The sequence below is a fragment of the Pelodiscus sinensis genome, chromosome 16 (assembly GCF_049634645.1).
Source record: "Pelodiscus sinensis isolate JC-2024 chromosome 16, ASM4963464v1, whole genome shotgun sequence".
NCBI classification, from domain to species: Eukaryota; Metazoa; Chordata; order Testudines; family Trionychidae; genus Pelodiscus; species Pelodiscus sinensis.
The window spans coordinates 34,169,200-34,287,242 of record NC_134726.1 but is presented as its reverse complement, the minus strand read 5'-3'; the positions used below and the strand labels follow the sequence as shown (position 1 = coordinate 34,287,242).

Below are 118,043 nucleotides of genomic sequence, written 5' to 3'. Positions count from 1 at the left end.
GGCTAGCTCCACTGCCCCAAACCCTCTCCCGGCTAGCCTTGCTTCCCACCATCCGGCGGTCCCCCCCTCCCTCTGATCTCTCCCGGCCAGCCCCGCTGCTCCCTCCCTCCTCCCCCAGCCAGCCCTGCTTCCCACCGTCCAGTTTCCCCCACACCAAGTGTGTCCAGTATTTTTTTTAAGCCATCTGGTAACCCTAGTTACAGCGCTGCTCACAGAGTGCAGCAGTGAAAATGCTTTTGGGTGTCTACACTGTCAGCTGCCAGCGCATTAGTGAGGCCACACTCACAGCACTTGTAATGCTTTTGGGAGCAGTGCATTCTTGACAGCTATCCTACAGAACACTTCTTTCTCTTCTGCCTCAGAGGTCGGTGGGGAGGTGTGGAGCATCCTGGGTCCTGTCACAATGCCACATGATGCAGCACTTCACATTCCAGCAATCCCTGTGCTTTTGTCCACATTTGGTACCATCTTTGAATGGCTTCTGTGCTGTGTGCTGTGCCTCCTGGCTGTGGGGGGAATGGATCCCCAGTTGTTGACGAAAATGCTGATAAGTCTCACTAGCATGGCAATCGAGTTATTATTGAAGCTGCAAAGTGACGATGAGGAGTCCGAGCAGCCTTTGTACAATAGGACATTTATTGTGGCACTCCACAGTGGAACATCACTTTTGGGCTCAGGAAACAAGCACTGAGTGGTGGGATCACAGACTAACACCTACAGGATCTATGTAGAGCATTCTTATAACTGAAATATTCACCCTGAGAAGTGTAAAAACAGATCAACAGAGCCAGAGGAGTACCCAGACATGAACTACTTCAAGACAGGTCAAGAAGAGAAAACAACAGAACACCACTTGTCATCATCTACACCCCACAACTTAAACCCCTCCAACACATTATCAACAATTTACAACCTATCCTGGAAAATGATCCCTCACTCTCACAAGCCTTGGGGGACAGGCCAATCCTCGCCTACAGACAGAGCTGGCCCAAGCTACGGGCTGACCGGGATACTGCTCGGGGCGCCCCATTGTAGGGGGCTGCCGCACGGGGCTGCCAGGCATGCACCGGGGCCCGGAGGTGCCGTGCATCCGGGGGCAGAGCCGCGCATGCGCCACACTCCCAGGGGCAGCTCCGCGCTCCCGAGGTTCGGGGCGCATGAATTTCTCGGGCCGGCCCTGCCTACAGACAACCCCCTAACCTCAAACAAATTCTTTCCAGTAACCACACAACACACCTCCATCATAATTATCCAGGAACCCATCCCTGCAATCAGCGCTGGTGGCAGCTCTGTCCACACATCTACACAAGCCATTTCATCACTGGACTCAGTCACATCAGCCACCACATCAGAGGCTCATTTAACTGCACATCCACTAATGTGATCTATGCCAGCAAATGCCAGCAATGCCCCTCTGCCATATATATTGGCCAAACAGGACAGTCTACGGGAAAGAATTAATGGACACAAATCAGATATCCGAAAAGGCAACACACAGAAACTTGTTGGAGAACGTTTTAACCTGTCCAGGCACTCATTAATGGATCTCAAAGTCACAGTGTTGTTTCAGGCCAATTCCACAAGCCAAATACACAGGGAAGCCTTGGAACTTAACTTCATTTACAGGCTTCAAAGGGTAGTCGAGTTAGTCTGTAACAGGAAAAACTTAAAAAACAACCAATAGTCTAGTAGCACCTTAAAGACTAACAAAACACGTAGATGGTATCATGAGCTTTTGTGGGCACAACCTATTTCTTCAGATGACAGGACTATTAGAAGTTTCTTGGATCTGGACTTCTAATACTCCTGTCATCTGAAGAAGTGGGTTGTGCCCACGAAAACTCATGCTACCATCTACGTGTTTTGTTAGTCTTTAAGGTTCTACTAGACTATTGGTTGTTTTTTAAGATTTTTTGTTTGCACCCCCTCACAAAGGCATGAATAAAGACATTACCTGGCTAGCACACTACCTTCCACAGTCTAATGACTTAAAAAACCAAACAAGGGGTCCTTAAGAACAATTTGCACCTTCTCTATCAGCTTCATGTAGCATGAACACTCTAATTGATTCCCCCCCACACACACACTTTCCCCCTTCTTTTTCCTTCTCTCCTCCCACCCCTTATTTATTTTGGAACTGGACCTTTAATAACTCCAATCATCTGAAGAAGTGGGTTGTGCCCACGAAAGCTCATGATACTAGCTACATGTTTTGTTAGTCTTTGAGGTGCTGCTAGACCCGTGGTCACCAACTGGTCGATTGCGATTGACTGGTTGATTTTGGGGACATGACCAGTTGATCATGAGGCATTCCAGCCCTCCCTCATTCCCCCTACACCCAAGAAGTAGCCCGCGCTAGCACTAACTCCTGGGAAAATGGAGGTAGTGCCAGCTTCTTGCGGCATAAGGAGGGAAGTCCTGCATCTGTGCACCAGACCCGGTGTCTCAGGAAGCACGCAGGCTGCTCCTCCCCTCCCCCAAATAGTCGACACACTTCCTGAAAAGCCGGGTTTGGTGCGCAGCCAGAGACTTCCTTCCCCCTGCTGCCTGCCTTCCTGCATGGGAGGGTGGGGTCCCACAGCCCAGGACTTCCTCTCCCTGCCCGCCGCCACTGGCGCAGGAAGAGAGCGAATGAGAGCTGCCCTAACCATGGAAAAGCACGTGATGATTGTACTGTGGAAGCTGGCTATTCCAGACAGCTTTTGCTCAGTCACCCATCATTTTGGAATGGGAAAGTTGAGTGCTGGATTCATGCTCATACAAGGGAGCAGGACCATCAATGGCATCGAGCTCCGAAAGACCATGGCTCTGAGCAACATGCATGAAATTGTGGATGCCTTTACACAGATGGGCTTCCCAAACTGCACAGGGAGGCTACGTCTACACTGGCCCCTAAAAACGGAAAAGCCATGCAAAGCAGGAAAGTCAGAATAGGGAAATCCGCGGGGGATTTAAATACCCCCCCCCCCGCGGGATTTAAATACAAATTCCTACTTGAAGTAGGAATAAGAGAGCCTCCGGAAAAGGGCTTTATTCCGGAGGATCGCGCCAGTCTAGACGCTTTTTTCCGGCTTTTCCCCAAGCCGGAGAAAAAGCGGCGGACATGTTTATTTAAATCCCGCGGGGGGGTATTTAAATCCCCCGCGGATTTCCCTATTCTGACTTACCTGCTTTGCATGGCTTTTCCGTTTTTAGGGGCCAGTGTAGACGTAGCCGTACAGTAGATGGCATGCACATTCCAATTCTGGCACCAGACCACCTAGCCTCCAAGGACATAACCTGCAAGGGGTATTTCTCCATGGTTCTGCAGGCACTTGTGGTTGTGGATCACCCTGAGCGTTTCACAGACATTAACACAGGCTGCTCTGGAAAAGTGCATGATGCATGCATCTTTCAGAATGGTAACCTGTTCAGGAAGCTGCAAGTGGAAATTTTCTACCTGTACCAGAAGATCATCATGGGAGAAGTGGGAATGCCTGTAGTGATTCTTAGACACCCTGTCTACTCCTTAATGCCGTGGCTCATGAAACCATACACAAGGAGTCTTGACAGCAGCAAGGAGTGGTTCAGTAACAGGTTGAGCAGGTGCAGAATGACTGGTGTGTGCTTTTGGCTGTTCGAAAGCCCACTGGTGATGTTCTTACAGGAAGCTGGACTTGGCAGATGACAACATCACTATGGTTATCGACGAAGTTTTACCCTCCATAATATTTGTGAAGGGAAGGGCAAAAGTTTTACTGAAGGCTGGACCGCTGAGGCAAAGCACCAGGAGGCCGAGTTTGAACAGCCTGAGACCAGAACCATTGAAGGATCACAGCGTTAAGGATCAGGGATGCCTTGAGGCAGCAATTTGATGCTGAAAGTTAGTAAACCTGGTTGCTATGCATGGGTTATTCTCACTGGTGCTGGACTTAGTACCACGCCAACCTTAGCTTTACTGGGATACGCTTGCTTTCATGTAATGGAAAAAAAGTAGGGCTGTCAATTAGGGGTGTTAATGCCTGCAATTAACACAGGGCAGAATTAATGCATTAAAAAAATTAATACACATTAATCGCAGAGGGCAGCAAACCAGCATTACCTGCTCTCTCTGGTAAGGCGCAGTAATGCAAATCGCCACCAGAGGGTGCATGGGAAAAAAAGAAGCAGAGAGAAAGGGGAAAAAACCCTGAAGCTTCCCAACTCCAACAAAGAAATAAAGAAGAAGCAAAGCAAGCCGCTTTGTCGACATAACAGTGTGGACGCAAAGAACAGTGTAGCTGCAATAATGCCTTCTATCAAAAGAACTCTGTCGATAAAAGGCGTTATTCCTCGTAGAATGAGGTTTACATACCTCCACAAAACTGCTGAGTTTTGTCGACGTTATGTCGACAAAACTCAAAGGCAGTGTGGACGCAGGTATAGTTTTGTCGACAAAAGTCCACTTTTGTCGACAAAACCCTGTAGTCTAGACACACCCCTGGTGTTGGCACAGTGGCAAGGGAACGTCAGCCTTCCGGGATCACTTACCACTTGCTCTGCCAGCTTATCTGAGGTGAAGAGTGGTGCAGCAGCTACATGAAGCTTTTGATGAAGTGTGTGAGGCCAATTACCAAGACGTAAGAGATGCATCAATGGTCTGTTCGCCATCTGACCAACCCTCTGCTGGTAGCAGCATCGCACACAACCCAGCCTTCTTTCTGTGACCCTCCTGCTCCTAGCAAATTGCTTGAGTGCTTTCCTAACCTCATACCAGTCATATCATCTGCAGCCTCCAAGGGCTGCAAGTGGCTTATCTCTTTGGAGATACAAACCAGTTCCTGGCTGTAAACCTCTACAGGTGCAGAGTCCTCCTCCGGCTCTGGGTCCCTTTGCACCTGAGCATACTCAGACACAACTAACCCCTCCTGCCTTGGTCCACTGCTGGATAACCCCTGAAATCCAAAATTATCTAGTGGGATCTTTGGAGAGGAAGTGGGGTCACCTCCAAGTATATCATCCGGCTCTTTATAGTAACTGCGGGTGTATGGGTGCAGCATCAGAGTGGCGGTTTGCTTCCCATGCCTTGTGGTAGGTGTTTTACAGCTCCTTCACTTTTACCCTCCACTGCAATGCATCCCAGCCATGGTCCCTTTCAGTCATGCATCTAAAGATGCACCTGTAGGTACCATAATTCCTATGACTGGAGTGCCTCCTCTCTCCAAACACTGATGAGGTCCAGCACTTCGGCATGGCTCCAAGCAGAGGTTCTCATGGTGTGTGGATCAGGCATGGTCAGTTGGAGAGAGGTGCTGAGAACACTACGCATTGCTGAGCAAACCACAAGGGGAGTTCCAAATTAAAAAAAAAAAAAAGAATTCAAGGGTGGGTCTTGGTCATGTAGTTGGTCAGCTGAGTAGGGCAGTAGAGTTCAAGCAGATGACCAGAGAGGGCAGAACAGGCATTGTGGGTAGAGTGTTGGAGGCCAGCCAGGACACAGTACTGCACCTCGATGTCCACACTGGCATCCCAATGCACTGTCCAGAGCACAGCAAGCTCTGCACTTCTTGCGGAGCTGATTTACCTAGAGAGCACTAACTGCGGAGCTAGTACATGCTAAATACCTTGCCAGTTTGGATACCACGAATGCTACAGTGCTGGGGGCTGATTTGGTGTGCAGCAACTTGCCAGTGTAGACTTGGCCTTAGCCCTAAGAGCGTCTTCCCCCCTCAACCTGATTAAATTTAAAAATATCATGAAAATACAATTATGCCAGATGGAGGGGAGTTGGAGCTATTGCCTGGATTCAACCATGTCTTGGAAAGATTTCTATGGGTTTGGTGACTATTTTATGCTTTTTTAATAATTAAATTTTTTAGATAAGAGTGTTACAATTAAAGTGGATGTAGAAACAAATCTATTAGGTTGCTCTTTGGTTATAAATGAGGGATGCTGTGATAGAACAAAGGAATATTTATTTGGGGACTGATCCAGTGTATCCTGTAAACTGTGTGCTTGTGCAGCCACTCAGGAGAGATTCAAATGCCATCCAGATGATTAGCAGAGTGCCCACAACTAGGTTTTTTGTTTCTACTGGTGGTGCACATTCTCACATACCTTGGTGCACGTAAAAATTATTCTTCACATGGATGAAAAAAATTAGAGGGAACATTAGACTGATCCTGTCTCAAGCTCCAGCTGTATTAATGTCACTGAGGTATTTGATTGCATAAGGGTTATGGAATTAGACCAGTGATGGGCAAACCAGGCTAGTGATTGGGTTGCATAATGGCTCTCCTTAGTGGGCTGTGAGATTATTGCGACCAAGATGGTCTCCTGGGATAGGGTAGTTTCACTAACTTCGATTTTGTACCTAGAATTTGCAGTGTGCGCTGATTGAAGTGTAGCAGCACTTTGATTGGATGCAGAGGGAGTGCACATCTCTCACAGTCATTGTTTGCAATCAGCATTCACCTCACTTTACATGCCCATGTTTTAAGTGCATGTCACTTTAGTAATTACTGGTGGGGGGGAAAAACTACGTGGATAGAAAGCAGCAGAATCTGGTAACCCTGTGTGTGAGCAATAGTAAACAAAATGTTTCACAGGCCACATGTAGAACTCCCATTCTGTATATTGCCCATGACTGGATCGGACTCTTTTTAAAAGCACCAGTTCTGTTCCAGAGTGTTCATTAATAAAACCATGACTGGGAGCAGGTAATTATGTTTGCTGAAAAATGTCAGTGCCCTTCCATGTGGCATTTTGTAACACATACAATATTGTGTTGGCAGGTGTCACCAGGTGGTGCTGTTACAGAGGCATCCAAGTTCTTAGCACGCACAACCACATGTTCGGTTCCGGGAAGAGGTGCTCTGTAGTTATTTGCTCTGGCGAGCCCCCGTTCTGTGTTGAAGGTGGTTTCTGGATAAGGAGCTATGCACACAACAGGACACTGCGCTCTGCCTTGGAATCTGATTTGAGTCAATTCTTAGGGCAGCATTGCTCTGAGAGAATCTGACATCAAGGATTCTGAGATTCCTGGAAAAAGTTGCCTGCTGAATTATGTGACCACCTGTGTTCCAGGACTGGGGTATGTGTGTTAATGACACAAGGTACATTTAGAATATATACAGGCATCACTGATTTCTTCTCCACTGGGAAGCCAAACTGCAAGGCCCCAGATATCTGCTGCTACTCAGCAGCGGGGGAACACTGGTGTCAGAATGGGACAAGGGTACCAGAAGAAGGGGAAGCATATAATGCACCGGGGGCAAGAGGGTGATCAGCACCTGTGAACAATCACTGCATAGCATGTGGATATTATCACGGACATGCTGTGCCAAATGAGTGATTTTTCTGAAATGATCTGAAGATGGGGCACCTGGCTGGCATTATGGGGAAGCTTTCTGGAGCATACAGGTAGGCCTGAAAGGAGGCACCAAGTTCAGTGAGGCGAGTTTGAGCAGAGAACAGAGTGATTGGGGGTAATGAGAGCAAAGAGGTGGATCAAATGGGGACATGAGGCTGATAGGTAGAATTCCAAGATTCTATTTCTGTTTGCTGTGACCTTGGAACATTAAACTTCCATGCCTCAGTTTACCCCTAAGATTTTAGACTGCCATAGGGTTTTCTGTAGTGCCTAACTCTAACATCTAAGTGCCTCAGGGTAATAATACTTAACTTACAGTGGTACTCTGGGGCTTGATTGCCTAACATTTGTACATGGCTTTGAGAGACATTATGTGTATTTTCTTTCTTTCTAGGAACTACTGCATTACAAATAACTAAGACCTCACAGCACCCAGAGCTGAGCAGCAGGGATGTATTATACCTATTTTACAGGTATGGAAACTGAGGCACAGAACTGTTGAGTCCAACATTTTCATACTTGGGCAACAAAGTTAGGCACCTGAATAAGACAGCTGATTTTCAAAGGCATTGGATACCTGCTGCTCCCACTGAAATTAATACAAGCTTAGGCAATTTATTTTAGGTATCCACACTGAGCAGTTTGGCCTAAGTCATTTTCTCTGTGTCACAGAAGGAGCTGGCATCTGGCTTATTAAGACTGCTCTGTGCCACTCGGTGGGACAAAGCTTTTGTGGAGGCCCCCAGTGCCTTGCTCCCTAAATACCCCCTGAAGCCTGCTCACTTTTATGTTGGGGACAGGGTGAGTGCCCAGAAACCTGGAATTGGGGTCTCCTCCTCTGGATTTCTGCCAAACATAATCTGGGTCAAAGAGGAAATGTCAGAGCCAGGATCAGAAGTGTGAAGATCTGTGAGCCACTCGCCCCTTGGAATTACACTGACTTTGCAAACGTAAGTAAAAAGCAGCAAGGTCAAATGCTGCTCTGAACAACCTTGACATTGCAACTCACCTCTCGGAGTCAGTAAATATCCCTGTAGCTGCATGCTGCTGAACAAACATTGCACTTGTCTGACACAGTTTAATCTGGATAAGTCAGCAATTTCTGGCAAAGGTCAGTTCTCTCTGGACCCAGCCCTACAAGCACTTATCAGTTTCCTTGCTTTTAAACATGTGAGTACTGTAATCCCACTGAATCCAGTGGAATCACTCAAGTTAAGCACCTATGTAGGTATTTGAAGGATCAATGACTACATTCATTCTGTTAAATACTGCATGGGCCAAGGGACCCATACTGGCTCCCCTACATGTATATAAGTGACAGCTCTCACTCTATGCAGCCACACAGTGTGTTTGTGTTAGGAATGTTAAAATGTGATTATTTAGGTAAACGTGTAACCGCTGAAATGTCAGTAGTTAGACATTTACATGCCGGGGGAGGGGGAGAGGCTGGCTCTGCCCATGCTGCTGCCTCTAATCGAGGCAGCAGTGAGGGGGACAGGCCCCCCACTTCCCATGTTGCTACCTCTGATACAGAGGCAGCAGTACAGGGAGGGGAGGGGATGCGTGTAACCATGAAGGTTAACTGATGAGCCCCGGCTCATCAGTTAACCATTTACACTTTCACATACCTAGGTCATATGTATGCAAAACATGCTGAAGAGTAGGGGAAGCAGAGGATTATAATTTATGCTCTTTGTTGGGCTTTTTTCCCCTCACCTGGATGAACAAACTGGCATTGAACACTGAGTTTTCCAAACCTGCTAGGTGGAGGGAAAAGCACCAGATGACAAGTTGTGCAAGGACAGAGAGACGAGAATGACAGCCTCCTGTAACAGCATTTCACTCTGTGCTGAAATGCCATTCCTGGTCTTAGAGGTTTTTTCTTTTAAAAAATAAACCTGGTCAAAGACGGATTGCTCCTGCTGAACAAAAAACCAAAATCCCCAATCCCAAGCATCTTACAGTCCGATGATCAAGCAAATACAGCCTAGTGGCATAAGTGGGGTATCATTACTGTGTCACTGTCAACCAACTGGTTTTCAAATGTATCAGAAGCATGGAGATCAGCTCATAAGCAAGGGCTTCAGTCTTGCAGTTGGAGCCAATGTGCAGATCCCTGAGCCCCCATTGGAGCCCCCAGTAACTGTTCAGTGAGTTTTGCCCCTAGTTTCCAGATTCCGGAGGACTAAGCCATTTTGGCTAGCTGTCCCGTTGCCAAAGATGAACTTGCACAGTCGGTTGTGCTCACTGAATATTTTCCTATGAGTCTTTTACCACATGGTGACACGGCTGTCATTAGATCCACAGGCTATGTGTTTTAAAATGGTTTTATTGATTTTCACATTCATTACATGAAGTACAAACTATCAGATCTCAGATAGTTGAGAGACAATAAAATGTCTAACATTGAAAGCTGCTTTCAGAAAAAAAAAGTGTATTTTGTATGAAATCTGAGCTTTTAGACCAGGGGTGGGCAGGTACCAGCCCATGGGCTGGATCCGGTCCACAAGGGTTAGCTCCTGGTGGGCTCCCACCGCTATATTTACTTGCACGGCTACAGGTAGCGGCAATCGCAGCTCCCATTGGCCAGGGATCGCTGTTGCCAGCAATGGGAGCTGTGGGAAGCAGTATCCTGGTCCGGGCCACTTCCTGCCACTCCCATTGGTTGGAAATGGCAATCCCTGGCCAACAGGAGCTGTGATTGCCACTACCTGTGGCCGTGCAGGTAAATTCAGCAGCGGTGGCCCACCAGAGCTAACCCTGGCAAACCACTGCCATGTTATTGCCCTCCCCTATTTTAGACCATGTTCCAGTATACTGGCAGGGGGAAATTATAGGCTATGTCTACACTGCAGCCTTTTGTTGGCAGAGACAATGCAAATGAAATGCTCATTAGCATTTGTCGCGCTGTCATTGCATATTCTCTGCCAATGCTTTTTGTGGAAGAGGATTTTGCACAAAAACAAGCAGTGTAGGCATAAGGGATCTTGTGCAAAAGGGCGGGGTTGCGCAAAACGGCCCCGTTTACACTGCTTGCTTTTGCGCAAAAAACTCTTCCGCAAAAAGCATTGGCAGAGAATATGCAAATGACAGTGGGACAAATGCTAACGAGTGTTTCATTTGCATTGTCTCTGCCAACATAGCCATAGAGTTTTACTACCTGGAATCCTGATCCTGCAAAAACACACCACATTACTCACATGAGTAGTTCTGTTAACTCAAAAGGATTATTCATGGGAGTAAAGTTATGCTGTAATTACACCCATTGAAGACAGGGGAAGCCTCTCTGCTGACTTCCATATTTTGGGTCATGCCCATACACAATAGCATCAATGAAGATAAGGAGACAATGTGAAGAGGGTCAATAAACTTTGTGGAGCCTACAACTTCCAGTCACCTTTTTGCTGAACAGGTTGTTTTCTCTGAAGCCTCCAGGTCACTAGGACCAGTGCACTAGAAAATAATACATGACCTGAAACAGAATCTTCACATTAATGGTTCTAACTTTTTTGTAATCATTCAGGACATAACAGAAAAGCTTCCTTCTTTTTTCTCTGGATTTGAGAGAGAGAGAACATACACATGTATATATAGGAGCAGCAATACACCATGTTGCCATTTAGTGGTGCCCAAGCATTTTTGGATCTCTGCAGCAGTTTGTAGCAAACCAGGTAACGGCTAAAATACATACCTGACCAGACAGAAATGAAATTAATGAGGCTACACAGCTGTAAATATAAATGGGGTTTTGCCTTGGATATGTTACACCAGAATTCACAAGGTGACCCCTGAGGCTACACTGGATAGAAGACATTCGTCAAATGAGTCACCATGGAGAAGTCTGAGGGGTAGTCCTATTAGTCTGTAACTTTAAAAACAATGAGTAGTCCCGTGGCACCTTAGAGATTAACAAAAATAGCATCATGAGCTTTCGGGGGCAACACCCGCTTGAAGTAAGTTAGGCAGGTGCTGGGAGACCTGACAGTGGATCAACAAAGTAATTGAGTGTGCAAGTGGTTGGCTCTGTTTTGGGACCCGTACTGTTCAATATCTTCATCAATGATGTAGATATTGGGATAGAGAGTACGCTTATTAAGTTTGCAGATGATACCAAACTGGGTGGGGTTGCAACTTCTTTGGAGGATAGGGACATAATTCAAAATGACCTTACCAAGTTAGAGAAATGGTCAGAGGTAAACAGGATGAGGTTTAATAAAGAGAAATGCAAAGTGCTCCACTTAGGAAGGAACAATCAGTTCCATACATACAAGATGGGAAGCGACTGTCTAGGAAGGAGCATGGCGGAAAGGGATCTAGGGGTCATAGCGGACCACAAGTTGAATATTAGTCAACAGTGTGACGCTGTTGCAAAAAAAGCAAATATGATTCTAGGTTGTATCAACAGGTGTGTTGTAAGCAAAACTCGTGAAGTCATTCTGCCACTCTACTCTGCACTAGTTAGGCCTCAGCTGGAGTACTGTGTCCAGTTCTGGGCGCCACATTTCAAGAAAGATGTGGAGAAATTGGAAAGGGTACAGAGAAGAGCGACAAGAATGATTAAAGGTTTAGAGAACATGACCTATAAAGCCAGGCTTCATGAACTGGGCTTGTTTAGTTTGGAAAAAAGAAGATTAAGGGGGGACATGATAGCGGTTTTCAAATATCTAAAAGGGTGTCACAAGGAGGAAGGAGAAAATTTGTTTCTCTTGGTTTCTGAGGACAGGACAAGGAGTAATGGGCTTAAAGTGCAGCAGGGGAGGTTTAGATTGGACATTAGGAAAAAATTCCTAACTGTCAGGGTGGTCAAATATTGGAAAAAATTGCCAAGGGAGGTGGTGGAATCTCCCTCTCTGGAGATATTTAAGAACAGGTTAGATAGACATCTGTCAGCGATGGTGTAGACGGAGCTTGGTCCTGCCTTGAGGGTGGGGGGCTGGACTCGATGACCTCTCGAGGTCCCTTCCAGTCCTATTATTCTATGATTCAGTCCTGAATATTTATGCAGAGGGTGAACAATGATTAACTGAATAGCACAGTGGTCCCCAACACGGTGCCTGCGGGCGCCATGGCGCCCGCGGAGGCATTTGTGTGCGCCCGCCAAGTGCTCAGGGCTGGCTTGGCCCTGAGCACGTGGCGCATACATGGTGCCGGAGCCAGCACCGGACGCATGGCGCACGGTGAGTGCTGGCCCCTGGAGCGCCGCGGATTGGCCACCCGCGCTCTGGGCACGTGGCACTTGGGGGGGGACGCCAGCCCCAGGCACGCGGCGCTTGGGGGGGGGCGCAGGCCCCAGGCGCGCAGCCCTTGGGGGAGGGGCGCTGGCCCCGGGCACAGCCCTTGCGGGGGGGGCGCCGGCTATGGGGGGCCCCACCCCTGGGCGTGCAAGTGTCCCCGCCCTCAGGCGCCCGGCGGGCAAACGGCCATGCCCCCTGGCGCCTGTCAACCTTAAATGGTTGGGGACCACTGGAATAGGGGTAAGGTTTGACTGCAGATAAAGGAAACCTGAAATTGTATCTTAATCTTTTAATCATGGATATTGTGGAACATATTTTGCTAAGCAAATATTGGATTTTTTTCAAAGGGAATGCTGCTGCAGGTAATCAGTGAAGGCAGGGCAATAAAAGAGACAAGCTTTATCTATAAATAACGGGCCAGGTGCAGGCTGACTGAGTATAACATGGCAGGCATTAAATTCTCTGGACCACATTCAGTGCTTATGTTTCCAGTTAAAAATGAGCAGAAGTGGCAAAAACAGTAACTCGCGCTGTAACAGTAACTTGCACACGCTCTGTAGGTGTGTCAAAATAAGTGTGACTTACACACTGAAGAAAATGAAAAAGGGGGAAATAGTAGGAAAAGCAACCAATAGGAGAGTGTAAGGCAGGGGTGAGCAACAGAGCCTCCGGGGCCCAGCTGCAGCCTGTCAACCATCCTGGCCCTGCCCCTTCCAGGGCAGTCTGGGGCAACTTCAGAAATTTGTCAAGTGGCCCCCTTTCTAAAATTATTGCCCACCCCTGGTGTAAAGTGTCCATGGCAGTGGGTTGCCACTTTATGTCAGTTGCTTTTCATGCTCCATCCAGCTGTTTCACCTCTTTGGTGTGTAAATCCCACTAGGTTTTGCACTTCCAGACTGCAGCAAGCCATGCTTCTTTGCTATCCAGAGATCATTTCTGCTTTCAGTGACACAAACACAACTCTGATTGAAATCCATTGGAACTGCATTGGTGAGGCAAAGGACAGAGCTAGGTCTCCTGTAATTTACCACTAAAATTTGGGTCATTAGCTACTGATTAAAGCCCTGGAACTTCTACTTCAGAAGTGGCTCTGGATTTTCTCTTGCTGGCCAGAGAGGTCAAGATAGAGTCCTCACTGAAGGCCCCCTCAAAGGCTGAGAGGATGGACTGTCGGAACTTCTCCTTGAAGTCCTGCCCCATAAAGACATAGAGGATGGGGTTGATACAGCTATTGAAGAAAGCAAGACTGGAAACCAAGGGGATCCCTATGTAAAGGGCCATTTTCAGCTCCTGGTTGGAAGAGATTTTAGATATTTCTAGCAAGCAGAAGACATGGTATGGGAAATAACAAAGGAAGAATGACACGGTGACTGCAACAAGAATCCTGAAAGGCTTAGTCGACTTGGCTAGATGGTTCCTTTTCATCCTGACACCAATGATGCTGTAGCAGATGAGGATCACAGTGAAGGGAATGAGAAACCCACATACAAATCTGGTTATGATCATAGTTTTGTGCCTCATTCTCCACAGCTGACGGGATGCCTCAGCTTTATAGTTGTCAGACAGGGCAAAGTTATTGTAACAGCTGGTGACGTTTTTTGAATTAGTAGCCGTGTCTCGAAAAACGAGATATGGAAAGCTGATGGCGAAGGCTAGAAGCCAAGTGACCAGGGCAATGTTGGAAGCCAACTTGGGTGTCCGGTGGTTATGAGACCACACAGGACAGATCACTGAAATGCACCGGTCTATGCTGATCACTGTTAGGAGGAAGACGCTAGCAAACATGTTGAGGAAGGCAATAGTGCTGTTCAGTTTGCACAGGACCTTCCCAAATGGCCAGTGAAAGCCCAGGGCAGTGTACGTGATGCTGAAGGGCAGGAAAAAAGTGAAGATGAAATCAGCAACAGCCAGGTTTAGAAACCACACGGCATTTACAGTTTTCTTCATCTTGAAGCCAGCGATCCAAATGACAAGACCATTGCCCGTCACCCCCAGCAGACATGCAATGCTGTAGACCACCATGGAAAGGACATGAATGCTCTTTTGGAGGCCAGAGAAGTAATTGGATGCAGTGGAGTTTTCGGGCTGAGTGGTGAAGCTGGTTGAGAACAGCGAAGAGGAGGAGACGTTCTCCATCACCATCTGTGATCTGGGCTCCTGAAACTATAGAAACACACTTCTGCTATTATTTGCATCACTAGCAGTTCCTAAGCAGTCAGTTTGAGGTGAGAATCTTTGCCAACAACAGTGCCCCAAAAATCCATAAGACCATGAATCTGGGGAGTATCCGACCCTTAGTACTGACAGTGCTCCTCTAGAGCTTTTCATCTGAGGCTTACGACAACACTTACAAAGGTAGACCTACGTGACTGATAGGAAGAGTGAGGCAGAAGGCATTTAAGTACCTTAGCCAAGATCCCAGCAAGACAGTGCCACAACTAGGAGTAGAGTTGTGTATGAGTATCAGAGGGCTGACTCTGGTCCTAAGAGAGCCCTGTATCTGGTGCCTGACTTTATATAGCAGTTAAAATAAGATGTTCAAGCTTAAGTTCAACAGCCACTGCAGTGCCTCAGAGCCCCACTATTCTAAATGGAAACTTTGAAATCCATCCAGACAAATGTAAGGAAACATTTGATGCAAAGACTCTAAAATGCCTAGAAAGCACTATTCCCAATTCCCAGGGAGAATCGCATCGGGACGCTTTTCTCCTCTAACAGTAAAAAGGAAGAAAGAATCTTTTGCATATGGCTATTTCCCTCCAAGAAGCAGCACATTTCTATGTAAGGGTTATGGGTGGGCAACGCTCCAGTTAGGAGGTGATGGTACTGAACTGGTCCTGAAGACCCTAGAGATTTAGGCTCTGTGTTGACACTGGGCACAGAAGCTACCCTTTCAGTACGGCCAAATGGAGGATGGGCACATGGTGTTGTCACTGCTCTTAAGAGACAAGGGTGAAGTCTGGGTCCCCTAGAAATCAGTGGATGTTTTGCCACCAATTTCAGTGGATCCTACTCAGGATCCTAACCCATGAAAAAACTACCCAGAAAATTAATCAGTCAGGGGCAAGCTAGCAAAGAAACCCTCTCTTGCCAGCAGATGTCTGCCCACGCCTCCCCTGATATGTTCTGAATGGCCCTTCATCTTGCTAGAGAGGCTGGCAGGACGAGACTTACAAGCACTGACTGGTACCTTATTCTAGCCCTCAGTGATCCCATTACCTGGTGCTTTATAATTGATTCTGTTTCAACAAGGTGCCTTTTATGATATATCTTTCAGTTCACAGTGTACTAATTTATTATCTAGTATGACAGATTTTCTCCCATTTATAAGCAAATCCCCCTTTGAAGTCCTAGCCACTTTTGTCACTGCCTCCCAACCCCCATTTAATTCCTGAATTTAAACTTAGATTCATATGGGTAGCACTCACCACTGCCTTATGCCTTTCAGCGCGTCTCTGCTCTCAGCTTCTGGGCAGCGACAGTGCAGTCGTTGGGTTTACTGTCAAAAAGCTTTTGAGACAGTGACTGTCTCTGAGCGTGATTCAGGTTTGCTTGTTTGATCTTTCCATGGCCTGAGTTCCTGGGGAATTTACTGGGTATCATTTATTCCGATGTCTTGTTCCTCAATTTACAGCGAGTAGAATTTAACCCGTTGCATCTCTGCCCCGTATCCTGTCCGAAGCAGTCATTTTGGCTAGCAGGATGAAAGAAGTCTCAACGATGCAGCTGTGGAAATGTGCCAAGTGCCCCAGCTTCATCCCGAATGGAAGCTGCAATGCTGGGCACATGCAGCTCAATTCACTCTTGTACTGGGATCAGAGTCACAGCGAATTCCCCAAGTGGATCACAAAGGGACAGATGCCTCCAGAGATCACCTGAGGTGTGTAGCCCAGAATGAGGGTTCACATTGTATTTGGGGGTTGATCTTCAGTGTCTATTTAGAGTGCATCTACATTGCACCCTTAGCTCGAAATAAGATACGCAATTTGTGCTATGCAAATTATGTATCTTATTTCGATTCTCTTTCAAAATAAGCTATTTCGAAATTTGGTGCGTCTACACAGCGCCAAATTTTGAAATAACGCTATATCAAGACATCCCTTATCCCGTTTACAGGGATGCCGAAATAGTGGGTCTGCTATATTTTGCAATAGCAGAAGTGTTCAAAAGACTCAGGGTAGCTACAGGCAGTCCCCGAGTTACGCGGATCCGACTTACGTCGGATCCGCAGTTACGAACGGGGCACTTCCTCTCCCTGGTCTCGAGCAGACCAGGGAGAGGAAGCAAAGCGGCGGCGGAACGCGCGGCCAGCTGACAGCCCAGACGCATCTGGGCTGTCAGCTGGCCGCGCGCTCCGCTCTGCTCCCCCGCCCCCTCTGCAGACCAGGGGGAGGGGGAGCAGAGCGGAGCAGAGCAGAGCGGCGGAACGCGCAGCCAGCTGACAGCCCAGACGCGTCTGGGCTGTCAGCTGGCCGCGCGTTCTGCCGCTCTGCTCTGCTCCGCTCCGCTCTGCTCTGCTCCCCCTCCCCCTGGTCTGCAGACCAGGGGGAGGGGGAGCAGAGCGGAGCACGCGGCCAGCTGACAGCCCAGACGCTTCTGGGCTGTCAACTGGCCGCGCGTTCCGCCGCTCTGCTGTGCTCCGCTCTGCTCCCCCTCCCCCTGATCTGCAGGGGGGGGGGGAGCAGAGCGGAGCACGCGGCCAGCTGACAGCCCAGATGCGTCTGGGCTGTCAGCTGGCCGCCCGTTCTGCCGCTCTGCTCTGCTCCGCTCTGCTCCCCCTCCCCCTGGTCTGCAAACCATGGGGGGGGGGAAGCAGAGCGGAGCACGCGGCCAGCTGACAGCCCAGACGCGTCTGGGCTGTCAGCTGGCCGCGCGTTCCACCGCTCTGCTCTACTCTGCTCCCCCTCCCCCTGGTCTGCAGACCAGGGGGACGGGGAGCAGAGCAGAGCAAAGCCGCGGAGCCCGAGGGCAGCAGGATAGCCACGGCGCGTCTGGGCTGTCCCGCTGCCCCCGTGCTCCGCGGCTTTGCTCCGGACGCCTGTGGTACAGCAGCTGGGGCGCTGCTGGTTGGTCCCGTAGCGCCGCTCTGGGTGCCACTGGACCAACCCAGCAGCACCCCAGCTGCTCTGCCCCAGGTGTCCCCTAGTCAGCAGCTGCTGAAAATGACCAGTGGCTGACTACAGGAAGCCCCTGCCCCGGGCTTCCTGGAATCAGCCGCTGATCAGTTTCAGCAGCAGCTGACTTGGGGATGCCTGGGGTTCTTAAGTTGAATCTGTATGTAAGTCAGAACTGGCGTCCAGATTCAGCCGCTGTTGAAACTGATCAGTTTCAGCAGCGGCTGAATCTGGACGCCAGTTCCGACTTACATACAGATTCAACTTAAGAACAAACCTACAGTCCCTATCTTGTACGTAACCCGGGGACTGCCTGTATTTTGGGATATTTGGGTATCCCGAAATAGCCTTGCAGTGTAGATGTGTCCTTAGCATCAGTGTCTATTCATGACCAGGGGTAAGACTACCCAATAGTGCTGAGCTCCCTGTCTCTCAGCATCAGGGGCAGTTTTTCCTCCTGACTTTTTAATGATTATTGAAAACAGGAGGGAGCCTGCTCTTACTGCTTTCAGTAGTGTCTCTGATCTCACCTCTCCTCTCCTCTGCCAGGCGAGATGATATGCATGAGATGATATGCATGACACACAGGCAGCGGCAGAAGCCGCTTTTCTAGGATTCATTAATTAAAAATCACATCCTTAATGTTGCATGACGGCTGCCCTCTTGGCTTACACACTGGGGACTGAACTAGCTGTAAAGCAGGTGTAACTGCAGCTTGAACTAAAGAACAACGATTGTATGTGGGAGTGCCAATACTAGCCCATTAGAGCCCTAAGCAGGAATACCCATCCCCTCACATGCTAATAATAAATAGGGGGAACCCCTTGAGCTGCGTGGGGACTAAGCAATTGCTTAGCCCGTTTTTGCTAGAGCCACGACTCCTTGCATCTGTGTATTGGCACAGATGGGGGGGGGCACTGTAAAACACACTCCCCAGTGGCTCCCAGTTGCATTAAGGCAGGTGCCTACTGGAGGGTGGGGCCGAGGAGAGATGCACGGTGAGGACCCGGCTGGTAAAGGGCTCTGGACTCTAGCCAGGCTCCCAGAGGGACAGGGCTCCCCATTCTCCAGCCCGCTCCCAGGGGCGGATTTACCCCCCGCTGTCTGCTGGGGTCGCTCTCCGCATGCTGAGAGCTGACGGGGCCCCGCGGCGGGTTCATTCTCCGCCCGCTGGGCACCGGGCCCATCGCCACCCAACACGTGGCCCGGGCCAGGGGCACCTGGCAACCACGCACGTGCTGCTCTGGGGAAAGCTGGGCCCGTGCGAGGGGAGGAGGCGGCCGGGCCGGATGGAGCGATTGGCTGGGAGCGCGGGGAGGGAGGGTCTGAACGCTCCAGCGCGGGGCCTTGGGGCGGCTCCAGCCGCCAGTGTGTTCGGAGCTGCCGCCGTCTCTGGCGCGTGGGGAGCCTGGTGAGTGCAGGGCGCGCGGGGACCCTCGGTCCCCTCCAGAGCTGGGGCTGCGGGGCTAGGCTGGCGTCCTAGGGAATCCCTGGGCCAGCTGCAGGGGGACCCGGGTAAATCTGTGCTGGGGGCAGCGTCCGCCAGCATTGGCGCCAGGTGCACGTGGGGCTCGGGTCGCTGGCTCTCTCTCCCCTTTACCTGAACCGCATGGGCTTTATTTGGGCTGGGCTGGGCTTTAGCAGCAGCTGCCTCTGCTTTTTCCATTGGCCGCCTGGGGGGAAGCAACAGGAAGTTGGCGCCAGGGTCTTCTATTTCGGGACTCCCCAGGATCAGAGAGTGCCTGTCCGGCTCTCTTATGCCCCCAGCAGCACCTCGCTGGCTGGCGTGGCAGAACTGCACTTGGAAGTATTGTCACAGAGGCAGGGGCAAAATCACTGTTGAGAGGGGAAGTGATTCCCTCCCTCTTCTGCAGCAGGACACAAAGATTAGGGGTTGTTTTAAAGAACGGGGCTTGGAAAGGGAGTTTCAAGTGCAGGCTAAATGTTCTCTTCAGTCACAACAGCTGAAGGTAGCTCAGGTTTTGGCAGTGGGAGGGAAAGGTTTCTGCACGCTCCTGTTCAAAGCAGGCTTTTCTCCGAGGCCTATTGCAGATGCGTAGGAACATCGTAATTGTTTTACTGGTTGTGCTGTTTCCACCTAACATGTAGAAGGCAGATCATAGCTAAAGGGCACAAGGTGAATGACACAGTGCTATTAAAGTATAAGGTGTCTACCATATGTGAGATTCACCAGTTCTTGGCAGGTGGGTCTGAGATGATCCTTTGATCAGGGACTGTATCTTTCATTTCTTGTACAGCGCTGAATAAAGTGAAAGTATTTAAGGGACAGCACGGTCCAGTGGTTGGGGCTTTGGCCTGGAAGTGAGGGACACGATTCCATACACTGGGTTCCATTTCTGTCGCTTGCTCTTTGTGACTTGTGGCAGTTTGCCTTGCTTTCCCCATTGATGATTTGGTGAGAACAGTATGTGTCCACCCCATCTTGTGTAAAGCGCTTTGGGATATACAGTGAAGAATGCTATAGAAGAGCTTATTACTTATTAACGAATGAAGATGCTCTGGTCTGGCAGGAGCTGGGATATCAGCCTGGCTGGTTGCCATGGCAAATCCTACTTTTCCAACCTAAGCAACATTTGATTCTCTCTGACTCCATTTTTGCAATTCCACTTTTCTGAGGTGCAGAATTTACAGTGCTACCAAGAGACAGCAAATCCATGGGGGATGAAAATAAATGTAGAATTGCAAGGTCTAACCAGCTGCCTTTTGCCAAGCCAGGCAAACAAACAGCTAAAGTCCCTTTGGAAATCTGCTTGGCACTGGTAAATAAAATGTGATTGCCTAATTAGCTGTACATGGCCGTTCGCTAGCCTTGAGGAGTTAATGTTTAAAAGCGCTTTTTGTTTCTGACTAGGATAGAGGCTGTTCTGTCCCTTAATGACTCTGAAAGTTTATGCTTCTTAGCTTTTGATCTCCACAGAAGGCACATGGATGGACTTTGATCAGTGGATGCGTAGCTTTTTGGATAGTATTGGTCAGACCTGATTGTCACACTTCCTGTAAATATGAAGCTTGGCATGGATCTAGTGTACCGTAGCATACTCTGGGACTTCAACCTGCTCTGCAACCTTTATTTGATTTGAACAGTGCCTTGCTTATATGAGAGAGTATGTGGTCTTAACTAGGACCACTCCTGGGTGCAAGATGCTACTTGTAAATAAGGGCACTGAAGACATTTATCAGACATTGATCTGAATTTAATATCTCTTGTATGTTTCAAGCACCGTCCCTTTAGGTAGAGCAGTAATTTAAAAAAAAAATCATGATTCTGTCCAAATATGAGTTTACCAACTAACATTTCTAGAACTATGAGTTTGGAGGAAAAATAATGTTTTTCCCTCTTTGCTGTGACTTTGTCCACACACAGAGTGCTGGTAAATGCAGTTTCGCTATTTCCGCTGCATAATCAGATTGACGGGTTCCCCTCTTGCATGGGTGGATCTGTCACACAGCAATAAGGAAAGAAAAACAGCTAAAATAACAAAGTGATTGTAGAACCACAATAATTGGCAGGGGCAGGTATAGTCCTGAAATGACACACTTTAGAAAAAACCGGACTAGATTTTAAATGGCATTTAAGAATTGTAGGGTTTTCATTATAAAGTTAATGCAGAGTGTAATATCTGCATCTGATGAAGTGGGTTTTTGTCCTTGAAAGCTTATGCCCAAATAAATCTATTAGTCTTTGCGGTGCCACTGGACTCCTTATTGGTTTTGCAGCTACAGACTATCAAGGTTACTTTTCTGATACATTACAAGGTTGGGTCAAACCCCATTGAAATCAGTTCTTTCCATGGATATGGAACAGGCCCTGGGGCTTATATATTATACAGTCAGCACTTGACTCACTGCAGGCTGCTAAGTGGAATGTCGGATCACAGCCTGGGAAGGAATCTATTTCAAAACAAAACAGGAATGCTACAGAGGTTTGCCTCCGCTGGCTGGCTGTTTTTAACTCTGCTGTTGTGCTCTACAAAGTGTCCCGTGCCGTTTGTTTTCAGACCACGTTATACCAACCAAGCAACCCACCCCGCCCACAGCATGGCTCACTTACCCAGTATCAATGGAGAGCTTCCCAGCGCTGAACTGTGGACGTCCCATAACAAGATGGTCTTGGAGCCGCTTGATACCAGCGACCCAGAGGTGAGGGCTTTCCCCCATGTTTGTGGTGGGGAGAGGGTTGTGTGTGTTTTGGCAGAGGATCAACCCAAGAAATTGCAGCACAAGCTCTTCATTCACCCTTTCAGCCCCATCCAACCACAAAAATGGAGATTGCCTATCTCCTAGAGCTGGAAGGGACCTTGAAAGTTCATTGAGTCTAGTCCCCTGTCCTCACAGCAGGACCAAGTACCATCCCTGACAAATTTCTGTCCCAACTGGCCTCCACAAGGATTGAACTCACAACCCTGGGTTTAGCAGGCCAATGCACAAACCACTGAGCTATCCATTGCCTCAGGGATGTTGGGGTCACTCAGTCCTGGATTGTCGCTCGCCTCCTTTCTCATTCCCTCTGCCACATGCTGCAATCCCAAGGGGGTGGCAAGGGAGAACACTTGGCAGCTCTCCGCACCAGAGACTGGCAGCATCACCTTTATGGTGTTCCCAGCCCCCGCTGCCATGAAAGTGAATTTACCTCCAAACCGTACACTCCCACGTGGTGGTCTATAGCTGTGCCAGAAAATAGGTCTACTAAGTGTCTCATCCCAGATTTCTCAGGCCCGAGGTCTCTTTCCTGTGTGGGATCTGATATTACAGTATCTACATGGAAATGAGCCAAATCGTGTCCCTGGCATCTTACATGGGGGTTGGAGGGTTGGCAAACTGCAGCTCTCTGGCTGCCCCTGTGTGAGAAGTCATTTAAAAAACAAAGAATTTACTTTATTCGCTTCTTTTCATGCTGAAACGGTGGTCACCAATCCATTGATCACCATCGACTGGTTGATCCTGGAGCCTCTGCAGTCTGCGGGCTACTAAAAGTCCAATGGCGCAGCAGGGCTCAGGCAGGCTGCCTGCTTGCGGTGGCCCTGTGCTGCTCCCAGAAGCAGCCCACACATCTCTGCCCCTCTCTGGCAGGAGGGGTGGCAGTGGCTTATGTGCTGCCCTGTCCCCAGCACTGTCCTCACAGCTTCCATTGGCTGGTTCCCGGACACTGGGAGCCGTGGGGCAGCGCCTTTGAGCACTGGCAGTGCACCGAAACCCACTGCCCCACTCCACCAAAGGGGCATTCGGAGACATGACAGCAGCAGCCAGCCACTTCCAAGAATGGCTATGCTGCTGTCTGGAAGCTGTCTGTGGTAACTGCCTCCCAACCAGAGCCTGCACCTCCTCCTGCACCCAAAGTCCCTCCTACAGTCCATACCCCTCACCCCTTCCTGCACTCCAATTCCCTGCACCAAACTCCCTCCCAGAGACCAGTTTATTCCATCACCTATTTTGTGTATACAGGTCAGAATTGGTTTGTCAGCTGCTGTGTAGCTGCTGTCTTTTTACTAGTACACATACACTGTTGTGTGTGTGTGTGTGTTGCAGTTCTCATCGTATTTTGGTTAAAAAAAAAATGGCTCCTCTTCTTTGAAAGGTTGCCGACCCCTGATCTAGCAGAGGATTACATGGCAGTGAAGCAAATGAGAATAGGTGCTCTATAGACATTACAAATTTAGATCTGTTACGATGTTTGGTTTCTTTCTTCCAGCCAGTTTCCACTGCGGTGGTACCTTGCAAATGTTCCTCCAATGGTTCGCTTTTGGGAAATGTCTTCTACCACGCGGACTAATTGGTCCTTAGGCCTAGCTTATTACCCCTAGCACTGCCCTAGACGGCTCTGCCCCATCCTGAGTATTTACAGCTTTCCAGTATTTGTGGATTTTTGTCCCCCCTATGTCTATTCCTTTTGGCCTGGTCTACGCTACAGCAGAAGGTCGAATTAAGATATGCAACTCCAGCTACGTTAATTACGTAGCTGGAGTCGACGTATCTTAAATTGAGTTTCCACGCTGTCCACACAACCGGAGGCTACCGGGAGCGAGCACTCCCATGAGTTTCCTTTACTCTTCGTACAAGGCAGGAGTTGATGGGGGCGCCCACTGAATTCAATTTAGCGTGTCTTCACTAACCCAGCTAAATCAAACCTTGGAAGATCGACCGCGGCAACATTGATCTTCTGCATAGCGTAGGCATGGCCTTGGTGAAGCTCTGTTTAGCTGCCGTGTTTTAGTGCCTCCTGCCTCAGCTCTCTCCTTGCTCTTCTCTGAACGCCCCCCAATTTGTCAGTATCCGTCTGGTAGAACAACACCAGAACTGAGTGTTTCAGGTACAGAACCAGAAGAGAAGGGTTCTTGCCTCCTTTGTTCAGGTCGGGATGTCTCTGTATCTTTCCATTCTACTGGCTGTCGCTATTTGCCTTAGAGAGAGTACCTGCCAGCATCCAGTGCTCTGTACGGAGCTGATAAGGATGGGGCTTCTCCCTCCCAGGTGTATGACCTCATCAAGAAAGAGAAGCGGCGTCAGAGGGTTGGGTTGGAGCTGATTGCGTCTGAGAATTTTGCCAGCCGAGCGGTTCTGGAGGCTCTAGGCTCCTGCATGAACAATAAATACTCGGAGGGGTACCCGGGACAGAGGTATGGAACGGGGGGTTCACGTCCAAAGGGAGCCCAAGCCCCCCTTTGCTCAGATCATTGTCTGGGAGGGAGCGATTGCTGCTCTGTTATGACTGTCACTGGTTGTAAATTGGTCCTTTCCCAAAGCAGTAGCAGACGCCCCACACTTCACTCCTTTTGCTCCTTGCGACATGAGTCCCACACGGGCCATTGCCCTGTAGCTTCCCCACGTTACTGCTAGGGCCGTCGCTTCCGAGCTTGTGGAGTAACAGGTCAGATCCTGCCCGGGGGGAGGGGGAAAGAGGTGTCCTGTTAGCTCGTACTCTGCCACCGGCATTGGGGATGGAACCATGAGACACCACAGACATGGTGAAACACCTGCTCTTCTCGTCGGTCAGATACTACGGTGGGACGGAGTTTGTGGACGAGCTGGAGCTCCTCTGCCAGAAGAGAGCACTGGAAGTTTACGGGCTGGACCCACAGACATGGGGGGTCAATGTCCAGCCATACTCAGGTAACAGGACCTAGCTTCTCCCCTGAGACAGGGGAACGGGAATGGCCTTGGCAATTGCTGAGCCACTGGGACCCCTGCCTTCCGCAACTCAGCCTCCTCTTCATGGACTGGGTACAAGCAGGGAGGTGGGTGCCCCACAGAGGGGGTTGCTTTAAAACCCCTTCCCAAGGCCACATACCCAATCTCCCCTCCCCATACCACAGAGCAGCGGTACCAAGAGCCTGCCTTTCGTTGCAGGCTCCCCGGCTAACTTTGCGGTGTACACGGCCCTGGTGGAGCCCCATGGCAGGATCATGGGTCTGGACTTGCCTGACGGGGGGCACCTGACGCACGGCTTCATGACCAATAAGAAGAAAATCTCAGCCACCTCGATCTTCTTTGAATCCATGCCCTACAAGGTGAGGGGGTCCCACCTGGCTGCAGGGAGAGCGGTGGAGGCCAGCGATTGTCACCTCTTCCATGCAGACTACTCACCCTGACTTCATGCCCTGGCCTTGGGAGCAGGGACTCTTTAGCGTGTCCCGTGTTAAGCAGGAGGGTGTGCTAGGACGGGGGATGCCAAAGGGTTAAATAGTCTTCCTGAGGCTAATGGGCCCCAGCATGAACACTCAGGGTGTGATCCAAGGCCAATGAAGGTGGGGGAGGTGTCCTGTTAGCTCCAGCAGTCCTAGGATCAGAGCCGAAACCCCCTAGTTGTCTCTCCAGAGCCCTGATGGCAAGCCCTGAGTGTGCAGGCTCTGCATACTCCCGGACGCGTCCCTTGGCTGCAGCTGGAGGAAGGAAGCCGGCAGTGTCTCCGGTGCCATTGTCCCAAAGGGGAAGTGGAATAGAACCTGAGCCAAACGTGATGGGTGGGTTAAGCTTGAGTGTGTCCTGGGAACCCAGCTCTCATGGGTGAAAACTTCTGCTGCAGTTGCCCAACTTCCCAGTAGCTTTCTCAGCGAGTTGGATCCTCGCTAGGAACAACTGCAGGGTTATTTCGCACAGTCGGAGCCCCCAATGAAGCTAGCATTCACCTGGACGGCAATATGAATTAGCCAGGATCGTGCTGCATTCTCATTCACGTTCTAATCAGAGACGTGTGAGCTGAGCATCTGCCTGGGACTTGAGAGATCTGGCTTTTACTACCAGCTCCGCCACTGATTAATCACTTGTGCCTCACTTTCCTGGTCTGTCAAATGGGCACAGGGATATTTACATCTTGCCCAGTTTGGTTCCCTGACCATGTTAACATCTTTGACCCACCCTCTCTAAAGGCTCTTCCTTATTAATCATGGCCAGTTCTCTTGCGAGCGTGAGTTTTGGGCTGCTACTGAATGCCCATTTTGTTCCGGTTCAGTGTGACCCTAGGCTATTAATGACGGACGTTGGACTCTGTGTTCCCAGAGAACAGATGGCAGCCAGTTTCTCCATGCTAATAATTTGCCCTGTGAAGTCATGGGGTCTAACAGCTGACTCAATCAGTGGGTCTTTAATGGAGGATGCCAGGGAGATCATCAGAGCATGGCTGTGCAAACAGTTGCACAGGAAGTTCTTTTCAGTGAACCCAGGGAGCAGGGAACACACGCTGTCTGCTCTGCAGACTCCTCTTGGAACCTCTTTCGTTCACCCTTTAACTCCGTTGGCTCTGCACTGTGAGGGCTCCGGGGGGAGCTGGGCACAGCTGTGCTGCTCGCTGATCAGCACGGCCCAGAGCGAGATGTTGCCATCTCCAAGGCCAGAGGAGCACCGTGCTTACCCTTCCTGTCTCCTCTTGCTGCTCCCTTGCCAGGTCAATCCCACCACTGGCTATATCGACTACGACCGGCTGGAGGAGAACGCCCGCTTATTCCACCCAAAGCTGATCATTGCTGGTAAGTGGCTGAAAAGGAAAAGCAGCTGTCGGAGGCTCAGGGCAGCAGGTAGAATCTTGTAAAAATCCTTTTCTCTGGTCTAGACTATTGAAAAATCCCAGCCACAGGGCTTAGTCGCTGGCTGGACACTTGAGAGCAGCGTGGTGAATTTCAGCAACCCCGCAGCATCCTGACGTGTTCTGAGCCGCCTCTGTGCTGGTGCTGCGGTGGCTTCGGGGGGGAGCAGTGTAGTGAGAGGAGGGGCTAGGAGTCATCCGTTCAGTGCATGACTCACTCCTTTCCTCCTGTCGTCAGGCTTGCAGGGGTGAGGAGACATGCTGGTTTGGCTCAGTGAGCTAAAAGATATAGGGTGGGAGGATGTCGTTCAGCACGTACAACTTCAGTGGCTTGGACCAGGTGTCTGCCTCTCCCTGTGGGGCAGTAGGGCTCGTCCTGCCACTTGGCTTCTTGCAGCCAAGTCCTGGGCCCCTCCCACGGCCTAGTTCCTAGACTTGGACATATTCCCTCCCTGTGGTCGTGTGCTAGCGGAGCTTTGTTGCAGGTCCGAGCAAGCATCTGGCTATGCAGCAGCCTTTTTGCTGAGGGTGTGTGGTGCAGTCATGGGGTGCTTCACTCTAGCTTCCTCAGATACCGAAGCAACTGTGGCCCAGCCTTGTGCGTGAGCTAGCCACTGGACTTACTCACTCAGCCTTTGGGTGGGGTGTATGGCCCATGCTGCCGTGGCTACACTATTGCAGCTCATGCAGCCACACCTGAGCATCAATCACAGCCCAGACCTACCCTGAGGCTGGTGTTTTCTCCCGACCTAGGCGTCAGCTGCTACTCGCGTAACCTGGACTACTCCCGCATGAGGAAGATCGCGGATGAGAACGGGGCTTATCTCCTGGCTGACATGGCTCACATCAGCGGGCTGGTGGCAGCCGGGGTGGTGCCCTCGCCATTTGAACACTGTGACGTGGTGTCGACCACAACTCACAAGACGCTGCGAGGCTGCAGGGCCGGCATGATCTTCTATCGGAAAGGTCTGGTCCACGGAGAAGCCGAGGGTGAAATGCGACACGGTTGGGCTGGGTGGGCCAGTGGGACCTTTGGGCTGCTGGCGGGGCAGGCGCCGTGGCTGGTCCATCCTCCCTCTGGCTGGCGGAAGCTGTGGAAACAAAGTTGGCAGAGAAGGGTAAAAAGGGCTTGTCCTTCTCATGGGAGTATTGATCCCCAGGACAGGCTGGGGGAGAAATGCAGGTGGCAGATGGCCAAGGATGCACTAGGAGTTAGAGGGAGTGGGGTGGGTGATTCGGTAGGGAACACGCTTCCCACGAAGCCTGCCTGGAACAATTCCTCAGCATTCCTCCTCTGCGGGAGCCGCCCCATGGTCGATAGGATTTAACCGAGGCCCAGGCTGTGTGCGGTTATTGATGGCCCCTGGTGGAGCAGCCCAGGTTAATCATTACCTTGTTGCAGAGCGGCTCAGTCTGGCTTCCTTGGCTCTGCTCAGCTGGGCTTCTGCCTCTGCTCGCTTTCCTCTCCCTTCTTGGCTTTGCCATTCCTTGTGGTCTCCATGCTGCCCCGGCCTGGCACTCCCAGCCTGGCCCAGCACAGTGCCCTGTACACACCTGGGTCAGGCAGCAGGGATTGAGTTGGGGGCTGTGGATTTGAAGCCTCTGCTGCCCGAGCTAAAAGATCTTTCTTTGTGTGGCAAAGCTACAGCAGGCTCATCTTCTGGCAGTGGCCGGGCCCCCCTTTCACGGGGACAGAGCAGCACACAAGGTTACACATTCAATCCTCCCTCAGTCAGACCCTGCCTTTGCTCTCTGCTGCTTAGCCCTCTCTCCCACTCCCACTCCGCACGGAGCTGGTGCCTGTGTGTCCCAGTGTGCTTTGCATTTGCAAGTTCCACAGGCCGGAGTGGGCTCTGCACAGCCCCAAGCACACCGCTGGGGGGGAGCGTGGTGACGTCCTGACTCCAGCCACTCCAGGGTTAGAGAGGAAACCCATCTACGCCCACCCGGGTGTAGAACACAGGAGGGGAAGAACCAGGAGTGAGCTGTAATCTCCATCTCCCCCATCCGTCCGTCTAGGAGCTCGCAGCGTGGATCCCAAGACTGGCAAGGAAATTCCATACAACCTGGAAAGCCTCATCAACCAAGCCGTCTTCCCAGGACTTCAGGGAGGGCCCCACAACCATGCCATCGCAGGTAGGCGCCCCATCGGGCCACGCCCTGCACGCCACACCGAGGGCGGAGGGGTGTCTAGTTCCAGCCAAGGTCGCAGGGCGTGAAGCAGGAGAAAAAGCACTTACTACTCAGCAGTGCCCCTTTGCAGCTGATGCCTAAAGGGATGTTTGGCTCCGCACAGGAGGGAGGCAGGGCCAAGCGCAGGGTCTCACGGACAAGGGGTGTTAAGAATGAGTTTGCAGCCACCCAGCACCAGGCAAGAGAGGTTAAGGGTCCTTATCCCCCGCCGCCGAATATTCTGCTTGTCTCTTGTAGCTCCTCTTATCTTGCACCACATGGGATCTAGAACTCCAGAACCAAAGGCAACCAAGGCTGCTGGCTGCACATGGGGATGTGAAGGTCAAGAGCTGACCTTGCTTTCATAGGCAGGCCCTAGCATAGATTGGGAGCCAAGTGCCCTTGCTTCCTGGGTCAGATTCCTCTCTGTCTCTTCTCCTCAGCTGTACAATGGCCCTACAACTCAGAGTCCGTGTGCAGTGCGCTTTGAGGTCCTCTGATGGCCAGCACTGAAGGATAGCAGAGCATCATCCTCTGGCTGGAACCCTAATCCCTGGCTGAGTCCCTGTGGCCGATCAGCGAGAAGAGCCTTTTTCCTGTGGGATTCCCACATTCCTCGCCCTCTCAATAGAAATAGCTAGCAGGTGATTTTCCTGCAATGGCCAAAGTCCCGATCCAGGCCTTGCTATTCAGGGCCAAAGTAGGGGAAAGGCACCAATGAAAGACACAGCTACAGTTGCACCATCTGGCCACTGTGCTGGAGAAATCTGAAATCTCGCCCTGCAGCGGGCCTGTGACTCTGATCCGCCAGACCACCAGGGGTCCGTTCGTAAGATTTTGGCCCTGTGTAGTGGAAGACAGCCAGTAGGCGCTTTGTGTAGCGAAGAGCCACCACTCTGGGCCAATGCGACGCTGCGTCCTTGATTTCTGGTTTGCGGGGGATGGTTCCTCAGCTTGCCAGGCCGGGGTTGCGTGGTCAGCGTTCTGGGTCACTGCCAAGCTTCTTCATGCCTGGGGTTCGCGTCCCAGGGGAGTCCTAACACTTGGCCTTTCTGCCAGGAATCGCTGTCACTTTGAAGCAAGCCATGACCCCAGAATTCAAAGCCTATCAGCAGCAGATAGTCGCAAACTGCAAGGCCTTGTCTGCAGCCATGATGGACATGGGCTACCACGTCGTCACTGGTAAGGACAACCGCTAGGTACCCACGGCAGTGCCTGCTGTGAGCAAGGCTGTTCCTGATGCCTGGGGCCACTGCTTTCCGCTCAGCCTGGGTTGCCATGGTTACAGAAAGGCCCAGGGCTCTGTTGTAACAGCCTGTTAGGATGCATGTGCAGGGAGCAATTTAAAGATTGTCCTGTGGCCCCGTGCAGGGAGTTTGAGCACAAGGCTCGGTGCACAGAAATGATACAGACGTCCAGTACGTTGGTACAGCCCTAGCCATAGACACAGCAGTGAGCCTCAAGCACAAGGGATGCCTTAGCTAGTGGGCCTGTTTCCTTTACTCTGGATAGCTCCTATCCTCCCAGGCCTGCCTTTGCTGGCACTTCCCCACCAACTCGCAGATGGCTCCACTGCCCTGGGGCTAGACTCTTGCCCCCTGCCACTTCCCATGGGAGTTGGACCGAGCCCATGTGTTTAATCTCCAATATCCCAGCCCTCTGACCTCCGCCACCCGTGGCTGAATCCATTTCCCATCCTTGTATTCGTCTCCCAGGTGGCTCGGACAACCACTTGATCCTCGTGGACCTGCGCAACAGAGGGACAGACGGCGGGAGAGCCGAGCGGGTGCTGGAAGTCTGTGCCATTGCCTGTAACAAGAACACCTGCCCTGGTGAGGGGCCCACTCTCCGTGGAATGCTTAGCCGGGGTCACAGTCACACAGAACCCAAAGAGTTGAGGTTGCTCAGGATCCCTGGGGAAACTGGACCACTTGGCTAAGTGCCAAAATCTGGGTTTAGGAGCCTTATCTTTAGGGTTGCAGATCTGAGGGTTTGGGCCACCAATGTTCCCAGCTCAGCAAACTGTGCTAGGCCCCCTTGTGGCCACATCTAGAACTGCTTCAGTGCTGGGAAGACTAGGGTTTAACAGGGTTCAAAAAGAAGCTAGAGAGATTCATGGAGGATAGGTCCCTTAATGGCTGTTAGCCAGGATGGGTAGGAATGGTGTCATAGCCTCTGTTTGTCGGGAAATGGGTCACAGGAGAGGGATCACGCGATGATTACTTGTTGTGTTCCCTCCTTCTGGGGCATCTGGTATTGCCCACTGTTGGCAGACAGGACACTGGGCTAGATGGACCTTTGGTCTGACCCAGTCTGGCCATTGATGTTCTTAATCAGGGAGAGAAAAAGACTTGTGCAAGTAAGAGGCTGGGGTCAAGCCAGACACACTTGTTCTTACTTGAGAAGCCTTCCCTCAAAGGTGAGAGAGCGCTCTGCGCTGGGGCAGGGCCCCAGAAGGAGGAAAGTCTGTCTGAAGTCGACAGTTTCCGGTAGTGAAGGACTGAAAACAGGCATGTGGCTTAGAGAGCCAGCAAGGGCAGCACCTGGGAATGTTTGTTCCACCTCTTCCATTCATAGAGCACTAGAACTGGAAGGGACCGCGAGAAGTCAGCCAGTCCAATCCCCTGCCCTTGCGGCAGGACCCAGCACCATCTAGACCGGGTGGGCAATAATTTGTGAAGTGGTTTCAGGCTGCCCCGGAAGGGGCAGGGCCTTTAAATAGCAGGCGTTGAAAGGGCTCACGCCTCCCCTGCAGCTCCCAGGCATCACGTTAGCCGGGAGCAGAGAGCCCTTTCAACGCCTGCTATTTAAAGGGCTCCTGGCCTCGCAGCTAGCGGGGTGCCTGGGAGCTGGGGACACGGGAGCTCTTTCGACTGCTTCTGTTCAAGGGCTCACGCCGTCCCTGGGGCTGTGGCCTGACAGGCATGAGCCCTTTAAATAGAAGCAGTTGAAAGGGCTCGCATGGCTCCCAGGCAACGTGCTGGGGGCAGGGCCTAGAACAGCTGTGTGGGCCGGATCAAAGCCCTAGGTGACCAGATTTGGCCCACTGAGTGGTTTTTGCCCACCCCGATCTAGACCATCCCTGACTGTGTTCATCTAACCTGCTCCTAGGCAGTCACCAGTCGGAGTGGAAGGGTTAAGACTTCCCGGCTACGTCTACACTGGCCCCTCTTCCGGAAGGGGCATGTAAATTTCACTAGTCGTCGTAGGGAAATCCGCGGGGGATTTAAATATCCCCCGCGGCATTTAAATAAAAATGTCCGCCGCTTTTTTCCGGCTTTTAAAAAAGCCGGAAAAGAGCGTCTAGACTGGCCCCGATCCTCCGGAAAAAGTGCCCTTTTCCGGAGGGTCTTATTCCTACTTCAAAGTAGGGTCTTATTCCTACTTATTCTTTGAAGTAGGAATAAGACCCTCCGGAAAAGGGCACTTTTTCCGGAGGATCGGGGCCAGTCTAGACGCTCTTTTCCGGCTTTTTTAAAAGCCGGAAAAAAGCGGCGGACATTTTTATTTAAATGCCGCGGGGGATATTTAAATCCCCCACGGATTTCCCTACGACGACTAGTGAAATTTACATGCCCCTTCCGGAAAAGGGGCCAGTGTAGACGTAGCCCCCTTGTATTAACCCCTTACCTCTCTGTGGCGTGGGGTTCTGACTTGTGGCTTGTTCTCTCATGAGCCCGGCAGGTAGATTTACCCTGAAGTGTTACTGCAGGAGCCAGTGTCACGTTGCTGCCTTTGGTCTGTGCTTCGAGCATCCCCCGCGCCACCCTTCCAAACGCGGAGCCCCATCAGGGAACTGAGTTCAGCTCCGGTCTTCTCGGCCTTGTGAACTTGGAAACACTCGAACCTAAGTGTTACACCCTGCAGGGCTTATGCAGGGCCTCTGCTAAGGGCTTTGGTGTGTGTGCCTTTGGGGGGAGGAAAGAGCCATGAAAGCAGCACAAGTCTAGCTCCTCCACAGACAAATATTCCTGCTGGATTACTACTTTGCCTACAGTCCTTAACTCAAATTCTCCCTCTCCTCCACTGCACTGCACTACGCTCCACCCCCGAAGTGGCTGCATTTCCATGCTGGAGCTGCCTGTCTATAGTGCTGTCAGATGAAAGGATCTATGGAAGCAGGGCCAAGCGTCACTCCCAGCGTCCCTGCCACTGAAAGCGAATTCTAGAACGCAGCAGGGAAACTCCCCTCATGCCTTGCCAGCGGGAGACGTTATCAGCTGGGAGCATGGGGGACAGTGACCAGAGGATGGGGAGTGCTGGCTGCACCTCCTTTCCTTCTAAGCACTGATGTACACTGCAGCTGAAAGGAAACTGGCGCTGGCGGATCAGATGTGGCTCGTTCTTTCTAGCGACCATTAGTGTAATCTCCTCACCGTTGCTTCCAGGCAGTCTTTGGGGTTGCTGCTCCATGGCCAAGTCTTCAGGCTGTTAACTTAGAGGCTAGTCGCTTTTCAGTTTCACCATGTGGCCTCTTTATGACAGAGGCACATGGGGAAAACCTCAAACCAACCTAGAGAGCTCTGAGATGGAGCCCTCCCTCCAAAATGATTCCAGTCCAAAGGAGTGTGAGCACACAGCTGGGTACACAGAAATGACACACAAGAACAGCCACACTGGGTCAGACCAAAGGTCCATCCAGCCCAGTATCCTGTCTGCTGACAAAGGCCAATGCCAGATGCCCCAGAGGGGGTTAACCAAACAGGTAATGATCAAACGATGTCTCTCTCCTGCCATCCATCTCCACCCTCTGACAAATAGAGGTGAGGGACACCATTCCTTACCCAGCCTGGTTAATAGCCATTAATGGACTTAACCTCCATGAATTTATCTAGTTCTCTTTTAAACCCTGGTCTAGTTCTAGCCTTCACAGCCTCCTCAGGCAAGGAGTTCCACAGGTTGACTGTGCGCTGAGTGAAGAAGAACTTCCTTTGTTTTAAACCTGCTGCCCATTTATTTCATTTGGTGGCCCCTCGTTCTTACATTATGGGAACAGGTAAACAACACAGATATCTGTTACATTGGTGTGGCCCAACCCATAGGGGCTGCCACTGTTCCTCCCAGCTCACTTGTAGCCAAGACCCTCAGATCTGCAAGCCTAAAGGCAAGGCTCCTAAAATCCATATTTTGGCACCCAGCAAATGGCCCCGTTTCCCAGGGATCCTGAGTAACCCCAGCTCTCCGGATGTTTCCCTGCAGCAGGCTGCAACCTGTGAAACTGCATCCTGGCCCTGGGGTCAAGCTTGCGCCTTCTGAGGGTGGTTGTGGGAGCATGGCCATCCTGAATGTGAGCTCTTTCGACAGGTGACAAGAGTGCCTTGCGCCCCAGCGGCCTGAGGCTTGGGACACCAGCGTTGACCTCCAGGGGATTCCGGGAACAAGACTTTCAGAAAGTAGCTCACTTCATCCACAAAGGTAAGGCTGAGGCAGCCACACCTGGCTGAGAATGCTGGAGAGGTGGCTCCAGCAGCTTACAGAGCAAAGGTTTCTGCAGAGAGGCCTAATCCAACTCCTCCTGCAACTGCTGAGCTGGACCGAGTCTTGGGTGCAGCACCCACCCCAGGGGGTGCAGGGCCTGGGACAACACCAGGACCCTCTCCCATGCAACACAGCCTAGGAGGTTACTGGGGGACCTGTAATACACTGGCACTAAAGGTGGCTGCTGTGCCATACAGACCTGCTCCCTCTGTCACCCTGTAGTGGAAAGAGCTGAGAGCAGTAGCCTCCATGCAAGCTAGGCCCAGCCTCCTCCAGTTGTTAGAGCATGGATTCCCAAATTGGGGGGCATGAAGAAATTCCAGGGAGGACGTGAGGCGACCCAGCCCCTCCTTCCCCCTGGTCAATCCTCCCCCGTAAGCTTTGCTGCTATTTTTGTTTTTCGGCTCCGGTCAGTTCCCTTTTTTTCCCCTCAAGTTTTGCTGCTATTGGAAGGGGGGGGGGGGGGGAGAGTTTCTCAAAAATAAAAAAGGGGGCGTGATGCCAAAAAGTTTGGGAAGGTGGCTTAAGCCCACCAGTGTGGTGCATGGAGGCGGGGCTGGCAGAGCTTTGTGGGGGCTGGGAGCGCTGTTGAATTCACTAGCTGTGCAGCTACCAGGTTTGTGTTAAGTGGGCTCCAGGGAGGGAACGTTAGTCAGCCTGAGCCACACTCTGGCAGCATTAATATCGCCCACACAGGGATAGAGCTGACGCTGAGGATTCAGAACGACATGAGCCCCAAAGCAACGCTGAAGGAATTCAAGGAGAGGCTGGTGAGCGATGAGAAATACCAAGCGGCTCTCAAGTCTCTCAAAGAGGAGGTGGAGGCCTTCGCTACTCCCTTCCCACTCCCTGGCCTGCCTGTCCTGTAAAACAAGGCAGCTGCACCCAACTCCAGCGCTAGCAGGACTCTGGAAGCAAACAGGGATTGCGGTGCATTCTCTTCCACTAGGAAAACATCGGTTGCCATCTGACAAGCCAATGGAACTGAGAGAAATATGTCAATCCCCTCTCGCCCACTTGTTAACATCCTCTCTCCTCTTCGTGATTTGTTCCCACAAGGCAGATGGCTTTTAAAAAGTTACTTTTTACCCTTCTCTCCCCCCGGCTATCCCTGTAGGCTGCTGCTCCACTTATGGGCATGACCAAGGGGTGAGTAAGCCTCCGTTTAGGAAACGGTTCCTTTTCTAGTAACTATGAATGGTGCAGCACTTAGCCCTTTTTTAAGGATTGAAATTGGCAACTGATTTTTAATACTCAACTGCATTTTTAACTAGGACAAACAGGGTAACTCAAGTCCAATTACAGACAGAATTGCTCAGCTTCCAAATGACTGATTAAGGGACTGCATGAACTGGCATTGCCCTCAGCCGGGATTTATGCGTATTTTAAAGAGATTCTCAAATTGTGCTTGTGTTTATCATCAGATTTCCCTCGGGAGCCGCTTACCACGCAGTCCCATTTTGTATGTAAAGGGTGCAGTAGGAAAGTATCACACTTCACTACCTTCAAACATGTCTTGCTAGTTTCAGAATAGCTCATTCAGCCTTCCACAATGCCACTCCCCATGGGAGAGTAACTCTGATTAGGAGGTTTTCATTATAATCATGAGCGGCAAGCGTACTAGTCCAGGTGCAATTCTGAGCTACCGAAAGAAAAACTTTCTGGTGCTTTGATAACTCCAGAGCACGTACCCCAGATTTTCCCTATTAATCAATGTTTCAGATGCCAGTATTTCAAGCCACCACCTGCAGACTCTTTCAAACATCTGAGCCCAAAGTATAGGACCATTTTTAATAAGCACAGTCAAATTAGAATTTAACCACAATGTATGACAAGAATAAGCTTTAAAAAATACAACCAACTTTTTCTGTATTTCAAAAATATCTGAACCCAAATAAATAATTTTTTTAAAAGTACATTTCTCCTACTATTCATTTGGTGTTAACATCTGTGAAGCTCTTGTGCAGCAACACCCACATCACTACAAATTACAACATGCTGCTTGGGTTTCTTCCAGGTGACACTCGGTCTAACTACTGATGCAGGTGCCCTGTAGAGGTACAGACAAGGAACTTGACATGCAATCAGAAGATACGGTGCTTTACAATAAGAGAATTCATCACAGCCTACTCATGGCCCTCAAAGGCAGTTCTGAGCCCAGCCCCATCAATCTACTGAACTATCCTTCCCCAAGTAGGCAGTGGGGCCAGATAGCCTCTGCTTCTGCCTTTGTTAAAATGCATCTCTCAGCAACCAGAACATAGTAGGTTTATGATTTCTCAAGCTCTGGTAGCAGGTTCTAGGCTCTCACTTCAAAATGTCTTGGTGGTCCAGTCTCTTATCTGGCACTGCCTAAGGCTGCATCCACACTTAAAATGCTCCAGAGGCACAGCATCAGCTGGGGTTGTCCTATTGCTGTAGCTAACCCATCTCCCTGAAACAAAGCTATGCTGCCATTAGCCCTCACACAGCACTATTCTCTTGGGCTACGGCTCGCCTGCCCCCTCTTGCGCAAGAGAATATGCAAATGAGTCAAAGCAGTGAATATTGCCTTGCCTCATTTGCATACTTAAGCCACAATTTTGCGCAAGGGGCTTTTGGCACAAAACCCCCCTCTTGGGCAAGAGCCATTCTTCCTGAAAAAAAAAGCAGCAGAACAGCTCATGGGGGGGGGGGGGGGGGAGAAGAGAGTTGCGCAAATGGGAGCAGTATAGGCAGCTCTTTTGCACAAAAATGGTGGCTCATTAAGTATGCAAATGAGGCGCAGTGATATTCATCACTTTGCCTCATTTGCATATTCTCTTGCACAAGAGGGGGCAGTCTAGACATAGCCTTGAGGTCTAGTGGATAACAAGAGCTCTGTATTTTAGGACCAACCCTTCTCCTGCTCACTGAGCTTCCTGTTGTAATGCTGGTTCTAGATGTTCATTCGGATGGTTGGTTTTTTCTAAGTGTTTTAACCCCAAAGCAGCCCCACCGATACGTTTGGGCCCAAACCTCCCAGACATGGAGTCTGAAAGTGCGTCAGGCACTCAGTAGCTTGTACCGTCAGGCTTTCGGGCCACCTTGATTCTGCTGCCTAATAAAAACCAAGAATATTATGCACTGCAGAACCCTTAGCCCTACAGGCTTCCAAACCCCAACCCTTAAAACATGTCCTGTATTGCTAGAGCACAGGCAGTACTTCCCTATTATAGTTTAAAGGCAAAACAGCTTTTGAGCTGCTCAGAAATGATCACTACTGGCTTAAGGTAAATCTGAGCACTATCCTCTGAGAAATGGAACTGGTAGAGGCTTCACTTCACCTCCCTCCATATGGCTGACCATCCTAATTGTTGGTTCTGAAAAAGCACGAGGCTAGCTTAAGAGAGCAAGCCAACAAAACAGCGTCAAACACAGGGAGCTAGAGGACAGTCAGCAGAAGGCCACAGGAGACCTTTGCTCTGATGAATTCTCATGTGGGGCTTACAAACCACATCTCCCTGACACAGACAACACAAAGAGGAAATGTGAACTACAGCCAGCCATGCAGTGCGTCATGGGGTGCATGCTAGTGGCATTTACAGAAGCACAATACAACACTGGGTCTTCGGCCTTTCCGATGGAGAGACTTCATTTAGTAATGAGCAGCAGCAAATATTAGCCCTACAGGATCTAGTGCCACTTAAGGTTTAAAAAATGCAGCTGAAACTTGACATGTACCAGTGTTTTCCCTTGGGCTTTGCAGTAACAATTCCAGTTTAAACCAGTTATTAACATACATGTCAATATCAGCAGTAGGAACCATTAGTATTAAGCTCCCAATTAATTAATAGTTCCTAATAGCAGAAGGTATTGAGGCAATATGGTTAAGGACCAGGTAAAGTCTTAAAGTGCCTAAACAGGGATCCTTATAATATGGTAAGACAATCAACTCTGAAAGCTTTCAATCAAGTGAGGCACCTTTTAAGAGTTGCATCAACTTTCCAAACACTATCTGCCAGTTCAGCCTTGTGTAGGTTTTTCCCCTCTCACTCTGGATAACGGGAAAAAGGAATTACAAGCAATAAAGATCTAGCAATTCAAGTTCAAGACCTATTCCAGCTGTGCCTAGCTACGTGGAACAGTCTCCATGCTACAAGGCAAGCTAAGCCTCTGTTTCCTGTACTTTGTTTATCTGCGCTGCTTGCTCAACATTAAAGCAAATAAAAGTTGCATGTAGCATGGGGGAATTCCTCAATCAGGAGCAAAAGGAACAGGTCAGATGGTCCGGGTACACCCACAAAGCAGGGGAAGATTCTGAAATTGACAGCCGCATTGGGCAGGTAAATCGGGAGAGAGATTGGTAGAAGCACAACAGCTGGTGGTTAATCCCACCTTGCAGAATACTAGATACCAATGCAGTTTTGCACAGAGAAAAATTAGAATCTTCGTTTACCAACTTAGGAGTCTGATTAAACAAAACCCAAATAATGCTGCTGTAATTAGAAAGTCCCATAATACTGTATCCTGCAACATTCACCAGTCCTGCTTCATTGTTCTGTCAGATAGGGAGAGATCAAGGTCTCCAAGAACTTGGGTATGTTTTTAACCCTCCTCACTCCCAACTAGCATCAGATTATTTTACAGTACAAAGATGAGGTCTTGAGATTAATATATTTTCAGTCCATTAATTGACAGAGAGGTTAAGACTGAATCATATCTATATTGTACACTTACTAATAAGATCCCAGCTGTTCTTTTTCTAATTGGAATCTTGTTTAGGCTTAAGGTTATTAAGACATGTCCTTAAATTAACAAGCAGTGACTTTGGTCACCTAGTACATTATATTGTTTTTACATAAGCACAAAAATAGCTTTTACTAGCAGACCCAGTTCACATGCAGCAGCTGCACACAGGCGGTCACATTTAGAATCTGAAAAGGAAAAGTTCTTCACACATGCTTTTTAAATGTGAAAACAATTCTGCAGCACTGTGCACAGACACATGTAAAGTTGACATGACACATGCACACACTGCTCAGCCCTTCAGCAAAAGGCTATTTTACACTGGCTCCCAATGGCATGCTACAAATTACAAGCAACCTCCGACTGTAGTGAGCCTGTAGTACCTCCTCATTTCCTGTTTGACCTGGTCTGACTGTAGTACCTCCTCATTTCCTGTTTGACCTGGTCTGACTGTAAGCCATCAGTAGTGATGCTAACATTTAAAACGGTCTTACCTCCTCATTGATTCCCCCTAGCCTGCTGCAGTACTGTCTCAGACATTTCTCTCTGTGAGGAGGATGAATTACAGCAGTATGGACACTAGGACCATACAGTGCAGTGTTTCTCCAGAGAGCCTCTCTTTGTTTGGGGTGCATGTTACATAATAGTGCAGCTATCGCCTCAAGTTTCAATGGTATTTAAAATACACCAACCAATCCAGCACTCTGCATTGCAGCTTCCTCTGGTACGTTAGAAATTTACATTCAGTTTCTGCATGTCTCAATCACATTAGACAGAGGTTTAAAAATATATACAGTTCAGTTATTCTAGTAATGGCTTCCACCCCGAATCAGACAAGAGCAGTGTTAAAAAGAAAAAAACCCAGATAATTGTTTCCACCAGAACTTTTCTCATGTAAAACAACTTTGGGACTGGCCTTGGATGTGCTGTAGTAATCTCCAGCCAAGGGGTGGCCACGAATGAGATGTAATCTCCTCGGAGATTCTCGGGCAAGGAAAAGATGCACGACAAAAGCAGAGCATGAATCCTTCCACACTGACCAGAAGAAAACGCACATCTTCTACTGGCAATATGAAGGTTCTGACACAGTTTGCAATGTGGGAGGAGCTTTGAAAAGTTCTCAATATTCAACCAATGGGCTCAGTGAAGTGCAGTACTGCAGCATCCAGAACTACCCACTGGACGCTGTGGGAGAGGTAGTAGAGAAGTTGCAAAGGCGTGGTATTAAAAATAAATAAATAAAATGGCATGGCAAGACAGAGCTAGAAGCAGTGCTTGGTGCCGCTGAGCCTACACTCATTTTCCTATCCAATGCACATCTAGCTCCCGACCCAAAATTACAAGGATAAAATGTTTAATTCAGTACATTCATTCCAGATCTCTCCTGAGTGCCTGCCTTAAGAGGTGCCTTGTCCCCATCTCTCCCTCTGCAAGCAGTTTCAGCTGAGTTGCATTATTTATTCTCTAAACTCAGCGTAACCAAGAGGTGCCCTTTTTGCTATTCACTTAGCATATCCTCTTCAAGGTTACACCACAGCAGTGCGGCAAAGCCTTCGCAAGATTTAAAGACTTGTAAGTCGCTTCCCCATCCCCAGGTCATCAATGAGTATGCTGCAAATTAATAAGGCACAGTGCTCTACATTCACACTGAAGGAGGAGCCTCAGAGTCAGGACGCTCTTAAACCTTTTCTTCTTCCTGCAAAGCTGAGATGACAACAGACACATACATGCTTCGATCTTTAGCTTAGAGGCTCAGCAACAATCAATTCCATGAACCATGAATGAGCACAGACAACACAAAGGGACACTGTGAACTATTTACTGGGGGCAGGTAATGTTTAGCCTCCACCATGCTTGACAGCTTTAATAAGCCAATATCGCCTCCCCACCCCCAAACTTGGGCAAATGTATTTTGTCATGGGTGTAAAATAGTCAAAACCCATAGGGCCCATACTTCACATTTAACTCCTGCCTATGCACTAGTAATGCTGATGCCACCAGGCAAATGCAAAGTTTTAACTAAATGTACATGTTACCATGTACTGAGGGGATCGGACACTACTCATCAGAGGTCACCCCATAATGATAGCTGATTTCTCCTGCCCTCACTGCCATGAACATGGTGATGATGTTCTTGGCATGGTTTTTAAAAGTTGACAGTGTCCCTTTAACATCTAAAGATGGGGTGGCCAATCTTTTTAAGATCTCGAGCTTTTTTAGTGGGGTACAACACATGCAGTTCTCAGCTGTGGGGAACCACATAGAAATTAGGTTCCTTCAACACCATGTTTTCTAGCCAGTTGACTCGTGCTTGCAAATATGTTGAATGTTTTGCATCATTCCCAATATATCTGATATTTGTAAACAGCAAAGTCAAGCACAGATGATCTGCATCAAAATGAGAATCCACAGAAGGGCAGCCCAGAGGATATTAAATTTTGTACAAGAAGCTGGGAACATAGTCAAATCTGAGGACAGGGTTACTGCCTCTGATGGGTTCCTGAATGTACTGCAATTTCAGCAGCTCTGCTAGGTACTGTACCACTTTCACATCTTCATTCACAAGTCCTAGATGAAATTTCAGAAAGTTCCTCCTGCGAGACACAACCGAGTCCTCTGTTTCTGTCTCGTTGATGGGAAGGTGCAAGTGATGGCAAAAGGCGTACAAGAAGGCCTTAGAACACAGCTGAGTCAGAATATTTTGGACGTGCATATAGTAGGTGCTTCCTCGTTTGATCTGAGTGCGGTGATCAGCGAGCCTGGGCACCAAGGTTCCTTTATAAAGGGGACAGCGTAGTGTCTTACTGTCCACATCCAGAATGCTGATGTATCGGCTGTATCGACTCAAAGAATGCAACATATTGACACCAGCAGGGGAAACCATTCTGCAAAAGAGAAGAGAGAGATCGCATCCTAAGGACAGCTGCGAAACACGGACACAAAGACTCAAAGTTTTTACAAACTAGATTGGAAGGTTTAATAAAATACAGTGTGATAATCTTTATGAGTAAACTTGTCACTTGGCTTTAGTAGCAGAGATCAAATGTAGAGTAGGGATGTTGAATATCAGTTAATTGTTTAGTCGATTAACCTAATGAATTCTTATCCTGGTGCAAGCTGGAACTGAGCCAAGCTGTCTGCCAGCCTGCTTGGCTCCTAATAAGTTTTAAATACAGAGCTGCAGCAGGGGGACATCCCAGACCTGGTGCAAGCCAGGACTGAGCCGGGCTATTGCCCAGCCTGCTAAAAATGCACTGGGGGAGGGGGGAAGCGGTGTATGCGTATGATGAATAGACACAAATATTGCTACAACTGTTCTCCACTGGAAGTGAAGGAACAGCCCTCAGTGGTCCCCTTTCCAACAACTGCCTATGTCCCCAGATTTTTTTTGCTGGTAGTTGCTTTGACGTTGGTGAAACCCTGCTTGGAGAAAACTTTTTGTAAACAAATCCTTAGACAAGCGAGTTCCACTACAGAGTCTGGGCATTTCTTGCTAGACATGAAGGCAAATGATATTCATCACATGCAGACACCAAACAAAGCCTAACAAGTCTGTGAGATTTAACAGAGATAATCATAACTAGGGATGTTAAAAAGTGGGAACTTGTGTAACCACAGAAAATCTCAGCAGTTACGTGGTTACACGCACCCACAGCGTGGGGCAGCAGCCAGTGCTAGCTGGGAGCTGGCTTTCAAGTCAGCTCCTGACACGCACTGGCTCCCACCCGCAGCCCTGCTCCTGGGGAGCTGGCTTCCCCCCTCGTGCTGCTAGCTCTGTATCAGAGCCAGCAGTGCAGGGTGGGAGCAGGGCAGGAGCCTATGTATAATCGTTACCAGTAACTGATAAGCCCACGCTTATCGGTTAACCGTTTAAACAATTATACTTTTATTTTACATCCTTAATCATAACCTCAAGAAAACTCTGCCCAGTGTTTCCAACTCTGCATGACTAGATCTCCTTGTTGGGAATGGCACACCACAACTTCAAACAAGAGGAAAGAGTTGCTGATCTGTAACAAGGGGTAGTAGGCCCCCCTCCCCTCCCAATATTACTCTCTGCCTAAATGCGAGCGCCAGAGCATAGTAATAACTGGCAGCACAGGTGAAGAGTTGTCATTTTCACTTACAAGGATGTATAAATAAATGTACTCTTCAAGACGATTTAATAATTCAGAGCCTCTAGGTAAAGAAAAAAAAAAAGCACAAATACACTAGGCAGATTTCTGCATTTCGATTTTTTTATGCAGAAAAAGCTGCCTTTTCTAGTGGAAGTTACTGACACGAAGGGTATGTCTAGACTACAGGCTTTTGTCAACAGAAGTTCTGTTGACAGATACTGTCCACAAAGCTTCTGTCGACAAAGAGCGTCTAGACTACATCCAGTTCTGTCGACAAAGCAAGCCGCTTTGTCGACATGACAGTGTAGACGCAAAGGACAGTGTAGATGCAATAATGCCTTCTGTGGACAGAACTCTGTCGACAAAAGGCGTTATTCCTCGTAGAATGAGGTTTGCAGCCGTCGACTAAGCTGCTGAGTTCTGTCGATGTCGACAGAACTCAGCGGCAGTGCAGACACAGGTATAGTTTTGTCGACAAAAGTCCACTTTTGTCGACAAAACTCTGTAGTCTAGACACACCCTAAGCTCTTACTATAAACTTTTATACATACTCTCTGTAAGTGTGAGACAGTACAAACTTTCTACAACAACACTTGCTCCTATAAAGTTACGAAATGCAATATACATGGATTCTGTTGTATGGTGGTTTTTATGTAGTAGCAAATAGAATAATACCTTGTGTATTAAGAACTGAATAATCAGATTTTAGAACCATCTTACAGTACCAGAGAAACCCTCTTCTAAGTATTGCTATTGCAAAGAATGTCTTCACCCAAAGCAGAAGTTTCCCAATAAACTCAAATGCAGTTTGAACCTTCAGCACACAAAGCAGTTTGGGCCTTTTGCTCCACTTTAGAGTGAAACTCTGTGCACCGTAAACATGTTCCACTGCGTTTACACACATTATCACAGGGCTCAGAACAAGACTTTTGCACCTCTTCCCAGCACCTGAATTGCAAGGTTGCTAATATATGGATACAAACAAGCCATTGTCCCTTAAGCAATTGTTGTTGGTAGGATGTTCTAGCCTTTCATTTAATCAAAAGCACAATCCTTAATAAAAACTTAATGGAAATGTAGAGGCCCATATAACAAGGACAAACTTCAGCTGTAAGAAAAGCAGACTCCTGCCTAAGAGATTCTGAGGCCTCTGGTGGCAACATAAGAAGCAACACCTTGAAATATCATGACCTGCTCCAGCAAACTGCTGCGCCAATGCATTTGTCTGAGTGCTTTACTGGACGGGGGCCTTTGGTATTTTTGCTGTACGATTGATTTCCAACTGACTAACAGGAATCCAATAGCTAACACTCAGCAGAATGATTTGGAAGTTTAACACTTTAAAAGAGAAGGAAAGTACTGGAAGAAATACCACCCCTTACACCAGTGGTCCCCAAACTGTGAGGCGCACTGAGGAACATTCAGGAGGGCGAGGCAGGGAGGGAAGGGGGCAGGGAGGGAGCCCTGGCTAACTCCCAGAGAGGGGAGGAGGAAAAGTGCCAACGAGCTCTGCTCTGGCCCTATTTCCCAGTCACTGACCACGACCCATCTCCTGGCCCCTGGGCAGGGTGCAACAAAGTTTGGGGACCACTGCCATACACAGACACACATGTACAGCTAACAAGCAGAATGTGTAGCAGCAAGGTCCGCCCAACAAAAAAGAGGGGGAGGGGTTGCTTCCACTATCAATTCCCCTACAATACTTCCTTTTTAAATTTAAGAAGTCTCAAAAAAGGAACTATTTGCTTGGGCCTCGTGACATTAATAAGCCCACGAACCTATCTGAAGGAGATGTGTTAGTTTACCTCTGCAGTCCAATCAGCTTCCACTTCTGAAAATCCATGATATTCAAAGGGGAAGTGATCCAATGGTTCACAGGCATGGCAAATAACCCACAATTAGGAACAAAGATGGAGAGAGCAGTCACAAGTTTCTTTACCATTGCTTCATCTTCCCCCAGCACTATTAGTGTCCTTCCACTGAGCAGCGAATATATTGCAGGATGAGCAAAGGGATACTGCCTAATGAACTTTAAGGCATTCTGGCCAGCCTTTTTTCTGTGCCTTTCACTGAAGTGACTGAGAGGATGAGCAGGAGAAGAAGTTCTATCCGAACACGTAGATGCTGCACTACTCATGTAGCTTGTGGAGTCTGAATATTCATCCAAGCTAATTTTACTGGCCTCTCTACTGCTTAAGTAATGTGGATCAAGCTCATATGAAAGGAGTCCTCCTGAGACATCATGTGAAGAACAGTCTGAGAAGTTCACATGGAATCCCTGATCCACCTGCCTGTATGGCTGAGGTGGAATACTGACCACACCATCATCATCATCACAATGTTTTTGTGGAAGGTCAGGTAGTGACTCTACAAAGTTTGGATTCTCTTTGCCAATACAACAGGCAGAATCAACTGGCAATAATTTCTCCTCTTCAGAATTGCCTTCCATCTCTTTAACGTTAGCTGGATTTAAACGTGGGCTGAGGTAAGGACCTCTACCTTCATCATCTGCATACGATTCTTCATTAATGGCACTTGGGTAGCTTGCTTTAAAATCTTCAGGGATCAAAGATTCTGAAGGACACAAGCTTAGGACTTCAATGCTGTCCTCGCTGATGGTTCTTCTGCCAGCTGCCTTGCTCCTGATCATTTGTGGACTTGGCTGAATAGGCAAGCTTGCCTGGCTCTCTGAATTTGTAAGAACAGCAGCAGACTTTTCTGTTCCCAAAACCTCAATGCTTTCACCACTACTAATACTCCCTTTAATGTCTGCATCAAGATATTCCAAATTCTCCTGGTCAAAAGCAATAGGTTCTGTCACTTCTGGTTCTTGGGAATCTTCAATTTCCTGCTCCATCTTGATAGGTACAGACTCCACACTGGACTTGTAAGACCCCATGCTGATTAACACTTTAGGAATCAAGAATTGTTCCAAACACTTGGTGTTAACAGTGTCTTGATTAGATAACTGGCAACCCCCATACTGTTTTTCGGGTTTTTCATCTAACACACACACATCTTCAAAAAGGAAGTTAGTTATAGTTTGCTGCTTTAAAAGTGCTTTACTGATCTGATTTGTCAAAAGGTAGCAAACATCACCTCTAAACATTTTTTCTATTTGATTTAGCTGATCAAGAGTTTGGGTGAAAAAATAAATATCACAGAGTTCCTCCAAGGTTTTCAGCTTCTTGTCAAAACATTTGGCGGATTTGGCTTTGATGAGCTTAGGGGTGTAAGATGGCATCCGTGCATGATGATGCATTTCACTGGGCTCAGCAGGGTTAGAGGTAGTAGAGTCTTGATCAAAAATTGTATTCGCTTGATCCACTACACACTCTGGCTCATATGGGTGGAAATCAGAATCTTTCAGTTTTCGATAAGGATACGACCTGATTTGCTTTAAAAGATCTTGATGCTCAATAATGGACTTTTCAACACTAGCCAGTTCATTGGCTTTTTCAATGGCCTGGGTTGTGTAAAATCCTTTGTCATTGGCTTTCTTCTGTATCTCTGTTTCATTGTGCAGAACTGTCCTGGTGTAATCAAGGTCTTTCAGTTTCTTTTCAAGTTCATTAGCAAAAGCTTTCCTATTACCAGTCTTTAAGCATTCTGATGCTTTGGAGAACTCTGTAGAGAGCTCCTGAAATTGCTGCATGATTTTGTGCTCATCAGTGGAAATGTACGCCATGCAGAAAGGCCTCACAAAGCCTCTAGCTTCTAGGTCATAGAGAGTCAGATGCTGCACATAAGCAAAAGCCCCTTCCTTGGAATCTCCCAACACCACTTTGGAATCCTCCACAAAATTTAGCTTTGGGTAGGCGCATCCAGGTGGGTGCCCCACAAAGGAAGCCTGATAATCCACAGACATGATCCGGAGGGAAAAATAGTTGAGATCAAAAGTGCCAGACACTTTGGCATCATCCGGGATGGTCAACAAAGGCTGAGGGCCCACTTGCTCTGAGAACTCAGAGATGAGAATGAAGTCCTTGGTGAACTTGGAGCCTGAAAACTTGGACCAGGGGTTGGCACCGTGGTTCGCAAAGGGGAAAAGCGGCACAGAGTATTCCTCAGGCAGGGCTGGTTCATTGTAGGCCTCCTCTTCAGACTCTTCCTCTTTGGTAAAAGCCACCACATCAGGGGCGCTGATCATATTTATAGGTGGGGTTCAAGGACATGGAAAAGGGATCCCTTCCCCTAACCCAACCAATAAAAGCTCAATCAGCAGCCATCGGGGAGGGAACCCTTCTCACACCAGAAGCAGCGACTCCTCTGCCGCCCCCGGGCCAGGCTGAGCGCCCCTCCCCTCAGGGTCTCCGGGTGGGGAGGGAGTTAGCGCTGCTCGTCCAAGCTGCCCGACCAGTTAGTTCCCCATTTCGCCGGGATCAACGGCCCCGGCCCCCCCGAGAGCCGCTTCCCGCGCGGGCAGCTCCCCCCGGCCTGGGGGCCCTGGCGCAGCCCCGCTTCCCCGGCGCGAGAGCGAGGGGCCGGCCCGCCCGGGCTCCGGGATGCAGCGGGCGGCCCCTCCCCGGGCTGGTTCTCTCCCGGGGGAGCGGCGCTTCCCCAGCTCGGGCCCCCGCCCGGCGCCGCCTCCTTCCCGGCTGCCGCGCCAGCGAGGAACCGCCACTTCCCTCACGGACGCCTCAGCCCGGCAGCCATCTTCCGATCACATGACCCGCTCGGGCTGCGGCCCCTGACCCGGAAGTGGTTTGGACGCCCTCTTCCCCCGGGGTTGTTCCCTTTCCCGGTATCAGTGTCACTCACCAGACGTTACTTAGAAGCGTCGGGGGCGCCTCGCGAGGGGGAGAAGCGAAAGCGAAGCGCCTTTTTTTAAAAAAAATAGAAATGACGCCGCGGGGCATCCTGGGAGTTGTAGTTCTCTCCGGCCGCAGGCGGCGGCGCTTTACGGCAAGGCGCAAAAATAGGAAAACGGCGCCTTTCCCCCTCTCGTCACGACAGTGTGGGGCGCGGAATTCGGCTGAGGGAGAGAAGTATTGGAGGGAATCGAGGAGCCTTGGTCCTAGGAGACCCCAGGGCAGCGGGGAGTGGAGCCTGCCATTGGGCTGGGGGGGGCTAGGAGAGGAGGGGGAGCCCCTGCCATTGGGCTGGGGGGGGCTAGGAGAGGAGGGGGAGCCCCTGCCATTGGGCTGAGGGGGGGCTAGGAGAGGAGGGGGAGCCCCTGCCATTGGGCTGGGGGGGAGGGCTAGGAGAGGAGGGGGAGCCCCTGCCATTGGGCTTGGGGGGGCTAGGAGAGGAGGGGGAGCCCCTGCCATTGGGCTTGGGGGGGCTAGGAGAGGAGGGGGAGCCCCTGCCATTGGGCTGAGGGGGGGCTAGGAGAGGAGGGGGAGCCCCTGCCATTGGGCTGAGGGGGGGCTAGGAGAGGAGGGGGAGCCCCTGCCATTGGGCTGAGGGGGGGCTAGGAGAGGAGGGGGAGCCCCTGCCATTGGGCTGAGGGGGGGCTAGGAGAGGAGGGGGAGCCCCTGCCATTGGGCTGAGGGGGGGCTAGGAGAGGAGGGGGAGCCCCTGCCATTGGGCTGAGGGGGGGCTAGGAGAGGAGGGGGAGCCCCTGCCATTGGGCTGAGGGGGGGGCTAGGAGAGGAGGGGGAGCCCCTGCCATTGGGCTTGGGGGGGCTAGGAGAGGAGGGGGAGCCCCTGCCATTGGGCTGAGGGGGGGCTAGGAGAGGAGGGGGAGCCCCTGCCATTGGGCTGAGGGGGGGCTAGGAGAGGAGGGGGAGCCCCTGCCATTGGGCTGAGGGGGGGGCTAGGAGAGGAGGGGGAGCCCCTGCCATTGGGCTTGGGGGGGGGCTAGGAGAGGAGGGGGAGCCCCTGCCATTGGGCTGAGGGGGGGCTAGGAGAGGAGGGGGAGCCCCTGCCATTGGGCTTGGGGGGGCTAGGAGAGGAGGGGGAGCCCCTGCCATTGGGCTGAGGGGGGGCTAGGAGAGGAGGGGGAGCCCCTGCCATTGGGCTGAGGGGGGGGCTAGGAGAGGAGGGGGAGCCCCTGCCATTGGGCTGAGGGGGGGCTAGGAGAGGAGGGGGAAACCCTGCCATTGGGCTGAGGGGGGGCTAGGAGAAGAGGAGGAGCCCCTGCCATTGGGCTGAGGGGGGGGCTAGGAGAGGAGGAGCCGCTGCCATTGGGCTGAGGAGGGGCTAGGAGAGGAGGGGGAGCCCCTGCCATTGGGCTTGGGGGGGCTAGGAGAGGAGGGGGAGCCGCTGCCATTGGGCTGAGGCAGGGGAGGGTTCAGGCTGCAGAATCTAGCGGGGGAAGGACATGGGTGATGGGGTAAATACTGTGCAGTTACTGGGAAAGGGAGAGGAAATCTCTTATAGCTCAGATGTACATCTGGAATTAGCACCTGCTTTAACTTTTAAAACGTGTGTGGTGGAATTTACAGTGAGCTGCTGGCAGGTGTCAGTGGGGAAGCTGAGTGCCTCTAACTATTGCCCCGTCAGAACCCTGCTAGGGCTACGTTAGCGTGGCTGCTTACCATAGGAGAGCGCCTCCTGGGGGTGGGATCCTTTGCTTTTACTGATACCCATTGAATGTCTGACGGGGGGCAAGTGGCCACGACGTGAGGAAACGGCAACATGTCTTGGCAAGGTGGGAGCTGCCATCAGCTCTCAGAATGAACTTTCAGGCCAAGCTTTTTGCCCGCTGTGGGATCCGGTTGTTGTCTCAGTCCTGGAGTCTCTTTTCCCAGGCTGCAGAGAATATGACATTCCGAAAGATCCAGAAGGTCCTCTGTGTGGCAGAGAAAAATGATGCTGCCAGAGGAATTGCAGATGTTCTCTCCAACAGCAGAATGAGGCGGGTCAGTGAGTAACAGCATCGGTTTCTTTTTGGGTCACTTCTTTCTAATTGGGTGTTGTTTCTCCAGCTACATAAACAGCTTGTTAAGGGGCACTTGCCAATCATTCCGTTGGTTCTGGTTTGGTTCATTCGGTCTTAAAATAGAGATTATATAGTGGGGCTGCCTTACAGCATCCAAATACGACTGAGACTGCTTAAAGCAGATATTACTTTAGGTGATCAGACTAAAATGAAAGGCTAACACCTTCTGTATGAGTTCCCACTAGAGCCAGGAAATGTGTTCATTGTATCCACGTTTGTTTCAGTACCAGTACAAATCAGTCCTGACCCTGAGCACCCCTTTTGGTTAGAACCCTGGGCTGTTCTGCAGAACATTTCAGTCCTTACTAGGAATGTGACCAGGTCGCCGGTTACCCAGTAAGCAGCACTCTTAATAGTTGCTGCTTACTGGGTAACTGTTAATGGTTACCTGTGAGCAGCCCTCTGCCTCCGGCTAAGGGGAGTCAGCAGCCTTCTGGGAAGGGGCGGCTGGAAGCAAGGGAGGGCAAATCGGGGGAAGGACTGCCAGCTCCCAGCCTGCATGGGGTTAGAAGCAGCCAGACCGGAGCAGCTGCTCCATCCTGGCCATGGCATGCAGGGGCTGGAATGGTCCCCTCTGCCGCCTACCCCAATGTAATCAGTTAAATTTAAAGTTTTACATCTCTAATCCTTACATGCAACAGCTTATGATATTCTACACTCTGGCCTTTCCCAAACAGATTCATACTGAAGATGAGCTGTGGTGGGTTAAGTGAGGTGTCTTGTAATGCAGTTGATTTATCAGGTCAAAAATGCTGCTGCTTGTCCTGCTTCTCATCAAATTGCAGAGCCTGGAGTTTTTAACATCGTGAATAGGTTTTAATGGCGAGAGCACAGAACTCAGGGGTCTGTTCCTGTTCTGCCATGGATTGTTCTGTGACCTTGGTCGATTCACGTTACCTCTCAGCCCCTCAATCTATCCTTATGTACAGGGCTTGACAATTAATGTAATCTATTTGCCTGTGGTGAGTAGATTTTAGCCCGGTGCGGCCGTGCAGTGCGGTCAGTGCATGCGCAGCGCACGGTTACGCAAGGCTCACCGCCGCTTGGTGAGCCCTGCTTATGTAAAATAGGTCTAATACCTTTAGTCAGGGTGCTTGGAGGCTTCATTTTTATAAAAGTGAAGGTAGCTTCTAGGTTGAAAGATGTGATAGAAGAAAAAAAATTGATTACTGGAAAATTGATAGTCTGAATCAATCTAGATAACTACGTGCTTCCAAAGAGGATAGTGTGAAATGTTTGGGCCCATCTAGAAACGTCTACAAACCTTGACAAGTGGAAATTACTCTCTGAACAGTGTGTGCTGATCGTTGTTCATTGGTAACTTGGAGTATTTTTCAGTCTTCATCCAAAGAATTAAATCTCAACTGTGTCACTGGCTACTTGTTCAATGCAATCTCCTTGCACCAGTTTTCCCAGCTGTAAGAAGGAGGTAACTCTTGCCCTGCCTCTCAGGTGTGCTGCACAGTGCTCTGACACTGCAAAACACCATTTAAGTGTGGTGTTTCTATAAATGGCCAATGCCATTTCCATTCAGCCTGCGTTTCTTCTGTATCTTATTTGATTTCACTGAAAAATGGGACACGTGAATGACAGCAGCCTGTTTTTTCATTTACCACCTATTCCGTAGTTTCTGCGATAGCTGTTGTTTATGATGTACATTGGTTGGGAGAACAGCAGTTTTTTAAACATCTCTTTTTTAACTTAGAGAGAAGGGTTTTCCAAGTTCAACAAGATTTATGAATATGACTGTCATATGTTTGGCCAGGTAGGTTCCATCTTTTTTTCATAAAGCAATATAATCATTTGGTTCAGGGAACGCACAAAATGCTGTCTGGTTAATCAAAATAGTACAATATTGTATATTCAGACTGTGCAAAGAATGTGTGTATGAAGAATAACCAAATTATTGTGAAATTGAGATCTAAGGTTTTCATTAGAACACATAGGGGGAATAGCTTTTCCACAGTGAGTGCTGTGCTGCCCTTATCTCCTACAAGACAGTATAGTTCTGTGGTTTAGGCACTGGATTAAGAGTTAGGAGATATGACTTCTGTTTCTGGCTCTGCCACTGACCTCCAGGGTGGCTTGAAGTCACTTTACATCTCTTTGCCATGGTTTTCCCATAGACAACATAGCATTTTGAGATCCAGAGATGAAAAGCTCTGCATACGTGTTAAGCATCATTAAGTCAAGTAGATATTTTCCTACTCATTACTCACATTCAGAATTCCCATATTAGGTAGGATAGCATGTGTACAATGCTCAGCTGTGGCTGGAAGGGGGAACTGTTACTATGACAACAGAAGATAAATATTGTTGATTAGAAACTGATGGATCTGATCCATCAAATGAGAGCAATGTGTCTTGTAGTCGGGGCACCAAAGTATGCATACTTTAGCAAAACAGAAGCAATCATTTAAGACTAATGATCTCAATCGGTTTCCTGCAGAATGTTACTGTGGCGATGACATCTGTTTCTGGACATTTGCTGGCCCATGACTTTAAGATGCCATTTCGCAAATGGTTAGTACCTGAGAGCTGATGACATGCTGCTTGTCATCTTTGTTTTCTGCTGAGATGTGCAGTGAAATAAGCCTTTGAAGGTCAGCCTGTGAAACATAATTTACAACAATTAATGAACTGGCTAATGTGTGTGTAGCATTGTCCTCAGTTAGATGGAATCAGAGCTGTGTGTCGGAGGCTGTGTGCCCTTGACAGCTAAAGAAGATAGATCTTTAGTTCAAATATTAGGGCCTGTTCTTTTGGAGCAGGAGGATTTGAGTTCTATCCGTGTGGTCAGTGTGAATTCCCAGTGGCCATGGTGAGTAACATAGGAACAGGTAAGTTATAAGTGGCCATTTGTTAGAATATTTTAGCCTCTTCTTCCTTGAAAGGGCTGACGGTACTGTAAAACAGTTTAAAAAATAGATCAAAGAAAATAAATCAAATTCCAAAAGTTGATTAGAGTGCTCTTTACTTAGCCAAGTGTTTTCCTAAAAGGTGTGACTCATTGGAATCCTCCAGCTCCATTTTGTATTTCTGAAAACAGAGGGAACTTTTCTTTAAGTATAGCTCCCAAATTCTTTGCTACCATTCATGAGTGTAGAAGGGTTCAGATGATTTAACCTCCGCAGCAGCATCTGCAGTTCCTCAGAAGATGATCTGTTGATTTTACAGGAGTGGAATTCCTGTTAATGCTGTGACAAGGAAAAAAAAACAAGATCCCTTCCTTTGAAGACTTGAACCACTGAGGTTATATAAGCCAGGTTTTTTTTTGGCTTTCATTCAAAGTCTGAGCAATCTCTGTCAGTTCAAGGAGAGAGCACTCAGGACCAAATAGCAAACCCTGCTTTCTTGAAAACATGTCTTACCAAATAGGGAGGGTAATGGATTTATTCTGGCAAAACTTTGTTGGTATTGGATAGGGACTGACTTACCCTTGTCGGGTGATGCTTACCAGGTAACCAGTTAAACGGCTACTGGGCCACCGCATCTCAGGTGCTCCAGCCCAGTTGGGGTCGCCATGCACTCCTACGGGGCTGGACCCATGCCTTCGGGATCCTGGTTAAGCTGTTAAACATAACGTTTAACCAGTTCACTTTTTAAATAGGACTTTACATCCCTGCTATTGGATAAATCTAACTCAGGTGAAATTATCTAAGACCAGGATAGTAATGCTGCCACTATAACCATCATCTGGCAATTCAGTTCAGCAGCACACCAATAAGAAATAGAAAGTACTAGGTAAGCTCTTGTGCATGTTTTGGTTTCTTTTGTACATTAAGTCCTGCTGTTTATCATCTCTTCCTCAGGCATAGCTGCAACCCACTTGCACTCTTTGAAGCTGAAATTGAGAAATACTGCCCTGAAAACTTTGTAGATATTAAGGTATGTACTTTTGAAAGGCACCCTGATACTCAAATATTAGTGATGGGTTCCACAAATATTGGTGCAGACAGAGAGAGAGGACTGGACCTCTGTCTATAACCTTTAGCTCTCTGGGATTGTAGCCAGCATAAATATTTTTACTCACATTCTTTAGTCCATACATGCTGACTGCCTTTGAACTTAGTTTCCTAGCCTATGCTCAATTAGGCAGCCAGATCAAAGGACTGACTGATTTAAAGTTAAGTTCCCTTATTGGAACCAATATATTAATGGCCACAATTCCATCTAGATTACATAGGAAAGTCTTGAGTTTAATAAAATATATTAAGGGACATAATCCAGCCTTAGATGACTTTGTATAGAAAATAGATGCAGATAAGTGAGTATTTACTGTAGTCATCAAAAACTTTGCTCACTGACTAGTCTCACGAGAGACTAATCTTTCCGTATAAGTGGTCATAGGGAGCTCTCATACAGTGTTAATCCAGCACCCCTTTATAACCAGGAAATTGATATAATACTTGAACATGCACCTAATTAGCTTAGTGAAAATTAATGAGGTCTTACTCTCGCTGGCATATTTCGTATGAATAAAATTATATTTTAGCTGAAAATTTGCAGCGCAACCGATGCTGTTAATTTCAGATGTGTGCACAACTGAGAAGAAAAAGTACAGAAACCACACAAATGGTGGTCTAATGTGCACATACACCTCTGTATTTAGTAAGGCTAAATAAGTAAAGTACAGAAACAGTATTCTGTCAAAAACTTAGAAGAATGGGATATGTTGCATGCAACAGAATGGAAATCAGAACAGTTTACTACAGGCTAAACCTCTCTAGTCCTGCACTTCTCTGGTCAGGCAACATCCATAGTCTGGCATGGTTTTAGTTAGCTGGATAGCTGCTTATCATGGGTGTGGCCAAGTTTCCCACAGTCCCATAAAGTTTGTTTATAGCCCCCAGTCCTGGTTCTGTGCTGTTGTTTAGCTCTAATTCACCCCTAAATATCTTCTAAGAGCCCAGTAAGCAGTGGAAGTGTTGGTAATGCTGCTGGACAAGACTGGACTTCTCTGGTTCAACACTGGTCAGGTTCCGAGGGTGCCGTATTAGAGAGGTTCAACCTGTATAATACATTTGTTGCTGTGGATACATGTTCCATTTCAAGATCAAGTTAGATTGTTGACATTGCTGTTGGTGATTCACTCCTGGACCAAATTAGATGGCATACAAGTGACTTGCTGTGTCTCATACTGTGTCGTTTTCTCCTCTCAGAAAACCCTAGAACGAGAAGTCCGGCAGTGCCAGGCTCTGGTGATCTGGACCGACTGTGATCGAGAAGGAGAGAACATTGGTTTTGAGATAATCCATGTTTGCAAAGCTGGTAGGTGGAGGTTTTTCTGCGGAACTGAATTTCTTTACAATGGTTACTAAAAAGCTATCTTGTTCAGCAGTGTTACCCTCAAGGCTGCTGTGGAATGTTTGCACTGTGTCCAAGTAGAACACACTGGCTCTGCTGTTGAATGCACCGGGGATGTTTAATGTAACATGTCACTAGCAGCAGGGTTACGTTTACAGTCCATTGATTTCAATGGAGTCTTGGTGGATAGAGGCAGCCCAGCTGGTATGGACAGAGTTAAAATGACTAGGGAGGAGGGGGCGTGGTTTAATGTATTTATTGCTGCCATAGCCAAAATGTACAGTTTAAGTTGACCAGAACTTGCAGTCTAGGTGTAAGAGGTCTTCTGTGAAACTGGTGGGAATCAGAAGTGAACACAGATTTTCCTCCACTTATTATAAACACATCTTTCTACCTATATGGTTAAATTCCATCTAGACCTGCTTACTTGTCATGTGGTCGGTTCACTTCTCACTAAATGCAGGGGATGAGATGGGGAGTGTGATTGTAGTCAGAATAAGATGACCCACCAGGAGTAACTGGATTTCTGCACTCTCCAAACAAGTAACCGAACTTCTCCCTCTGTCTCTCTCTCCCACTGCTAGAGGCTTTGTCAGCACTTTCCCAGTTACGTTATCAAAACTTTAGGCCTCTAGCAAGGGCCAGTTTTAGGAGCTGCGAGCTGCTCACTGCACTTGTGAGTGCAGAACAGTGTCTTTGGAAACCATCTTCCAGATCCTTTTTCTTGCAAAGATATAAAAATGGCCCAAACATACTAGATGTGGTTTTACTAGATTTATAAGAGGGAAATCAGTGAAACTTACTAGGACATTAGAAAGCTTCAGTGACCTGAAAAGGGCTTTATTTTTGGATTCCGGATTTGGATTCTTGAATGGGGTCACCTGGAAAGCTTAAGCTGGCTACTACTGATTCTTTTACAGGCAATCACTGAGTATTCAGTCTCTGCCATTAGGTTGTAAATCATGTTTGATCCCTGTTTCTGGTTGACAGTGAAGCCAAGTCTTCAGGTGTTCCGAGCCCGCTTTTCTGAGATCACTCCTCGTGCCGTAAGAGCAGCCTGTGAGAACCTCGTCCAACCTGATCAGAACACTAGCGATGCTGTGGATGTCAGACAGGAGCTGGACCTCAGGATAGGTATGAAGCAAGGGTGGGGTATGGCTCTCTGTGTTTTTTTGCTGCTCTTAAAGGAGCAATTTAAAAGGATTCTGAAAAATTACACTGGCAAGTAGTTGATCAGGAGTGTTCATTGTTTTGCTATCAATACATAGCTCACATTAACAATATCTAAACTCCTTTAGTCGACATTGTAAGTTTCAGGGTAAAAAACTGACATCCACCTCAGATTGTGTATTCTTCCAAAGCCCAGAAGGTGATGCGGGTGGTTCAAAATTATAGCTTGCCCATCCCTGTGACCCTAGACAAAAATGCAAATAGTGGTTTCTGGGGTAGGACATATAGTTCTGAGACAAATGGATCATGCCTTCACTCAGTTGTTTCCATTAAAATAGTTGCTCTTTGAAGGAGCTGTTAGGTTCTTAACTATTCCTGTGACGTTTGCTGGGCCTCTTAGTCATGTTAGTCAGCAACCAAGTCCACAGGTACTGGGATTACTATTTACAATTTTTTTCTCAACATTAGTATCCCTTTTTGTTTTCTTCCAGGTGCTGCCTTCACCAGATTCCAGACCCTCAGACTCCAGAAGCTTTTCCCAGAAGTTCTAGCAGAGCAATTGATCAGCTATGGTAGCTGTCAATTCCCAACTCTAGGATTTGTGGTAGAAAGGTTTAAGGCCATCCAGGCCTTTGTTCCGGAGGCCTTCTATAAAATTAAAGGTATGTTCTGGAACATTAGTGCAGGGCTCTGAGTCTGACAGAACTTTAGAAAACAAAACAAAACACGGCTTTACTGAAAAATATGAACGAGGGTGATGCTGTTATGTAATATGCAAATATTGCTAGGGATGTGTGACTTTTTTCCTTTGCCATGGTTATTCTGCAGAGTTGGGAAGAGTTACTCAAACTATATGAGCTTTCCATTGCCCCATTTCCTTCCCTGTCTAGCTGCCTCAGTCTGGCTTTGTACCATCTCTCTGATTCAGTGATCTCCTTTTCAATGCAGTGACCCACGAACACGAGGATGGCATTGTAGACTTCAACTGGAAGAGGAACCGACTCTTTAACCACACAGCATGCCTTGTCCTCTACCAGATGTGCATGGAGGTAGGAAACCTTGTCAAACACGTGTGTCAACTAAGCATTTATAGCCTCTTTCAAGGGGTCAACAAACATGTGGACAAGGGGGATCCAGTAGATATAATGTACTTAGATTTTCAGAAACCCTTTGATAAGGTTCCTCACCAAAGTTGTCATGGGATAAAAGGGAAGATCCTTTCATGGATTGAGAACTGATTAAAAGACAGGAAACAAAGGGTAGGAATAAATGGTAAATTTTCAGAATGGAGAGGGGTAACTAGTGGTGTTCCCCAAGGGTCAGTCCTAGGACCAGTCCTATTCAACTTATTCATAAATGATCTGGAGAAAGGGGAAAACAGTGAGGTGGCAAAGTTTGCAGATGATACTAAACTGCTCAAGATAGTTAAGACCAAAGCAGACTGTGAAGAACTTCAAAAAGATCTCACAAAACTAAGTGATTGGGCAACAAAATGGCAAATGAAATTTAATGTGGATAAATGTAAAGTAATGCACAATGGAAAAAATAACCCCAACTATACATACAATATGATGGGGGCTAATTTAGCTGCAACTAGTCAGGAAAGAGATCCTGGAGTCATCGTGGATAGCTCTCTGAAGACGTCCAAGCAGTGTGCAGTAGCAGTCAAAAAAGCAAACAGGATGTTAGGAATCATTAAAAAAGGGATAGAAAATAAGACAGAGAATATCTTATTGCCCTTATATAAATCCATGGTATTCCCACATCTTGAATACTGCGTATAGATGTGGCCTCCTCATCTCAGAAAAGATGTATATGATTAGGGGTTTGAAACAGGTCCCATATGAGGAGAGATTAAAGAGACTGGGACTTTTCAGCTTGGAAAAGAGAAGTCTAAGGAGGAATATGATAGAGGTATATAAAATCATGAGTGGTGTGAAGAAAGTGAATAAGGAAAAATTATTTACTTGTTCCCAAAACATAAGAACTAGGGGCCACCAAATGAAATTAATGGGCAGCAGGTTTAAAACAAATAAAAGGAAGTAGTTCTTCACAGCGCACAGTAAATCTGTGGAACTCCTTGCCTGAGGAGGTTGTGAAGGCTAGGACTATAACAGGGCTTAAAAGAGAACTAGATAAATGCATGGAGGTTAGGTCCATCAATGGCTGTTAGCCAGGCTGAGTAAGGAATGGTGTCCCCAGCCTCTGTGTGTCAGAGGGTGGAGATGGATGGCAGGAGAGGGATGGCTTGATCATTACCTGTTCGATTCACTCCATCTGGAGCACCTGGCACTAGCCACTGTCGGCAGACGGGATACTGGGCTGGATGGACCTTTGGTCTGACCCAGTGTGGCCGTTCTTATGTTCTTTTCCTTCTGGTTGGCAAAAGCATTAAACAGCCACTGATGCTTCCTGTGAACCTTTAAACAGCAACTCCATTTAGACACTTGAGTGTGGTTTTCCTTTCTGCTTGCTTTGTGCTTAGGATCCAGTAGCAACCGTTGTCGAGATTGGGAGCAAACCGAAGAGCAAATGGAGGCCCGTGGCCCTGGACACTGTGGTAAGTGAGGATGCTAAAAAGACTTGTGTTTTTTCCTTTGGAAGGCACATTGAATGTGAGGTTTTGTGAATGTTCAGGTTTGGGCGGTAAATATTCCTGTTTTTCTGTCTCTTTATAACACAGGAACTCGAGAAGCTGGCTTCCCGCAAACTGAAAATAAATGCCAAAGAAACCATGAGAGTAGCAGAAAAGCTCTATACTCAAGGGTAAGAATTCCAGACCTGGATGTGCTGGAATTAAATAGCTTTTACAAACCAGCAGACCTTTAATCAGAAATGGGAAGAACCCATGAGAGGAACGGTGACTGGTTAGTGTCCAATGTGATTATTTGTTTTTCTTCTTGTCTCTAAGGTACATAAGCTATCCCCGAACTGAGACCAACATTTTCCCCAAAGACCTAAACCTCACTTCTTTGGTACAACAGCAGACCCAAAACATCAACTGGGGAGCCTTTGCACAAAGGATTCTAGACCAGGGTGGGCCAACCCCCCGGAATGGGACCAAATCCGATCAGGCTCACCCTCCCATTCACCCCACTAAATACACAGGTGACCTGCAGGTGAGTCTCACACAGAGAGGAGTTAGTTAAGTCATTAGTATGATTTCTGCTATTGACAATACACCTTATCAGTGACAGGTAAGACAATGATTATGCCAGACAGGGGCTTGTTGTACATTTACTAGTAAATGAAATTAAACTATAGCTTCAAAAGTAGGTTTCTCTCCTGAAAGATCCTGTCTGAAATATGCTATCTGATCATAAATGTTTCTCCACAGAAAACGAGCTGAAAAATAAACAATAGAAAATCTAAGCTAAAATAAAATACAGGACTATGTAGCACTTTAAAGACTAACAAGATGGTTTATTAGATGATGAGCTTTTGTGGGCCAGACCTGCTTCTTCAGATCAAATAGTGGAAGAAAAGAGTCACAACCATCTTGTTAGTCTTTAAAGTGCTACATAGTCCTGTATTTTGTTTCAGCTACACCAGACTAACACGGCTGCATTTCTATCACTAAGCTAAAATATGCATCTTAATCTACTTGAGAGTTTGACTTTTGAAGTCCACATCAGATTTCAGTGGAGATTTACTTGTTTTACACTGCCACTAGAGATTCCTTTTCCTCCTGAGTCACAATGCAGAGGAAATCTTTCTTTCATGGCATATCAGGTGTTTTCCTTACTGGCACTTTTAAAAAGGCATAGGGACCTAAACTGCTTGACAGCCTGAAGCAAGTGATGTTTTGTCATACTTCATGTCTGTGGTGGGAAGTAAAATCATGCAAAGATTTCAGTGCTTAACACAGGTGTACAGGTACTTGTATTACCGTATTTTAGCAAATATAACCCGCGGGTTTTATTTGTTTTTACAAACCCCTCGTGCACGCGCGTGCGCGCACACACCCGCGGGGTATACTCAGGTGCGGGGTGTACACATTTTTTTTTTTTTTTACACACCAGCTCACCACCCAATTCCTCCACAGCCGTAGGAAGGGGCAGGGGGAGCACTCATTCAGCTGCGCAGGAACCAGGCAGTGAGTGCTCCCCCACCTGGAGGCTGTGTAGGAACTGGGCGGTGAGTGGCTGGCTAATTTCCCCTGCCCCCCTCCCCCTCCGCGCCATAAATATACCCCTGGCACAGCCTTGTATACCCTGCGAGTTATACTCATGCACGGGGTATACAAGATTTTATAACTCAAAAACTGCGAAGTATATTAGGGTGCGGGGTATATTCGCTAAAAGACGGTACATAGATGGGAAAACTAAAGCACAGAGCCTAAATGACTTGCCCAACAAGGTCAGTGAGAGAGCTAGGAGTACAACCTTCATCTCTTGTTCTTCTCTGCACTTCTGCTAGTTTCCATTTCATGTCTTCACTTCTGGTCCCAAGGGACTTGTGTTCCAAAGGAGGACTTTAAGTTTAGCTTTTTTATGAGCGCGGTATCTTTTATTTGATGGAAACTCCTTACCCATTTCTCTTCGTGTGTTGTCTTAGGGGAATGAACAACGACTATATGAATTCATCGTGCGCCATTTTTTGGCTTGCTGCTCCCAGGATGCCAAGGGACAAGAAACAACTGTGGAGATTGACATTGCTAATGAGCGATTTGTGGCTCATGGGCTAATGATTTTGGCTAGAAACTATCTGGATGTCTATCCTTACGAGAAGTGGAGTGACAAGGTAACAGCCTTGATCAAAGTGTATGAGAGGTGCTAAATTAAGGATCGTTACAAGATGCAACTGGATTTAATGGGCAATAAAAATGATTAGGGATTTGGGACAGGTCTCATCTGAAGAGAAATTAAAAAGACTTGGACTTTTCAGCTTAGAAAAGAGACTAAGGGGGGATATAATAGAGGTCTATAAAATCATGATGGGTGTGGAAAAAGTGAATAAGGAAAAGTTATTTTCTTATTCCCACAACATAAGAACTAAGGGTCACCAAATGAAATTAGTAGGCAGCAGGTTTAAAACAAACAAAAATAAGTTTTACTTCACTTAGCGCACAGTCAACCTGTGGAACTCCTTGCAAGAGGATGCGGTGAAGGACTTTAAGAGGGTTCAAAGAAGAGCTAGATAGATTCATGGAGGTTAGGTCCATCAATGGCTATTAGCCAACATGGGTAGGAATGGTGTCCCCAGCCTCTGTTTCTCTGGAGGTGGGTGACAGGGGAAGGATCAGGTGAGGATTACCTGTTGTGATCCCTCCTTCTGAGGCATCTGCTATTGGCCACTGTCGGCAGATGGGATACTGGGCTAGATGGACCTTTGGTTTGACCCAGTATGGCTGTTCTTATGTTCTTAATGTTACTCAGTATTTAAGCTTACCTTAACTCTTCTCTGTGTAAATGCTAAAGGGCTAAATTCTGTGGTCAGATGTACCTGTTGGACTTCCATGAAGAACATGCTAGTTCCAATCATTATCCTACCTGGAGGTTCATCTGTTGCCTGAAGATCCCTGCAGCTCCTTTTGGCAGTTTTGATCAGTTCCCTAATCCCCTCCCTCTCCTTTACTTCCCGAGAAAGGCATTGCATCACTGGGCACCATCAGGACAGGATAGCCTTTTGCTAGCTTTTGGTGCCATCCCTTCACTTGCCAGAAGGTGTCAGTATTGAATGATGCTTGGTCCACTTTTTCCCCCAGACATTGAGCATGCTAGCTCAGAGCCTGTTAATCCCCAGGGAGTGCGACACAACTCTCCTGCAGAACAGTCCAATGCAGCACCCCTGGACACGGACCTGCTTCGGGCTTTTAAATTCTCTTAAATTGTAGAAGGTTGTTTCACTGGCATTTGTGCTTCTCCCTCTTCTTCAGGTTCTCCCAGTGTACGAGAGGGGATCTCGCTTTCAGCCCAGCACCGTGGAGATGGTGGATGGGGAGACCAGCCCGCCCCAGCTCCTCACGGAAGCCGATCTCATTTCACTCATGGAGAAACACGGCATCGGTCAGTATCTGCAGCGAATGGGACCATGTGACCTCCTGCTGGCTTTAGCAGAGCACACCTCTCCTTGCATGGTTGCCTGGTCACACTGTGGCTGTAATGATCTCTCTCTTCCACAAGGTGGGGAATTCCCCGCATACCGCTGGCACAAGATAAAAGAAATTGGGTGGGCACTTGCATTTCCAAAGCAGCCTGAAGGTCCACAGGCCAAGTCTGGAGTCTGTATAGGACTCTACAAATTGTCTCCAGGGAGCTGAGCTGCACAGCTTTACTTCCCAGCTCCGTCTGTTCTAGGGATGTCACTGATTACACAGTGAATCGGTAAGTATCACCCTTACCAGGTGATGCTTACTGGTTAACTAGCGGCCCGACTGAGCTAAAGCAGCTCCCCACCTGCGCTAAGTGTGGTGGGCCCAGCCCGACCCAAGCAGCCCCTACCCACAGGAACCCATTTAAGCAGTCAACCGGTTAAGCATAACGTTTGACTGGTTAAGTGATCTAATGGAATTTTACATCCCTTGTCTATTTAGGGCCCAGTTGTGCCCTCCGGGCTCCTGTACAATTGGCATTAGGTTAGAAGGAGGCGACAGCAGCACGGACCTGTACTTGCCCATTGTGATAAATTGTCTTGTGCCTTTACTTCTGTATTTTGCCTTGGTAAAAGGAAGTAGCAGCTTGTGGAGCCCTGACGGGGCTAGCTAATCACATAACTGCACGCCTGCTTTCAGGGACTGATGCCACTCACGCCGAGCACATCGAGACCATCAAGTCCCGGATGTACGTGGGGCTTACTCCAGATCAGAGGTTCCTGCCAGGGCATCTGGGCATGGGGCTGGTGGAAGGTAAGGCCGAGGACTGCAGTTAGGCATGCAGGTGTCTTCGCCGTCCCTTCCTTCCACTTACAGCCGGCTGTCATTCTTCAGGCTACGATTCCATGGGCTACGAGATGTCAAAGCCTGACCTGCGTGCGGAGCTGGAGGCTGATCTGAAGCTGATTTGTGAGGGCAAGAAGGACAAATCGGTGGTGCTGAGGCAGCAGGTCGCGAAGTACAAGCATGTCTTCACCGAAGCTGTGGCCAAAGCCAACAAGTGAGTGCCCATAAAACTCTCTGCAGTCGTCCAGGACAGCTGCAAGGAAGGGGGAGGGCTTAGCTTTGTGTCTGGGGCTTAGGCCGGGCTCTGATTATCGTATTTCCATGACGTGCTTAGGCCTCTCCAAGAGGAGTGGGGGGGAGTCCTTGTTACACTCAGGAGCGGCCCTAGACGAGCTGCCGGCAACTGGCGCCGTAGGCGAAATGCGCGATCGGCGCCCCGCCTCCAAAGCCCTCAATGGCCGTTTATCTTGGCGCCCTAGGCGACTGCCTAGTTCGCCTGTATTGACGGGCCACCACTGATTGCACAGCATCAGCACTCCGGCATATGGAAGATGAGAGCTAATGTAACCGCTCATTGCAGAGGAAAGCAAGGCAACTGTGGGCATGTTTCTTTCCAGACTGGATCAGGCTTTGTCTCAGTATTTTGGAGAAGTGACAGAACTGGCACAGCAAGAGGAAATCTACCCAGCAATGCCTGTTCCCATTCGGAAATGTCCACGGTGCGGCAGTGACATGGTCCTGAAGAGCAGGAAGAACGGCGGGTCTGTGATCTCAGATAAGCAGTCGACAGTTCCGTGTGCTGATGTTGTGTGGGTCCCTTGCGGCTCAGTGTGGTGCACAGCTCTCCCCCAGCCTTTCTCCCCCTGCCACAGTGGCAAAGCCACCGTGGCAAGGGGGATGGTTATGCCAGAGAAGATCAACAAAAATGGTTAAAGGTCTAGAAAACACGAGCGAGGAGGGAAGACTGAAAGAACCAGGTGTGTTTAGTTTGGAAAAGAGAAGACTGAGAGGGGACATGAGAGCACTTTTCAAGTACCTAAAAGCGTGTTACAAAGAGGAGGGAGAAAAATTGTTCTCAACAGTGATGATAGGACAAGAAGCAATGGGCTTAAACTGCAGCAAGGGGAGAGGTTTAGGTTGGACATTAGGAAAAACTTCTGTCAGGGTGGTTAAACACTGGAATAAATTGCCCAGGGAGGTTGTGGAATCCCCATCACTGGAGATATGTAAGAGCAGGTTAGACAAACACTTGTCAGGGATGAGCTAGACGGTGCTTGGTCCTGCCATGAGGCCCATGCTTGCTCCTGCGTTGATGACCTCTCGAGGTTCCTTCCAGTTCTAGTGTTCTTTGATTCTATGCCAGCTGCCCTGAGCCTCCAGGCCGTTGTTCCCATGCCGCCAGCTGCGAGAGCTGTGCTTACTCATGTGAGCTGCAATGCTAGAAGCAAACAGTAGCTTGTATAAAACACCCTCGTGATGCTTGTCTGTAACGTTTGGCTGGTGAGCCCAGTCCTATAAGGTTTATAGCTGCAGATGGGACCGCTGATGAGCTCCCTGGATTCCTCCTCTTCCACATCCTAACCCTTTATTCCTCCCCAGGTTTTATCTCGGCTGCATGAACTATCCTAACTGTAGAGCTGCTGTGTGGTTTCCTGACTGCGTGCTGGAAGTCAGCAAGGACGACAGTGTCTGTGCTGTGTGTAAACCCCATCCTGTTTATAGGTGAGGATCATTAGTTACCTACAAACACACAACTGCCCTCAGAACATACACCTCTGCGCTCAGGACCACTCAGCTGCAGTGGTTCGTGCTACTACATAGGAAGCCATGTCCAGTTTTTCAGCTGGGCTTGGATTGCTACAGACACAGCACATCCTGTCCTGGGACAGTTTGAGGATGCTTCATATTGCTACGGCCAATTAAAAACCAGCAGTGACTGGCATCCAAATAAATCTAGTCCATTCCTCCTAGACTGGGAGAATGGTGGGTGCAGCGCAAGGCTGGGAGGGCCGATAGAATGAATAAACATTGTGGTCCTCAAGGTTCCAGCAAAGGCACTGAGGTCTGGAGAGGGAGAATTCTGATCTGTGGATTTAAATTTTTCATTTAGGCTGAAATTTAAATTCAAGCGAGGTAGCGTCCCACCCCTGCTGCCCCTAGAATTTGTTGGCTGTATTGGAGGCTGCGATGAGACTCTGCGAGAGATCTTGGACCTGAAATATTTACAAGGTGCGCCCAAACCGGTACAGTCAGTCAACCCGCCAGCTAACTACTTACAAGTCAACCAGTCCCTGAACCGCATGGCCAGCAATGAGAACGGCCAGGGGAGAGCTCCCACAAACGCTGGTGCAGCAAGGGCCCCCAGAGCGGCGACTCACCCAGCTCCCGCTGGGAACAATGCAGTGGTTTGCAATTGTAGGGAGGAGGCAGCACTGCTCACAGTGCGTAAAGAGGGGCCCAACCAAGGCCGGCAGTTCTATAAATGCAATGCTGGCAGCTGCAACTTCTTCCTCTGGGCTGATCAACCGTCAGATGAGGGAAATAGCGTAGCCCACAGGAGCTTTGCTGCATCTTCTGATTCCTTGGGGGAAAGGCCACAAGGAAGTTTCCGGGGCCTTGGAGGAGGAAGAGTTTTGGGCCACCATGGAAGCAACGGTTTCGACTCCGGAGGAGGGGGCGGCGCGATTTGTAAGTGCAATCAGCCGGCCATCACACGCACTGTCCAGAAGGAGGGACCCAATAAAGGGCGTCAGTTTCACACGTGCCCAAAGCCGAGAGAGCAGCAGTGCGGCTTCTTCCAGTGGGCGGATGAAAACGTGGCCCCAGGTAAGGCTGGGATGGTGCTTGGCGTTGGGGTTTGGGTGGGCTGTGTTTAAAGCTGAACTGAACCGAGAGATAGGGCACGCCTTCCTACATTTAAGATAAAAATAGGAAAAGGACTGTAGAGGCAAGGGACACGGTCTGTGGTAAGGTAGCTTGTCAGAAACGCATTGCGAGAATCCTTTAAAGAAATGTCAGTGTTCTTCTAAAAATCTTGGTTGGCTCTTTGTAACAACACGCAAACTCAGAAGCTTGTCTTTGAATTGCTTTCCCTTTGACTGAGCTAGATCGGGGTCTGTAACACACAGGTGCCCTGATATGCGTTAGTTCTCAGCTGACTTATTCAGCAAATAGGGCATTGCTACTGGCTGTGGGAAGCTGAGAGGGGAATTCACTTGGAGGGCCCACTTCAGAGCTCTCGACCTTTGCCAAACTGAGCGTCATCAATTGGGGAATGTCCTCTCAGTCTGAAATATCTGTTTCCAGAAAAGCTATTTTTCTTCTCTCAGCGCAGTCAACCTGTGGAACTCCTTGCCAGAGGATGCGGTGAAGGGTAGAACTTTGACAGGATTCAAAAAAGAGCTAGAGAGATTCATGGAGGTTAGGTCCATCAATGGCTATTAGCCAGGATGGGTAGGAATGGTGTCGTAGCCTCTGTTTCTCTGGAAGTGGGAGATGGGAAGGATCATGTGAGGATTACCTGTTGTGATCCCTCCCTTTAGGGCATCTGGCATTGACAGGATACTGGGCTAGATGGACCCTTGGTCTGACCCAGCATGGCTGTTCGTATGTTCTTATGATTACTGAGTGGATGAAAAAATTGAAAAGTGTATGCACCGATTTGGTGCATATCCTTCCTCTCCTGGCATTGGAGCCGCACTCCATCCCACCCAAGGAACACTGAGCTACTTTTCCTGTACACGTTCCATTAAAAATAGATCTCCTCCCTCTTGCATTACTGCGTAACGGGACGAGCTAAAGCCGTCAGGTGGGGCAGCATCAAACCTTCCTCAGAGGGACAACTATCAAACATTACAGCGTTCAGTTGGACATTTGTAAAAAATGGACTTTCAATCCTACCTAGAATCCCTTTATTTTTTTAAAGAGGAAGGGTTTTTCTTGCTCCCCTTTATTTCTGCTGGTCTCTTCGGTAACAGAAACTGACCATAGGGGTGGGAAATGGTGAAATGATTATTCCTGGAGCGCTGTCAAATCACAGAGGAGGAGCTGGAAAAAGCTATCAGGATATTTTTAGCAAGTTTTTTTTTTGGGGGGGGGGGGGGGAGTGAAATTAACTAAAAAGCCCAGAATACTCTCTCCGTTTTTGCTGTTTACAGTGTGGACTTCATATAACAGACTTCCCATTTTGCTTTCCTGCACTAGCCTTTAAATCCAGCAGGACAGAAGTGACCTTAGTGTCTTGAACACTTTAAGATTGGTACAATGCTTAAATGGACCTAGATTCCCTGACATCTAGACTCTTCATTCGTCCCCCATCCCTGTGTCTCCGGTGGTATTAAAGTGCTTAGAACCATCTCTCTCCTTACAGGAGCTGCTGGAGCCTTCCCTTCAAACCAATTCCGGAACGAAGGGCACTCAAGAGGGTCAGGAGGCAAAGCTAAAAGACCTAGTAATTTCTCTTCTGAGATGGGACCGACTGCTAAGAGACAACGGGCTTGTGGCATTTGCCACCAGCTTGGTCACACCAGGAAGACGTGTCCTCAGGACCGCTGAAGTAGTACGGTAGATGGGATGCTCTTGTAGGGAACCCTGGAAAAGCCAGATCCCTGAACTGCTCCTGCTCCAGCTGTGTGTCTAGAAACACAGGGCATTGTAAACATGTCTCCGGAGCCTGTGATCACACTACTTCCTGGAAATGCTGGCTAAAGCAGGCCTGCTCTCGGTGGGGAGCAGCGCTCTCAGCTCTGCAGTCTAAGCCCTGGGAGGCTTCATTCTGAAGCGAGTGTTAAGCTGCAAAGGAGGTTCAACTGCTGCTGCCATTTCTTGGTGTATTAGCGTGAGAGATTTTGTAAACCGCTCCGAAACCCCCAGGACTGGGTCCCCTCTCAGACGACGCTTAGGACAGAAATACAGGTCTGTTGTCTGTGCTCCTCCTGGAATGGGCATGGACTTTCACAGAGCGGCAAACCCCACGTTCTTCCACGGCTGCCATTCCCTAAGGCCCTTCTGTTCAGGAAATAATAGAGAGGGGGCCAAAAAGAGTTGTGCTCTAGGACTTGGAGGAAGCCTTTTACTTGCTGCTTGAGCAGCAGTTTGTGTGCGGAGAAGGATGATGCTTCTAGGAGACCAACTCTGGGAATCAGTCTTTCTGGCTTTTCACAGGGTGGGCTTTGGCATTTAAGGCTACGGGGAGTCAGTCCGTGTTCGCTTACAACCCTCCTACATCGCTGGCCCTTGCGGCTACAGAACTAACTGTCGAGAACATAACGCCTCACCCTTGTCCTGAAGAGAGAACTCGGTGAACGTGCTCAAACAAGAGAGCCCTTGCCTGAGCTGCTATTGAATTTAAAACCAGCTATGCCTTGAACACTGTGAGCAAGGGAACTGAATGAAGCTGCCAGTGAAGGCAAATTATTTTGGTCAGATTGTTGTGCCTTTTAATAAAAATGCCAACTTTTACCTACGCTCTGTGTCTTAATTATGCCCAGGAACAGTGTCCCCATCTCTGCTCATAACTGCTTCTTGCATAAGTAGGCTCAGCTGAAAATTCACTTCCTAAATGCAGCTGTTTCCACCACTCCCCTATTTACAGGAACAACAGGGCCACTTTCTGGGCAGTCTTGCAAGCTTTATTTAGAAGTGATCTGCAGCAGGAAAAAGCCTGAACTTGTCCCTAGCTTGCTGCATTTATTGTCTGTCTGCTGCAGTCTAAAGACTTAACAAAATATTTACGAGTAGCTGAAAGCTGAATGGCTCAAGCTGTCTCCTTCCAGCCGATTCAACTTTCTTCCTTTCTCCACCCTGTTAAGAGGTTTTCTGTTCTTTAGCCATCCCACCATTGTACATACTTGCCTCCAGAACCAGAGCTGATTTTGATAGTGCTCAGACAAGGCCTTAAGAGTCCGATTGCTTTTATACATCACAGCAGAAGAGGGCACATGAGCCCAGTTTAAAGTCCTTTGCCATTCAGCCTGCAGCTTTTCTGGACCTCTGAAAGAACCTCTCCCCTGGGCTAGGTCGTGGAGCTTCTTAGAGGAAAGCCCCGATTTCCCTTTCCTTCGCAGACACTGCAAGTGAGGCAGTCTAGAACTGCACAACCAGGAATCCCTTGGCTAGCACTGAGAAGAGGCTGCGGGTGCAGCAGACAGGAGGGAAAGAAGCAATATTAATTGCTACCAGTGATGTGAGTCAGAGAAGCTGTTCTGATCAATTATGTAGTGTTGGTCACATTATGCTCCCTTCAGGAACTGGGGGAGTAATTACGCAAGCCCAAGGAAACAGCCCCACTTTAAAATGTTCAGGGTTTGAAGGGCACATCCCCTGCCTTAAGTTGAATTGTAGCCACTTCCCCACCATCACTCAACTTTGCAGTAACCCTCCTGGGATCTGGCAGAAATATTCAAAGAAAGGTCAACAGAAATACAGCTTCACTTCAGTCCCTCACGCCTACTGTTAGGAGCAGCTGTGACCTAAATATACCTCTCAGAGCGGCTGGATATCTTGGAAGGATTAAAAGAGGCGTTGCAGGGCAAGCACAGAACAGGCTGAATACAGTAGCGGAACTTTCGTCAGTGTCCTTATAAAGGACAATGGCCGTAAGCTGGCTGCCAGCTATTCGATCCACAGGAGAAAGCCTCTGCAGCCGCACAGCTCAAAGCGTTAACGCTGGTCTCTTGCCAGTTTCACCGCATGACACAAAGCGAGGTTTACAGCTAGTGTGCCCATTTGGCCCGCTGACGACTCCAATTGCCAGAGCAATATACAAGCATGCAAGAGCTCAGACTGATGTACGTGCTACAAGGGAGTCTAAAATAATCTTGTTCTCCAGGAAGATGAAGGCAGCAAGAAATGCCTGGTGTGCTACAGAATTCAGTGAAATAGAATGAAAGGCCTGAGCCCCTCAACATGTGAGCTGCCATTGCTGTGAGTGAAATGTGACGTAGACGGCTGTGGGAGAGGGACAGTCGTACTGTATTCCTACACATCACCTTAAGCAGCAGGGACTCAGGTAGCCAGAGCCATAAGCAGCGTTCCCGATTTGTTCTTGCCATGTGTGAAATAAACTTTGTGCATCAAGGTGCATGTGGATGTGCACCACCTGTAGAGAAAAAAAACCTAGCTGTGGGCTCTCTGCTAATCAGGGAGCTGTTTGAGCCCTGTGGGGGACCCACCATGGGCAGGGAGCTGTTCTGATGGGGACCCAGCAGTTTCTCCGGCCCGAGCCTGGATCCTGTTTTAGTTGGTTAACTGTTGGGTCAACCTAATGTTTAACCAGTTAACTGATTAACTAGGCTTTTACATCTCTACTCATCACCTGGGCAGCACCTGAATCTCTCCTGCGTGGCTGCCCAAGCACACAACTTCCAGGGAACGCTGGCCATGAGTTCCCAGATAGGCAGCAAAACCCTGTTGCCAACATGAGATGAAATATCTGATTGAGGGGGAAGCGCAGTGCACACAGAACTGGATTTTCCCCAATACCATCTCTGCAGAGAAAACTACACACCGGTAGACGCTCACATTAAAAGGCTAAAGGTTTATTTTCCATCCCTAGAGTGCACAACAAACACGGTTCTGAATTCATGAGAACAGTCAGAAAACGTCTGCCTCGTATTGGGTAGAGCTGGTACCCAAGTAACACCATCAGCCGTGCTCAAGGAAACTCATTCTTAGCAGGAAGACAAACAAACATAAAAATAATCAAGTCGGCTCTTGCCTACAGGGAGCCTTCTGATGTAAGACTCACTGTCCCCATCCTGCCCCTTTCTGGGAGCAGAGTCGTACTGGGGACCTCGAAGGGGCAGGATGGTTAGGCAGCAGCACCACGGGCATAAAACAGGGTTCGATCTGAAAAGCTTGGCTCATGGGGACAGTCCCCAGTCTTTGTAAAGCGGGAGGAGGGGATGACATTGGGGCCCAAGAGCAGTAGTTACAGCACGTGTCCCCAACTGTAGCATGATTCAGAATCACTTCGTTTCTGCAAAGCAGATGGGCCTATCCTGTAGTACTCGTCTCTCTCCTGCAAGCCCCACCAGTAATCCCACCGTGGCGCCCCCGCTAAAGTAAAAAGTGCATAAGGAGGGAGCGTTAAAAGAGACACACACACTGAGGGTACGGAACCCCTCCTATTACAGCTCCCATGAACAGAGCGCCCGTTAGGGTTAGCTTGTCCTGGTGGGAGGCTACATTCATAACACTGGAAGTGCTTCAGAAGAAAGCAAATGAGATTTGATTAGCTATGGCAATATCCTGTGGTGCATAATCAGTTTCACCTGATCTCTCCCCCCCAGGCCTGTCCCTTCCTATGGCCCAGATCCTGGGGTTGCAAATACACACCAGGTTCCATCACCGCCCCCACTCCAGCAGTTTAGAGCCTGTCACTTTCAGGGTGAATTTTGTGCTCCTGAAAGGGGCTGGATTGAGAGCCCTGGAGACTGAAATCCAGTTTGTACAGAGCCTGGGTTCAGCACCAGCAGTGGCAGCGGGAGGCTCTCCATGCTTCCAGGCGCATTCAATCCTGCGCCTCTTCATGCGACAGGGCCAACTGTGATGGCAGTTTGACAGGGGCCAAACCCACCTCATCCAACTTCAACACGCAATGGATGGTCCAAGCTGGACTGGAGACCCAGCAGTGACTGGCTCCTGATGCCACCTCCCATCCCTTTCCTCAGGCACTGGGTATTGAAAGAGTGAATCATTCAGTAAGTGCAAGGGTTTCACCTGGTAACACCTCGTAAGTTAGAATCTTCACAATTCCACTTGGCTTGGAGAAGTGGACAGACAGAAGCACACAAAAAAAACCACCCACCACCCACCAACGATGAGACACGCTCAGACTAGCAATTCATTTATACGCCCATTCCTGCAGCAAGAGGCCTGGCTCGGATACAGCCCGGTAGAGTTCATAGCCCATCTCATCTATCTCCTCTTCCAGCAGCTCACAGAACAAGTTAATGTGGCTGTTGAAATAGCAGGGGAGGGAGCTTCTCTCCAGGTAGCCAACCAGCTCTTCGATCGCTTGCTGGAACCTCGCGGCCAAGGCCTCCTCTGCCCAGTCGGACTCGGTTTCACTGAGGTGGAGGAGGACGTGAGTCAGGAAGCTGCCGGTCAGTTTGCTCAAGAAGGGATGGTTTTTACACACCCCTTTTAGGATTTTGAGGCAGCACTGCCTGGCTCCCGAGTCTGCAGCATCCAGATCTTTAAGCTTGGAGACCTCGGACCTATAGAAGCTTTGTCGCCAGAGGTTTTCCACACGTCCTTTTGGAGGGTTGGCAAGAAGAATCTTATCCCCCGCTTCTGTCACTGGGCAGAGGGTTATGTTCAGCTGGGTCTGGTAGTGTGTGACCTCCAACTGAAGCTCCTCAGAAGCCACCACGGGTCTGATGATGCAGTCCAACAGGCTGCCTATGGCAGGCCAGTTGACAGAGGCCACCAGCATTTTATGGAGCGCCTCATTGAGCGCGTTGGAGGAGAGGTACCCGCCCACGATGAACCTGTCCCAGGGGCTGCTCCCACGAGGGATGTACTCCAGGTCAGTCCGCCGGATCATCCAAAACTGGGGGTCTTTTATGATGGTGTCCTCTCCTGGGATGAGGCTCCAGAGCGTGGTTTCAAACACCAAGGGCAGCATGAAGCAGACATGGTCGGCAGCCACAACCTGGAGGTCATCACAGAGCGAGCCCCCAAGGTACATGCTGCCGAAAGGCAGTTCCGAGCATTTGTTCTGCAGGAAGCTTTGCAGTTCTATGCAGATGTCCCTCGCTAGCTGCTTCCCACGGGCGACCTCCGTCTCCGGGATGGCAACGTAGTTTCTGTAATAAGAGAGGAGTTTCTCCTGGAATGTGAGACAAAGCAGCGTCCTGGGTTCTACCTGGGGAATCTCCGGGGAGCTGGGTTGGCCGTGAGGCTCTGCAGCTGGGAAGGGAATAAAGAGACGTGTTAGACTAGTCAGTGCTTCCACACAGGACACTGGCAAGCCCAAATACTCATCGTTAGTGCTACAGACCGAATCCACACTCAGAACTGCAACAGCATAAGCAGCGGCAGTGCAAGCTAGCCCCAGGCAAGCTGCGCCCGCCATGTCTCGCTGCTGACCTGGAAGGATCATCAAGATTTTCACTGGATATTCAGGGTCATCCAGTCCTTGACCTCTCAGCTGAGACTGCCAGCAAAGTACCATTGGAAGCTTTGCGGGGGCACACCCAGGATCACCACCGAGCCGTATACAACCATGCGGGGACAGGGATCACCCTCACAGGTCACTGGAAAGCCTCAGTAGGAAAGACTTAGTGACTTGCCCTGGGCCTGGCCCGGTCTGGTCCTTTGAACACAGCATACATCCTGCCATGAGAGACATGCAGCTGACCTGGGCCAGGCCGCCTTGGGCGGAGGTTGCAGGACTATGAAATGGCAATGTAGATGTTTAGGCTTGGACTGGAGCCTGGGTTCTGAGTGCCCTACGAGGGGGGGATGGTCTCTGAGCCCAAACCTCTACTCTGCAATTTTATAGCCCCATCAGCTGCCCTATGAGTCTTTTATCATAGCACAGACGTATCCTCAAATACCACCAGGAGAGCTACCGACGATGGTGCTTTTGATTCAGGAACACATCCACAACACATTACGAACTGGACTAAGGCCACTACACATGTTCTCCGGGGCAGTCGCTGCCTATTGTTCGGAGTTTGTTCCGCACCTAGCGCCCCGGAGACCTGGTCTGGGGTGGAGCTCCTAAAAGCTGTAATGACGTGTGTGGAAGCCCGCCATGCCGGAAACGTAGTGACTTCCAATCCCTGCCAGACTGGCTGAAGCTAAACAGTCACCTAGATGGGCACATCCCATTACCACTGTCCTGCTTGGTGCATCAGAATATCTTCATTTCTGCACCGACTACCTGTCTGTTCCAAGCAGTCCCCACCACCGTTTCAGGTCCATGACCCCTCGGCCCGTGGCAAGGCATTTTGCAACCCCCTTACGTTTCCTACAGAACAGTGGCTCTAAACCTTTCCAGACTACTTTGCACCCCTGCAGGAATCGGATTTGTCTTACGTATTCCCGCATTGTTTAAAAACCTCTTGCTTACAAAGATCAGCCATAAAAATACAAAAGCGCCACGGCACACCGGTACTGAAAAATGGCGTTTCCCTTGATTTCATAATTGTATGGAAAAAAAATCAGAATATAGCTGTTGTACTTACATTTCAGCAGGCAGCAGATAGAGCAGTATAAACAAGTCATTGTCTATATTGAATTCCACTTTGTCCTGCCTTCACTAGTTTTTTTTTTTTTTTTTTGAAAAACACACACAGCCTGTTATAAAACTAAGCCAACATCTAGATCATGGGTTCCCAAACTGGGGGGGGGGGGGAGGGGCGAAATTCCAGGGGGAGTGCGAGGTGTCCCGACTCCCCCTCCCCCATTAAGTTTTGCTGCCCCAATCAGTTCTTTTTGCTGCTATTTTTTTGGGGGGGGGGGGAGGGGCATGAGGGTTTTTCAAAAACTCAAAAAGGGGGGCGTGATGCCGAAAAGTTTGGGAACCACTGATCTAGACGAATGGATGTGCCTCCCGGAAGACCTCGGTGTACCCTCACAGATACATGCACTCTGAGATTCACTGCTCTAACAAGCGAAACAAGGTGTCTAAGAAGCCTACATCATGTGTGTGTGTTTGTGCGTGCGTGAACGTAGACAAAACATTGGACCTGGTGGGGGCAAAGCTGTGGGAGGCATGAGATTTCTCTGCTTTCAGTAGCCCTCTCTGAATGCCTTTCATGACATAAGGTTGTGATCCCCCATTAAGAAAACCATGTGACCAGTGCACAGACTGCACAAAGGGGTTATTCTTCCAAATCAGGGGTTCTCAAACTTTAAGCAACCTGAGGACCCCTGTGATTTAAAATGTTGGGGGACCCTTTGTGGCTTTCTGAGGGTGGAGGAGTTCTTACGTAGTCATGGAGCGGAGCGTTACTTGAACAATCAATGTGAAACCAAGAGGTTGCCTGAGGGCAGCCACTCAGTGAACGCCTGGGACAGGTGTTTTAACCCGGTCTGGGACTTGAACGCTAGGAGGAGTAAGGAAACAACATCCATCCTGACCTTGGGCAGGTAGGACTGCTGTCAGGGACAGCTGAGACTCGCTGAGATCTGCCCGGCTTTGCTTCTTTGGTGGCTTCGGCACGGCCTTGATCAGGCTCAGATCTTGCCAGCTCTCCTCGATGGACTTCTGCTCTGCCTTAGCGTTGTCCTCGTCAGGCGAGCTGGTGGCTCGGTCTATCAGCTGTGGGACCAAATGGAAGAATGAAGGTTCACAGCAGCATCAAGGCTCCTACCAGCTATTCTCCCTGACTGACTAACCCCATCTCTGTTGCCAAAGCAGCCATCCAACCAGAAGTGGATTGTCCTGTACAGGGCTATTTAGTTTTCACACGAGTTGTCTGCTCATGAAAGAGGCTCAGCTGTCAGCACTACAGAACAAAGAGGATAGACAGCGAGCAGCATTCCAGCCCCCGCTCCCACGGGCTGGATGTAGAGAGAACACATCTAGGCCTGCTGAGAATACAATGAGGACTTGGAACCACAGATTAATTGGTGCTGCAGACTAATGGCTTGTTTCAGAGCTGCATCCACAGATCAGCTTTTTCCTCCCCCTTGTGAAGGAATTTACTAGATCTCAGTCTAACTATAAGAAATCAGAATGTCCACACCAGACAAACGGAGACTCTAGACAATCACAGGGGTGAACATAGAGCTAGAACACCGTCATTTCTCTCCCAATTCTCTAATGAGAGTGGATTAAAGTTTAGATTTTTTTTTAAAATCAGATTTTCCTTAGTTTAGATGAAAATGAGGATGATATTTAAAAAAAAAATTAACATTTAATTTGCAATTGGCAACCTATGTTCAGGCCTAATTATTTGAACACCATAAGGAACATTAAACTGTACATATTTGTTGCCAAGTTTTAAAAAGACGGTCAAACCAGCACACCAATGGACATCTCTGGCATAGCCCCTAGAACCAGAGTTTGAGGAAGTGAAAAATTGCTTTTGACAGCAGTAGCCTCTTCCACAGACTCAGAAAATATTTTCTTTATTTCAAGCTTATTCAGGTCAATGATTAGTTCATACAAAGACCAGGCACAAATTGGAGCCAAAAAACCCGGAGAGCCTGTTTTCTCTCTTCCATTTATCGATGAAAACTAAGTGGGAGGGGACCTAAAATCTTGGAGGTAACAGCCAGAAATAATCCATTCAGTTCACTAACTACAACTAATACTTCTTTGGTTTAACAGAGTTACAAATTTTGCATTTAAAATTAACATCTGGCACATTTAAGGAAGTTTCAGGTAATACATTTAAATGCGGGTTTTGTGCAAGTGTAACTGAATCCAACTGGGATTTGACAGGTCACAAGGGGAAAAAATTATTCTACTAAAGCATGGGTTGCCAAACTGGGGGTGTGCCCCCCTGGAGGTCATGAAGAAACTCCGGGAGGGGGGGCATGAGGTGACCCAGCCACACACGTCCCGGTCAATTCCACCCCAAGTTTTGCTGCTTTTTTGGGAGGGGGAAGGGCGTGAGGGTTTCTCAAATATCAAGACGGGGGCGTGATGCCGAAAAGTTTGGGAACCACTGTACTAAAGGAATGCATCATGCACCTTCATCTAACATTAAAAAAAAATAGGTTAAGCTACACAATTGCTTCAATAAATGTGTATAGGTACAATGTATCCTCCTGGTTAGTAAAAAAGAACAACCAAACTTAACACCTAGATTTAGCTGCAAATTAACAGAAGAACAAACGGTAACCAAGCAATGAGACTCAACTTTTCTTTAGGAACATAACTAGATAGTACAAGTGCAAAACGTAATTGAAAATCCGTCATTTAAATCTATTTGACTGAAAGCAATTCACCCTGTTCTAAATGAGAAAATCTTGCACCCTGTTACGTTTAGAAAGCCAAAACGTTCTTTTTCCTTTAATACAAAGCTGAATCACATTCACAGGCAGAGTTCAGGGACATTTTGGTGTCCAGGGCTGAGAAGAATGATGGAGACCAGATGCTTTATCTTCCTTTCCCCTGTAATAATTCTCCTGCCTCCCCAAAAATACACCCAACAGGTTTTGTAACCTTTGACCACACAGGTATCACATGCAGGGCTTCTACTCTGCTTAAATACAGAGATATACCTATCTCATAGAACTAGAAGGGACCTTGGAGAGGTCATTGAGTCCAATCCCCTGCCCTCATGGCAGAGCCAAATACCACCCCTGACAGATTTGCCCCAGATCCCTAAATGGCCCCCTCAAGGATTGAACTCACAACCCTGGGTTTAGCAGACCAATGCACAAACCACTGAGCTACCCTTCCCTCCTGCCTGAAGGGCCAAGTTCTGCATGGAAAGAGACATGGACGGAAAGTCTGCTGCTTTGGTGTTGCATGCATCGCAAGGTCTTATTCCTTTGCAACCTGGGAGATTAGCTCTTTTGTTAAGTAAGTTAGTTACGTCCCTGAAGCCCCCATGCACAAGTCACAGCTTGACGAGTGCCGAAGGGACACTAGTTTATCTTCCAGAGGAACCCAGACTTACCCGTTTCACCACCAGAGTTGCGATGGCCAGCACAGCAGCACCGCCCACCCCAAGCACCAGTCTGGCATTGGCCAACAGGAAGTCAACAGCACCACCCAGCCCGTTGTCATCCCGCCTCTTCCCCCTTTTATGAACCAGCTCAGCCATGCTCCACCTGCAGAGAGAGAGAAACACACAAGGTGATGCACCTGGGGTCCAAGGTGACTTGGTGGAACCTTTGGGAACATTGAAGAGCATGGAAATTTTCCTTCCAAAACGATCTACTCGTTTGTGGAACAGCATCCCTGGGGAAGGAGCAGATGGTCCATTAGCTGCGACATTTAATCTAACTGAGACCAAGCAGGGAATGGACCTAGAAGATCTCTTTGGCCCTTTGATAGCTTCTTCACACTTACCTTCCTGGCTATACAGAATTGCATCTCCATTTCCCCCTTCGTCTTCCTTATCACGGCCTTCCCACTGAGCTCCATGCCTTCCTCCCCCCAACCTAGAACTGCCTTCAAGTTGTTAGAACAGTCTCAATAACCAACACTTGGTGATCAGAGAAGTTTTCCATTTCACACGTTTCTGCTACATTGTATCCCCCACAAATTACTGAACCCTGCCCTGTAAATGTGACAGAGACAATGACACTAAAAAAAAAGGGAGATTATTTAGTGCAACAGGGTTTTCTGACTTGTGATGGAAAATTAATTGACTGAGATGGGGCTTGAATTCAGTTTCTAGACAAGTTTGTCAGTTTGAAGTCGGTAGCCCAAGCAGGAGGCCGGGAGTTCAGAATCCAAGGTTCTCTTCCAGACCACTAGTGATACTCTGCTGTGCCACGATCAAGTCACGTGACCTCTGTGACTCTGTTTCCCCATCTGCAAGATGGGAAAAATAACCCCGTGGGTCATGAAGCTCCAGATGAAAGGACACAGGGAATTACAGAGCATCAAACGGGGCTCCCATACAAATGCACTGTGGGCACGGTGTAAGATAACTCAAGGAGCTTCAAGTCCATTCAAGGTAAAGGCACCTCACACATCCCTTTGCATGGAGATTCTGCTGCCATCAGCCAGTGAACAAAACAAGGGTGTGAACACCTCACAGCCCCAGCAATCAAGGAGCCGTCTGGTCCTACTTCCACCCAGCTTTATCCCTCCTCTCAGTTTAACAGTGCAAACTTACAATCCGTTTCTTCCCAAGCCGCTATGCATTATTCACGCACGGCCCACAGAAGAGACCACCATGCACGTCACTTCTCAGGCCAGGCGCGATTCTTCCCCACTGATGCTTGGCAGCAAATGGGCCACAGCCAAATTCTTAGACCCCTGCGGCATCGGGACAGTGCACAGTGAACACGGCAGCTCAGACTTCTAGAGTTTGAAACCCACACTTCATCTGTGTCCTTTCCTCACATGGCAGAGACCTCTCATGAGTAATGATCCCAGTATGACTCAGTTTCACCATGTCACTATGGGAACAGCTTCTTAGGGGCTACAGTCTCCGGGAATTAAGAGCTCAAAATCTACTTCCCAGCTATAGTTTCTGTTTCAGAATACACGCTCCAATGGGCAAGGACCAACAGCCCCAAGTGTGGGAAGGCTGGTTCCAGCTCCCGGGCCCTCCACGGGGCTACAGCAGCCCCTCTGTGCACATCAGGCTGCTCCCACGTACTGGGTAACCAGTTCCCCAGTCACACCTCTACTGGGAGGCATACCTATTGCCCCAGCAGGCGCTCTGGTACAGCCGCACACAACTCTCACGAGCAAGAATGCCAAGCGGGGCTGTGCTGGGAGTTCAAGCTTTCAGGTTTTTTCCAGTGAATAATGGAATGGTTTGAAATAGGCCCAACAGGGCAAAAACTGGATCAAGGAATCAACAAGGCCCTGAACATGTAACAGGCTCATCAAGGGAATTGGGTTGGAGGGTAGAAATTCGTCTATTAGTCCCTCAAACATAAACAGAGGCCAGCACCGATCCAAATTTATATTCCCATCTGCAAAACTGCTCTGCAGATATTCGCACCCACATCTGTGGATACCCATAGGTATAAAGCAAATAACGGCAAAGTAGCAGGGTTCTCGATACCAAATTTGTATCCGTATCTGCCAACAAGGAGCCATGGATAGCCGTAGATATAGTGTGGCCAGAGAGCCAAAGGGTCTCAACGCCAGATCCCAGCCGGGACTGGATACGTGCTGTCAGAAATGCCCAGCGGCCTTCTTTAGCTGGACAGGAAATAGCAAAGCTGCCCCCACCTCCCGCACCCTAACTCAACGCGCCCCATCCCCTTGTGACACCAGCCCAACCTGCGCAGCTACGGAGGAGGAACTGGACTTTGCTCTCCCCACACGTGCCCTTGCTGTAAAAAACAAAAGATAGCACGTAGACAGCGGCCTGGATCACAGAAAGCTGCCCCAGCTGTGCTCCCCCCCAGGCCCGGATCACAGGGCCCCCCTCTCAGCTGTGCCGCCCCTCACCGGGCCTGGATCACAGGGCCCCCCTCTCAGCTGTGCCGCCCTATCAAGCCTGGATTACAGGAACCCCCTCAGTTGTGCCTCCCCTACTGAACCTGGATCAGGCCCCCCAGCTGTGTCGCCCCTCCTCCGGGCCTGGATCACTGGGCCCCCGCTCTAGATTCTCACACCTCGTTAGGCTGCCCCCCAGACTAAGCCAGAGGCCCCGGGAACTCACCGACAGGTGCCGGGAGCGGCGCGGCCGCACTCACCTTGAGCAGCGAGCCCCGCTAGGTCAGGCCATGTTGCGGCGGGGGAAGGCGGGTCCCGGCAAGGCCCGGGCCCCGGGGGCTGGAACAAGCCTCGGCCGGCCCCGCGGTTACTGCAGCAGCGGCTCCCCTACGGCCGATCCCCAGCGAACGTCGGCGACAGTCACATTCGGTCGGGCCGAGGCGGCCAATAGGAGCGCCCGCCTGTTGTCCCAACGTTCCGAAATGTAACGAGAGCCTCCGGTTGCCAATTGCGCCCCGCCCCTCGCCTCGGCTTCGTCACACGTGGGCGGAGCCCGGCAATTCTTCGCCTTAAAGGCGCAGCGGGACAGAAGCAGGAAGGGGTTGAGGATGTGGTGGGGTTGGGGGTTTCGCTTAGTCCTACCCGGGTAGTAGAGGGGCCTATATGCAGAGCTGACAGAGACTCCGCGAGGGAGGGGGGACAGTGCAGAAATCCGCCCTGGACACCCCCTACCCTGTCACCACTAGGAACAGGGATCCTAAGGCAGGCATTTGCATCCTGTGGGCCTTCCTACAGCTGTCACCTGCAGGTTCCCTACCCTTTGCTTGCTTTTTTGGAGTGAGCTGCCCTGCGAATGGGAGACGGGTGTTCAGTGCAGTTTTATGGGCCCAGGATCTTCCTGGATGTTCTGGGTTTGGGGTAGCTCAGAGGTGGCAAGAGTATCTAGCCCCAATCCTGGAACAGGATCAGCCCACTGGGTTGAGTGCTGTGCAAACACAGAACCAAAAGAGGGCCCCAGCCAGCCCCCAAAAGCTTAAGATCTGAGTAGGAGACGAGGTAGCGGGTAGATACAGAGAGGGACCCCAATGAGACAGCACTGTGTTATTAATTATTAATATTTATTAATTATTGTTAATAACCTGTCTCCTCTTGTCTACATAGGCACGGGCCTGGATCACAGGGCCCCCCTTTTAGGGTCTCACCTAGACTTATGTAGCTGGGCCTATTGACTGTAATGCATTTCATTAAATGCAGACAATTAAATGCATTACAGTCAATAGGCCCAGCTACATAAGCCTAGGTGAGACCCTAAAACCTGATAACCTTCCTAGGCTCTGTAACCCTTGATGAGAGACCTACAGTGGGGTTCTAGCCCCAGTGGGCTGTCTTTGGGAAAGCCCCTTGCCTCAGTTTCCTTTGTGTGATACTGACCTTGCTTGTAAAGCCCTCTGAGATCGGCCAGAGCTGGCTGTAATTTTCCTAGCAGTTTGCCCCACTATCCTTCCCAATAGTATTAACATTCTCTCGCCCTCCCACTGTTCCAGGGGGCTCCAGGAGAACGGGGGGGGGGGTAGTAGCCCCTTAAAAGCCTTCTCAGCCGCAGGCAACAATGAAGGTAGAATGGGGCAGGTTCCCCCAGGACCACAGAAAGGGGGATTCTCCCCCCACAGGGGTGGAGGCAGGCAGCTGCGATCACGTCTCCTCCCGGAGGGGGCTGTTTAAAAGCAAAGCTCCCTGGGAGGCTTGCAGCGCCCCTGGCAAGGAAGGGGTTAAAAGAGCGAGCGCAGGCTGGGTGTCAATGCAACACGCCCTGCCCTGCCGCCGGCTGGCTGCAGCTGCTGCGGAGCGGAGCAATGGCTGCCACCGGGGTGCTCCCCTTCATCCGGGGGGTCGATCTGAGTGGGAACGACTTCAAGGTACCGCAGGCCCCCCCCCCACCCTGGGCTGGGCTGCGGGCAAAGCCCGGGGCTGGGCGACAGACAGGGAGGTGGCTGGGCAGCTCCCAGCCTCTAGGCCCTGCCTGTTTCCTGCCTGGCTAATTTTAGACAGTGGCTCAGCCCTGGCTGCACTGTGGGGCCTGACATCCCGCTGGGAGGGGGCCGAGCTGGCCTGGCCAGAGCAGGGGGGGTTGCCAGAGAGGCCGGGCAATTTCAGAGCCCCTGGTTCTGGGGGGTGATGGGCCTCCTGGCTACAGACTATGGGTCGTTTTTAAAGTTTTTCCTGTTCCAGACTCACTCGCCTGCCCCCCTGAAACATTTTTACTCAGGGCGCCCCGCACTGAAACTAATCGCATCTCCTCCTGGTCCCTGTGAGGAGGGGCAAGGATTCTGTAAATCAGCCCTTCTCCATCCGCGGCGTGGGGGACCCCAGCAGGTTTCTAGGGTCCGAGCGAGAAAGCCAAAGCTACTCTGGGTGGAGTTGAAGTTTATGGGCACCCCCGGACTGAAGTTGAAACCTGAGAAACGAAGCGTCATAGAGCCCCTAAGATGTGGGGCCGGGGCCCCTTCTTGCTGCCCCTGGCTTTTATATGCGGGAAAACAGTTGTGCTAACTAACACAGCTGGGCCATGGAGTTTGTATAGCTCTGGGGAAAGAGGCCTTGGAAGGAAAAAGATGGCGAGCTGCTGGTAGAAAATCCCTCCTAGAGCGATGAAAGGGCTTGCCCCAGGTCACGCTGGCAGAATTGGGAATGCAACCCTGCTCTGATCCCTCACTTGCTTTGCCTCCTGGGATCTATTTCCCCAGCCTAACCTCTGACCAGGGGGTGACCGTGCTGCTGGATGCTGGTGGTCCTTTGGCTATGCTCTCTGGTCAGCCTGTTTCCCTGTGCCCATCGCTTGCCCTTGGCCATGGTGGTTTTGCTGGTCTGCGTGTGACTTAAGTGACTCAGCCAACTTTGCCCGGTGCTGTGACGTGACCCACAGTTTGGGCCTGTATAATCTCCCTGTGACACTAAGGAGCTATGAGTCCATGTGCTGCACTCACGCTGACTCCTACCGTGTGTGAAACTGTAACCGGGCCAGGCAGAGAAATGAGCTCATGCCGGCCCTTGCCAGGCACCGCGTCTGAGGAGCAGGATGGCCGCTCTGCCGGCCCTGGATGGGGCATGCAGAGATGCTCCCTCCTGTGAGGTTAAAATTCAGGTTCTTCCTTTGCAATTACCCTCCCCCAGCACCGGAGCCCTCCCATGGCAGCGTTGGCAGATCTGCCCTAGAAGGCTGTTGATCCGAGGAATGGCCCTTGGGCGCGGCGCATGCCGGTGGGCCCGCGTTGGTATGGTTTGGGGTGGCGCAGGGTTTATCTCTGCGATGTGGCTGTGGGGGTTGTGAAACCTGCCGCTAAACAGGCCCTTCAAATGCAGTTGCACAATCTGGGTTAATCTTTTTGCATGGGAGAAAGGCCCTTTCCTGCAGGTGCGTGGGTCTGCCTGCCCCTCCTCTCCCTGGATGGGGAGGCTGCTAGTTAGAAACCTTCCACCAGCGGTAGCAAAACGCCTGCTAAGGCCAGGCTCGCACAGTGACCGACACTGGGGCACAACACCCTCGTGGGAGGAGCAAACTCCTGTGAATGAAGCTACACGTGTGCTTGAGCCTCGGCAGAATCGGGGCCTGCGAGTGTCCGTCCACGGGATTCATGCTGCCTCCCAGCCCCCTAATCTTGCATAACCTGCCCGACCGCTGCTCCGCTCAGGATTGGCTCCCAGGGCAGTGTGGGGGAGGCAGGGGGGCAAGAGAGGCTGCTGCCCGCGGCAGACCCAGGTTTGCTGCAGACAGAGGCTGCTCCGTAGGATGCTGGCACAGCCTCTATCCGTGGCGAGCGCAGACCCCTGCATACAGGGTCTGCTGCTGTTCTGCGCTGCTGCCTCTGATACAGAGGCAGCCATGTGGGGCGGCGGGGGGCTCCCCGGTGTGAGTCCCCAGGGACTATCAAATAATCGTGTGACCGCTAAAATGCTGCGGTTCCACGACTATTCGATTACATGGGATCTAACATCCCTAGTTACAGTAAGTCCCGCGCTGTTGGAACAGCCTGTCACATTGGTGCATTTGGCAGGGATCCCGGAAAAGGGGCCGTGGGTGGTTCCCCTCTGCGGTGTGGGGAGGGTGTTAAGAGCACAGGATCCTACCGCCCCGTCTGGATGAGAAACCCGTTTCCCTGCCCAGCGGATGCCCAGCGTGGCTCTTTCTCTCTCCCGCCTCTCAGGGTGGCTATTTTCCGGACCACGTGAAGTCCATGACCAGCTTGCGATGGCTGAAGCTGAACCGGACCGGCCTGTGCTACCTGCCAGAGGAGCTCTCTTCCCTCCAGAAACTGGTGAGAGTGGCCTGAGGCCGGCGGTGCCCAGACTGGCTGCTGGGTGCTCCTTGGGAAGCTGCCTTTGGGGCAGGGGTGCGTATAATGCAGGTGAGCGCATGGAGTCGTTGAGAGCCCGCGGCAGGCTTCAAACGGAGAGCAAAGGGGCAGGTAGACCCAGTTGAAAGCTGCCCCTACGATCATTCTACTGGCTCGTTCTTCCATGGCTTTTCATCCATGCTTCTCTCCAAGAGCTTTGCAAAGGTTCTCTCCATTCCACAGCTGGGGAAACCGAGGCACAAGGGGGCGACGTGGCTTACGCAAGCTCACTGAGTCGGCCAGTGGCCCAGCCAGGAATAAAACCCTTGTGGTTTGGACTGGTGCTCTACCTGCTACACCCACTGTCTCCTCTGCAGTGCATTCCTGCAGGTGTACACACACACACACACCCTCTCTCTTTCTTTCTCGCTCTCTAAGGACAGCCTGCAAAGGCTCTTTAAATTCCATTCCCTGTCCCCTAGAAATGCCAGGCGCATCAATCCCACTTCTTAGTTTTCCTGAGCCCTCACGACTTGGTCCAGGGGCTTGAGGGTGGAACTTTAGCAAAGACAGGGATGCTGGAATGAAACCAAGAGCGGAGTTCCCCTCGGCTGGGCGCTGCGCAGTCTGTCTCTCTCTCAGCCGCGAGGCTTTCCCTGTCTTGTGAGAAGAGGCCTGTGGTGGATTCCCCGTCACTTGAAGTCTTAATTTCAGCGGGGCATCTTTCTAGGAGATCTGTTGTCGCTCACTCAGCAGTTCTGGGCTTGCTGGGGGACCTGCTCTGGGGTCCTGGGGGGCCTGTCTCTTCTCCGGAGCTCAGATCAGGCAATCCAAAGGCCTTCGAATCAGTGCATTTGTGTCAACTTTACTAGTTCTCCGTAGAGCCTCCCTTAGTAGATCAGTTCTGAATAGCTAATGGTGCCAGCAAACTCGCTTCCTTCCTGGCCTGCTGTCTGCTATAAAGCAGCAAAAACGGTCTCCAATCCCCGTTCGTTTTTTTTTCTTCTTTATAGATCATCTTTAGCGGAAACCCTATGACCAAAGCCCCAGTGAATCCCATTGCCCGGGTGACTCCTGCAGCTAGCCTGACATCTAGGACAGCAGCGTGTGCATCCCCTCACTCCTGTGAATGGTTTCCGGATGTCGGTGTGATGACTAGGGATGTTAGACTAGTTGACTATCCAATAAGCATTTGTTTATTGGATAGGCTTTTGACTAGCTGACATTCCCCCTGCCCCCTCTCTATCCCCTAGGCCATGCCAGAACCTGCCCCACCACCTTACTCTCAGGGCGCCCTTCATCCTGCCTGCCCTTGGAGGGGGGGCGGGAGGGAGGGACAGCAAAGCAGGGGTGGGGAGAAGAGTACGTCAAAGCGGTAGCGCCACACAGCAGCACTGCCACTTTGAAACTCCAAGGCGACCGTTTCAAAGGGGCAATCACCACATGACTAATCCATGGATCACAGCTGATCGGTGGATCACGGATCAGCTGGGAGGTGGCTGCCCCTTTGACACTGCCGCCTCTGCACGTTTCAAAGGGGCGGTGGCTTCTTGTGCGTTTCAAAGCAGGTGCCCGTGTGCAGCTCGGAGTCAGCGAGCCGTCCCGCTGGCCCCAGGCTGTATGTGGAGTTCTGCAGTCCTCCTTTGAAATGTACAAGAGCTCCAGCAGGGGCTCTTGCATGTTTTAAAGGAGGAATGCGGAAGTGCCTATCAACTAGTCAATGGACGTTCCGTCGACTAGTCAATTGACCACATTTAAACATCCTTAGTGATGACAGACATGGGGCATGTTTGCTCGTCGGCATCTGCAAGAGGGAAGCTTTTGCTGAATATAACGGGCGAGAGGCAATGGGCTTAAATTGCAGCAAGGGAGGTTTAGGTTGGACATTAGGAGAAATTTTCTAGCTGTCAGGGTGGTTAAACACTGGAATAAGTTGCTGAGGGAGCTGTAGAGTCTCCCTCACTGGGGATTTTTAAGGGCAAGTTAGACACACACTGTCAGGGATGATCTAGACTCTAGATCCATGGTCACCAACAGTCGATCGCGAGGCCTCGACCAGTCGATCGTGAGGTGTCCTGTCTGCCCCGCCCCCATTTCCCTCCCACCTCCGAGAAGCCCCACTACCTACCTCAAGTGAAAATGGAGGTAGTGTCGGCTTCCCGGCGATTCCAGAAGTGCACTAGCTGCTCTGCCGGGCGTACTGCGGGAGGGAGCATCGGCTCCCTGCACCGTACAGGAGGGGTGAGTCAGCCCTGGGGAGGCGCGTATGGGGTTTCCCAGCACACGCTGGGGGGGGGGGTCGGCCTTTGGGCAGGCGTGCACGGGGCTTCCCTGCGCCAGGGTCGGGGAGTTGGCTCCAGGGCAGGCGTGCACAGGGCTTCCCTGCGCGGGGGGTGAGGTGGGGTTGGCCCCGGGGCAGGCACGCGTTGGTTTCCCTGGGGAGGGGGGGGAATCCTGGGAGGAGGCAGATGCAGGGGACTCTCTGCCTCCACTGGCACCCTGCTCCCCAGACCCCGCTCCTCAGCCACAGAACTCTGTCCCCATTCCCATCCCCACTCCCTGAACTCTGTCCCCACTGGCACCCTGTCCCCAGCTGCAGAACCCTATCCTCTGCCCTCCCAGCACCCTGTTCCCTCTTCCCTGCCCCCCACTGCAGAACTCTGTCCCCACAAAATGTATCATTATAAATTCCTTCATTTTAGATTTAAATAGCATGAATAAAAACCAGACCATTTATTTCATAACTATAAACACGTGATTTTAATTTTATGTATCGCATAATTTAAAAATAAACTGTTTATCAGAGTGTGTAAGTAAGGGCTGGGGATAGCAAGTGATGGACAGGAGAAGAATAGAGAGGGCAGGGCTTCAAGGACGGGGCAGAGCTTCAAGGAAGGGGCGGGGCGGTAGATCTTCGCCTGTTCTGAGATTTAAAAAGTGATCTTGGGTGTAAAAAGGTTGGGGGCCACTGCTCTAGATGGTGCGTGGTCCTGCCATGAGGGCAGGGGGTTGGACTTGATGACTCTCGAGGTCCCTTCCAGTTCTAGGAGTCTCTAAATGGCCTTACATGATGGATTCACCAACCCTTTCATTTCTGTCTGTAACCAAACTAAAGTGGTTCAGTCAATTTCATCTGTGTTCTGTGTCTGTCACTTTGTAGCCCGCATCCCTCTGAGGTTCCCATGTGCTTTCTCTACCACTGTGCCTAGGTTTTAGCACTTCCCATCCACAGGGCTCAAAGAGCTTCACAGAGGCAGCCCGTCTCTTGCCAAGGCATTCATCTTAGCCCCTCACAAGATTTTAGCATAGTAATCCCCACAACACGGCTGGGGGCAGGGACTATGGTAAACTGAGGCACGAGGCGGCTCAGGAAGTTTGTGGGGAATTGGTTGAACCTGAGTTCTAGCAAGGCCACCCTGCTGCGCTAGCTGAATGCGGCCATGTTCGGGTTGCGGTAGGGGGGATGTGTTTTCAACAATCCATCACAGTTTCCGAGGGACTGATGAAAGCCAAACGCTGGGGACTTGTCTGTAGCATCCACCGGCCCCGTGGCAGGCTAGGGCCTGTCAAACCCACGTTTTTTGCCCAACTAAGCCGGCGTGGCTGGGGCTGGAGTGAAGACACCTGCCTGTGTTCGGCGCACGGTTTGGTCTCTAGCTCTTGCCGGGGTGACAGAAGCAGGAAGATCTTTTGTTGCTCTGTGGAGGCACCAAAACACAGGAGTGGGGGGGTGGCTTGGGGCCAAGAGCGGGCTCCCGCTGTGTTGGGTGCTGCACAGCGTCCGTAGTAACCCGTCCCTGGGCTGTCCCTTCCCGTTGGGTTTGGTAACCGGGGCTCGCTCTTCGCTTTCCACACAGGAGCACCTGTCTGTGAGCCACAACAGCCTGACCACGCTCCACGGAGAGCTCACCGGCCTGCCGTGCCTCCGGGTGAGTGACCTGCGCCGGGTCCCGCTGCCCCAGGCGTGGGCGTTCCTCTTCGGCGGCCAGCCCCTCGCTGGCCCTCTGCTGCTGATCGCCCCGGGCGTGACCGTGGGTGGGCATCCCTGGCTCCCTTGCCAAGTCTGGACCCGGGGCTGCCCCGGCCCAGGGGCTGGCCTCGTCTGCAAATACCAGCTAGTCCTGCCCGCAGACGTCCTGCACTGCCTCTCTCCCCGCTCTGCAGCTCACCCCGGAGGAGAGCTTAGCCCCTGAAAACCAACCCTCCCTCCTCCCGGCCCCTCCCGGGAAGCGGATGGGGTGAAACACTGCGCTCTGCTTGGGTAACTTCCTGACCCGCTGGCTGTGCTGTAACCCGGCCAGCTGGCTTCCTGGCCACGCTCCTTCGAGGGGCCGGCCCCTGGGTGGCTGTCGGGCGGAGCCCGGCTGCAGGGCCTCTCCAGGGCTGTGTGGCTGGGGAGCATAATCGGAGCGGGGGGTCTGGGAGTCCAGACTTGCCACGGACTCTGTGTGCCCCCATCATGTAGAGCCCGATCCCGCAGCCATCGCTCGCTCACACGGGACATCTCCCTTGAGGCAGGGCTGCGAGGCGGAGCCTTTCCCTGCCCCATGCCTCAGTTTCCCCATGTGCCAAACGGGGATGTTAGTCCTTGCTGAGGGGCTGGCTGGGGGCGGGTGGTTCCTTGGGGTGGGCTGACGCCCAGGGGAACTGTCTGGGCAGCCGCGGCGCTACAGTGCCTGGGTACGTTGGAACAGGCTGGAGAGAGACGAGCTGTTCGATCCAGGGGTCCCATGCTCAGCCCCAGCTAACCCATCCCGGGGGGGCCGCGTTGTGCTTGGACACCCCTGTTTGCGGGTGGTCCCTCCTGGAGCTGGTGGAGATGCAGCCTGGGCCTCTTCCCCGGTTGGGGAGGGAGGCTGGATGCTCCTAACACCCGATGTCACTGGATGATCTCGGAGGAGCTCGCAGCATGTGGCCCTGAGAAGCTGAACAGGCTGGTCTCCATCCCCCTCCCCCGACCCACGGCTTCCCTCTTTGGGCTTCTCTCCTCTGATCCCGCCCAACCTCCTCGCCCTCCCGCTGCTGCCCTCTGCTCAGACGCCTCCTGCTCACGCTTGGTCGGTCGCTTCCCTGCTCTGACCCGGGTGCTGAGTAAGGGGCACGCGGAGACCTGGCTGTGAACAGCTCCAGAGCCCTGACTCTGCCTCCCTTCCCCTTTTAAGGCAATTGTGGCTCGAGCGAACAGCCTGAAGAATTCCGGCGTCCCCGACGACATTTTCCAGCTCGATGACCTCTCGGTGCTGGTATGTGCTGCCTGTTCCCTCCGGGCTCCTCCCTGCTCTCCTCACCCCCTCCAGGCAGTGTAGGAAAGAAGCAGAGAGATTCCCACAGCCTCAGGGGGGAGGGGAAGAGAAGCCTAAATCCCCTCGTTCCATCAACCCATAAGAGAGGCACCTGCCTCTGCCGCTGACTTTCTGTGTAACCTCTGGCAAGTCCCTTTGCGTGCCCGTGCCCCTTTTGAAATGGGCATTATGCCGATCTTTCTGAATTGCTTTGTCACACTTTTATTAAGGGCACATTTGTAAGTGGTTTAGTGCTATACAGGGTGGATAAACAGGGGTTTTGGTTCCTCAGTTATTCAAGTCCAATAGCACACAAGGTGGCTTATAAACTGTGGCTTAGAACGATCTCTAACCCCATCTACTGATGTACTTTTAACCACCTCTAGGCCTACCCGCATTTGACTTACAGTTTCAGTGGATATTAATCAATGTTTATTTTTTAAGCTTTGTTTAGATTTATATTGGTTTTAATGTATCCCAGATGCATGAAATCATGGAGGGAGGGTGTTGGGTCAGCCAATAATTATTTAATGACCGTGGATGTTGAGATTCAAAAAGTTTTGAAACGGTTAAAACAAATTGCTAACCTCATACCTCAATATACATCACAAGTGACTATACTTCCAAGTCTAAGTTCTCAAGCAGCGATTTTCTGACTTTGCCTCTCTGCAAATTTTGAAGGTTATTCCCCGATTAACCCTTTACAAATGTATCCTTGTCGCAAAGTCTGGCCGTAGGACATTCCTGGCTGTACAGGCGCCAGCCCATTACTGCAGGGGGAGCCTGTTAAAAAGTGCCTAACTCCCATTGGCACTCCATGGGAATGCGGAGTGTGACTTTCTTCGGCAGGTTCGACAGTCCCACGCCCGGCTGTTGCCGATAAGCCACGTGCTCTCCAAAGAACCCAGCTGTGTGCACTAGGGTGGTTTTGTTATTGGATCGTCTTTTGAAAGGGACAGGCTGGTGGCTTGGGGACAGGGCTCTTCCTCTGTGTCTGTACAGCACCTAACGCAATGGAGCCCAGACTGACAGGGACGGTCGGTTATTAGTGTGTGTATTATGCTAACGCTCACTTTGGCCTCCAACTAGGGCCTAAGGACATTACTGTAATGCACCTAATCACCTACTTGACCTCGGAATTCGTCTCCATTTTAAAGCTGATCTAGTCGACCCAGGAATGTCCTTGGGGATTCCTAACCTGTCTTTTGTAAACACCACGATCTGGCAGAGAAATAAAGGGGAACGTCCAATGAGCAGCCTCCATTTTGGTGTGCCACACCAAAACCCCCAGGGGCCCGACTCTGAGCGGCGCTGATGCGTCCTCGGAAGAAACTGACGCAGGACAGCTGCCCCCGGCTGCTGCTGTGTTGGAAAGGGCAAAGTTCGTGGTGTCCTTGTGCCTGGCTCGGCAGGTAGCAAAGCTCACGGCTGGGTTGTGAAGACTAGAGGCTGTGCCCTGGTTTTGGATAGGGGCACCAAAGGGGGGCAGGGTTGTGTGCCGAGGTAGGTGCAGTCCTGGGTCATGTTCCTTGTCAGCTGGGCACTTGGGCGGCTGCTCAGGAGAGAGTCCAGTGCTGCCCCACTGATTGGCCCGCTGCTGGGTTTGGGTTTCTGCTGGTGGTGCACATTCTCACATGCTTTGGTGCGCGCGACAAAATTTATTCCGCACCTGTGTGAAAACAAGGAGAGGTAACATTAATCATGGTACCCGCTCTCAGTGCATCATCCAGGGCATGCGTTTGCCCTCAGACCTGGCCGTTCGGCAGCATGGCCAGCCCTGAAGAGCCTCGCAGTGGCGGCAGGGGGCTGATTCTGGCTGTGGGAGGCTGTTGCTGGGCGGGTCGCTCTGTGTCAGCTGGAGGGCTGCTCCTGACGGCTCTCTTGCTTCCCGTCCCCCAGGACCTGAGCTACAACCAGCTCACAGAGTGTCCCCGGGAGCTGGAGAACGCCAAGAACATGCTTGTGCTCAACCTCGGCCACAACAGGTGGGTTGGCCGATCGGGTGTTCCGGCCCAGCGGGGGCAGGGGGCTCCTTGGCTGGGTGCACCAGCTGGGCATGCAGGTGAGACGTCCTGGCTAAGCTGGCAGGAGAGCCCTGCCAACCAACCCCCCTCCCTGACCTGGGGCAGGCCTGGCCGCTGGCGCTGATGCCGTGGAGAGAAGGGATCTGCTACGAGGGGCGCGTAGAGCAGCCGATCCCAGCGTGTCGGGTTCCAAACAGGCCGCTGCAGGGAGCCCTCCTCTGCTCTGCCTCCTGGGCAAGGCGCGCGTGTCCCGTGCGGCTCACTCCCCCTGGAAATGCCCTCCCTCCCCGGCCCGGGGAATCCCCTGCGGCCCTGTCCACACCCGGAGGATCCCCCTTTGCGTTGCTGCCAGGCTGGGTAACAAGGCTGGGTCCCCTCGCTCCGCCCTGTTGTGCCGGGCAGGGAGCTGAGCGCGCTCTGCTGTCTCTTCCTGGGGACCCGGGGCATGTGTCTGCACCCAGCCAGGCGAAGCGGGGGGACTGCCGGCGTTCCCTGTAAGCGGAGTGCGTGGGCGGCTGCTCAGGAGAGATTCAGGTGCCACCCAGCTGACTGGCAGAGCGCCCACAGTCAGCAGCAGGTGTGTCCATGGGTGGTGCACGTCTCTGCATGCCTCGGTGCGCAGAACAAAATTGATTCCGCACATGGGTGGGGAAAAAATTAGACTGCTGCACGTGGCGCCAATCACAGCTGCGAGGCTGCAGCCACCCAGGCGGTACGACCCTGGCCAGGCCCTGGGTATGTTCTGGAGCAGCTGGCCCATGCCCCTTCGTGACTGTGGACGTGGCTGATTGCAGCCTTGACGCCCCCTCGGGCGCCGGTTCCACTCGGCCGGCTCCCGGGGAGGCATTGCTGCGGGCTTTGCAGGATGAAGCTTTCATCCGACAGTTGTCAAGCCGGCAGAGCGTGACAGTGTCGGCGGTGACCCGGTTTCCTATTTAACCGACTGTGAACACCCCAACTTCCCAGCCTGGCACTGCAGGGTCCCTGCGCCCAGCCCCGTCCCTCCCCTCCCCCGGCCGGTAACCAGCCCCTGCCTCGTCTTCCCCCTCCAGCATCGATACCATCCCCACCCAGCTCTTCATCAACCTGACGGACCTGCTGTACCTGGACCTGAGCGAGAACCGGCTGGAGAGCCTCCCGCCCCAGATGAGGCGCCTGGTGCACCTTCAGACCTTGATCCTGAACGACAACCCGCTGCTGCACGCCCAGCTCCGGTAGGTCGCGGGGCTCAGGCTGCCTTGGTGGGGGGAGGCAGCCGGCACTGTGGGGGGGGGGGGGGCAGGACGGGCCAAGAGAGGCCCCGTTGGCTGGGCGCTCTTCGGGCCGCTCTCCTGCGCCTTGCTGGGCAGAGCCTGGTCTGGCCTGGGCCCCGGTGTCTTGACTGGTTTGCAGCTGCACTGGGCTGGGGAGGCAGAGCCGCTGCCGAAAGGCAACCGAGGGGCTTTATTCCCCGCTCAACACCTGAGAACCCAGCCTGCTGGGCCCCTTCTGCAGTGAGCCCTTGGGCGAGGGACCTGGCCTGCGGCATCGCTGACACCAGCCCTCCCCCGCTCGCCGCCTTAGGCTTGGCCTCCAGCCCTGAAGTCTTTCAATGGGCCCAGTTTCTTGGGCCTCGTAGTGCCGGCCACAGCCCTAAAGACTGCTCCATCCCTGGGGCCCTGCTCCCAGGGACTCAAACCCACAACCCTGCCCTCCCCAGGCCAATGCCCTATCCCCAAGGCCACTCCAGAGCCCACCCCACTGCCAGTGGGTCCCTTGTCCTGCCTTCCTGACGCAGGAGGCAGCGAGATCCCTAGAGCAGCCTGTGTTGGCTGCTCTCTGCATAGCTGTGGCGGGCACAGGTCCTGCCGGCTTGCTTCAGCCTCGGCCCCCCAGCACGGCCTCTGGGAGGGCTCCGGCTCCCACGGCCCGGGGCACCCTTGAGCCTTCCCCGCACGCTGCCGGAGCCCGTGTGGAATGGGCTCGTGTCCCGGCTGAGCCCAGTTTTACGCCTGTGCTGCTTCCCCTTGAACCAGAGCTTTGGATGCCGGGCTTGGCCCAGGCCTGGCCGTGGCTCTCCCCTCACAGCGTCCCCCTTTCCTCCCCCGTGAAGGCAGCTGCCCGCCATGACGGCTCTGCAGACCCTCCACCTGAGGAACACGCAGCGCACGCAGAGCAACCTGCCCACCAGCCTGGAAGGCCTGAGCAACCTCGCCGGTGAGCCAGAGACCGGGGCTGAGGGGAACGGCCCCTCTCCGGCCCTCCTCCCGGCCGCGGCTGGGCAGCGCACGAGGCCTTGGAGGGACGCCATGCGCCGGAGAGAGGCGTCCCGCTCCCAGCGAGCCGTTGGCAGCTCAAATGCTGTCCCCGGCACTGGGCAAGCGGTGGGTGCGCTGTGGGCGCGTCTCCCAGGGCAGGGCCTTCAACTCCGGCCTGCCTGAGCCCGTCGCTGGCAGCTCCCTCTTCCCCGATGGCAGCCCGGCGACGGGTGCGAATTCCCTGGTCCAGCCGTCCCACCATGCAGTGCGCTGGGGCTGAGGAAATTACCCAGAAGGCCCTGCTCCCGCTAACGATGCAGAGGAATTGGCCTGCAGTCCCAGAGTGCACCGGGACACCCCCCGGCGGAGGGGCCTCTTGCGAGCAGGAGCTGCCGCGTGGGACAAGCCGTTGTGGGGACGAGGGAGGCAATTGCCTCGGGGCCCCGAAATGGTGCAGGCCTGACCCCATTGTAGGTGGAGAGGGGCCAGGGAGGGGGGCTGCCTGCCCCGTCCCCACGTGTCCCTGCTCGGTGTCCCGTCCGGGCGCTCACAGCGCGGGTGGAAGCCAGCGTCTCTGGGCTGACTGGGGCCCAGCCCCGTGGGCTTCACTTCCCCGCCCGCTCTTCCTCCCCAGACGTGGACCTCTCCTGCAACGAGCTGAGCCGGGTCCCCGAGTGCCTCTACACCCTCTCCAGCCTGCGCCGCCTCAACCTGAGCAGCAACGAGATCGCGGAGCTCTCCCTCTGCATCGACCAGTGGACCCAGCTGGAGACCCTCAACCTGTCCCGCAACCTGCTCACCTCGCTGCCCGTAGGTCACACGTCCCCCCTCCGTCCTCCCCCCGCGGGGAGCTGGCCCGGTGCCTCCCGGCCGGCTGCCCAGCACCAAGCTCAGCCGGGGGGTCGCGGTGGCTTTCACGGGCGCTTGGCCGCTGGCTTGTGACGCTGCGACAGCCCCAGCAGGGTTACAGCCCCAGAGGCCAGTCCCACCGTCCCCCTGTCTCCTCGGACTCCACAGGCTTGTGCTTTGCTCACTGAGAGGGGTCCCCATTAGTGCCCCTTGCAGTCTGTGACCCCAGGAGCGCCATGGTGCTGTTGGGGAAACTGAGGCACGGAGCGGCTAAGTGAGTTGCACAAGCTGCTGGCCAGATGCCTGGGATGGTGGGCCCTGTGGCCCAGGCTAGGGGCGGCCCCTGATCCGTGGCCCGTCTCTCCCCATGTCCAGTCCGCCATCTGCAAGCTGATCAAGCTGAAGAAGCTGTATCTGAACTCCAACAAGCTGGACTTCGACGGCATTCCCTCGGGCATCGGCAAGCTGGCCAGCCTGGAGGAGTTCATGGCCGCCAACAACAACCTGGAGCTGATCCCCGAGAGCCTGTGCAGGTGGGTCCCCCACCTGCCGCCCTGGCCGGGGGGGGTGGCTCTGGAGGTCAGAAGCAGGATCCTCCCCATCGTCTGGGCGCGTCTCCCCCGGGGCCGCTGCGTGGGGATAGGGCAGCAGGGCTGGCTGGCCCTCTCCGTCCCGACGCGCCTTCCGGCTGCCGGTTACCCGCCCGCCTCGCGGGACTCAGCCCCTCCGGCCCTGCTGCGTGTGGAGCTCACCCGCCAAGCGGCCGACGAGCCCGCCCCAGCCCCGCCAGGCCCTGACCCCTTGCGCTGAGGCAGGCGTCTCTGGTGCCCCCGAGGTCGCTGGGCGGGAGGAGCAGGCGGGCGCGTTCTGCGGAGGGGCCGGCAGGGCTTTGCGTGGCTGGCAGGCGGAGCTAGCCTGGGCGCGGAGCAGCGCCCGGGTGGGATGGGACAGCCACCCCCCCGCCCGGGCACCAAACCTCTCCTCCGTCTCCCTCCAGGTGCACGAAGCTGAAGAAGCTGGTGCTGAACAAGAACCGCCTGGTCACCCTGCCGGAGGCCGTTCACTTCCTGACGGGCATCGAGGTGAGGCGGGGGTAGGGCGAGTTGGGCCTCCGTGCTCCCCCTGCGCCCCCGGCCCCGCGCACCAGCGGCAGCCGGTCTCAGGGGGTCCCTGCATCCTGGGGGGCTCAGGCTGGTGGTGGCGGAGCGCAAGGCTCAGCCCCTGACCCCACCAGCCGCACCCTCAATGGGCCGGATCCTGCACAGGCGGGGGAGGTGCTCTGCCCCTCGCCAGCCGTGGGGCGGCCGAGTTGATGCAGGGGGCTGGGCCCGTCTGTCGCAGAGGCTGGGAGCCTAGACCCATCTGGGAGCCAGGTCGAGGCTCTAGGCAACCACGCAGCAAGGGGTCTAGCACGCAGGGGCTGTGGGGGTCTAGCCTGAGGCCAGGTCCTGCTGAGCCGGCTGCCCCGCGCCCTGGCTTAGCAAATCCCTGGGCGGGAGCTGCTACAATGGAGCTGGCTGAGCCCTTCGCTCCCCGGCTGCCCAGCGGTTGGTCTGGGGTGCCCAGCCGGTGCCATGCTGAGGGGGGCAAACCTGGATCTGCCCCGCTGGGCCCTGCCTGGTGTGGAATCCCCGCCTACCGGCCCTGCACGGGGGGAGGGGGGGAGATGGAGAGTCCCTCTGCCGACGGGGCCCATTCCTAGGGGTGCTGAGAGCGTCAGATCTGTTCTGAGTGGCGCTTGGCTCCCAGGCCGTGGGCCCTGCTGGCTGGATTAACCCTGGGCCCCGGCGTGCCCACTGCTGGGCATGGCTTTCCTGTGGGCCGGGGAGGGTTGGCATCGCAGCGTCTGCGACCCCGTCAGGCCCTGATCCTAACCCCGCTGGGGCAGGGGAGACTCCCAGCCGGTGCCAGGGTCTCTCTCGTGGCTGGTGTTTGGATCGCCTCTCTGTCGCGGGCCCTTGCAGATCCTGGACGTGCGGGAGAACCCCAACCTGGTGATGCCCCCCAAGCCGGTGGACAAAACCTCCGAGTGGTACAACATCGACTTCTCCCTGCAGAACCAGCTGCGCCTGGCCGGCGCCTCGCCCGCCACCGTCGCAGCAGCTGCGGCAGGTGAACCAAGGGGCGATTTTGGGGAGGGCGGAATGTCCCGTCCAGCTGAAGCCTGGATCTCTGGGAACCCCGGACCCTGGGAGCAGAGAACCGGAGGGCACCTGGCCAGGCGATTTTTCTCCCCCCCCCCACACCTTCCCCCCTCTGGGCCGAGAGTGCCCCGTGGAGCAGGATCCCACATGCAGCCTGGGCTCTGGAGAGGGGCTGGTGACTTCCAGGCTGTGGCTGCCGGTTCTCACCCCCTTCGTCCGTGTTCCCAGGGAGCGGCACGAAGGACCCCTCGGCCCGCAAGATGCGGCTCCGCCGGCGCAAGGACTCGGCGCAGGACGACCAGGCCAAGCAGGTGCTGAAGGGGATGTCGGACGTGGCTCAAGAGAAGAACAAGAAACTGGAGGTAGGGAGCGGGGGCAGGGTGTCCGTCCGTTACACACCCAGACCTTCACCTGCGGCTTCTCGACGGCAAACAGCACGGTGGGGCCCCATCTCCGCTTGCCCCTTCTCCCCCTCGCCTGCCTCCCTTCACGGCCCATGTGCATCCACCCCCGTCCCAGGCCAGCGCAAGCTGTGGGCGCTCCGTGCCTCTGCCAGTCCGGCTTGGCCATCGGGGCACCAGCCTCGCCCCTGGGGGCAGACCTCACTGCATCCTGTGGGCGTGGGGTATCCGGACAAGGCTGCCCGCCTGCCAGGGCTCTCCGCCTGCCGGGCATTTGCTGACAGATCAGCCACTGGAGAAGGGCTGACCCGGCCTGCCTGGGCAGCTGTGCTCAGCGCGGTCCCAGCACAGCCGCTCCCTGGCTCCCCTGAGCCCAGGTGGAACCGAGGCAGCAGGCTGGCTCTCGCTTCTGCCTCGTGCGTGGCCGGCCAAGCTCCCTGCAGGAGGGTCCGTGGCTGGGGAGGCCCGGTGTGACTGTCCCAGGCCCCGTTTGCCTCCCATTCCGGGGTGGGCAATAATTTTGGATGGGGGGAGCACTCCAAGATTTTGGTAAGTGGTCAAGGGCCACAGTTTTCTAGGGAGGGGGGGCAGGGTCTGGGGCAGAGTTTGGTGCAGAAGGGAGCTCCGGGTAGGGGCTTGGGGTGCAGGTGGGAGTGGGAGATTTTAGAGGAAGTTTGGGTCAGAAGGGGGTTGTAACCCGGAGCAGGGGAATGGGGGGCAGGGTCTGGGAGGGGGCTGGGTGCAAAAGAGGATTCTGGCCTGGGGGAGGGATCTGGGGGGGGTGCAGGGTCTGGGAGGGGGGCTGGGTGCAAAAGAGGATTCTGGCCTGGGGGAGGGATCTGGGGGGGGTGCAGGGTCTGGGAGGGGGGCTGGGTGCAGAAGAGGATTCTGGCCTGGGAGAGGGATCTGGGGGGGGGTGCAGGGTCTGGGAGGGGGGCTGGGTGCAGAAGAGGATTCTGGCCTGGGGGAGGGATCTGGGGGGGGGGTGCAGGGTCCAGGAGGGAGTTGTGACCTGGGGGAGGTGGGTGCAGAGTATTTAGGAGGCGACCTGGGGCAGGGAGTTAGTGGGTGGGTGCCAGAGGCAGGCTCTGGCAGGAGGCACTTACCTAGGTGGCTCCCGGCCAGCAGCCCTGCAGGACCCTCAGGCAGCCCTACCGCCTGCAGCAGCCCCAGGCAGCTCGGAATGGCTGGCTCCTGGTCAGTGGGGGCTGAGCGGTGTTTTGCTGGGGGGCAAGGGCAGTGGGCAAAGTCTCCCCCAGATCAGCTCAAGGCGGCGTGGGGCTGATCTGAAGCTGCTGGCTACTCTGTGCCTGAGGGCCCTGGTGGGGCGGCCCGTGGGCCGGGTCCTTAGGGTTGGTGGGCCGGATTCGGCCGGGGACCGGATCTTGCCTTCCCCTGCCCTAGCAAGATCCTCTGTGCGGGGGATGCTGTGGAGTCCAGGCCTGGGAGAAGCCCCCCCGCCCTCACCTCTCGCCCCCCCGCCCGGCAGGAGAACGGGGACGTGAAATACACGGACCTGAAGACGCGCCGGTGGGACCAGAGCCTGGAGAAGCCGCAGCTCAACTACTCGGAGTTCTTCACGGAGGACGTGGGGCAGATCCCCGGCGTCTCCGTCTGGCAGATGGAGAACTTCGTGCCCACCCTGGTGGACGAGGCCTTCAACGGGAAGTTCTACGAGGCCGACTGCTACATCGTGCTGAAGGTACCGGCGCCGCCCTGCCCTGCTGCGAGCTGCCCGGCGTCCCAGGGCAGAAAGGGGAATAGGATCCGGGGGTCCTGGCTCACTACCCCCTTCTCTGACCACTAGGCCACATTCCCTCCAAGGGGCAATGAGGTCCTGGTTCACAACTCCCCCCCACTCCCTCCTCCCACCCGCCTGCTCTAACTATTAGGCCATGCTCCCCCTGAGCTGCAGATAGAACCCAGAGCCCCGTGCTCGGGCCACGCTCCCTCCCTAGGCTCAGAGGGTGCCTTGGGAAGGGGTTTAATACGGTGGGCGGGAGATGGGACAGTCCGAGGTCCTGCCCTCCACGGGCTCCCTCCAGCCTGTCCGTTGCCTCGAGACGCCCCTACCTCCACTCCAGCTTTCTCATGTCGATCGGGCCGTGTCCCCTCGTGGGATGTGGGGGATGGTGGACGTGGCTGCAGAGGGCGTCCCAGTGCCGGAGGGGTGGGGGGGGACGTGTAGGTGGCCCAGGGAGGGGGGATACCCCCACGACCTGCTCAGCTTCCCCCTGCGACCGCTCTGCCTGTGGGCGTCCCCCCGCAGACGTTCCTGGACGACAGCGGCTCCTTGAGCTGGGAGATCTATTACTGGATCGGGCAGGAGGCCACGCTGGACAAGAAGGCCAGTGCGGCCATCCACGCCGTCAACCTGCGCAACTACCTGGGGGCCGAGTGCCGCACCGTGCGGGAGGAGATGGGGGACGAGAGCGACGAGTTCAACCAGGTACCCCCCGCCCCGGAGACCGACCCTGCCTTCTTCCCCCCTCCCTCCGCCCCGGGGGCTGCTAGCTCCTCCGCACAGCCCCCTCCGGACCAATCCGGCCCTGGACAGACGACACCCTCCCCCCTGCCTTCCTTCTCCTTTCTCCCCCGCCCCCAAGCTGCCAGCTCCTCCGCACAGCCCCCTCCGGACCAATCCGGCCCTGGACAGATGACACCCTCCCCCCTGCCTTCCTTCTCCTTTCTCCCCCGCCCCCCGGCTGCCAGCTCCTCCGCACAGCCGCCTCCAGACCAATCCGGCCCTGGACAGATGACACCCTCCCCCCTGCCTTCCTTCTCCAGCTGCCCTGGGGCCGGAGAACGTGGCGCCCCCTGTGATGGGGCACAACCCCCAGCCGGCCAGGAGGGAGGCGCAGAGAAGCCCCGTGCGGCTGGCTGACCCCTTGTCCCCTCCCCCGTGTAGGTGTTTGACCACGAGATCTCCTACATCGAGGGGGGCACAGCCAGCGGCTTCTACACCGTGGAGGACGCGCAGTACATCACCCGGTAAGGCTTCCCCCCCCCTCCCGGGGTGGGAGTACGGGGCGTGCGGGCACAGAGGAGCTGCCTGACTGGAGCAGAGCCCAGGCTTATCTCTGGGCCCAGCCCACCTCACCACTGTCCCCGAGAGCCCAGGCCCTCTGGTCTTGGACATGGGGTGAGCTTGTGAGCTCAGCTGTGGAGATCCCAGATTCAGTCCTGTCTGCTGGGTTGTCCTGTGGCAGTGAGTTCCAGAAGTTAACCCCCCCCGCCCCCCAAAACACACACACACCTTGATCTATTGCGAGCATGTTGCCAGCGAGTCCCCCAGGGCATGCCATCACCCTGGTGCCCAAGTGGGGTCCAGGTCTCTGTGGGCGGTGGGTTCCTTTTGTGGCCCTCTCCCACTCAGCCCCCTGGCGTGCTGCCTGTCCTTGCAGGCTGTATCGGGTCTACGGGAAGAAGAATGTTAAGCTGGAGCCTGTGGCGCTGAAGGCTGCCTCGCTGGACCCCCGGTGAGTGCGGAGGGAGGTCGGGACGCTCGGCAGAGCCCCGGCAGGGAAGTGCGGTCGGACGTGCCTCCCGTGGGACACGCAGGGGGCTGGCCTGCTGGGATAGGGGTGGTCACCTGCAGGCCCCCGTCTGGGAGCAGAAGCTGCAGAGATCAGTGATCCAGCCTGGCCCCGGGTGACCATGGCCAAGGTACGAGCCACGGGGCTGCCAGCCCTGCCCTGCCTCCCACGGGGAAAGGCTCGGGGGCGGCGATGGAGCTGACTCTAGAACTGGACTCGCCCAACCGGGCCTTTGCTGGGCGTGTTGGCTGCCAGGAGCTCTGCCCCGACCGGCTACCGGGGGAGGGGGGAGGGCCAAGGGGAGGGACGGGTCTCTGCCACTGTGCCCCCGTCTCAGCGCTTGGCTTCAACCCCTCCCCCCCTCCTTGGCCTTCAGGTTCGTCTTCCTCCTGGACAACGGCCTGGAGATCTCCGTGTGGCGGGGGAGCCAGGCCACGCTGAGCAACACCACCAAAGCCAGGTACCACCCCCAGCGGGGGGGCGGGGCGGGGGCAGAGCCAGGCTGCGCTGAGGGGGCCCCCGCACCAGCCGCCCCCGCCGGGGAGCAGGGTGGGCGCCGCCCCCGCCGGGGAGCAGGGTGGGCGCCGCCCCCGCCGGGGAGCAGGGTGGGCGCCGCCCCCGCCGGGGAGCAGGGTGGGCGCCGCCCACGCCAGGCCGGACTGGGCAGAGGGCCTGGCGGGACGTGAGAGGCGCCTGCCTGCCATAGCCCCCCATGCTGACCCTCTGCCAGCCTGGGCTGGGTGGGGGATCCTGCCATCCCTGGGCAGGGCGAGCCCCACCCGCTGCCATCTGGCCTCCCGTGCGCCCCCACAGGCCGGGGGCCCCTCCCCCAGAGCACTGCAGGCTGGGCCTGGGGTCTCACTGGAGTCTCTCCGGCCCCCTCCCCTCCCCCCCCCCCCCCCGTGCAGGCTCTTCGCCGAGAAGATCAACAAGAACGAGCGGAAGGGGAAGGCGGAGATCACCCTGCTGAGCCAGGGCCAGGAGCCCCCTGAGTTCTGGGAGGTGCTGGGGGGGCAGCCCGAGGAGATCAAGGCCAATGTCCCGGACGACTTCCAGCCGGCCAAGCCCAAGCTGTATAAGGTAGAGAAGCCCTCGCAGGCTACCCCCCCCCACCCCCTACTCCCCAGGCCCTGGGATGGACTGGGCCCTGCCCGGGGGGACCTCCCCCCCCCCCCCATCCCCCTCAGGGCCCTGGAACTAATGGAGCCCTGCCCCACAGGGCTCCCCCCCCCCCCCCGGTGCCCTGGGACAGACTGGCCACCCCCCTCATCCCCCCCGCTCCTCTCCCCTCCGCTCAGGTCGGCCTGGGGTTGGGCTACCTGGAGCTGCCCCAGATCAACTACAAGCTCTCGGTGGAGCACCAGAAGCGGCCCACAGTGGACCTGCTGCCGGAGATGCGACTGGTATGGCGGGGGCGGGGGGTCCCTTCCAGCAGGCTGGCCGGGGGGGGCTGTCTCCGCTAAGGCCGCGGGGCGGAGTGGGGGGGACTGGCCTGGAGCTGGGGCCCTGCTCAAACTGCCCTGTCGCTTCAGCCAAGTGGGGGAGCCGCTCCCTGGGCGGGGCTGGGGGGTGGGCCAAGCAGTGCCCCCTCCCAGCAGAACGGTTCCCTGGTGTGGGGCTGGGGGGGCTGGGGGGTGGGCCAAGCAGTGCCCCCTCCCAGCAGAACGGTTCCCTGGTGTGGGGCTGGGGGGGCCGGGCAGGGCCAAGCAGTGCCCCCTCCCAGCAGAACGGTTCCCTGGTGTGGGGTGGGGGGGCCGGGCAGGGCCAAGCAGGCCCCCTCTCCCCAGCAGAACGGTTCCCTGGTGTGGGGTGGGGGGGCCGGGCAGGGCCAAGCAGTGCCCCCCCCCCCCAGCAGAACGGTTCCCTGGTGTGGGGCTGGGGGGGCCGGGCAGGGCCAAGCAGTGCCCCGCCCCCCAGCAGAACGGTTCCCTGGTGTGGGGCTGGGGGGGCTGGGGGGTGGGGCCAAGCAGTGCCCCCCCCCAGCAGAACGGTTCCCTGGTGTGGGGCTGGGGGGGCCGGGCAGGGCCAAGCAGGCCCCCTCTCCCCCCAGCAGAATGGATCCCTGGGGCTGGGGGGACTCCCTAGCGCTCTGGCTCAGCTGGAGTTGGGGACTGTCAAGAAAACGCCTCCCTTGTGTGGGGGGAGGAGCAGGGTGGGGCAAGAGGCTGGGTGGCTCCTGCAGGGAGCAGGGCTTATCCGTACAGCTCCCTCCCCTCCTGCTTAGCTCAGGGTCCCTCTGGGGGGGGCGGGGGGGGCAGATCCCAGCAGGGGCCAGGGTTGGAATTCCCCCCCGCCCCGCTCAGTCCCTCCTCTCCCGCTGCAGCTGCAGAGCCTGCTGGACACCAAGGCCGTGTACATCCTGGACTGCTGGTCGGACGTCTTCATCTGGGTGGGCAGGAAGTCCCCGCGCCTGGTGCGGGCGGCCGCCCTCAAGCTGGGCCAGGAGCTGTGCAGCATGCTGCACCGGCCCAAGCACGCCATGGTCATCCGCAACCTGGAGGGCACCGAGTGCCAGGTACGGGGGGGGGCAGATCCCCGCTGTGCTCGGCTCCAGGTGCCCCTCCGTGGCCCGGGGCTGGCTGGGGGCACGTGCCCTCTGCTCCCACGCCGGGGGAGGGGTGCCCCGTGTCGCTCCCTCTGCCCAGTGCTCTGCATTCGCACATGCTGGCAGCCTGGGCAGCGCTGCCTAGTGGCACCCGGGCACCAGAGCCCCGTATTTCTGGGCTGTTGCCGGAGCCTGGCTGGCTGATGGCCCCTCCGCTCCTGGAGAGGCCAGTGGAGCTGCGGTGGGAGTCGGGGGCTGCTCTGCAGGGACAGTCTGGGTCCGTCTAGTCTCCCGTCTGGCCGTGCCGGAGCTGCCCTGCAGGGCCGGATTCCCCTCCCCCCACCGGAGAGGCTGAAGCGCCCCGGGCCGGCGTCTCTCTCCTCCCCCCGCGGCAGGTGTTCAAGGCCAAGTTCAAGAACTGGGACGACGTGCTGAAGGTGGACTACACCCGCAACGCGGAGACGGTGCTGCAGGGCGGGGGGCTGGCCGGCAAGGTGAAGAAGGACGCGGAGAAGAAGGATCAGATGAAGGCAGACCTGACAGCGCTGTTCCTGCCCCGCCAGCCCCCCATGGTGCTGGCAGAGGTGTGGCACATGGGGGGGGGCCCGCGGGGGAGTCGTCTGGGCCCTTGTTCTCCCGACCCGGCAGGGAGGGGCGGGGACTACCCTTAGGCAAGGGGGAGGGGGCAGGCCAGTCCCACTGCATCTGGCCAGTGGAAGCATTGGCCCTACACGCAGGGGCTCTGCCCCACAGCCTGGGGAGGAGCCATCAGGACCGGGACTGGCCCCAGGGTCTCCTTGGCCGCCACGCAGAGCACTAACCACTAGGCCAGCTTGCCACCAGTGGCTGCGTCGCCCTCACGGCGCCTCATGCAGGCCTCTCTCGGCGCAGGCGGAGCAGCTGATGGAGGAGTGGAACGAGGACCTGGACGGCATGGAGGGCTTCGTCCTGGAGGGCAAGAAATTCGCTCGCCTGCCCGAAGAGGAGTTTGGCCACTTCCACACGCAGGATTGCTACGTCTTCCTGTGCCGGTAACATCCCCAGCCTCTCCGGGCAGCCCCCTCCTCCCCAGATCCTCCCCCGTTCTCATTTGTCAGCGCCCCCCTCCCCAGACTGTTCTGCTGTCGCTCCCCCCCAGTGGGCGTGGCCAGGGGCGGCTGGGCTGTGGGGCCCGTGTCACTGGACCCCCCTGAGTGGGCGTGGCCGGGGCGGCTGGGCTGGGCTGTGGGGCCCCGTGTCACTGGACCCCCCCCGAGTGGGCGTGGCCAGGGGCGGCTGGGCTGGGCTGTGGGGCCCCGTGTCACTGGACCCCCCCGAGTGGGCGTGGCCGGGGCGGCTGGGCTGGGCTGTGGGGCCCTGTGTCACTGGACCCCCCCCCCCGAGTGGGCGTGGCCGGGGCGGCTGGGCTGGGCTGTGGGGCCCCGTGTCACTGACCTCCCCCCCCGCCCCCCCGCTGGTAGGTACTGGGTGCCGGTGGAGTACGAGGACGAGGCGGAGAAGAAGAAGAAGGGCGGCGGCAGAGGCGCTGGGGCGGAGGAGGAGGAGGAGGAGGAGGAGAAGCAGCCAGAGGAAGACTTCCAGTGCATCGTGTACTTCTGGCAGGGGCGCGAGGCCTCCAACATGGGCTGGCTCACCTTCACCTTCAGCCTGCAGAAGAAGTTTGAGAGCCTCTTCCCCGGCAAGCTGGAGGTGAGCGCTCCCCCAGGGAGCCCCCCCGCCCCCAGCCACATGGAACATCCCACGAGCTGGGCTGTAGCAGGCAAAACCCCGCTCCCCAAGGCCGTATAGTCCCTGCGGCGTGGGGGGTGTTACCCATCCCTGTCCCAGCTGTGGGGCTCAGCCTTGGAGCCTCCGGCAGATGCTGACCCCTGGGGGGTGTGGGGAGGACTGGAGCTGGTGTGACACGCGTCAGGCCCGTGTTGGCTGGGGCAGGCGCTGCCAACCTGCCCTGGCAAACTGTGGAGGCTCCAGGCTCGCTCCTGCAGGAGCCGGCGAGGGAGACTGAGCTCCGGTCAAGCCGCTGGAGCATGCGGCTCAGCCTGCCTGGGGTCAGCCGAGCTCCTGGGCTCGCCTGCAGGGGGCGCCCTGCTCCTGCCATGGCTGCACCTCACCTGGCAGCTGGGGCAGGGTCTCATTTGCATGGAGATACCCAGCATGCTTTGCTAGCCAGTGGCTCTCCCTCCCTGGATGGCTCTGCCCATGTGCTGGGGTCCCCTCCGCGGCGGCCGGACGCCTCGAACGCTCTCCCCTTGCCCCCAGGTCGTGCGCATGACCCAGCAGCAGGAGAACCCCAAGTTCCTGTCTCACTTCAAGAGGAAGTTCATTATCCACAAGGGCAAGAGGAAGTCCAAGGAGGACAACCTGCAGCCCAGCCTGTACCACGTCCGCACCAACGGCAGCGCCCTCTGCACCCGGTGAGAGCCGGAGGGGCCGCTCTGCCAGCCAGAGCCTGCTCCTTGGGGGAGGGGGGGGCCGGCCGGGCAGGGATCCAGGCGGGGGCTGAGAACGCCTCGTCTTCCCCTTGCAGGTGCATCCAGATCGGCACCGCCGCCAGCCTGCTCAACTCGGAGTTTTGCTTTATCCTGAAGGTGAGGGGCCCTGGGGCTGGGGCGCCGCTGGGGGCTCCGTGGGCCTGCGGCTGCGACCGCTCGTGTCGTAGCCCAGGGTCTGCACCCAAGCACCAGATCCCCCTCTGCAGACGTGGGGCGGCCACGGCCCCGCCCTTTCGACAGTGAGCCTTCCGGCGCTACAGCAGCCCCTAGTGGCCAAAAGGTGTAACTGCCGCACCACCGCAACAGAATGGATTGTTCTGCAGGGAGAAATCTGCGGGGGACGTGAATTCTGTGCCTGTTTCTTTTACTTAAAAAGCAGGAGGCTGTGATTCCCCTGCCCTCCCTCTCCCCTCCCTGTTCTGGCTAAGGAGGTGGAGTCCCTGGAAACTCCCTGCTGCCACCTTCTCGTGGCTGGTCCAAGGAGGCACCAGCCATCCAGGGCTGCCATTGAAGGTGCTGGGTGCCTGGTTTCTTCTCCCCACAGCTCATGGGCAAGGAGCAGCTGGAGAGAGGAGGAATGGAAAGCTTGGGGGTGTGGGGCAGGACCAGCTGTGTGAGGCGGCTCAGGGGAGAGAGTCCAGCGCTGATCAGCTGAGCACCCACAGCTCGGTTTGTGTTTCTGCTGGTGGTGCACATTCACACAGGCCTCGGTGCGTGTAAAACATTATTCTGCACATGGCTAGAAAAGATTAGTGGGAGCATTGGTCAGGACTTGCTCTGAACTCCTGGCTTAAGCCAAAGCAGCAGATCCCGCCGCATGGAGCCTCCCTCTGCCCTTCTCGGAGGGCCTTGGCCCCTGTTGACGGGACTCCATCAGCTTGTCCCGCTTCTCCCAAGGGCTCTGCCCCTGCCTGACGGGCTCTCCACGCCCCTAGGTGCCGTTCGAGAGCACTGATAACCAAGGCATCGTCTACACCTGGGTGGGCCGGGCCGCCGACCCCGAGGAGGCCAAGCTGGCTGAGGACATCATGAACCACATGTTCGATGACTCGTACAGCAAGCAGGTGAGGCGGCTTCCGCGAGGGCACTTCCCCGGGGCAGCCTCTGTCTGCCCAGCCCAGTGGCTGCTCCTCAGCAGCGCTCTAGGCCGGGTCAGGCCAGCCATGGCTCTGCGGATGGTGGGGGAGGTCTCCGGCCAAGCCTATGGGGGCTGAAACCTCAGTGCGGGGAGGCTTTGGCCAGCAGAGAGCAGCAGCTGGTTACTCCAGGCCCAGGCCAGTCCCCAGCTGCTGAGCGGTTTCCTGGTGTTGGGCAGATGCCCATGTCTGCCAGCAAAGCGGGACAGCTAATGGCAGGCTGAGCCTCCACGAAACAGTCCCTTCCCCGCCGCGTCCCCTGTAGGAGGGGAGGGCCAGCACGTGGGACTCAGGCCGTTTGGTCCTGTGAAGTAACGAGGTCCCAGGCTGGCCAGCAGTGTTCCCTGTGCACGGGGCAGCCGCTCAGGAGAGAGTCCAGTGCTGCCCAAAACTGATGAGCAAAGTGCCCACAGCTGGCTGCTTTCTCCTTGTTTCGCCGGGTGGTGCACATTGGCACACGTCTTGGTGCACAGAACACACCTTATTCCGCACATGGCTGGAACAGATGAGCGGGAACATTAGTGGCTGCTGACCCCTTTGGGGTGCATCCACAGGGGAGAGCTTGGTCCCAGTTCAGGCACCGGCTCGGGATCGGACTGTACCTGGGAGCAGCTCTTGCACTCACCCCCTCTCACCCCCCCGCCAACACCCATGGGCGCACACTGACCCCTCTGCTCTGCACCAGGTGATAAACGAAGGGGAGGAGCCCGAGAACTTTTTCTGGGTTGGTATCGGGGGCCAGAAGGCCTATGACGAAGACGCCGACTACATGAAGTACTCGCGGCTGTTCAGGTGCGTGCCTCTGGCTGTGTCCTGTGGGGCGGGAGCGGTCGCAGCCCCTGGCGGGTGGGCGGGCCAAGTCCCCGGCGTTGGCAGCCCGGTGGCTGGGAGTTTGTTCCAAGGGCTCATGCTGGTCTGGCTCCTGGCTCTTCATGCCAGCGGGATGGCCTGGTGCCAGCAGGGGGGCTGGCCAAGGCGCAGGAGCCCCTAGGCGGTGGGGTCTGCAGAGCTCAGGACCACGCCCGGTTGAGATCTGAGGAACTCGTCGCTCTGCTCGGCTCCTGCAGGGCTGGCCTGGGGCAGGGCCCCTCTTGCTAACGGCGCTTTGGCTCTCGCGCTGCAGGTGCTCTAACGAGAAAGGCTACTTCGCCGTGTCGGAGAAGTGCTCCGATTTCTGCCAGGACGACCTGGCGGACGACGACATCATGCTGCTGGACAACGGCCAGGAGGTGAGGGGTTGGGGCCGGGCCGTAGGCAGGGGATCAGCCTCCCTGCCTGTTCTGCACCCTGCAGGCCTTTGCCGCCACCCTAGAGAGCCTGGTCCCTGCCCCCCGGACCTACCCGCTGGGCTGCCTGCCCCGGATCCTCCCTAGCTCTGAGTGTCTGTTCTTCCCTGCAGGTTTACATGTGGGTGGGCACCCAGACGAGCCAGGTGGAAATCAAGCTGAGCTTGAAAGCTTGCCAGGTAAGGCTGGGCTGGAGCATCTCCAGGGGCTCCCGGGCTACGAATGGAGGCTGGTAACTGGGGGAGGGGGGGCACACTGCTGCAGCCTGGGCCTGCCCCCTGGGAGGGAGGCTCTTGCTCTTGCCCCCGGTTCCTGGGGCCTGTTGAGCTGTATGGACCCTTGACACGCTGCTCCTTGCTCTGCCTCTGAGGCTCACCCGGGGCTGCATTGTCACCGGCCTGGCGCAGCAGAGGGGTCGTGGCTGGGCGGGGCCGGTGCCTGCTCCTGCTTCCGGCAGTAGGATCGGGCCTGGCCGCCGGGAGCAGCGCTTGAGGCAACCCCTCCCCCTCCTTCCAGGTCTACATCCAGCACATGCGCTCGAAGGCGGCCGAGCGCCCCCGCAAGCTGCGCCTGGTGCGGAAGGGCAACGAGCCCCACCCCTTCACCCGCTGCTTCCACGCCTGGAGCGTCTTCCGCAAGCCGCTCGCCTGAGGAACCGCCACGGGGCCCGGACCCCAGGGAGCCTCGCCCCTGCCGAGGGGGGCAGCCGGCACCCGGCCCGCCTTTGCGGCCACCTCTTGCTCCACAGCGGGTTCCTAGTCACAGCCAAGGCCTGGTCCCGAGCTGCCCTTCTGCGGGAGAATCCCTGGGGGGTAGGAGCAGCTGCGGGCCGGCCCCTGTAGCCACCAGAGCGGGACTGAACTCTGTCTCAGGGCTGGAGGGGGGTGACATGCTGCACCCCCCCTTGCTCCCCAAAGTCACAGCCCAGCCCCTCTCAGCTCTGAGGCCAGGGTCGGTGCTGAAGAGGGGCTGAGGGTGGGATCAGCTTGTGGGGGGCTGAGGGCCCCATGGGATTATATCGGCTCCTGTTGCTGGGGCCATGAGGGATCTGCTCTCAGGAGAGGGGGTGGAGGGAGCTGCTACCTGGCTGGGTGCGCTGGAGGGGTTGCTGCAGCTTCCTGCTGAGGAAATGAAGCCAGCTCTGCCGGCAAGGGGAGGGAAAGGGGGGTGTGCCCCTCCCCTAGGCTCCACTATAGAAAAGGCCCAGTTGCCCAGGGGAGACCAGTGGGGTGCTGTTTAAAATCCCTGTTTTCCAGCGCTGTACCCAGCCTGGAGGTGCCTTGGCCTGCCCCTGCCCCCAGCCACTCACTCACCCCTGTGCTCCAGGGCCTGGCTGCTAGGGCCCCCCCCCCCGCGGGCTGCTACTGCTCCGGCCCCCTGCTGCTGTGGGACCAGGACAAGTGTTTGGGGCTGAGGTAGGGGTGTGTGTGGGGGGGGGGGGTGGTAACTCCACAGCAGGCACTTGGGCTTAGCCTAGACTTTGCCACGCAAGCAGGGCCTGTGCGCCAGCTGGTGGACTCCTCTGCCCTGGTGCTGCTGGAGTTGGTTTAACTACCAGCTGCCTTCCCTCTTCCCCCCCCCCCCCCCCTCCCGTTTTGGCTCTCGAGGTCTAGCTGCACCATTTGCACCCAGCAACCCGCTCCCAGTGCCTGGCCTGGACCCTGGCTGCAGGGCTGGGAGGCTGCCGGTCTGTGTCATATCAATAAAGATTGCACTTCACCAAGCCCGGCCGGGCCCAGCGTGACTGTCCGTTGCCTGCCGCCACCAGCACAAACAGGGATGGTGCTGGCACTTGAAGTATTCAGTTACACCAGGTGGGCCTGGCCCCGGCTGCTTTCTCCTAGGCACGGGTAGGACTGTTTTATGTGCACCACAGTCAGGAGGTGGGGCCAAGCAGGGCAGAGGCTGGAGGTTTGCTCAAGGCTGAGGGGAGGGGGGCAGGCTCTGAAGTGGGGCCCGGACAGGGGTTTAGGGTGCAGGCTGCCTCAGGGCTACAGCCAGGAGAACGGACTCTCCCCCCATTTGCTCTGGGGCTGGGGGGGAGGGAACCTCTCTCCCCACCTCAGCCCTGTGCTGCTCTTAGTGGGAGAACAGCCAGTGCTGGGTGAGCAGCGGCAGCAGGGCTAAGGCAGGGACCTTCCACACCTGGCCCCATGGATGATGCTGCACCCCAGAAGCAGCTGGCAGTCAGATTGGCTCCTAGGGGGAGAAGCTCCCCCCGTGGTGCATAGAACGGTGAGCTAGGGGTGAGCTGTGCTTGGAGTAGAAGTGCTCTGGTTCAAACGGTAGGGGCAGCTGTGGGGGGCTCATGGCACAGGCCCAGGTCAGAAGACGGGGGTGGGGGGCAGTTGAGTGTCCAGGGGAACCAGACAATGGCAAACTGCCACCAAGGTCTTTGCCCTGGCACCAAACGCCCAAAGAAGAGTGGACAGCTCTCCCTGGCCACATTCGTTAAAGTGCCAATGCCTGCTGAACTAGGCCAGGGGTTCTCAGCATGGCCCACATGGCTCCCCTGGGGGCCACATGGAAACAACTTAACGGGCAGGCGTAAGATGAATTTGCCATAACCCTCACCTCTCATGCTCTGGGCTAATTTCAGCAGCTTTATTTATGTGGTTTAGTAATCTTACTTTTTCGGCTCAAGTCTATTACACGTGGTCACCAACCAGTCGATCACCCCCCCCACACACACACACACACACCCCACGGAGCCCCACTACCTACCTCCAGCAACAATGGCGGCAGTGCCGGCTTCACCCCACTTCTGGGGATTCATAGACTTTAAGGTCAGAAGGGACCATTATGATCATCTAGTCTGACCCCCTGCACAGTGCAGGCCACAGAATCTCACCCACCCCTCCTAGAATAATCCTCTCTCCTAGAGCTCAGATATTGAAGCCTTCAAATACTTTGAAGGCCCCAAGATGCAGAGAATCCTCCAGCTGTGATCTGTGCCCCATGCTACAGAGGAAGGCGAAAAACCTCCAGGGTCTCTGCCAATCTACCCTGGAGGAAAATTCCTTCCCGATCCCAAATATGGCGATCAGCTAAACCCTGAGCATGTGGGCAAGACGCACCAGCCAGACACCCAGAAAGTTCTCTATAGTAACTCCTCTCATCCCTCCATTGACCTCTGATTGCGGCTGTGCGCTGGCTGCTCCCCTCCTTTATGCCTGTGGCCCGGAGCAGAGTGGCTTCCCCGTGCGACAGGCGGGGTGTCAGCCCCAGAGGAGGAGCGGGGGGATTTCGGCCCTAAGGTGTCCCCGTGCCACGGGAGGGGGGAGTTGGCCCTGGCTCCGACGGGGGGGGGGGGGGGGGCACACAGGTAAATGAGGCTCAGAAGGGGCCATGAACAAAAAAAGGTTGAGAAACACTGATCAATGCATTGGGGCTGCGCCTCACGGCCTGGCAAAGAGGCAGGGCTGTGCGGAGCCGGGGGTCAGCAGGGGAGCCCCCCAGGTTGCACACGACGCTGCTGCTTTCAAACGTTGCCTGGGGACAAGCCAGCTGGCCCAGGGCTGCATGCGGCATTGCAAAGCGGCTGCGCGTGCATGGAGCTCAGGGGCTGGCCCCAGGCTCCACATGGTGCTGCCGCTTCGAAACGCCCCCCCCCTTCCCTTCTCTTTCTGATAGAGGCCCGAGGGGGGGGGAAGGTGACTAGTCCTTCACAGCCCCCTACTATTCTGCTTAGCCGTGGCCAACCGGCCCCACACCAGGGTCCCAGGAGTTTCACCGCCCTGCTACACCTGGGGCTATGGGATTAGTAGAGCAGGTCCCTTAGCCCAGGCTCCAGCTGCACCTTGGGGGGAAGAGGGCTGTTAGCAGGCCCTAGCTGGGCTTCCTACCCCGAACTGCAGCCGTTTCCCTTTCAAAGGGCTCAGCAGCAGGACTGGCCACAGTGCCAGGCACCTGCATTCCTGGGGTTTCCGGTTTCCCCAGGGAGGGGGGCAGCACAGGGCCTGCCTCCCGCTGAGCACAAACTGCTTGTGCTGCTCCTTTGAGGGGGGGGAGGCTGCAGCTTCTTACGGAGGGCTTTAGCCGAGCCATTCCCCTGCCACCCTCAATTCTCCCCTCCCCAAGCAGCTGGGTTCCCTACCAGCCCCCACCCTGCCCCCCAAAAATGGCTGCAGCCATGGCCAGCCGTGCCCCACCCCAAGCCTTTGGCATATGCTACACCCCCCACTGAGGCGGGGCGTGATGGAGGAGCCAGGGACCAGCCCCCAGGGCTGGGAGGTAAGAGGGGACGGGGCGGGGGAGCTGCCCGCCACAGGGGCTCAAAGCACTGGGTGGTGCAAGCAGAGGCAGGGGGAGGGAAACAGGAAGAATTAGAAGCCCCCGCGCAGCCGAAGAGCTCTGATTCGATCGGAGTAGCGGAGACATGGTGGGATGACTCACATGACTGGAGCACTGGCATGGAAGGGTATAGACCAGGGCTCCCCCAACTTTTTGACACGGGGACCAGGAAATCCATTCACGAACTTTTGGAGGACCGGTAATGTTCATTTGCATATTCATTAATCAAACGATGAATATTCAAATAAGTTGTTTCTGGTCCTCCCCCAACCCTCAGTGCCAGCTTTAGCAAAGCTTGTGAGATGGTCACCCACAATATTCTTGCCAGCAAGTTAAGGAATATGGATAAACAGGCTGTAAGCCAGACAGAAAGCTGCTTAGACCAGGGTTTCCCAAACTTTTTACATTAGTTATGTAACCCCCAAGGAGATGACTCAGATGCCCGGGGCCTTGTCTGCTGGCAGCTCAGGGAGAGGCACCCTGAGTTTGCCTTGGCTCCCCCACCCTACCAGGGAGTGAGATGCCCCTCCCAGGGGGAAGGAGAGACCATGGTTGGAGGAATCTGGAGCCAGCAGGGCAAGGGGGAGTCTGGCTGTGTGGGAGCTAGTAAGCCCCAGGCCTGCGTGCAGGGTTCCCCCTGAGAACTAGCCTCTAGGGACCTGACAGCAGGATCCCTCAGCTGGGTTTTATGTCTCCACTGTTGATTCCCAGTTGGTGGAGTTTGCTGGGAGGCTTCCCCAGCCAGGCTGAGTTGGCTCCAGCTCCCGGGGTGAGACCAGTCACCACCTGGTCAGCCTGCTCTAGCGGCGAGTTCAGGGCTGCTGCCTGCTGGGTGGGTCTGAATGCTGGGGTAGGGGGTTATTTGAATTTTGGTGCCGTTGTGTGTCCTGCACCTTGAGCCCTGCATCCCTTCACGGTGAGGGGAAATTCTGGGAGCGAAGCAGCCTGGTTCCTGCTTGAAGAGGATCCCTGCCAGAAGAGAGCAGCCCCTCTGCAGTGACTGAGTCATCTCTGAACCTGAGGCTCATTCATGGAGGGTGAGAGTGCACCAACTTGTAGTTAGGAAATCAGGGAATTTGTTTGGGGATTTTATTACCTGAAGCATATTAAACCTGTGGAGGGATGTACTGCCTTCTCCCATGTGTGAGTCCTTTGGGCTGTACTGGATCTAGTCAGCCCCACTGCTAAACCAACTGCAGAGAAGGATTTTGGGGTCAACAGTCATCAAGGGCCCCAAAGTACGCATACCAACGGGACACTGATCTTACAGTTGTGGGCACCTGTGACCCTAAAAACAGTGTTTTACCCTGTTCTATTTGTCTCCTGTTTAATATAATTGTGTTTATTATAGTGTGTGTGTTTGGGAGTCTCCAACTATTGGGCAAATACATGGGGATTACCCCAGGCTAGAATTTTCCTCCCAAGCTGCCAGGAAGGAGGGAGGGGTGTGGAGGCACCGCTAAATAAATCCATCGGAAAAAATAAAGTTGAAAGGAGATAGGTAACCAGGTGGAGAATGCTTTTCTCCCCAATTCTATTTTTGGGCTGCAAAAAGCAGTAACACATAAAAAACAACCTGAGAAAATACCAAACATTAACAGGCCTGGTATTTCTCAGTAGGTAAGTTGTATTATTACTAGATGTATCAGTTTGTAGATTCGAACTGCCTGGCTGGTCAATGTGCTCAGGCTGCATGAGTGTGTCTCCCAGCCAGACAGTTCGCAATTACTCAAGGGGGGGGGGGGGAGTGAGGGGGAACAATAGAATCCCTGGGCCGGACTAACTCCTGCTTTGTGATTTGCGGGGGTAAAGGGGGCAGCGTCCCAAGATCTACATATGGCCGGGTCAGTCCCACTCCCCGCAGGCCGATTCATTCCTCCCCCTGCACCTCTGGCCAGCCCCACTTCCCCCAACCCCCTCCCGGGCAGTCAGGTCCCCCCTTCTCCTCTCAATCTCCCATGGCCAGCCCCACTGCCCCCATCCAGCCCTCCTTCCAGCAGCCACTTCTCCTCCCCCCCCCAGCCAGCTCCCTGCCCCCAGCAGCCTTGCACCCCCGCTTCCATGGCCCCCAATCTCCCCAGCCTGCCCCGATTCCCCCATCCAGTGCTGCTTCTGGTGGCCAGCTCTCCCCTCCTCCTCACCCCAGAATCCCCTGGCACCTGCACCTTCCCTTAGCCCTGCACCCTCCTAGTGCCACCCCCTTCCCTCACTGGCCCTGCCCCCTTTGCCCTCTTTCCCTGATACCCACCCCCTCAGCACTCTCTGCCCCATCCCCTCCTGCCCCTCTGTGCCCTCACACATGACTTGCTCCATCCCCACCTCTCTCATGCCCACCCCTCCTTTCAAGCCTTCTCCCAGCACCTCCTCCTCCAGCCCCCAAAGCCCTTCCCCTCTCCTCTCCTCGCCCAGCATCACCCTGTCCCCCTCCCACTGACACCTCCCCTCCTGCCCTTTCCCTCATTGTCTGCACTTGGCCCCCCAGCATTTGTCTCTCCCTCCTGCACCCTGCCCCTCGGTGCCTTCCCCTCCCAAGCCCCTTCTCCTTCCACTCCTCCCCCTCCGCGCAAGCCCAGCACCGCCGCTGCCACCTCCTCCCAAGCCCGTTCCCTACCTTCTTCCTTCCACATTGCGGGGCCGGAGGCCAAACCCGGAGCCAGCGTGGCCCCGCCCTGTGCCTCTGAAGAGTTTTAAAATCCCGGGCCGTGACTTCATGTCACGCCCAGGCGACTTCCCCGCCCACGTGCAACGCCGCATATGGGCAGCAGCAGGCAACGAGGAGCCGCCGCGCATGGCCGGGACGCTCTGGGGGCGGAGCGGGAGGACATGCAGGGCCAGCACCAGAGACCCGCACCAGGCAGAGCCGGGGAGAGACCCAGCTCCACATATCGGTGGAGCAAGGCACCGGCTCTGTAACTCGCCGGCACTTCCAGGTTCGGGGCGCGGGGCCCAAAGCCCTGCCGGCAGCCACCAGCCATGCTGAGGCCCAGTATTTTTTTTCCTGTGGCCCGGTACCAGACTGCAGCCCATAGTTTGGGAAACGCTAGTATAGACTGTTGAGGAAGAACAGGCAGGGGAGATAAGGAGGGGGAGTTGCATTGGATGCAAGAGAGCAGTAGGATTGCTCAGAGCTCCAGTATAGAGAGGGAGAAAAGCCTGATTAGAGTCTATGAGTTACATTTAGAGGTGGAAGCAACAGGGGTGATGTGGTTGGTGTCTGCTATAGACCACTGGATCAGGTGGAGGAGGTAGATGAAGCTTTCTTTGGACAACTGAGAGAAGCTTTCAGGTCTCAGGCCCTGGTTCTCATGGGCAACTTTAATCACCCTGACAGCTGTAGGGAGACCAATACAACAGTACACAGACAATCCAGGACATTTTTGGAGAATGTTGGGGATAATTGCTTGGTACAAGCGCTGAAGGAACCGACCAGGGGCCGTGCGCAGCTTGACCTGCTGCTCACAAACAGGGAGGAACTAGTAAGGGAAGTGGAGGTGGGTGACAACCTGGGAAGCAGTGATCATGAGATGGTAGATTTCAGGATCCTGACCAAAGGAAGAAAGGAGTAGCAGCAAAATACACACCTTGGACTTCAGAGGAGCAGACTGACTCCCTCAGAGAATGGATAGGCAGGATCCCCCGGGATGCTAACATGAAGGGGAAAGGAGCCCAGGACAGCTGGCAGTATTTTAAAGAAGCCTTATTGAAGGCACAGGAAGAAAAAGCAAATATGGTAGACGACCAGATTGGCTTACCGGGGACATCCATGGCGAGCTTAAACATAAAAAGGGAAGCTTACAAGAAGTGGAAACTTGGACTGATGACTAGGGAGGAGTATCAATATATTGCTCAAGAATGGAGGGGAGTTATCAGGAAGGCGAAAGTGCAATTGGAATTGCAGCTGGCAAGGGACGTGACGGTAACAAGAAAGGTTTCTACAGGCATGTTCGCAATAAGAGGGTGTGAGGCTCTTACTGGGTGAGGGAGGTAACCTAGTGACAGATGAAGTACTCAATGCTTTCTTTGCCTCTGTCTTCACGGAAAAGGTCCGCTCCCAGACAAACGCACTAGGCCAGTGGTCCCCAACCTTTTGGGGCTGCCGGGCGCCCGGGCCGCTCACACGCCAGGAGGCAGGGCTGCGCACATGCCGGGGGCAGGGCCACCCATACGCCGCATGCCCGGAGCTGGCGCCACCCATGTGCCACACTCCCGGGGCTGGCGCCACAACCGTGCTGCACGCCCAGGGGTGGGGCCACCCATACGCCGCGCTCCGAGGGCCAGAACAGCCCACGTCCCAGGGGCAGGGCTGCCACCACCCATGCCCTGCGTGCCCAAAGCCGGGGCCTGTGCCACGTGCCCGGTGGCGAAGCCGCCCATGTGCCACGCGCCCAAGGCCAGCGCCACCCTTTTGCCACGCGCCTGGGTCGGCACCGCCCATACGCTGCAAGCCCGGGGCCGGCACAGACCTCACGCTGTTCACCCGGGGGTGGGGTCGCCTAACTGCCACATGCCTGGGGCCAGCACCGACCATGTGCTGCACGCCCAGGGGCGGGACCGGCCCTGATCACTCGGTGGGCGCACAGAAATAGCCCGGAGGGCGGCATGGCACCCGTGGGCACCACGTTAGGGACCACTGCACTAGGCAATGCAGTATGGGAAGAAGGTGGACAGCCTTTGGTGGGGAAAGAACAAGTTAGGAACTATTTAGAAAAGCTAAACATTCACAAATCCATGGGCCCATATTTAATGCATCCGAGGGTACTGAGGGAGTTAGCAAATGTCATTGCGGAGCCTTTGGCCATTATCTTTGAAAAGTCGTGGAGATCGGGAGAGATCCCGGATGATTGGAAAAAGGCAAATGTAGTGTCCATCTTTAAAAAGGGGAAGGAGAACAATCCAGGGAACTACAGACCCACCAGCCTTACCTCAGTCCCCTGACCAATCCAATTAGCTTCTGTGATGAGGTAACTGGCTCTGTGGAGGTGGGAAAGTCCATGGATGTGATATACCTTG

General features: G+C 53.3%; 6 protein-coding genes and 1 long non-coding RNA gene across 8 annotated transcripts; 4 read left to right on the top strand and 3 right to left on the bottom strand.

Annotated features, from left to right (window-relative positions):
• The first annotated feature begins 6,657 nt into the window (after positions 1-6,657).
• LOC142818634 (uncharacterized) lies at positions 6,658-16,385 on the top strand. The gene is made up of 3 exons (XR_012896200.1): positions 6,658-7,051; positions 7,725-8,280; positions 16,199-16,385. It is a non-coding gene; the product is annotated as an uncharacterized LOC142818634 (long non-coding RNA).
• Positions 12,726-15,083, bottom strand: LOC102444841 (chemerin-like receptor 1). Its single transcript, XM_025186369.2, has one exon. The coding sequence runs from the start codon at positions 14,704-14,706 to the stop codon at positions 13,621-13,623; it is 1,086 nt and encodes a 361-aa protein (XP_025042154.1). The 5' UTR covers positions 14,707-15,083; the 3' UTR covers positions 12,726-13,620.
• Positions 16,386-18,930: 2,545 nt separating the features above from the next.
• SHMT1 (serine hydroxymethyltransferase 1) lies at positions 18,931-36,281 on the top strand. The gene is made up of 12 exons (XM_006126585.4): positions 18,931-19,089; positions 21,698-21,839; positions 24,168-24,313; positions 24,691-24,806; positions 25,044-25,204; positions 26,578-26,659; positions 27,469-27,681; positions 28,735-28,851; positions 29,947-30,069; positions 30,603-30,719; positions 34,192-34,302; positions 35,062-36,281. Exons 2-12 carry the CDS (start codon positions 21,738-21,740, stop codon positions 35,232-35,234), a joined length of 1,461 nt encoding a protein of 486 aa, XP_006126647.2. The 5' UTR covers positions 18,931-19,089; positions 21,698-21,737; the 3' UTR covers positions 35,235-36,281.
• On the bottom strand, positions 36,132-47,919 carry SMCR8 (SMCR8-C9orf72 complex subunit). 2 transcript variants are annotated; one of them, XM_006126586.3, is made up of 2 exons: positions 44,996-47,918; positions 36,132-41,957 (listed from the first exon to the last, which is right to left on the bottom strand). In XM_006126586.3, exons 1-2 carry the CDS (start codon positions 47,338-47,340, stop codon positions 41,504-41,506), a joined length of 2,799 nt encoding a protein of 932 aa, XP_006126648.2. In that variant the 5' UTR covers positions 47,341-47,918; the 3' UTR covers positions 36,132-41,503. The 2 variants fall into 2 exon arrangements, with proteins under 2 accessions (XP_006126648.2, XP_014430729.2); XM_014575243.3 differs by having other exon boundaries at positions 41,821-41,957; positions 44,969-47,919.
• Positions 47,920-49,334: 1,415 nt separating this feature from the next.
• TOP3A (DNA topoisomerase III alpha) lies at positions 49,335-68,897 on the top strand. The gene is made up of 19 exons (XM_014575244.3): positions 49,335-49,996; positions 51,782-51,841; positions 52,526-52,599; positions 53,889-53,964; positions 55,239-55,347; positions 56,374-56,517; positions 57,045-57,215; positions 57,502-57,602; positions 59,039-59,113; positions 59,237-59,319; positions 59,465-59,672; positions 61,111-61,296; positions 62,432-62,561; positions 63,287-63,400; positions 63,482-63,647; positions 64,051-64,194; positions 65,033-65,155; positions 65,544-66,259; positions 67,803-68,897. The coding sequence occupies exons 1-19, from the start codon at positions 49,811-49,813 to the stop codon at positions 67,985-67,987; spliced, it is 3,051 nt and encodes a 1,016-aa protein (XP_014430730.2). The 5' UTR covers positions 49,335-49,810; the 3' UTR covers positions 67,988-68,897.
• Positions 68,898-70,950: 2,053 nt separating this feature from the next.
• Positions 70,951-80,985, bottom strand: MIEF2 (mitochondrial elongation factor 2). The gene is made up of 4 exons (XM_006126588.4): positions 80,738-80,985; positions 78,025-78,178; positions 75,530-75,710; positions 70,951-73,348 (listed from the first exon to the last, which is right to left on the bottom strand). The coding sequence occupies exons 2-4, from the start codon at positions 78,169-78,171 to the stop codon at positions 72,279-72,281; spliced, it is 1,398 nt and encodes a 465-aa protein (XP_006126650.2). The 5' UTR covers positions 78,172-78,178; positions 80,738-80,985; the 3' UTR covers positions 70,951-72,278.
• Positions 80,986-82,236: 1,251 nt separating this feature from the next.
• On the top strand, positions 82,237-110,464 carry FLII (FLII actin remodeling protein). Its single transcript, XM_075899771.1, has 30 exons — positions 82,237-82,393; positions 84,680-84,790; positions 88,666-88,737; positions 89,971-90,051; positions 91,990-92,075; positions 93,167-93,328; positions 94,207-94,310; positions 94,986-95,161; positions 95,576-95,733; positions 96,198-96,282; positions 97,165-97,312; positions 97,573-97,706; positions 99,235-99,447; positions 100,015-100,194; positions 100,654-100,736; positions 101,150-101,224; positions 101,658-101,741; positions 102,190-102,361; positions 102,580-102,684; positions 103,605-103,796; positions 104,222-104,410; positions 104,718-104,857; positions 105,287-105,515; positions 106,086-106,240; positions 106,354-106,414; positions 107,254-107,382; positions 108,140-108,246; positions 108,578-108,683; positions 108,854-108,919; positions 109,257-110,464. The coding sequence occupies exons 1-30, from the start codon at positions 82,331-82,333 to the stop codon at positions 109,389-109,391; spliced, it is 3,801 nt and encodes a 1,266-aa protein (XP_075755886.1). The 5' UTR covers positions 82,237-82,330; the 3' UTR covers positions 109,392-110,464.
• Positions 110,465-118,043: the final 7,579 nt, after the last annotated feature.

Coding starts and splice junctions, on each gene's coding strand:
- MIEF2 (XM_006126588.4), bottom strand. CDS start 78,171: ATGGCTGAGCTGGTTCATAAAAGGGGGAAGAGGCGGGATGACAACGGG. Junction 75,711..78,024: donor CAACTCTGGTGGTGAAACGG/GTAAGTCTGGGT, acceptor TTGGTCCCACAG/CTGATAGACCGAGCCACCAG. Junction 73,349..75,529: donor AGCAGTCCTACCTGCCCAAG/GTCAGGATGGAT, acceptor TTCCCTTCCCAG/CTGCAGAGCCTCACGGCCAA.
- SHMT1 (XM_006126585.4), top strand. CDS start 21,738: ATGGCTCACTTACCCAGTATCAATGGAGAGCTTCCCAGCGCTGAACTG. Junction 24,314..24,690: donor GAGGGGTACCCGGGACAGAG/GTATGGAACGGG, acceptor CTCGTCGGTCAG/ATACTACGGTGGGACGGAGT. Junction 25,205..26,577: donor TTGAATCCATGCCCTACAAG/GTGAGGGGGTCC, acceptor CTCCCTTGCCAG/GTCAATCCCACCACTGGCTA.
- SMCR8 (XM_006126586.3), bottom strand. CDS start 47,340: ATGATCAGCGCCCCTGATGTGGTGGCTTTTACCAAAGAGGAAGAGTCT. Junction 41,958..44,995: donor AAGCTGATTGGACTGCAGAG/GTAAACTAACAC, acceptor TCTCTTTTGCAG/AATGGTTTCCCCTGCTGGTG.
- LOC102444841 (XM_025186369.2), bottom strand. CDS start 14,706: ATGGTGATGGAGAACGTCTCCTCCTCTTCGCTGTTCTCAACCAGCTTC.
- FLII (XM_075899771.1), top strand. CDS start 82,331: ATGGCTGCCACCGGGGTGCTCCCCTTCATCCGGGGGGTCGATCTGAGT. Junction 106,241..106,353: donor GGCAGCGCCCTCTGCACCCG/GTGAGAGCCGGA, acceptor TTCCCCTTGCAG/GTGCATCCAGATCGGCACCG. Junction 108,247..108,577: donor AAGTACTCGCGGCTGTTCAG/GTGCGTGCCTCT, acceptor CTCGCGCTGCAG/GTGCTCTAACGAGAAAGGCT.
- TOP3A (XM_014575244.3), top strand. CDS start 49,811: ATGAACTTTCAGGCCAAGCTTTTTGCCCGCTGTGGGATCCGGTTGTTG. Junction 51,842..52,525: donor ACTGTCATATGTTTGGCCAG/GTAGGTTCCATC, acceptor GGTTTCCTGCAG/AATGTTACTGTGGCGATGAC. Junction 64,195..65,032: donor AAGAGCAGGAAGAACGGCGG/GTCTGTGATCTC, acceptor ATTCCTCCCCAG/GTTTTATCTCGGCTGCATGA.